Consider the following 126,642-nt stretch of genomic DNA (forward strand, 5'->3'; position numbering starts at 1 on the left):
AGAGAGAGAGAGAGAGAGAGATGAAGCTGAAATGGTCAACCAAAGCCTGATGTTCAACATTTTAGCCACCCCCATCCATTAAAACTAACCAATCACCAAGCCCAGCAGCAGAACTTAAACCCGCAAGCCTTGTGTGCATGCTGCAAACTCAATGTTTCTGTATGGATTTACAGTTGCAAACCATGCAACTACTTCCTGCACATGTCATGTTCAGAAATGCCTCAGCAAATCACTCATCCATTTGATCGTAAAGACCATGTGCTGTCTCTGCTCCCAACCCCAAAATACCCAGACGGGGCCTTCAACTGCGATGCATGCGTGAAGCATGGAAATGGGTTTGCCTACCATTGTGGAGATTGCAACATCGACCTCCATACAAGTTGTGCTTCAATGCCATTGCTTCTCACTCACCAATCCCACCATCACCAACTCGGTCTCTAATTCTCACTTCCTGCAGGTTCTAACCACACCTTTATATGCGATATATGCGAGCAAGTGGGGCGCAAAGAGTGGCTCTACTTGTGCAGTCCCTGTGGTTTTACGGCGCACTTGGGCTGCGCCACAGCAACACTGAGAGCTCCTCCTCCTCCTCCTCCAGTTCAACAAACTGAAGCTGCTGCTGGAACTCAATATTTCCCAACAGCTAGCCCTCCTCAGTTCCGAAACTATCTACCGAATGTTAATTACAATGGCATGCCTGGTGGTGTTAGGCCTGTGAATAATAATATAGGCAGAAGTGGGCAGCTGGGAAATGCTATGATGAACCAAGCACTTCAAAGTCTTGCTGGATTTGGACGATTTAGCGGTTCCTCTAATCAGGGTTTAGGCAATATTCAGGAGCAGCTGATTCAACAAATCCTCTCTGGTGGTGGACTTGGCGGTCTGGTGGTGGCAATGATTTCGGTGTTGATTTTAGTACTGATTATTTTGGAAGCAATACTGGTAATATTGATCCTTCGTCATTCGGATCCACTGACTTCTTCATTGGCGCAGGAGGATTAGGAGATTTCACTGGTTTCAGCTCCTTTTGAGAATATTATCAACGTAATTTGTTTTGCAGGAATAAACAACCATGATCCTCCTTAGCTTACATCTTTGCACATGGGTAGAGCCACACTGGCCCAAAGTCATTGTGGCGCTCCTAACTCCAGCATTTCATGTAAAATTTATATTAAACTTCTGTAATTGTTGGAAACATGTTGAAAAAAATTTATATTATTGGCATCGATCCGCAATTATTAAACTTGTATCGGTCACCTCTTAAGTAATAAATTTGTATTGTTGGCCCTCCCCAAGAACTGAAACCTAACTCTGGCATTTTCTTTGCTTAGTAACTAGTCATTTCATTTTGAAAGACACAAATTAGTTAGTTTCTTGTCGTGCAAGCTTCTATCATAATTTCATTCTATTAGGGTTTATATTGCTAATCAGGGTCCGCCATGGCCCAAACAATGGCGACAGCCTAGGGCCCATTTGGATAAGGGGCACAAAATTTTCTTCTTATAGAACATTTGCATAGACAACAAAGAAGAAGGAAAGAAGTAAACACGTATAGGGAAAAATTACTCCATGTATTATACATTTCAGTAAGTGTGAATTTGATTTTAATGTTTTGACCAAAAGCAAGATCATCTCTGCTTACATGCAAATCTTGCTCAGCCAAAATACAAACTTTCATAAGCTCTCAATACTCGCAGTCGTCTTATCCTCTACCTATTCTTTAATGGTCTCTATGTAGCAAAAATTCTACAAAATTAAAGAATAATATTGAAATAATTTCTTCAGAGGAACATGATAAGCTATCCTCAATTTCTCTCTTTTTTTTCATCAATCATCATCATCATGGATTTTGAAAAATTAAGGTGGCATTTCTGTTAAATTTTTCTTACAGGTGACAAATTGAAACTGATGTATAAATTCATGTGACATATCTACAGAAATCCTTATTTATTAAAGTTCATCTTTCATGCTTCAGTATTGATTGTTGAAAATTTTGGTTGCTTTATTGATATTCCTTCGGGTTGTGTTCATTGTTGATTTTTTTTTTTTTATCCTTTTACTTTCAACTTAGTATAGAAATTGTTTCTTCTACCCCGGAAAATTCATTTGCGGTGGCCTAGTGTTGGCCGCAAGATTGTTTTCGTCTTTCTTGAGTAGGCATGCCACTGTTGGCAGTAAAAGCTCCAACAGGTAAAATGCATTCCAATATCAACTCTAATCATCAATCGATTGTGAATTGGGTGGGGACTGACCCAATATAGGTTCTTTTCTATGCTTCAATGAAGAAGACTTCAATATTATTCTAGTGCGAAGATAAGAACAAGTAGAAAATAAAAATAACATAAATGAAAATGAGAAACATGATATGGAACTGAATATTTCTCAATTTAGTTCAATATCGATGCAAACTCAAAGTAAATAACATCTAGGCTATAGCTACCCTAAACTGAGGATTTCTCTACTTAGTTCATTGTAGCTATAGAGTTGAAAAGTAAACGACAGTAATGAAAATTATGAATGTTTATATGAAGATTTCTCTATTCATATAAATATTGGAATATAAAAGTAAACAACATAGTCTGAAGATTTCTCTATTCAGACTTGGTACAGAAAAACTAAAGGATTTGGCCTAACTACTGGGTATCAATACCAAGTGTTGGCAAAGCATAAAATAAAAAGATAACAATTTGGAGTTTTCAACTGGTGATCTTGAAGGAAAAGCAAGTTGTTTCAAGCTTGAGGTTTTCAAGTTGTTGAAGACGTTGAGTCTGTTTGAGAGAGTTGTGTGTGTTGAGTTGATGACTTCTCCTTCTATTTATAAAGAAAATGAGGTCGGTTGAGTGTTGGAACCAGCATCTAATGAGAAGTACATACTTTTCACTGATTTTGGTGCGTGGGTTGCTAAAAGAGCAAGCAAAACCAAAAAAGTTGCTTTGGTGTTGTTCCGTATGTGAAGCTCCCTAGATAATTCAAAATATATTCCAAGCAAAACTTGTTCCCCTCCATCAGCAAGCTTATTGTATCATTCATTTTTTTTAATAAGCCCAGGCCTCCATGCTGACTCACGCATCTCCATTGATTAACAAAAGTTTGCCAGCATGCCATTTAGCTTCTTCTCCGAACCTACTTTGATGTGTGACAACCCGAGCAGGATAAATGTTGGAAAAACAATTATCAATGACTGAATAAAATAATTATATAAACAGAATTTATAACAATCTGTAACACAGAATACAGTATATAAACAATAAATAAAACTGACTTGAATTTGATATAGAGGCTTGCAGGTTTGATGCAATTTCCTAAAGACAGTAATTTCACCCCTTCTCGGTGCTTGAAGTTCTATAGGTGACTGCCTCCCAGGATTCAACTATCTGTATTCTAAGCCCTAGCACTCGGACTTAGAATCTGGCGAACGTTGTTTGTTTTCCTCTCAGACAATATGAAATGCTTGTAGAATGCTTTTTTCTGTGTTGAACGTATGAGGCCTTATTTGATTTAAATAAACTTCTAAAACCTTATCAGAAGACTCACAACTGTTAGAAAACAGTTAATAAAACTAATCCGAATTAATAAAAAATTATTAATTCGAAACCAAAAAATAATTTTAAATCTAAAAGTGCCCCAAGGCCCAAGGCCCATCTTTTTGACCATTAAATATTATATATTTTTATATAATATTCAAAGCCCAAATCGATTTTGAAGCCCAAATTGCTTCCACTTGGCCTACTTCCATTTACTAAGTGTGGCACTTCCACACTTATAAGGACCTCACTCTTTCTACTTTCTATCAATGTGGGACAAAGGTTCTTGAATTTAATTCAAACTTCCAACAATAAATTCATCCAAATGCTACACATATGAAGGAACAACTTTTGTGAAGAATCGAATGCATGTGAGCACTGGAAAATACGATTTGGCATGGCTCAAAATGACTGGTCATCATAGACAGTTCCTTCGAACAAACTTCATTGTTTAATTCGTTGAGTATTCCACTCTTGTCCAAATGAAACCCAATTTGGATACAAAACAGTAGACACTCCAATGAACAACTTTCATGAAGAAAGAAAGTTCATTGGAGTATTGGAAGTCTTCATCAGACTAGGCTTAATGTTGATACTACTACTTTTATCTGGTGTTTGCTTCTCAGAGGATTCAATACTTATTAAAATGCTGCACATTTTTTATATGTTGTAGGAAACATCCAGATGAACAACTTTCATGAAGCAAGAAAATTCATTTGAGCATTTGTGAATTCCCAATGATTCTAAACCCAGATTTAAAATCCCCAAATTTGGGCTTGAGACAAAGACAGAGAGATAGAGAGAGGAAGGCTGGGGGCGGTGGAGAGCTAAAATGGGCATTTTCAGTTGAGCTCACATAAGGTGAAATAGATGACGGAATTGCCGGACTAGGTGAGCCATCCACCTCTCTCATAGACGAGCACACATTTGTTGGGTTGCGATGCTTGAAAGACGACAATATCGGTGTTGAGCTGGTGAAACTCACCTTTACCAGGAATCAACTTAAATTGTTTGAGTTGTTGGAACTACAACAATTCTCTCTCTCTCTCTCTCTCTCTGCTCTTCAATTTGGGAATTTCCATTTCTGAGTTTTGGATTCCACTTCCTATGAACTTTCCACAGAAAGAGACATGGGATGAGGTGCATCGAATATGAGGCTGGTGAATGGGGGAGGTGCGTCGCAGAGAAGGGGTAAGGGACATCGAGCTGGTGCTAGGTGGTTGGGAGGCAATTGGTGGCTGGGTTCGTGAAGATTGAGGGTTGCGTAGGTTTACTTTTCTTTTTCTCTACATGGAGGCCACGTGAGCAAAAAAATGGGACCCACTTTTGTCAAGTCGGAATTTAACAGACTTATTAACGGTTCAACTAACATATAGTGTATTTTGAAAAATTCTGTGAAATTTGTGTACCGGGTATGATTTTGTAATGACCCTCATAGTTTGAGAAGTTTACTGTGGTTAATCCTATATTTTTACGGAAAATTTGATGGAATTCAAAAAAATTGACAACAATGGCGACATTGGCTATTTTTATAAAGTTTAATTCCTTAAATTGGTTGAAGTTAAAAAATAATTCGGAAGATAAATCCAAACTAGAGTAATAATTAAAGGGGAAAAACGGCAGTGTACCCAAACTTAAAAGTTGGACAAAAAATTAAAAAAGAATGGTTTGAGGAATTACCAGCCGGTCCATGGACTGCGCGCCTTTTTTGGGCTCAAAGTCAAGGCTTGAACCAGGTGAAGTGACGGGCTTAAATCAGGCCGGGCCGAAGCCCGCGGGCCTGATAGAACACAACGGCATGTGAACACAGTTATTAAGGTACGGCGTCGTATAAACTGGCTTGGCTCCATGGCAGTATTATTTTCCCAGTCGCTTATCAGCCCTTGGCGCCTGTCTCTCACAACAGAGAAGAAGAAGAAAATAGAGAACCACCTTTGCCGATCCTAGACATTTTGTTTGGTACACAAGGTTTATTCAATTATTTTCTTTCTCATTTTATTTTGTCTGCCATAGTTGTTATCTCTGTCGAACTAAGATATACGATGTTAAAAGGTACGTAAATCTGATTATACATGAAATAGACATTTTCCGTTTTGGGTATTTCTTGATTCATTGCTTGCGTAACCTTTCTCGGGCTTATATTATTCCTGAATGAAAGAATAAAATAGAAAATCATTTATGCTTGAGTATTCATTTTTCAAAGGAAATTACTTGTAATGTATGAAATAAAATGTGAGTTTAATTTATTTTAGTTGTAATGAAACGATGAAGCATACCCATCGAAATTCAAGGATACTGTTTTTGTATATATGGCAGGAAAGTAACCGTGTTGCTGATTTGCTGTAGTGGGTATCAAAATTTTCCCGGATTGTGAATTGGGTTCTTGACCTTAAAGAGAAAGAATTGGTGAAAAACATTAATGGGGAATAATATGAGGGAAGAAATCATGATTTTGGATTGGAACCAGGAGCCTCGTGATTCAGTGATCAGATTAGAATCCATACTCAATGAGCTTGAAACTGCCAATGGACGCATTGAAGAACGCATCAGACTACTAGAAGCAGTCACCTTCAGGGCTAGGCAGCGTGATAGGTGGCGACAACCTCATGCTTCCCCTCAGATGGTGAATATCACTGCAGGAGTTGGAACTTCTGATGCACTAAATGAAGGCATTCAGAATGGGAACGATGCTCTAGCTACCCGAGAAACAGTGGAATCTGGCAAAACTAATAGAGGTGACAAAATGCATTTGGTAGCCAAGGCACTGGGGATGGAGACGAATGCTAAAAAGGCAGAGTCTCGTTCTGGGAGCTTCTTTGATTGTAAGATATGCTTGGACATGGCAAGAGATCCTATATTGACATGTTGTGGTCATTTGTTTTGTTGGCCATGCTTCTGTCAGTTGCCATATGTGGATTCATATGCAAAGGAATGCCCTGAGTGTAAAGGAGAAGTTACTGATAAAAGTCTAATCCCAATTTATGGGAACGGGGATGGTAACTGTTCTCGCAAGTCAAAGGAGTCTGTTCCGATGGCCCCTCCTAGGCCCCGTGCAAACAGGATTGATGGTTTTAGGCAACAGCTTATTAGTCGAGGACCATCTTCTATTTTGATTGAAGAAAGGATTCAGCAAATTAGCGACATAGTTGGTGCAATGGGGGAGAGAAGACGGTCACAGGATCTTCTCGGTTCACATATCATGGCTGAAAGAACTACTTTCGTGCCCAGATCCCAGGCATCACCTGCCACTGAGACAACAAGTCACCCACAGCATGATTCCCTTCAAGTTTCAAGATTATTACAAGGAGCTGCTTCAGTATCTTCCTTTTCTTCAGCATTGAATACTGCAATGAATTCTGCAGAAAGATTAGTCGAGGACCTCGAGGCATACAGTAGTAGTCACCATGTGAGAAGAAACCACCAACAATCTCCACATATTGGTAATGGAGATACGTCTTCAAGCATCGCTGCAGTTTTACACCCAGATAGCCAGACTTCTGATACTGCTACTGAAATCAATTCTGATGTGCTCCCTTCTGATTCTTTTTTAAGAACTGATAGTGTTGTTGTGGACTTGGAAGACCAGACAACGGATTCAGAAATAAATTCTACATTGCCCTCTTCTTCTTCTCGGAGAAGAACTAATCCAAGAGGTTCTGACGTAAACAATGGACATTCATCTGAACGTAGAAGGAGAAGGTTGAGATAAACAAAAAGCTGTTTCCCTGGGGAAATAGATCAAAATGATGCAAGGTTCCTCATTGTGATACTGACGTTTGCAGAAGGTTTCAGCTTTTTCCTTCATATGGCTGTGTATGCCAACCATGTATGAAGTTCCGACTGCTGTTAAAAGCATTTTCAATTCATCCTGTAAAAAGATAGTCAAATGTGTTGTATGGCATCTGGTTATCAATAAGAACACAGTCATGTCTTCTTATTTCCAAGAATTGAACTTTCCATGGAATTTCAGTGTTGTCCTCTTTCAAGGGATGTATTGATGATAGTTTCTGGTGTTGTGCCATGGAACAGGGGCCTTTCTATGTGCCAAAGAGCAGTTCATATGTGTAAGTCTTATACATACTACTTCTAGTTTTTATGTCTTCTAGGTGCTTTATATGTTGGTATGTATATCTACTACTAGCTTTTGAAATCATCAGCTGCTAGTTCTTTAATCTGATACTTTCTTGGATTTTGTTATCACAAGTCCAAAACTAATAGCTAGGTGAAGTGTTCTTTTACCAGACACCAATTTTCTCAGTATTTTTCATTGGATTATTTGAAAAGTGTTACAATAAGATCATTTTAATCTATATTTGCCACCCCAACCCTGTAAGTTTGGAAGAAGAAATAAATATAAAGTGCAATGGGATTTTTTGTTGTCCCATAACGTAAGCTGCACCCTGGTATGTTAAATTTGACTTCTTGAAACACCTTGGACATGGAGGTGAAGATCAGGACTACATTTTTCAATTGGCTTTGTATGGGAATTTGACATCTAGTTCTAGAGGTCCTCTTTCTATTAAATTATACTTTTGCTTTAAGAACTTAATGCTAATGCCTTTTAGGATGGCAGAAATGTGACAAGGTAACAAATCTAATCACTCAAAATTCAAAAAGGATTTTGATCATTTTTTTCTTCTTCATTCTTCTTAGGTTTTGATGTCTGAATCATTAATAGGTATCTAATTTTTACTTTTTTGATGTATGATTTTGGTGTCTACTACTTTGGGTCAAAATGCATCAAAATGAAATAGCCACCTCAATATCCAACTTGGGTTGCAGCACGTATCTTTTCAAAAGTCTTTATTAGTGAAACGGCATACTTTTGTGTCAAATTGCATTTGACAAATTGTCCTCATCTTTAAATGTCAGTCTATTAAATTCTTGGTTGCAATGTGTAAGATTCACATCTATCAAAAATGATTAAGCTATTTTTTCATTTGTTTTACATCTATCAAAAATGATTGAGAGCTATTTTTTCATTTGTTTTACTGTTCTTATATGTAATCATAGACCAGGAGAACAATACTTGCACTGCCAAACTCTGAACATCGATGACTTCCAGTTCACCGTCCTTTGGAACAAAAGGTAAATACTTCCCGTATTTAGACTCAAAGGCCAAGACAGTGGGCCCTCAGTTTATTTATTTGATCTTTGATGTTCTGGCATCTGACTTGTGAATTGCTCACTCTGTTATTATAAGACCTGATTTTCTTGTTGATTGTGGAGTTAATGCACCTTACTTTGCTGCTTTCCATATTAGGGCATATAGCATTTACCTCATTTATATTTGTTGTCCGGTTCTTGAGATGCCATAAAACATTCATAGAACATCAAGTTGATTTCGTCTTTTGTCCATGCCTGATACAGTCCATGAGTATTACATCTATTTACCAAAATGATTGCTTCTGTGACCAAGAGTCAAGTATACGTCCTAAGGTAGTCCAGTGATGACTTAAAGAAGTATCAGCCATTGAACACTTATTTAACAGTCTCTTTTCCCTCGCTCATCAAGGAAAACTCATTACCGCATCCTAGAATGAGAAATGCATGTTTCTGGTTAGAAAATGATCTCCTTCTACCTCCCTTCTCTTAGTACTAGTTTTTCTATTGATCACTAAAACTAGTTACAACATTCTGTACTACAATAGAGGAGTTACTCTATGAAAGCACCATCTATATGATTTGGTAACAGTGAAAGTGAAGAAGACCTAAAGAGTAAATCAATATCAATTTTTAATGTGGGATTTTATGAAGGTGCACCTTCTTTTCAATGAATTTGCCTGGCTTTTTCCTATCTTCCTCTATACATATCTCTAGGTTGTACAGCGTCCTTGAGGGTTTGGTAATGAAATTGTGACATACTTCATAACTGTATTGGTTTAGATGTTTTGCCTCAAAGATGGTCAATGACTTAGTGAATCACTTCAGTGAGAAAGATCAGCTTTTGCCAAAAGGTCGTGTTTGGGTTTCACTTCAAGATTCAAAAAGATTGAAATGCTGTGATAGCAGACAAAGAAGTAGTTGTTGTTGACATACCGTCAGAGGTATTCTTTAAATTTAGAATAGTATTTGGCATGTTTCTCATTGACTATAAATCATGATGTTAACCTTAGCCTCTTATGTGAGTTTATTGATCTTAATCAAAGTTTTTGTAGCATTTCTCAAGTTTCGATTTCCTCTCCCATATTTCCTATAATTTAATTGCTTCCAGCTTATTATTGTAAGGGTTAAACTTGCTACTAAAAGTATGTAAGTTTTTCGTTTGGGATTGAATTCTTTTCTTTTTCCTTTCTTTTCTGAGACTAAAAGAGAAAAACTGAAATTTTATCAGGCAGGAAAAATTCTGGCTGGAAAGCAATTTGCCATGGCCAGGTGCAGGGTTCTAATAAGCAACATATGCCAGTTATGAAAACGATGGTTAATCCTTCACTGGTAGATAGGTTACATGTAAACTTCGAGTCCTCAATCATGTAGAATTGAACCATGCTCCAAGAACCTCATCTGCTTGCCAGTTTGCTACTTTACTCAGAGAATTGATTATTTTTACATATGCTGCAAAAGTTTCGGATTTTTTTTGCAGGACTTCGCACTTTTATAGCGGCCTACTTTTGCTTCAAGCGTTCTTCAGCTTGTTGTACTCCAGCCAGCTGATTTGGTCAAGACTAAAATGTTCTGCACTGGAGATTGAAATTATATCTGGGTTAGGTGGAGAAACTTGTTAGTGATGGTATGACCATTTTATTTCTGTTATGTTGTACTCGAATGTTGTTCTAATTTGTGTGTTTCCTGTTTATGTGTATGAAATAAAATTTGAATTTTTTTTTAGGTTAAAAATATTCATAAGTAAAAAATTGACAGGAAAAAATAAAGAATTGATGTTAAAATAAATTTTGAACAATGAATAAAATTGAGGTATCAAATTTTGAGACTGCAATACAGTGGATACACAGTGATGGCCAATGGAGCTCTTGATTTGCAATTGGCGTGGTTCAAGAATACAAAGATGATGATTGTTTTCACCCCCTCTTGACCGGGCAGAAGCCATGGAAAATCCTCGGCGAGACCCTCCAATCTTTCTTGCTAAGGGCTCATCATGGGATTGCTTCTATAGGAAACACTTGTTCAGATAAGCGCTCTTACTAGAAAAATGTTGAAATTTTGTAAAAAGTTCAAGCGCTTCATTCAAATATTTTTGGAAGAAGTCAGAGCAAGTGTTTCTTCAAAAAGCGGTTTTATGACCCATAAGCACTTTTAAAAGTTTCTACTAAGCGCACTGAAAAGCACTCCCAAACACTGAACACTGGTCGCCTATGATAATAAGTTGATGACCATGGATGCATTTTCGGTTTGTTTTTCCTTGTGCTGAAGATGATGAGACTTATTAAGCATGAAGCATGAACAATGTTTGCGGTGTGTCTGGCAACTTGTACATTTTAGAGGCCAAGTCAGTCGGGTTATGTTTAATTATGATGCATGTAATGATTCTAATGATGATGGATGACTGACTGCCAGACATTTTGACAATGATATTTTTCCCATCGTCGTCCCTTTCCATGATTGCTTTGCAAATTGTATTGCTCTTCTTCACAAACCTTATCATTCAATTCATCGCATTTGGCCGGCCTCCAATCTTTTTCACGAATCATTCTTCCAATATCCTTTTCTTGTTTTTTTCTCCTCCTTTTTTTTTTCTTTCTATAAGTTATACATAAAAGGCCATGCAAATATAATATATATTATGGCATCAATTTTGGAATTATGATTTTTTATGAGAGCAGATTTCTCCACTCCTCTTTTATTCACTTACACTCCCTTTGTTAGAAATTGTATGTCCTCACTCCTCTTTTGTCCACTTACACTTTTTTTTTTTGTTATAATAAAAATTATTAAAAAAAACAAAAGGAAGTGTAAGTGGTAAAAGGAGAGTGAAAAAATCACCACCCTTTTCTATATATAATTTGTCAAATGAAAAGATGTGATGGCAACTTTCCAAATTATATCAAATCAAGTTCGTATTATGGCAAGTGAGAACTAAAAGCAAACTAGGATATACTGATTAGAGGGTAACTAATAACAAGTTGACAAGCCTTTCAACAGGGTTATTCGCAGCAATGGTGCCTCAACTATACCCATAATTGTATTTGGGTCACTGAACTCAATTATTAGTTGCAAAGGTCACTCAATTTGCTATTGTGTTACACCATTGGTCATTCCGTCAAACTCTGTTAAATTTTCTGTCCAAAGTGAAGGTAAGTTTGGAAATTCATCCACAACCCTCCTTCTCCTCCCCAACCCTCCCCTTCCTCCACAACCCTCCCTCTCCTCCAGAGCTTTCCTGAGTTTTAATAACAATTTCAAGCTTGAAATTTGAGCTTTCGAGCTTAGATTTTTCAATCTTAAATCGTAAAATAAAAATCCAAACTTGTTTCAGATTTGTAATGGAAAAAACAAAAGAAACCCAAAGAGAACCCTTCACTGCTCTCTCTCTCTCTCACTCTCTCTCTCTCTCTCTCTCTCTCTCTCTTCTGAAACCCCTTTCCTCTTATATATGTGATACCCAACCAACAGGCAACTCCTACAGCCTGTTGCTCCCCCATTTTTGTGAAAATCTCTTACCCCTTATATACACACACACAAAATTCCCAAACCCATCTCCATGTCCCTCACTAATACTAATAGTTGTAATATAGGAAGGAAGAGGCGAGCACTCTCTCTCTCTCTATCTATCTATCTATCTATCTCTCTCTCTCTCTCTCTCTCTCTCTCTCTCTCCATTTATGAATGTTTATGGTTGATGGTTTACAGTGAGTGTTGGGTTGGGGTGGGAGGAAGGATTGGGTGGCGAGTTTGGTACAAGGGAGGAGAAGCAAGGATTGTGTTGCGACAATGGAGGGTTGTGGATGAAGGAGAGTGTTGTGGATGAATTTATGAATTTATCCTCACTTTTGACAGAAAATTTAACAGAGTTTAACGGAAGGACCAATGGTGCAACACAACAGCCAATTGAGTGACCTCTGCAACTAATAATTGAGTTCAGTGACCCAAATGCAACTATGAGTATAGTTGATGAACCATTTCTACAAATAATCCCTTTCAATATCAATACACTGGAAGATGGTGATCTTTTTCCTTTTTTCTTCAATCAAAGAAAAATGGGATTTGTTGTAGGATACTATTATAATTATTGAAGAAATGAGATTTGTTGTGGAATACTGTTAACCACTTGCATATTCGATAGGTACGAAATTTTGTACACAAGGGTTCGATATCATTAATAATGAAACCATTCATTATGTATTATCTATATATATATAAAGCAAAAGGCAGAGCATTGTGAAACATTCAAAATACCAAAAAATGCCCTTGGTTAATCCAAACATTAAGAATTAAAATTATTAATTAAATAAGGATAATATGGTAAATTCACACTTTTTCATATTTAAAGAATTAAAATTAAAAGAAAAAACAGATAATGAATTCTATTTTTATAGAACACAATTAACCTATTATCTTTTTTAATTCATAAATTAAATTTTAATTTTTTTAAAAAAAACCTCTCGCAAGCATGAAAGTGCGTATAAAGAGGCTAGTATTTTATTTAATTATGAAAAAATACTAGGCTTACTACCACAACAAATCCTAGCATTACCCTTTGATTATTATTCCGGTATCCGACTTCATATTCTTCAACAAATACAATATATTATTAATTGTATAAAAGGTTAGGTTAGGGTGAGGAATTGAATGGGGTCGATGAGAAGGAAGCTGATGAGGATGTCATGTAATGATGAAGATTGACCGACTGTCATGCACGCCTTGTCAAAGTTTATTTATTCTGACTTTTGTTGGCTCCGTCTGCCTCTCCCACAATCTCAAGCTCTCATTTTCAAATTCTGTTGGATGGCCATCATATGATGATTAATATTCATTTAAAACAGTTAATTAATAATTATCAAAACTAAAACTATGGACACCAAAGAAAGAAAAAGGGATCACATTACATGACCATTTTTTTAGGTTGTTTATAATGTTGACAATTCTAAACCAAATTAGAATGAAATCGACTATATTAAATTAGATTTTTATAAAAATTCTGGCAGTTAAGGGAGAGAGGGTGCTTTAGATTCAGGGTTCTTTGGCTTTTGGTGGACTTATGTCGATCTATTCTTTCTTTAGCAAATTTATTGTTTCATATATGGGTTAGCTTTGATTGTGCCTTATCTTGCAAGGTTGGTTTTGAGGTGTTGTGGCTTGGTTATGGTAAATCCACTTCTCATTGGTGTATTGATGCCCTAGAGTAACTAGGTGGCACTTTCTGTGTCATATCTCGAACGAAGATTAGAGGCAATTAGTTTTCCTTTGTTGTCATTGTTTTATTTTTTATTTTGGTTTAGTTTGTTCAATAAAGTTTAGAAACTATATGAGTTTTCCGTGTTTTTTCTCTTATGATTTCAGCCACTTGGTTGAGTTTGTTGGGTGTTCTTATTCTCTCTAGGAGAATTACGCCGATTAGCAGCTAGTTTTTGTCCTTAATGTCATTGGACCATATTTGGGAAAATTTTGGCAGTAGAAAAGTTATTTTCGAAATCGCGTGTCAGCTTTTCGACTAGCTCAGATCGCTGGAGTAGTTTTACTCATGTTTGGCATATTATTGTTAGAATATTCAGGATTGGTTTAGCAATATACGTGGTTTTTGTTTGTTTTTTGTATAGGCATTTTAAAGTTGCATTAGAAAGTTTAGAAATGTTTCTATTTTTCTATAAGAGGAATGCTAGTAACATTTTCTTTAACTTTTTCTTTCGGATCTTCTCTCTTTTCTTCATGACATGTGTCACTTCTCTCTCACTTAAAACAATGTAATTAATGCATTATATAAACTAACTTTTCCAAATTTACCCATATTAAATATATTAACTTTCATATTTCCACACTTATCCAATTTTTTTATTTATAAAAAAATAAATAAAATTAAAGTTCCGAACGCTGAAACAAAAAGAAGTAATGAACGCAGAAAGTGAACAGCCACCAAAGTTCCACATCCAACCTCGTCTTCCACCCCACGCCGGCGGCAACAACCCCTCTCCTCCTTGCCGCCAGCAAAGCTCTCCTCTCTCTCTCTCTCTCTCTCTCTCTGTGTTCCACACCAGATATGGATCTCTCTCACATAACCCTATGACCCCAAATATGTAATTGGAGGTAGAAAGAACGTATCAGATTTCCTTCAATTTGGTACAGTTTGGCATTATTGGCAAACACATTTTAAGAGCAAAAGATGTCGTATGTTCTCATCCCTTCAACATATATAATTGCTTTTTAAGTCTTAAGTTATTAGAAAGTTCATGAATTGCTTTTTAAGTCTAAATAATTTATTTTGTTTGATCTGGATCCATATCTAATATGGGAAAGAGAGGGAGAAAAGAAGGTGTTTCCGGCGGCGGGGAGGAAGGGGTTTGCGGGCGTGGTTGGTTGTTCTCTTTTTTTGGGTCTAATTTTTGTTTTATCAAGAATTAGTTTTTGTATTTTCCACGTTGATAAAAGAAATACGAGAATTGGATTGGTTTATCAAGGGCAAACATAGAAACACGATTAATATTTTTCTATAATTAAAAACATTGGTTTAAGTGAAAGAAAAGTGACATATGTTACAAAGAGAAGAGAGAATATCTATAAGATAGAGTCGGCCCATGGCATGTGCGAACCGTGCGACGGCACAGGACCCCCAAAATTTAGGAGTCTCCAAATGTTTTTAAAAGCCCAACATTATATTATATTTGTGGGTATATGTAGATTTTTTATATGTAAAAGAAAATTGAATGAATGTGAGTATGTGAAAATAGACGAATGATGATTTTGATTATATTTGTGGGTTCTAATTTTGGTTTAATTTATGATTTATGAATTTTAAAATTTGAAAAATTGTTAATTTACTTATATATATATAGGGCCTCATCAGCTTTCTTTGCACAGGACCTCCATATTTAATGAACCGACTTTATATAAGACGGGAAGATTGCTAGCATTCCCATTTCTGGAAATATTGTGATACTGATGATACAACAATTATTTGGTTTTCTTACAAACAAACAAAAGAAGAAGCAATTATTTGATTTTTATTGGGGCAGCAAAGCAGTGTAGCAGCCCAGCAGGATTTCTTGGAGACGCAAAAAAGTTGGAAAATCTAATGGATTTGATTTGACATGTGCTGCTTGCCTGCCCGCCCGCCCAATTAATACTCAAATCTTTTTCTTTTTCATCTCTCTCTCTCTCTCTCTCTCTCTCTCTCTCTCTCTCTCTCGTGCTAATCCAAATCTTTTTATTCATCTTCATCTCTGTTAAATGAATTGAAACCAAACATGTTTAATTTTCCAACTAACCAAATGAAACGGTTCAAACTTTTTAAGCTTCTCATCTGATCAGATGATGATGGAGCCAGCAATATGCTTACACGTCTCCGTTTTATGTCTCCATGTTCCCTCAACAGGGAGGGAAAGAAGAAGAGTGCGTTATGTTTAGTTGGTTGGTTGGTTGGTTGGTTGGATGCCAGAAGTCAGCGGTCTTCATTGTGCCTTCACCTCAATCCTTCCAGAATCCATTAACTGTCGATTACACCCGGAACAAAATATTTCTAATTACTCTTACCGCCTCTTGCTTGCTCTCTCGTCAATGTAAATATTTTCATCAGCTGATAAATTGTGCGTACTGGTTTTTTATTTATAGAAAAATGCTAATCGATTTTGTCTTACGAGTTAATGTTAAGCTTGATCAATTTTACACAAAAAACGTGCCGCGATAACAACGAGTCTTGCTAGCATTTCTCTTTATAATATTGAGACAACATATTAATCTTCCTAAGTTAGCAACATTAGCAAACGTAATTATAAGACATAAAGTTAACTTGAAAAGGAAAAAGAGTATAATTAATCTTAAATTGAATCAAACAAAAACAAATGAAGAGGCACACATTGGACAATTCAAGGTGATCGCGATCATGAATGTTTTTCACACTATAATTCCATCAGAAACCAACATGCATGAGCACGAGAGTGCTTTGCGAGATGATTATTATTTTATGTGTAGCTAATTTTGTCAGCCACTTTGCTTAAAGTACGTGATGTGCATGAGTGACATCCTATGATCATTACACATTATGAACAAAGCACCAAGTTTAAGTAGAATATCTTTAAATAAACGCAACTTTCTTTTTAGAACGCGTATTGATTTTCCCAATTTATAGCCTTTAATCATGATTCTGGATTTTTTTTCATCATGATACATAATCAATGACATGTTTCTTTCGACAATGTCTTGCTATATAATGTATGTGTGTGTGTATATATATATATATATATATATATATTTATCACTGTATTTCCTCGCCTTCAAATATTCAAACCAATCTGATTAACTTGACTTTCAATCCAACCGTTAAAGTCCACATGCAAAATTATTAACTATTAATCTTTATATAACATATATTCAAAGTTAGTTTGAAAATTAGAAGTCTACAAACCTCTCGTAGAGAACTTTCCTCTACCCCGAGGAAGAAGAAGAAGATGACGTTGTGGCAGTTTGGATCCTGCAAATGCGAACGTCCTCGCCCAATTAAGAGCGGGTCTTGGTTTGGTGAGGAAAATTGTTATTTTCTTGCCACAAGCTACTAGCTAGAGGTGTAGAAATAGTTTTAAATGACGCCACATCACATCAGTTGTTGGAAATATACCTTGAACTAGTATTTTTTTTTTTTTTCTTCTTAACTTAACTACTTATCCATGATGATATTTTATCCCAAAAGAGTTTTGGTGTAACACGATAACTTTTAAAAGTTGAGGTTCTATCCTAAATTCAATTGATAATGAGAAGAATAGCCCGACTTCTAATAAAGTCCATTCTAAGTTTGATCAAAGAAAAAAAAATTGTCCATTCTAAGTCACTTAATTTTCCAATATGGAACATTTCTTCACCACCTCCGTGTAATTACCTGAGTTTCAGTGGGCAGCATAAGGAGAAATCAAAAGAGTAGGCCCAATGTGATTGACTAGTGAAATGATCACGCGCCTTCCTTGGATAAGAAGGGATCGTAGGGACCAGGTCACCAAAGCGATTGACTGACTGAGGATTGAGGATTGAGGATTGAGGATTCGCAAAATCTTGAACAAAAGTCTCGTCTTCTCTCCTGCTTTGCTTTGCTTTATGAGCTTCTTGCTTTTTCCTTCTCCTTCACAGTTCACTAATAAAAATTGGCTTTCACGTGTGTTTGTCAACCTCAGTAAGGTTTGTCGGTCAAACTGGTTTCCCACAACCTCCACCCCAATTATTATTATTATTGTACTGTTTTTTTTTTAAACAAAAAAAAAAAAAAAAAAAGTTTCAAGAAATAAAACGAATAAGAAAAGGTGACTGTTGGGTCTGCGGTTGTATGGTTTGACAGATGCAATTTATAGTCTCCCATTCCTCTCTCTATAAAAAAGACTCTTTTCCAGGAGATCTTTGCTTTTTAATCAATAATCAGTCCAAACTTCCAAACCAAACCAAACCCCATTGAAGCTGGAGAAGCTCTCTTCCTCTTCCTCCTTCCTCTTCTTTACATGAAAGATGGAGCTCTGTTTGAGCTTGGGAGATGTGCAAGCTCCTGCAGAGCCATTTGGGTTAGTCTCATCATCATCATCAGAGAAGCCTCGTGATGATCGGGTCATCATGGCCGCCTCCAAAAAGACAGGGTTTTGCATGAGCTTATCAATCGGTCCAAGCTGTGACAGCAGCACGAGTACTAGTCCTAGAGAAGCAGATCAACAACTTGATACAAATGATCATCAAAATGATGATGATCGAAGTAGGTTTAGTGCTGCTTGTGGTTCCAAATCAGATGTACCAGTCCAACTTGATCTTCTCCCCCACACTCCTGTAGCCCCCAGAAGCAGCAGCCATGGCTTCCCTTGGCCCACTCCTTCCGATCAAAACGGTGAGAGACTCCAATACAATCCCACCTTTACAAGTATGATCTTGTGTGTATGTGTATGTTTTTTTTCTTTCTTTTTCACAATTTTAGTTAATTTAATTTGTGACAATTTTTAATTATTTTTCTGGGTAATAATTGGGTTGGGATAGTAGGAGGAGGAGGAGGAGGAGGAGGGGGCTCATCAGAAAACGTGAACAGAGTGGAGGAAGTGGCGGCGGTGTCATCGTCGCCGACAAACAGTGGTGCGTCGTCGTTTCAGATGGATATAGGGTTATACAGCAGCAATTACAGGGGCAGTGGAGGAAAGAGGAGTCACTCTCCAGAAGCAGAAGGGGATGAGGGAGAAAGGCAATCTAATTCTAGAGCAAGTGATGAGGATGACATCAATGGCATCAACACCAGGAAGAAGCTCAGGCTCTCTAAAGAACAGTCTGCTTTTCTTGAAGAAAGCTTCAAAGAACACCACACTCTCAACCCTGTAAGTATCCTTACACAAAAGTATATTATGTGTCTTTATGTGAATCTGGACCACACAAAAACAATATCCATACAAATATATATATATATATATATATAGTATTTAATTTTATTTATGATATTACAATGTTGGCAGAAGCAAAAGCTAGCACTGGCAAAACAGCTTAATCTTCGTCCAAGACAAGTAGAAGTTTGGTTCCAGAATAGAAGAGCAAGGTATATATATACATATATATTATATATTAATTCCTAGCAAGATTATGTTATTCTTGATGATAAAAGTAAGGCTTTATCTTTCTCTTTTTTTTTACAAAAAAATAAAAATATATTAATAATCTCTAAATGATGATGATAGTGATGATGAATGATGATGTAACTGCAGGACGAAGCTGAAGCAAACGGAGGTTGACTGTGAGTTTCTGAAGAGATGCTGTGAAACACTAACGGAAGAGAACAGAAGGCTACACAAAGAGCTACAGGAGTTGAGGGCTTTGAAGACTCATCATCATTCTAACCCATTCTACATGCAATCACCAGCCACAACCCTCACCATGTGCCCTTCCTGTGAGCGCATAGCCACCACCAACACCACCACCAACAACAACAAAACTACTACAAAAGCCCAAGCAGAAGCAGATGGCTTCCCAAGATTCTATCCATTTTGTCAACCCCAATCCCACCACTCTTCTGCAGCTTCATGATCACATTTTGTGACATATTTATTTAATATTTACAGCTTCCTTCCAAACTGGGTTACATTAAATTTGATTAATTTGGTGGGTGTGCGTGTACATATGTAGACAAAAGTATTAGGGAAATGATCAATAGCTTTTTATTCATATTGTGGGATTTATGGAATTGGATTTTCTTTTTTGTCTTTTCCCCTTGCTCAAAGCCCCATCCGTCTGATAGAACCAGAGAGGAAAAAAGAACAAATTATTTATAGGATCAAGAAGAAAAATACTTCTCTCATTTCTCTATAAGCAAGAACTTCTACAGTTTTTCTTTTTTTGTTTTTGATGAATTATTTTTACACACGTGTCAAACCGTGATTCAGAGAACTTCTACAAGCTAATGGTCCTATAACCATCGTCCTCTTTTTCAATCTTCTTCTGTTTTGTTAATTGGTAAGATTTTTGGTTGAATGAATGAATCAAAGGGTTGTTGAGTTTATTGATTGGCCGAGGTTGAAGGCTTGAAGCATGCTTTGAATGAAAGCAAGGGGCAGGCTGTAGGGACATGAGGGGCGTCTTTTGGGAATTTTGACGATTTCATTCGATGCATTGAAAATTTCCAAGGGCCGTTTGATTTGATGAGGAGGCGTGGGCGTGGGCGTGGGATTGGATATCATACTTCTTTCATGGAAAGTAGTAGTTGGTGAGTGTTTCCACCCTAAAGAAAATTGTGGGGACAAGTCAAGAGAGAAGACAATAGGGTTTTTGGTAAGTAGGGACAGGAACGCCATATTGATGAATGTTTGTCCCTTAAAGTGGGCCCCAATACACACCAATGCTCAACATGTCATGTGAGTGAGATACCGTGAGGGAGCTATCTATGCTATGAATGTCCATGAAGTTTAGGAATTAGGAGTGAGTGAACATACTCAAGCAATTTACATATGCTGAAGAGAAATAGGTCACGACATAGGATAATTTATCCTCATACCAATTCGGAGAAATTATAGCTTATGTGAACAGCCCTAATTCATCATGATACCGAAACCACCAGCAAGAAATTGAAAAGAAAAACCTGAAAACATGCTAGGGTTTCTAGTAGTTGATTTTAGTATTTACCAACTTGGTCTTTAGTTGTATTATGACTTGCTCTAATACCACACGTAAAACCTGAGGAGCATATTTAATTAAAAACACATTAGCTCAAGCCATTGAATGATATCCAAAGCAAAAGCCTTACTCAATATCATGTTGATTACACAGCTAATTATTTACATGTGTGTGATGCCAACATCTAGTGGGGGCCCTCTACTTATATATATGTCCAGTTAGAAAATGTTAGAGGGTACGAGTGTTTCAGAAATTCCCTTATCATTAAGTCATATGGAAAAATAAAGGGTTTATAACTCAAGTGATTAAGAGTAATTACCTATGCACCTTAAATTTTATGTTCAAATCCCCCAATATCTTTTATATAGAAAAAGAGATGAAGAAAGTTTAAAAACTGAAGTTTGTTGCGAGGTAGCAAATTTTGTTGTTTCCCATGTTTCATTTGCTCAAAAGCTTGGGAGTCGTAATGAATGAATGACACTTGCTCACCACAAAGATACAAGCGAAGCCTGAATAAAATATTCGTCAATCTGTCAGGACTCAAGATTCCACATGAATTGGAACAATAGCATGTTCTAGAGTCGTTTAAGAGTTTTGGACACTCTTTCCTTGCAAGTCAATTTTTAAGTGAAAGTTCTACCCACGAGTTCTTGACAATTGATCTTCCCTAAATAGATTTCACGAAGATTCCTACAAATTTTAGAGATTTCTAGAGCCAATTCCTAGAGGGCTCAACCCAGATTACATTGATTGCTCTCTCCACACGCTCACATCTAACACAATCTCTTTACATATTGCTAGAACTAGGACAATTTAAGGATGGGATGGTTGCGGAACGTTAATGACTGGGAGAAAACCTCACCACAAGCTTTGGATAAAATATTGGACTTATCATGCATAATCCGAAAGATTTATTTTTAGTGTAATTAATTTGATATATAATTCAAAAGTCATGCTAGGAAGACTAACTTTAAATACCAACTTGTGTACCATATCTCTAATAGAGATGGAGCCCACCAATACAATTAGTCCCATATTATACTAGAAATATGATATCTAAAGTTTATCTTCCTTGCATTTTCCACAATTCAATATTGACCTCTGCGAGACGTGCATGTTGTGGGAGGCCATCCACGTGGTGTAGGATTGCGAGAGGACAATCATGATTAAAATATGAGACCGACCATGGACCCATCTCCAAATCCTTATCGGAAAATAATGGAAATTATAAGGCAGAAAGAAATTAACCACTTGACCTAAACAAACACCTGTATACAAAGTGCAATTCCCACTGATATATGACATCCATAGGATTGGTTCCAAAAAGAATTACGTACGAGAAAAGAAAAGGAACTAATCTTGTTCTATGATAGGAAAATTCGCGAAATACACTAACACTTTTTAGACATTTCAAAAGATTATAGTAAGATTGGGTTAGGATTATGAATGTGGTTGTGAATGATTGTGAATGAGACTGTCAACTTTTCAACCAATTCACTTTCAAGTTTGCCTTATTATATGCATTATTGCACTTTACATGTACTAACTTACAAATTTTAATTATTTTATTTTATTAAGGAAAAAAGTTTAAATAAAATAGTTAACGGGTCGGTGCCGAATTTGGTGTTACCATCCCTAGTTTTGCTCTATAATATATTCAGTTTAATTTGACAAAATTTGGCTAGTTTAAAATTTAAAAATTTCCTCTGATCTGATGAGAATTCAGAGACACAAGAAAGCATAAACCGAAGAGTGAAAGATAGGACTAATCATTGAAGTAGATGCTCTAGCTCATATCAGTTGGTGACTCTGTATCTTACCAAACACAAATCTCCAGCCAAAATTAATATCATAATCGTTTACAATGAAACAAAGTATTCGAAAAATATGACAATATGCCTTACAAGTCTAAAGCTCATCAGTTCATTACATCCTCTGATAAAGAAATTCTATGAAAACTGAATCTGAAAGAATTTTCACAATAATCTGTCTCAACTGAACTATTTGGTGCCGTAAGAATTCACAACACTCAACTTACAACCAAAGGCAGGGGAAAAAAATGTACCTCACTCAGTTGCCACTTCTCCTAACATCTACCCTGGGCTGGGCAGGTCTATACTAACATTTTGTAATCTGTTTCATGGTGACACAATGACGTGACCATTACAGCAAAGCGCGACAAATGTACAACTATCCATAAAACAGATCAAGACAATTTATACAGTGAACTTGATTGGATATGAATTTACCAATTCTGCCATCAAAGTTGGAAATAACTAAAAATGAACCTACTAATTTGGCGTGAAAATCCTTGAAGGTGCTAAATGTTAATGACGTCTGATAGAGTAATCTTGGGTCAGTTTCCAGCAGCTAGATCATTTCTGAACTGTTCTACCAAAGGAGGAAGGAGAAGAGCAAGCCTAGACTTGTACCTTGCAATTCGCCCTAAGCGTTCTTCTCTTAACCTATAAGCAAAACATCAAGTCAACCTATGCAAGCTTTATCTGCAGAAAGAGTAATCCCAACTTTTTTGGAAAGCAGCACATCTCAAATATAGACTTTTCTTTATCCAAAGAGGGAATGATACCATCTTTAACAGTGAATGATACCATCTTTCTTGAATTGTTGATTAAGGCAGATGAACAATTAAGTTACAATACATTTTGAAACTTTGCATAACAAAAATGGTGCATGTGTGACATTTAATGAGAACTTGCAGACACATGCTAAAACCTAACACGTCTTTTTTTATTTTGGCAACCTAACATTTCAAATTAAACACTCCATTTCCTCCACCCTTAAGGCCAACCTAGATGAACCCATTAAATCAGTCTGGAGGCAACAGAATTCACTTCTCGAATATGTTTTTCGCAATCAACATCTTCCTTTAACAGAAAAAACTGGATGACATAAATCAAGTGCAAATTGACCCTCCCACATTATTTTTATGGTCCAAGTGCAAGCGTTAGAATTTAATCTCACAATATAGCGGATAATTCCTTTAAGATTTCTTGTCACAAGCATCACTAAAGCCACCAAATTCAACTAAGGTGTAAATTTTATGTATATAAATCAGCCTCATCAAGCCTTAAAACGATTATCTGTAACAAAGGAAAAGCCGCCTCAGTATGTGTAAGAACCTGAAGGTGTGAGAAACTCACCGTGCTCGAACTTTTCTGGCACGTTTGACATGTCTTTTTAACAGATCATGTGGTGATGAACGTTGAATGTACTCCTCATCCTGAAAGCAAGAACAAGGATACTCAACTTGCAAAAGATCTAATAACTTCTTTTTCTCTTCATAAGAGATAAAGATCTCATCATTTGGTATAGGAAAGAACAGATGCAAAAATATATAAGCTTCAACTTTTAATTTCAATGCCCTTTAAATTTAAAACTTGCTGGATTAAACCCATTCCACAGTAAAACCAAGGATGAAAATATTGGCTGATATGTCGGATTTTCAGTGTCTACACCGATATTGGGGAGTAAGTGTATTTCTTCCCCCCATATTGGCGATGTTTTCTGAGGATTTCCCGGATGACACTGATATTTGATGATAATTCTGATATTTCCCAATATCAGCCTAAAACCCAGAAAATTTTCACAACTTTTGAAGGTAATAGAAGGAAGAAGATGCAAATTATAAAAAATTAAAGAATTAAAAAACCCTCTAATTAAGTAAAATATGAACCAAACTAAACCTTAATTGAATACCCATCTACTAACTCAGCCATCAAACAAACTAAATATCCAATTAATCTAATAATCATTCTACTCCAATTGACACCAACAACATCGATATGCCCCTATACCAAAAACGAAATTGATATATCTTTTAATTGGAGGGCTGATACTATATGCACAGCCAACATTTTCATCCTTGAGTAAAACTATCCTGGGTCAAAAGGTCAACCAAATAAAGGTAAAAGCAGTACAAGTAGAATCAAGTTTCTCTGAACACCAATAAAGCAGACCCATAGCCCGCCTGGGGGTTGGAGGTAACAGAAAAACCTATAATCCTCCAATTTGACAAAATATCCATGCATTCATACAAAGTGTGCTTTTATCTATGTACCTATTTTCTTTCTCTAATTTCTCTTAAACTCAAAAACACATACAACCAATGCATGCATGTTTTATCTAGATACCAACATATGTTGTATATTATCTTTTGAAACTTGAAAACTCTGTAGCATACAATTGGTTTCCCACAGAGTGAAGGACTTGCATTACAAGATCACAACAGATTATCTTCAGAGTACAAAATACCCAGAATTTAACACACTCAAAAGTACTAGTTAAAACTAGACCTTCAGAACCTATCCAGAAAAAGGATGCTTGATGAATTTATTAAGATTAATCATGAAGAATGGTTATTAGTTCTGATTACCAAAAACAAAACAGCCTTGGACTGATAATTTAAGTGATTACTAAAAAAAATGAGCAACTTCGCATATCATTTCAGAATCTTAATTCATTTTTTGTCCTAAATTTGTAGCAACATATAAATCACTTTGTTCATAATTTTTATGGAATTTTCTCAAATCCACAAAACAAGATTCAGAAAATCGACTCAAGGTTGAACACATGACAAAGTTTGGTAAACCATCCTTCAGCATCATTTTAATGGTTCATGAAGACAAATGCCTAAAGGAGCAACAAAATTCTTATAAGTTTTTTGGCACACGAAATTCATCCAGAGATATTTGTGCCCTTATATTATAGATAGTATGCTTAATTCTTGTCCACTTTTAGGGACAGTAGTGTACCAGTTTATATGTGGATGTTGACACTGCAAAAGGCACTCATATTATCATTTTGAAACTAATTTATTTTTCTATTTGATGCTTCCTGTCTGTGGAAGTATACATTGTTTTGGGTCAAGAAGTATCTTGATTACATGACACTGATATGACCTAGATGAGATACTCCTAAAGGAGGCAAATACAATACACATCACTTTGTAGCTGGAACCAAACGAACTTTTTAAGTCATGAATCTTGATTTTTTTTTTGCCTTTATATCAGTTCAAAACAATTACTATTACTGCTAAATAGTAATCATTATAATAAAAAACCAACCTCATCCTCATTATCATCTTTTTTTCCTTCTTTTTCTTGTTCACCTTCCTCCTTCTTTGGCAAAGTAGCACTTGCCATAGGTATAGGTGATGGTTTTGGAAGAGACCTTACAGTATCGCCATATTGTGGCTGCCAACAGAATCAATATTTTCACAGACCATTAAGGGCAAAGCATTATAAATAAAAAGAAACCTGGAAATTGATAAAAATAAAAAAAAAATAAATAAATAAAAATAAAAATAAAAAAAACACAGGAAGAAGATAAAAGACTAAAAATTAGGCCAGTTCCCACATTCTAAATTCTAAATGGAAAGCCAAAGCCCAAAGAGATTAAGCAGAAACCAATATTGTCATAAACTAAAATAAATAAGGCATAATAATGCAGCAGGTAACAGAAATGTCACAACATTGAAATTAATATTTTAAACATTTAAGTCAATAATGAAATGAAATAAATTGGATCTGTATAGTAATACTCTCAAGGGAAATAAAAGTTCCAATCATTTGGGTTCGCAGTTTCCAATTCAATTAGTACAATAAACCCAAAAATGAGTTTACCAATTATTATTATTATTATTTTGATCAAGTATACCCCTTGGCATGTAACAAAGACTAATAACTGCAGCAATTAGGGGTCATCTTTGTGGACTGAGACATAGTGTAATAAGGGGAACATATAGGGCTGGGCAAAGAATATGTCTTGCAGTCATTCTAAAACAGTTGAAATAAAAGACTTTCAGTTATATGAGTTTCAACCTAAAATTAACTTGTTTGCCAGATTAAACTGTATTAATATATAAGAAAGACAAAGACTTCTCTTGTAAGTAAGGGCCAATTATTAGGACTCAATTGCAAAGTAGGCTTGTTGAGGTAAGATAGTATATAAAATATTGTTATTCATCATTATTGTCAATTGTTTTACCATTTAGGCCATAAAAATACTTCAATCCTTCCACAGATAGCTGACAATGCCATCTTCTTTTTCAGTTGTAGTAGGACCATAGCATTTTGATGATAATGACGATTTCTTTGAGAAGAAGCATTTTGATGGTAATTATGTGAAGCTACTAGTATTACAATAAGGCATTTTGTCCTATTGAATCTGTTAAGTCATTTATTTTCTTTGAATAAGTAGATTAGCTTCTAAGTAGTAATAAGATGTGATATTATACATATTCACTGTTTCATATGACCAAATAATTCATCCTGGAGGCGTTAGCAAAGTGTTAGACTGTATGAATTCAAAAGATTGCATTAAAAAAAACTATTATTTCAGGGAACTTATGTCTGCATTCTTGAAATATTAACAAATTAACAAATTCTACATCAAGTTGCATTTGTAGATTTGAGCTCTTCTAACAGCAACTCAGGCTATATTTGAACACAAATTAGGCTTGCAGAAGATCATCAAATACTGGATTCTTAGGATAAAAGCAAAGTACAAATTATTACAGAAAAAAAAAATCTCATGCCAACCTGACATTCTTCAGGAACTCCATTCCTCAACCATGACCGACAATGAACATATAGAGAAGCTCCATCTGTCATTCTGACCTGCATACATAATTCAAAATAATTAACACCAAGAAAAGTGTAAGAACTAAGGGCTAGTCCTAATTTGCATTCTGATTGTTATCTACAAGACATCAAAAAGGTTTCCATCAAGGATCGATTGATTCATTTTAGAAAAGATATAATCCAGGTTGCATTTTATTTCTCTATTATTTCTGCTGACACAAGTATTAGAACTTCCTGTGATAAATGCATGTAGATCATTATGCACCATAATTACTATATTTAATGTACTTGGCAGAATAAATATACAATTGATGGGGATTGGGTTCGATCACATTGTGTAGGGTGTCCATGGGAGGCAATAACGGAAGATAGGCCAGCAGTTTCTAATTAATTTTTGTACAAAGAGAGAAGAGGTCCTTCAAGAGCCATATCCGTGCATGTGAGTATGAAGAACAACTCCAGGAATGTTATCATCAGCAAGGGGGATTAAATAACTTCCTTGACATGAAGGAAAGGGAAGAAAGGAATTTAACAAATGGAAAAGAAAGAAGAAAAAAAAATCAGATTTTTCTTCTCTTACTTATCATTCAAGGACATTTAAAGGAAAGACAAAATGACAGTTTTCTTCCCCTATGTTAACAACCAGATAATGCTGATTCTATTCCAGCCAGACCTTAGCTCAAATCTCACCTAAATACTTTACTGTTTATCATCAACTCATTCCAATCCCTCCTAGCAAGGGGAAGAATTTATCTGTACCACTCCTTAAGTCATCTTACTACAGATAATTTATTTTATGTGCTTGATCTGTATACACCCTACACTCACCAAGCACAGTTGCTGATTCATAACCACAATGCCCATTATCAAAAAGTTGAGAATAAGAAAGAAAAAAAACAAAAATGTAAAACTTTTAAATAGAGAGTTGAATAAGAAATTAAATCCCAGTACAGATTGTTTCTGCCATCTGCGCTTATTTCCATAAAAAGCCATCATAAACTTTAAGAACAAAGCCTTCAACAAACAACTAAAACAGTGCCAAAAAGTATATTTTCTCTATAGCATGAGATAGTCATTTTTCCCATTAATTATGTTTCCCTTTTAGCTATCAGCTCCTCCTAATAGAATGAACCTATCAAATGATCAGGGAAATGCAAGGACTATCAAATCCTACCAAAATCCACACCTAAAATGAAAATTAAATTAGGTACTGAAAAAATATGTTAGTAAAACCATGCAACATGATTACTTAAACTAGAAAAAAGATATAATGTATACATGACTCCCAACAAGGGAGATCTTTGACATCAACAAGAGAATATCCTTTGCAAATAAATTTAGAGTCAATAGAAAGTCTTAATAGCATTTACTAACTTAAAGATATTAAAATGCATTTATAAATGGACAGACAATCAGCAAGCAAAGTGCTTCTTACTTTTCGACCTCTAATGACAGCTAAGTTATCATCTCTGCTTTTATCCCTACAGAAACACAACAAGAAAACTATTTACATCAGTGAAAAATACGAAGAAAAAGAATTCTTATTGCTAATAGAAATAAACAAAACAAATAAAAGAAAACTATTTACACTAGATCCAACATTACCTGATGTCTTTAAAACCATTGCTGTCAGGCACTGAAGATGGAGCAACCTAAACCAGAAAGAAGAAATGCTGAATAAATCCTTCAAATCTTGCATTCAGATGATAATGTTGAGGCAAACAAAATGACACAGAAAAAAACTAAAGGCAAACATCCTTTATTCAGATTGGCTTAGAATATTCAATGGCCAAAAAGTTCCTATGTTCCGATTGGCATAATATTCATGTCAAAATTAAATCCATTATCTAGTTTACCCATTTTGGTCAACCAGGTTACTCAAAAGTCACCCTGCCCACAAAATACTAGGGGTTATATAACCACATTAACTTCTTAGTCATCAACAACATTCAACGTAGTGCTATCAAATGAGAAAGAAACATAGTAAGATGATTGCCTAATAACTTGACCAGTTCAAGAGACACACCATCTTTTTAAGACAAGAATCATAGAAGCATGTTCCATGAGGAGTTTCACTAGGCATAGACTAACATTTGCAAAAGGACAACTAAACTCTACATTGCTACCATTAATTCTTTCTTCTATTTAAGAGTCTCAAGCACCACCATGTGCAATGCATCCTTCAAAGTGCTCAAAGTAAAGCATGTGTTTAATTATAGACAGAAAAGTTATACATAAATATATGGGTAGAAAAAGAAGAAAATTGTACCCAACCTCAATTTGACCTTCTATTTCCCCTGATAAATTCAACCAACAATAAAAGATGTGTGCAGTAATGAAACTAGTCCAACGTATATGAACTGAAAAGTCACACTTAGAAAGGGGCTTCCTTGACTCAAAGCATATTACCAAACTTTTGTAAGGCTACCTCTAAATACGTATGTACAATTGAACAAAGCAAATCACACCAGAGTCCAGAGAATGAAAGATTAAGTAAATGTTTTGTGAAAATCGCAACTGCCCATTACCAATTTACCACAACAAGCAACAACAAAAAACAGAAAAGTAGAAACCTCGGGAGTTGAAGAAAGGGGAAGGCCCTTAATCGGAGGAGGAAGAGGAGATGGTGCCAAGTTGTAGGTGGGTCTTATCAATTGCAGTGAAATAGGCTGCTGAGGAGGGAAATTGAGTAAGGGCCGAGATGGGTAGGCAGCTCCAGCTCCTCCTCCTCCAGCGTTGGCCACAGTGACTGTGTGTTCGCCTCCGGCAGTGGCGGGCCAACTGGGCCTGGGAATGAAGCCTCGGCCTGAAGAAGCCACTGGGTAAAGAACCCCCTGATTGTGATGTGCTGCTGCTGCTACTGGTGATGCTGATGGTGATTGGGTTCGAATTGGGAGGGCTTGGCTTGGGTACAGATTAGGCGGAACAGGAGAAGATGATATGGGTCTTATAGGTCTCGTGGTGGTTGTGGGGACAGTGGAGGTGGCTGTGGTGGTGGCCATGGCGGCAGTGGCTGTAGTGGTGGTGTGGTTGGGATCTATGGCCATGGCGGCAGTGGCGGGGAATTTTGGGAATTTGGTGCGCTTTGGTTTTTAATTTTTGAATCTTAAAGAAAAGTTCCCACTGCTCACCCACCCAAACTCTCTTTATTTATCTTTATCATATTTCTTTTTTTGTTGCTTAAATATCCAATTTTTTATAACTGTTTTTAAACTCAGCTTCAATTTAACACGTGATTAAACTAAAATTTTAGGTTAAATTCCTTTTTTCTCGCGCCTACCAGCTTAAGCACCTGATTAAACTAGTACCGCCAGATTCATCCAACGGCTCACTTGCCGCCCTTGTTAAACTCATATCATATATAATCAAATATTAAAAGCTGCTCAATGGACTATTTTACCGTTGGGGATTAAATATAAATAAGCTTTTTATCACAAATAGTCTTTGAGGTTTGTGAAATTATCATATTTTGTTCTTTATATTTTTATTTATGACATTAATAGTCCTTAAATTCTTGTACATCAATTTGGTCCCTATAAATAGGTACTTATAAAAGATTAAGCTATTACCTTTCTTTTCTCTTTTCTCTCTACAATTTCCCTTTAGTTTTATAACACAAAGGTAATTTTGTGTTACTCGAAAATTTTACAAAACATCCATATATATACTATATCAGCAAATTACATAGTTTTTAACAAAAACTCACGACATAGACTATTCATGAGCACTCATATTTTAACATTGAGGATCACGATTGACACAAAAAAAATTTAAACACACAATCTAATAGTTTCACCAATCTCATGAATATTTTGTGATAAAAAGCCTTTACTAGCCTTTTGAATTTGGATCAGGCACATGTCAATAGGCTTCTTTATCTATAGCGAATATTTGAAAACCTAATTTTTTTCTTTTTTTTGTCATTAAAAAAAAAAAAATCAATCTACAAGGATGAAACACAGCCCAGAACCGAAGGGAGTTGGCTGAAAAACTCAAAGCCCAAGATCTAAACAAGCAAAGCCCAATTTGGCCTACGACTACAACTACTAGCGCCTACGACTTTCCAGCCTGAGTCCAAGTATCGTTGGACAATAGATTCTTTTTCTCCATTTGACAATTTCATTGGACAATAGCCTAGATTTTAAATAAGAAAGACTCCAGCAAGTCTTCCTTCAACTCTGCAACTCTCTCTCTCTCTCTCTCTCTGTGAAATTAGAAGCTTATTTTGTGCCTGAAACATGATAATTGTTGGTGGCCTTCCCTTTTCCACAGACACTTCTGCCTCGCCTCAGGTACTCTCTCTCTCTCTCTCTCTCTAGTTATATGTAGATATACATTCTAATTTGGTTATTATTGTTTCTAGAACTTCAATATATATTTTTCGGAAACAGAATCGTGGATTTCTTCTGACAGATTAATGGGTTGCACAAATTCCTGTGCTTCGCATCGGCCAGAAGAAATATTTTGTACTTTTACGTAATACATATGTAATATACCTTAAAACTTGTATTTATGAACAGGGACGGGATATCCTGGCTGCTTTAATGGAACACCCTGCATTGGTATCTGCCTCAAATTTGTTCAAGGCTATCCCAGAGAGGAGATTCTCAGTACCTGAAGAGTCAGGTCCAGAGAAAACACCACCTTGTAAATGGGTTTATCTATTCCAGAGAGAATATGCAACTGTTGATCCTGCATTGGTGGATGTATGTATATTTCTTTATTCTCTGAGGCAAACATTTGAGAATGTATGGCATGAAATTTTCATTTATACAGGAGAGAGAGAGAGAGAGAGAGAACTATCAATATATTTGCAAACCCACTGAATCAATATGTTTGCCCTTCCTCCGAAAGTGAACTATCATGTTTGCAGCCTTTAAGAGAAGAATGCAATTTTTAATTGATTTTCTCATGTTATTGCTTGTCATTAACTGAGTACTGTTGTGGCAATTAAGGTTTTTTTAGTAGCAAGAGTACTATTAATTATTCCTTCACTAACTTCAATTTCTTCTTCTCGGTCTTCCCCATGAAAAGTTTGTTGGCACTGATGAAGCAACAACCTGTGTCGGTGTTGCCATTCGGAATCCAGGAAATGGAATGTAAGAATTGGTTTTATTGGAGATAATTTGTTTTAAGATCTTACCGATTTTCAAAGAGTTCTTTCATGTTTGGTTCTGCTTTTGTCATTGATTAATGCTACAGGCGCCAAAACAAATCCCAAAATTTTGGACTCAAATTGATGTGGTAGTGTTTCATATGTTCATAATTGAACCCATTCTAAATCTCATTTAATTGTACAAGTAAGATATTATCATGCAATCTACCACGCCATTTGGTGACTAAAATTGGGAAAGTTTTGGTGCTCTAGTACTATTGTTTCTCATTTAGTTTTCAAACTACAGGACCTCAGTTGCTCATATGGATTCTCCAAAAATTGTGGACATTGGTCTCTCCCAAATGTTGTCACTCCTTGTTGACCACAATAGTGATATGGAGTTTGATGTATTTTTCTTTTATACCTGAAATAATTTGTTACGTAAATGTGTATATTTTATGATTGACCCCGTATAATATAGCACAAATGAAGGAATTTTGCATATCTACACAATGCAGGTGCATCTGGTTGGTGGCTTTGAAGATGTTTCACCTAATGTTTGGCCCCGGATCCTCTACTTTGTTATTGATTTTCCAGAAATGTAGTTATCTACTCAGAAACAGAATAATTGAAGCTGACATGCATTGAACTTTGTGTGCAGCATGGTAACTGCAACACAAGATCAGAAAGTCAGGAAAAGTTGGCTCGTTATTCCTTTCCTTTATGTGCCAAAATTGTTGAAACTCTATGGAATAGACAGGAAAAGTTTCACATCCGAACTCTCTTCATTCTTGGGCATAACACTAGAAGGGATCTTGAGGGAAATGCATACCCTATTTTCAATGGGTTCATGGTTGGCTTCAACTTCATGAGTTGCATATCAATTTATTGTAAGCCTTATCTTCACTTAAGATAATATCCTTCACTTTAATCAAATTTTTACACTTTTTTCAGGTAGGAACTTCAACCGGATCTATTACTCCAGCCACCTTTGACAGAACCTCAAGATGTCCTGATGAAATTGTCAGGAGAATTCGAGTTTCTGCATCATACGAGGACTCCAGTTGGAAAGGCAAGTTAATGGAAACATATGATACTCAAACTGACCAATTCAAAATAGCTCCATGCTGCTGGTAAGAGTTTCACATTATCGATTATGCCTTCAGCTTCAATTCTCCACAACATATATTTGCTCAGAAAACTCTTAGAGCTGTGTTCAACTATGCCAGAATCCTCAGCCTTACATATACTTCAAATTTTCTTTAAGTCATTAATTTTGTAATTGTTTATAGTATATCCAGGCTCATTTACTCGTTATATTTATGCTTTGCACTAATATTTCCCATTAATGCAGGACCCTATGTCAACTACGTATTTCCTTGTCACTACAAGGTTATTCTGATTCAGAAATCCTCCTTAGGTGTTCTACTTCTCCTTCTGCTGAGGGCCCAGATTTTGTTGAAAATATGAGAAGGTATGCACAACCAAAATTAGACCTGTCTTACAGTTCTCAGTGGTCACACACAAAAGGAAAAGAAAAAAAACGAGGATATTTGTACATTATAAAAGGAAAAGGAATAAAGGGGATGACTAAGAACTCTACAGCAAGTTGATCACACTAGATGCATTGAAGTATTTACTTTTTCTAGTTTAGGACATCATACCTTTGTATTTCTTAAACAAACGGATAGTGTTCATTCCATACAATAAGATTAATTTCCAGATGCTCCAACTATTATGATAATCCTGCGGAGAAATCTATGCATAATAAAAGGATAATGTTAACTTCCTCTTCGCCTCTTCAGGCAGTGGGAATACCTGATTGAACACCCAGATTGGAGAGAAACCTTTCCTATGAAGCAGCCACGCATATTTGAGAGAAATGCTGAAAGAGGCTGGAGAAGGCAAAAGGCGCTGATACCATAGGAGGTTTTTTCTCTTATGCAGTACATATATTTGTATTCTTCCTGTGTCTCTCTTTTCTATGCCTCCCTTTACTGGCAAACCAACTGGATCCATGTATTTTTCCTTGCACCAAATTTGTTAATTTTTCCTTCACCATAATTTCTTCTTCTTGGCCTTCGCCATGAAATGTTTGTTGGCACTGACAAAGCAACAACCTTTTTGGGTGTTGCCATGGGAATGGAATGTGAGAAATGGTTTTATTGGAGACATAATTTGTTTGAGATCTTGCTACTGGTTTTCAAAGGGTTCTTTTATATATGGTTTTGCTTTTCTCGTATATCACTACAGATGCCAAAAAAGTCCTAAAATGTTTTCTTTGACAGCACAAGGTAGAAGCTGCAATGAAATGCAATACTAATTTTACACCACACACAGGCTGTGCCCTGGTTGACCACAAAGCGTTCACTCTCTTTCTACTGCTGTGGAATTCCACTGTTATTGGTTTTTATTGCCAAGTTGTCGTTTTTTTATCGGTTGGTCAATATGAGTGGTATTCATGTTTAAATCTTAAACATTTTTCGTAAATTGTTTCCACATTTTGCTAAGTGCACTATCGAACACGTTTTGGAGGCGTTTTCTCTTCCAGAAAATGAAAAGGGGGTTCGAAAACATAAACGAACGGGCCCTAACACAATCTCCGTATGTTTTTAGTGAGTTTTCCCACAATTTCACAACTTATCATAATACTCTACTAGTAAAATATAAGGGTAATCTTTTTTAAATAATTGTTTTTAGTGTAATTGAAATAGGGGCATAATTTGCACGCTCAAATGCTCTATTACTCTTGAAATTATAGTTAAATTCCACTTTAAATAGGGGCCTAAGGAGGTCCTTAGGACAATGGGCCTAACCATGCCCGTCTCACTCATGCGACGATTGGTTCCAAGGGGACAACACGTGGACCATAAGGCCCCACGTGCGCTTCTTCCATGCGTTGCTGGTTGAAAAGGACCAATCAACCCATGAATATTCCACTCACACTTAATTCCATCAAAGGGAGAAACACATGTCAGTCTGTAACTCACCAACCACCCAAAAGGTGCCACATAACTAACGAAACTTCAATCCCACATCGAAAGAACACAAAAAGAGAAGCCATCCTCTCAAGTATAAAATAGGCGTACTTTTCCACCTAAAAGATAATATGAACTTCCTCCATTCCAAGTACAATACTTTTCTTACCTCTCCTAAGGAAAACACTGATTTAGGCATCGAAGGGTGGTTGGTGGCTCTTCCACCATTGCTTTTTAGTGACCATTCCTTGTTTTCTTGCAGGAATTGTGGTTGGAATCCCACCCTTACTTGGCCATTGCAAGTAAGATCAAACACTCTACTATAATTGGTTGTGCAAATTTCGCGCATTAACAAAAGTTGTCCACCGCATATGCCAAAAAAAAAAAAAATCTAACTTTTCTCTCTCTTCAAATAGCTCGGTTCCTCTATCTCTTATCTCTTTCCCTTTCTCCTCTCTCTTTTCCTCTCTCTTCTCCTCTTATCTCCCACAACCCCATCTTTGCCACTATTGGATTGCCAAATTTGGCCATATATGCTCATCTCCTCTATCGCATTCTCTTCGTATGGTCCTCTCCATCGTTGCCACCACCTTTATTCTCACTGAAACTAAACCAACCCACACTAGTTTCTTGGTGAACCGATCGTTGTGGTTTAAGGCCTCGTCCTTTGGAAAGTGTACACTAATTAGGTCGGTTTGGTGGCCAGTGTCACCTTATCGGTCCAACTTGGTTTAGTTGCCTAAGCCTAATAATTCGTATTAAAGTTATGACATACAATTCACAATTTGACTAGAAGAAAATTTTCATTACTAAGTTCCATATAAAACTAAAAAACTATTACCAAACAACTTTTAAACAGTTTTCCGTTTGTTTGAAAACTGAAAACAATTACCAAAGAAGTTTCATGTTCTCAGTTTTTCACAAATGAAATCTGGAATGACTATCAAACGACCTTAAAATACTTGTAAAAATCATCCATTTTGGGAGAGTGTAGATCTCTTTAAAAAGCACGAATGTTGAAGTTAATCAAAAGAGGTTGTAGATATTTCTAAGTATTATGAAATTAATCAATATACTAGATACTTGATTTGGTTGAGAAACAAGAAAGTTATCTTAAAAAGAATTTGTGAAATGTTTTGGAGTTTAAGCATGTTGTGACAGTCACTTTGGGACTTTTTTTTTTATTTTATAATTAATTCCCAAAATACATCATTCATTTTTAAAAATGACACCACCTCCACCTCCACATCCACCACCTTCATCACCTCTACTACCACCACCACCATCACCACCACATCCTCCTCCTCTACCACCATCACCACCACATCCTCCTCGACCTACACCATCACCGCCACCACAACCTCCATCATCTCCATCATCACCACCACCACGATCACTACCACTACCACAACCACCACCTCCACCTTCATCACCACCACCACCTTCACCTACATCTCTTTCACCACCACCTCTACCACCACAACTACCACCACATGATTAGTGCATAACACTTTCAACATCATGTCTATTTTAGTCATTATTCACAGTTACAACAATTTCATATTAAAATTTACCAAACAGTTTTGGCACTACTTTTGTACTAATGCCACTTTAAAAATATTGTTTATCAAACATGGAGCTCATTTACTTTACAACTAATTATTTTCAAAGCATAGATGAAGAAACCTTTTTTTTTTTTTTTTAAGTGACAACAATCCCAAACTGGCCCTTATACTAGCAAGAGAGAAATAAAGAAGAAGAGAGGAGGAAGAAAAGCGAGAAGAGGAAGAAAAGAGAGAGAGAGAGAGAGAGAGAAAGCAAGGGAGGAAAGAGGAAGAAGAAGAAAGAGAAAGGAGAGAGTGGCGTGTGATTTGGGATATTAGGGTTAGATGTGTGCTCATAGACTTTTTGTTTAACTCAAAAATGGGCAGCTGGACTTGGGATGTTAGAATACTTATATGGGGGTTTTTTTTTTTTTTGGTTGGTAACAGAGGGGGCTAACTCCCAGGAAAACAAGAAAGGAAATTAAAAATAAAGGAGATGGGGCCTGGAGTCTCCCCTTGTATCAGCAACCAGGATGTCTATAATGCAAGCTGGCACCCCCATCAAAGATATGCAGACCTGGATTAAAATAAAAAAATTTGGCAGCCAAAGCATCAGCTGCACAGTTCTGTTCATGAAAGATGTGTCTAACTGAGCAATTCTAATCATCACTCATTTTTAATTTGCAGCAATTAATGATGCTAAACAGGGGTTGGGTAGGAATAGTGAGAGTATTAAGCAGTGACACTGCAACATTTGAATCACTTTCCACTTCCACAGTTCCCATAGTCCCAATATAGGGAGAGTCCCCAGAAAATACCTCACAGTTCAGCCTCCAGGACAGAGCCAATTCCCAAGTTCACAGAATAGCCCTTAAGCCAAGCACCAGTTGCATATCTTAACACACATGTAGCCCCAATATGACCCGTAGTGTTATTCCGACTACCATTTGAGTTAATCTTACAAACTCCAGGACTGGGACTGTGCCAAGATAGATGCGTCAAAGTTTGATTAGAGGATCCTTTAATTGGTTTGCTGGCAGAATACCACTCGTCAGCATACTGGAAGATGATTTGTCTTGGATAGGCTTGCATAGTAAAATTTTGGTCAAAAACACCTTTGCATATCCATTTCCAAATAAACCATAGTGATTACGTAAATATCAGATGCCAAGGCAGCCCATGATTTACCTTCTTGTTACTCTTCAAATTAAGCAAAACCCCTATCATCAAAGTTGCGAGAGCCAAAATCCCCAATATCAACGCCAATGGTATTCCAGGTAGCAATAGAAATAGGACAGTCTTTGAACAGGTGCTCAATAATTTCCATAGCAGCAACACATCTAAGACAATTAGGGATCTGAGTGAGACCTCTTTTCTGTCTTTACACATTTGTAAGTAATTTCTTGTTATAGAAAAGCTAGAGGAAGGTTTAAGTCTTAGGAGGAAGGTGCAACTACCAAATAAACTGCCATGCCCACTTAAAAGTGGGATCATTAATATGGGTTTTTTTTACTTGGGCTGCTGAAGTAGTTGGATAAATAAAAATAAAAATAAAAATTATATCACCGGTCAAGTTCAATTCAGTTTGATTTTTACTGACATAAAGCTGGAATTAGAATTGGTATGATTTGTTCGTTTTTTTTTTTTTCCGTCCAATTTTGACATTTTTAGCCAACACGGTTTGATTCAACTGTGTTTTCCGATTTGAATGCACACCCCTACTTTAAGCACACATGCAATCTTGGCATGTGCTTGTACATAACACTCTCCTCTACTGTAGCATTAAAACTTAGTCTACGAATTAGACATGCCAACACTGAATAAAGTGTGTATTATAAGGGTCAGTGCGCTTGAAAACCCAAAATCATCCCTCCGCGTGAAATGTTTTGATCGAGTAATAACGGGCTTCACCGCATAAGTACTGTATGATTGCTAATTTTTTCCCCACATGGGTCATCTTGAGACACTCAGGCTATGACAACATGATGATTCGATTTGGGCGCAATTTTACCCAAAAAAGAAGAAGTAGGCTTTGATCCAAGGAGTCCGGGTCTGAGTTTGGGCCTGGGTCTGGGTTTGGAGGCGTGGATAATTGGAGACCAAATCCAAAGAGAACACGTACTGTAGGAGAGAGAGAGAGAGAGAGAGAGAGAGAGAGAGAGAGCGTGTGAACATTATGTGAATAGGGATAACATGGTTAATTAACGTTTACCCAATTTCTATTTCTATTTCTATTTGCGTGCTCGAGATCACCTCCCTCTTAGGCTAGCTTCAGCCTTTAGGGAGGTAGTAGGCCCCACCCCACTACATCTACATCTTTTATATTTATATATATATATATATATACATAACATAAACACAACAAAAAGAAAAAAAAAAAGAAAAAAAAAAGAAAGCTACCCATCCACCCAATCCAAGAATAATAACAACAATTACAAAAATCTATTTTGTTTTAGTAGGTTAGGTGTTTAATTTAATTAATTAAACCCAAAAAGCAAAGACAAAATAAAAATTTGGAAAAATAAAAAATAAAAAAGACGGTACTAATATTTGAAAGCACAAAATGGAGGGATGAGAATGAAATATATATTGAGATTGAACAATATAAATGATATGATGATATAAAAACCAGACGCAAACACAAACTCCAATCCCGACTTAGAGAGATAGGTAGAGAGGGAGATAGGTAGAGAGGTAGAGAGGTATCCTCGTCGTCATGATGGAAGGGGCCACTGGCGGCACTGCTACTCACGATGCTACTACTACTCATACTAATAATAATAACAGCAATAATAGTGAACCAGAATTACAAGACCAAACGACGACGTTCACGTCTTCCTGGGGGACATGGGAGGAGCTCTTGCTAGCATGTGCCGTGAAGCGTCACGGCATCAACGACTGGGACAGCGTCGCCATGGAACTCCAAGCCAAGACCTCTCTCCCTCACCTCCTCACCACCGCCTACAACTGCAAGCTCAAGTATCACGACCTCCGCCGCCGTTTCAACTCCCGCTACTCCTCCCAACATCAAAACGACGACGTTGCCCTCCCCTCCCCCCCGCCACCAGACCATCACCACCACCACCACGATCCTCCTAGTATTCCCTGGCTCGACGACCTCCGCAAACTCCGCGTCGCTCAACTCCGTCAAGAGCTCCATCGCAACGACGTCTCCATCGTGTAATTCTTTATATCTTTTTATATTATTTTGTTTTTGGAAAAATTTTCACGTAAAATTTTAGATCTGAGTTGGTTGTCTTAATTAATTCTCAGGTCGTTGCAGTTGAAGGTGAAGAGGCTGGAGGAAGAGCGAGAAGATAGCTCCAAGGATGACGAGGCCAAGCCAGATCTGGAGGAGGAGGACTCCAAGGGACACAGATCAGAAAACGACAAAAATATTCAAGACGAACCGGACCGGTCCAAACCGGACCAAGAGAACCAGTCGGTGAACGGCTCCAATTCAACCTGCTCCAAAAGTCTGGACAATAAGCCCGGCCGGGAAGACCGCGTCGCATCAGAACCCGAACCGCACCCGGTTCCGGACGGTTCGCGCGAACCGACTAAAGGGACGGGGGGCGGTGGACACTCCGAGTCAGAGTCGGATAAAGGGAGCTCGGAGACGGTGGCTAAGAAGCGGAGCCGCGAAGGGAAAGGCGGTGGTGACTCGGCGGGTGAGATGAGGGAGAGCAGTGAGGCGCAGAGTTCGGCGAGCTTGACGAGGAAATGGAACAGGAAACGACGTCGCAGAGTGGAGGTGCCAGAGCAGCAGCGTAACAACGAGGAGTTATTGTTGGTGAAATCACAGCCGTTGGTTGGGGTCCTGCAGATGATCCGAGCGCACGAGCATAGCTCATTGTTCGAGCGACGGCTTCCCACCCAGGTATTTTACTTATTTTTACAATTTGATTATTTTCGTAATTCCATTTCTTCTTTTCCTTTTATTTTTAAATTCTTATTTTATTCGAATCCAAACACTGCGAAACATGCATGCACCAAACCAAATTAAAAATACCAAATTAAATTTTCATTGACAATTTTATTTTAAAAGTTTGAGTATATAATTTGGCCATGGTTTTTCCTTTTTTGGTTAAAACCGGACTTGTATGAGGCAAACAAGTGGTCGTGGTGTTTCCAATAATTTGGGACCACTCCAAAATGGTTTTCAACTTTTTGTTGGTTTCAGTAGTAGGATGAAAAATACGCATGCGGCTGAAATTACTGACTTCTCTCCAATGGGGAATAAATATCTATCTCCTGCTCCTAGGGTCTAGGATTTTGCATGCAATTCTCTAACATTATTGGTGGAATTTACTACCACTACATTTTTTTTAGATATACAATCTTCTACTTAACCATGAATTTTTTCGATAGCAGTATTAGAGAAGTGGCATATAAAATGTGGTCTTAACAGATTTAAATATCAATGGTATTTAAAGAGAAAATGTAAGTTTTGCTTAATTAAATAAAAAGGGTATACATAAATATTGGTGGTGTTAGTTATATCACATGTATGGTGTGTTGGAATTCCACAAACGATAATGTTAGAGCCACCTAATTTTTGAAGTTTTAATTACTAAATGATGCAATATTTAATCTGTCATGTAAGTCTGTTGTTGAAAATAAATGATGGTCAGGATTGTTGTAATGTGAACAAATAAAATAGGCATACATTGGCTAAGCCAAGTTGGTTGGAGGAGCACCTCACTCTGCACTCGAGTTCAAATTCTTTTTTCCGTAATTTAAATTAAATTAAAATAGAATATCACTTTTATGAAAAAAAAAAATGAAGCTATATACAAAGTAAAATGCAGAGAATGATAAAACATTCAAAATACCAGAAAATGCCATTGGTTAATGCAAACATTAAGAATTAAAATTATTAATTAAATGAGGATAATATGGTAAATTTATATTTTTTTATATTAAAAAAATTAAAATTAAAAGAAAAATCTAAAATAAATTTTAATTTTTTTTAAAAAAAACCTCTTGTAGGTCCAAAAACGCGTACGGACAGACTAGTGTATATTTATATATATGTCAGATCGGTTGCAATTCAAAATTTTAGGATTTGTGTTGGTGTTTAACATGTGTTGACAAATTCAAATTCAAATGCAGTCTTTTGTTTTTGTTTTAAAAAACAGACAGTGATTTTACTGTTGACTTAAAGATATTTGGTATAAAATCCAAGAAAAGAAATATGGTTTGTACTTTTGCTTATAGCGTAAGATCCGTAAGGGTCGTGGAGCCTTCTACTCAATTTAAAAATTTATAAAACAAAACGTGTCATACAAATGCGACGACCATGGATGGACCCCATGAGGCTCGCATCTCACCGCTTTTCATTCAGATTGTTTTCTTATTCTTTTAATCTTGGCATATTCTTTTGTTGCTATATACTTTTTTGTATGTATGTATGCCAGGGAAATACTCTGTTCCTTTCATTTATTTTCATTTAATTTTTTATATTGCAATATGGGCCCTCCGAGGTCTTACATAGGCCCATAGGGTGGGTGGGTGGGAACTGTTTCTTTTTGGGTCTGAGGTGGATTGTGAATTTCTGATACCACAATAGCAGTTTCCCTATAGAATGGGCCCTTGTTTTTGTTTGTTGAGACCTGCTTCAATGTCCAAATCAAAACATTTGGGTGTTGACAACGTTTCTATTACAGGTGAATCCCATACACATTGGTGGGGCCCTCTGTTAGTAAAACGATGGTTAGCAATATAATCGATAAATATGATACAAATAGTATTATTGTTTGGGATAAACCTATTCTGTCAAATTTATGTATACCAAAAGTCACATTTGGACTGTTGTAGAACATGCATGGATTTTGTGTTTCTCAGTTTCTGTCACTAATTTTTTTTTTTTTTGGTTGTAATAATTTAAGTAGAAGATTTTTAGTGAGCATGAAAATTTTAAAACGAAAGCGAAGCATGATGATGATGTGGCTGCATGTACAGGAAAGTGACAAGTACAAGAGCATGGTCCAGCAGCATGTGGACTTGGAAACAATACAAAGCAAGCTCCACAAGGACGCATATTCGTCTTGCGCTCTTTCATTCTACCGAGACCTGCTGCTCCTCTTCAACAACGCCGTCGTTTTCTTCCCCAAATCCTCTCTGGAGTCGCTGACTGCTCACCAACTTCGACGCCTTGTCTTAAACGAAATGAAGAAGAATAATCTAATCACTAGACCACCCCCAACCCTTCACCTTCATCTGAGCCATCAGATTCATTGCCTGCTGCTGCTGTACATGCACCACCACCCACCACAACTCCACCTTGTCCTCCTCCTCCAACGCAACCGCCCAAACGTCCTGATCAGCTTGAAAGATCGGACTCTTTGCTTGCCAAGCACAAGTCAACTGCGCCCATCATCGTCTGCCGGAAACGAAGCTCCATTTCATCAAAGCCTTCTGCTGCTGCTTCTATCTTTGATGTTAAACCAAAGGGTGAGCAGCAGCAACCAAAACAACAACAACAAGGTGACGAGAAAAAGAAAGCGGCAGCTTTTGATGTTAAAACTCCCATTAACAATAACAAGGCCTCTTCAAAAGATGATGTAGCGGAAGAGCATAAGGGTGGTGGTGCTGGCGCTAAGGCAAAAGACAATCCTGTAACTACTGGAACCAGAAGCTCAAGAAGGACGCATCACGAGAATAATAAAAAGGATGGAAGTGGTTCCACCAAGAAACAAATGGAAACTCCGAAAACGGATAAGAAGTCGAAAACGGAGGCAGCAGCGTTGGACAAAAAGCGAAGTGCAGCAGCGGATTTCTTGAAGAGAATTAAGCGCAATGCACCTGCGGCAGACACATTGAAGAGCGGCAGTGGCAGTGGAAGTGGCACTAGTACTAGATCAGGTGGAGGAGAGCAGAAGAGGAGGGGAGGTGGTAAGGTTGACAAAGTCAAAGAAAGGGTGTTAAGGCAAAGTGGCGGTGATAAAAAGAAACAAGCCAAGGAAGAAAGCAGCAGTCCATCCAAGCGAAGTGTAGGAAGGCCGCCCAAGAAGGCGGCTGCCGAGACGGCCAATGTAGTAGCTTCATCAAAGCGGCCCAGGGAAAATGGGGGGAAGCAGGAGGCTTCTAGGCGGCCTAGAAAACGCTCTAGAAGGTAAATTAAATTAATTGGCAGCATGGTTTAGAAATTAAACAAGAATTAGGCAGATTGTAATTGTATTCCCATGGTTTAGATATATTTCATATGTATACTATTAGGAAGGATTTATTATTTAAGTAGTACAATGCAATCACTGTTTCTATCATCTGTTTTACACGCCGGAAAACCCGATAATATTACACGTAACACAGAAGTTGATTTGAGTTGGAGGGTTATCAACTTCAATTCTAACAGAGAAGTCATCTAAGTTTGTTTTGCTTCCCTTTCTCTGTCTCTGTCTCTTTGAGATTTGAGACTCAACCTGCAAGAAGAAGAACATGAGCGATGCTGATAAAAGTGGACGACGAGAAAATGAACTGAAATATTTTCTGTATATTCCTTTACCCGTGCCCTGCTATCATCCAAGTCATAAATTTTGGCAGAAGATACTGCAGAAATGCCCGACCCATTCGAAATGCAGGGTACGTTATCTGCAGAGATGAGAGATGCTGCAACCACAAGAATGAATAGAAATATGACATCATTTAATTAATTAATTTCTTTATTTTAAATAGAAAACTAAGACCAGTTTGACGAAGGAAACGGGGTGGAGAAAACTCACAGCCAGAGGACCAGTTTTAAACTGCATGGAAGGTTGATACATAGCAAGCATTTTTGATGCCATTCGGGTGGCTGCATGCACTATACCAACACGCCTTATTCTTTTCTTCGCGTATCTAACCAACCATCACACAAAAGTTTGTGAAGTAATTTTTACAATGCCTCAAGATTCAAACCTGCAACTACAACTTACTGTCTTAGTGCCAAGCAAATTGCATCTGAAATTTGAGCATCTGAGCCGGTATTGGGAACTTGATCAAGCTCATGTATAAGCTGGTAACAGTCCTGCACATAAATGAGTCAACGTGGGAGCTCATGAGAGACAACTCATTCCATTTTTCGGATATGGAAACGATAAAATGGACTAAAAAGACCAGATACCTCAATTGCCATGCAACCCCCTTGCCCAAGATTTGGCTGCAATGGATGAGCAGCATCGCCTAGCAGAGCAACACGCCCGATTCCCCATGAGCAGATCATGTCTCTGTCGTAGATTTCTCTCTGTAAAATCATGGACTCTGGTGTTTCCTGAATTAGAGCAATCACTTCATCACACCACTTTCCAAATTTCTCCTCCAGGAGCTTCTTTTTACCTGCAGGATCTAAAAGCCTAAGATTTAGATAACTGGAAGAGCTATGTTCAAATCTAATAATCAAATGCATTAATTTTATGACAAGTTCACAACAGAGAAAGAGAGTATGTGCCTCCAGGAGGATCAGTGCTCATAGGCGGCTGCTTATGGAAGGCAAACCATTGCATATTCCCATTCCCAATATCTAACGCAACAAAGTACTGGTTCAATCCCAAGAAGACCTGATACCTACGAATACGCGCAGATAATGAATCAAAACCATCCATCTACTAACTTTATTTTTGAGTTTTTACACTTTTTTTTGTCCATTTTTTTAAATTCAGCTTGTCAATATGAACCAGGTAACATATAATATACCCAACACTATCAATGCATGGCAGAACAAATTTTGTTACTCCACTGTAGCATGTGTAATTTGAGTATTTTGCTTCCTGTCTGCCAAATAATTTCGTTCGCACCTGGTAAAAAAATGAAAAGAAAACAAAAATAATTATGAAGTTTAAAAGGGCATACATTGGAGATGGCTCAAGGATTAAGAGAGAAATTACTTTTGACCATATTCCATCAGCTCCTACTAAAACATCACCATGATATTGTCGTCCATCTTCAAGGATCACCGTGACCTAATTAATAATCCACAGAAAGAAGTTGAGGAATTTGTACTGGTTTCTGAAAAGTTTTAGAAACTAGAATATTAGTCAAAAATTAATTCAACCTTGCTAGGCTCTTCAATGAAGTCCACCACTTCAGAATTGTTTCTCACAATGTCCAATCCGACTGCATTGACTAAGATATCTTGAAGCTCCATCCGGCATATCACTTGAGTGATAGGCAGCCCCCTACTTACAGCCGGAGACGAAAGATCAAACTTGGTAAACCTGAACCAAAAAGCATAAAATAAAAAAAGAGAGGATACAATTGAGCACTTGATTTAGAGAAACATCTATATATTGAGCACTGGACACAAAAACTAAGAAATCACTTGAAAAATTTCTCAAATAAAACTAACTAAATGGAGAACTAAACAAATAGATCCTTTTATACAGCATCCAATTGCTGTCCATGTGTAGTATAGCAGCAGGCTCACATCGTTGGCCCATTCCTAACCGAATAAGCTTTCGGGGTCTGGTGATTGTCTAATATGGTATCAAAGGTGAGGCTGCAGTTAATCCTTATATGCATGTCAGGAAGGAGGGTGTTGGTTTGATATAAAAGCTTAAGCCTTTTGGGTTGAGTGCTTATCTAACAAGTTGGAACCAAAGTGAAAAATTTACTTAAAAATAACAGTAGGCTTACCATTCACCTGAAACTCCATCTGCAAAGCCATTGGTCTTATTGCCAGTAACACAACCTGCTGCCATGATTTGTTTTGCAACATTCTCATCAATGGCTTCCAGCACGGCCAGAGCGCTACTCATAAGCTGAATCGGTCCGCGGTGTTGCCCCTCCCCTCTCACTAAACTCAGGTCTTTCTCAAACACCTCTACTTCAAATCCTCTGTGTTTTGCTGCCAATGCTAAAACTAGCCCCCCAATACCCCCACCGGCAATTAGAATTTTAAGCTTCCTTTTGCCATCCTTCTCTTCATCTAAAGTTGGATCAAGACTACTTTTACATCTCACACAATAGCTTCTGATCTTACTGTATTTTTTTGCCCTAAAATCAAGAATGCCATAGCTCTGGTTTTGGATGCATGAATTAAGGTACTGGAAAGAGGCCAGCATTGTTGACCAGAAATATTAATAGAAATAGGATGATCAAAATTGTTTAGAGCTCAATAATTCATATGTATTTGTAGCAGCCAACTGATCATATAACATGAGAGATAAAAAATAAAATAAAACTAATTTTGGTATTGTCATGATTCATAAAATCCCATAATTATGTATGTACATGGGTTTTTTTTAAATTTTCTATTTAGCTACCGTCCTGCCCAGAAAGTGGTGTAAATAACTGGGGAAAGGAGCTTGTTCAAATCAAACAAGTCAGAAAGTCAATTACCATGTGCTTAAGACCAGATCAGGAGGACAGAAACCTTACTTATTTATTGTGGTGTACCGAACGATATGTTAAAAAAATCAATGCTTGCTGTCTTTGGTTTTTGCAAAATACGAAGCAAGTGTTATATCCTCAAATATAGCCTAAAATCCCCAAAATTCATCTTCAAGAGCGGGTTACACAGAGTTACAAGGGAGGGCTACTCATTAGGCCAATTCCTAAAAATTAGACCACATGTTGTTAGTGTATTCAGATTTTGCAGAAGGAAAAATTAAGTGGAAGAAGGAGCAGAAAAAATTTAGCAGAGAATCTGTCTGCTATACGTGTAGCAGCAGAGAGTTCATTTCATCATATTTTCTCTCTAATAACCTCACACACATAGTGTGAGGAATATATCTGTTATGCACAGTAGCTGGATCTCTTACATCACAAGATGATCTCAGCCGTTCACTTAGGTAACCAATGGAGAACATACACTTGTCAAAAAACAAGGATAAAAGGAAAAAACTGATTAACTAACTCTTAAGTCAGCTTAAGGGTTATAATTCAACACATGTGCCCTTTGCCTAGCCCGAGCTAAATAATTCGATGGGCTTAGCTGACGTCACCTTAGCTATGATGTTGGAGGCACCTCCATTGAAATCATAGTCTAAATTCTCGATAAATCGACGAAATATCGAGGATATTATTGTTTATACACTTACTTGGAGAAGTAAACAAATAGATTCTTTTATACAGCATCCAATTTATGTCCATGTATAGCATAGCAGCAGGCTCACATCGTTGGCCCATTCCTAACCGAATAAGCATTCGGGGTCTGGTGATTGTCTAATATGGTATCAAAGCTTTGGTAAGCTCCAATTTCTTTGTTGGTTTGCAAGGTACGGGGGTGAGGCTGCAGTTAATAATTATATGCACATCAGGAAGGAGGGTGTTGGTTTGATATAAAAGCTTAAGCCTTTTGGGTTGAGTGCTTATCTAACAAGCGGAACCAAAGTGAAAAAGTTACTTAAAAATAACAGCAGGCTTACCATTCACCCGAAACTCCATCTACAAAGCCATTGGTCCTATTGCCAGTAACACAACCTGCTTCCATGATTTGTTTTGCAACATTCTCATCAATGGCTTCCAGCACGGCCAGAGCGCTACTCATAAGCTGAATCGGTCCACGGTGTTGTCCCTCCCCTCTCACTAAACTCAGGTCTTTCTCAAACACCTCTACCTCAAATCCTCTGTGTTTTGATGCCAATGCTAAAACTAGGCCCCCAATACCCCCACCTGCAATTAGAATTTTAAGCTTCCTTTTGCCACCCTTCTCTTCATCTAAAGTTCGATCAAGACTACTTTTGCATTTCACACAATAGCTTCTGATCTTACTGTATTTTTTTGCTCTAAAATCAAGAATGCCATAACTCTGGTTTTGGATGCATGAATTAAGGGACTGGAAAGAGGCCAGCATTGTTGACCAGAAATAGAACACAATTGCTTGTAGCTCAAGAATTCAAATATAGTCCAAAATTCCCAAAACTCATTTCCAAGAGTGGGCTACAAAAAGGGTTACAAAAAAAGGGGAGGGCTACTCATTAGGCCAATTCGTAAATATTAAGCCACATGTGGCTCTTTGGTCAGCCCAAGCTAAATAATTAGATGGACCTAACTGACGTCACCTTAGTTATTGTTAGTATGAAATTGTGTTGGCATTTACTAGAACTTAGTATTGTTTTGGAAGTGTCATTTAGCTGTAGGTTTGAAGCAAAGTTGATGTCTCTGATTTCCAGAAACTGTAGGATTGAAACAGCTCATTAATCCTGGATTCCAGAATTGTGACTTAACATGTATGAGACATTTGATCTGAAAGGTAAGACATGTCATTTTTTGTGCACTCATAATAGGAACCTTTTTTTTTGGAATCTAATATAATTTTATTTCCTTGATCTTCCTTGATTTTAATTAATTATAATGCATTTAGGAGTGCATCTCATTTAGGCATATTTTGCAATATCTTTTTACTTATTCTTTCTTTATCTTATCCCTGATTTGTTACTTATCGTTTAAAGTAATTTACTTCAAGTTTTGATAAGATCACATTATTAAAGGTGTTGCGATATTCTTGGTAGTTGACCTAAGAATATTAGGACTCCTTTAATGGTGGGATTATCATAAATTTCCTTTTTTGGGTTTTTACTTTCCTATTGGTTTTGGGCTTTAAGTGTGATCATAATTAGAATAGGAAAATATGTTTTTGATTTTATTCAAATCGTGCAAATCAAGTAATTTGGTTTTCAACGTGTTTTCTTTCTTGTAAAGAAAAAGTACCTTTGTCTTCTTTGTTTGGAGAGCTTTCACGATCATATTTTCAATCCATAAACTTTGGAAAGCTCAGTTTTTATTTGAGATAAATCATCAAGTGTTCTATGTTTACTTGGTGATTTATCAAACACTTTTATCATTCATATGCATGTTCGGTGACTTATACGGTTGAGGGCAAGGATTGAAATATTGGCCAATACACCGATATATCGGTATTTTCAACTGTCGACACCAATATTAGAGGGTAAGGCCATATCTTCCCTTGTATCGACTATATATCCTCGATAAGTGCGATATCCCCAATATTTTGCCGATATTTCCCTATACCCATAACATAACCCAAAAAAAATTTAGAAGTTTTGAAGGCAAATTGAAGCAAATTGAAACCCAAAAATAGCTAATCCTTGCCCAGAACCCTATAATTTATTAATATGAAGAATCTATGCATAGTCCATTGCCCACATACCTCCAATCCATCTGAAGAGGACATGGCGATCAGTGTTGGATCTAAGAGCATAGGAACTAGGTACTAACTCAAATGAATCTTATTATGGCTATGGTTATGTCATATTTGATTATAGTGGAACTAGTTATGGAGCTCAAGATGATAAAACATATTATGTACCTACTAGTTGGGATAATCCTAACTATCCTATATAAGAGAGGACAGTAGGGAGCTCAAAAGAGACCTATGTGCACCATGTTCAAACATGGCTTACAAAGACTACTCGGGTTACATGACTTGGTATGACTATTGTTTGAATCTAGATGGTTGTTCCTCATTGTTTGAACCTCATAGGAGCTCTTCATTTATATAGATGGACACTTATTTAAATTGTAATCCAATGTTTAAACAAACTATGAATTTATGCATGGTTTATTCATTCTAATCAACATTTTATTTTCAAACTTTTCATTAATGCACATTACATACCACTTATATTTCATCATATGTATATCTTATTATTAGTAAATTTTGAGTTTTATTTGTTCAATACATTCATTGATAATGTATATAACATTTATGAAAGTTTTACACCAAAATTATGTGTTTCAATGCCTATATCTGTCATTTTTATTGATTTTTTCCTGATACCTAAAACAATAACGATATATCCCCCAAAATATCCATAAATTGGAGGCCCGATATTATCTCCACGACTAATATTTTAATCCTTGGTTGAGGGCACCAAGACCGTGGTGACGGTTTTCCTCTGGCGAGCTTGAAGCAATTGTGACAAGTATTGCTTTCAACATAAAGAGTGTCAAAGATCATCTCGTGACAGAAGTTGAGTTACGAAGAAGTTGGTAAACGTATCTAGAACGTGTCTTGGATAAGTGTGTGAGTACTTCTTGTAATCATCATTCTAGTGTGAATTCGTGTTGAACTGAGGAGTCCCTTATATTTTCCCCATATGTGGGGTTTTATCATGTAAAATAATTTTTTACATGTTCTTTTATTTTATACTCAGCACGTTTCATGATTGATAAGCCATATCAATGTTGCTACTGAAGTTTATTTTTTCTTTATTGATTATAATCTTAAATTGGCCTATTCACCCCGCCTTTAGGCATTTTTTAGTCATCCTAAAAGTAATTTCAATTGGCATCAGAGTAGGTTGTTGAACATACTCAGCAAGATCCGACATACCTTAGGATGGATCATGCCGAGGGCTATGTTGCACATCCACCATATTTCGATGGCAACAACTATAGCGCTTGGAAAGCCAAAATGAAGTCGTTTCACTACTACAAAAAGTGACAAAGACGACTAGAAAAAAACGACGGTCTAAGTGAAAACCGTCGTTGTTTTTTAAAAGACGACGGTTCTATAAAACCGCCGTGTAATAACACCTTAGACACCTAAAAAATGGAGATTCAAATGATTGTTCATAAACAACGACGTACCTAATTAAAAAACCGACGTCTATTTGAAACAGGATTTCCGCAGTGTAAAATCAAAGCAAATAAAGAACGGCAGAAGTTATGAATCGACCGACGTAGAAAGTAAAGACGACGATTTCAAAAAAAGCCGCCGTTTTTACGCAAAAAATAACACGACCAAGTTTTCGTATAAGGCGCCATATAATTACAAATAAATCCACGGCGGTAAAATACAAAATATCGCCGTATTAAATTAATGTACAACGATGAAAAATAAAAATATATCGACATCTTTCTCATATAGTTCTACGACGGTATCTTTAAATCTCACCATGTTTGTTTTTCATTTAACGACGTATTATAAAATTTAACGTCGTATTTATTCCCTTTACACGTCATACCTTATATTTAAACCGTCGTCTTAATATGAATTTTTTTTATCAATTTATTTCTTTAATTTTGTTATCATACGTCATACTATATGTAAAGATGACGCTTTTTATAAAAAAACGTCGTCTATTATATGTAAAGATGACGATTTTTATAAAAACCGTCGTCTATTATATGTAAAGATGACGATTTTATAAAACCGTCGTCTATTATATGTAAAGATGACGATTTTTATAAAAACTGTCGTCTATTATATGTAAAGATGACAATTTTATAAAACCGTCGTCTATTATATGTAAAGACGACGATTTTTAAAAACCGTCGTCTATTATGTGTAAAGATGACGATTTTTTAAAAACCGTCGTCTATTATGTGTAAAGATGACGATTTTTTAAAAACCATCGTCTATTATATGTAAAGATGACGATTTTATAAAACCGTCGTCTATTATATGTAAAGATGACACTTTTTATAAAAACCGAAAAAACCGTCGTCTATTATGTGTAAAGATGACGCTTTTTATAAAAACCGAAAAAACCGTCGTCTATTATGTGTAAAGATGACGCTTTTTATAAAAACCGTAAAAACCGTCGTCTATTATATGTAAAGATGACGCTTTTTATAAAAAAACCGTCGTCTATTATATGTAAAGATGACGCTTTTTATAAAAACCGTCGTCTATTATATGTAAAGATGACGATTTTTTTAAAAAATGGTCGTCTATTATATATAAAGATGACGCTTTTTATAAAAAATGGTCGTCTATTATATGTAAAGATGATGGTTTGTTATAATAACCGTTAAATCATGATTTTTCATTTATAACCGTCGAAATTTTTTGTCCCGTTACTTTATCTCTGAATGTTTATTTTTTTCGATTTTTAGTGTAGATGATCTCGAAGTATAAACAAACAAGTTTGACGGTTGGATCGTTGAAACTAGTTTCTTAGAATGCGTATGCCATCAAAACAATATATTCACTAACAATTAAGAGTTTATTTATACTTTCGTTAAATATAACATAAGATTTTGTGGTATCCACTAGTGTAAATATTTTAAATTGAAGATCAAATTCAGTCATTGTATTCATATAGGGTCAAGGAGTGTAGCGGTAAAAAATCATCAAAATCGGAGTTAAAATAACCGTTAAATCATGATTTTTCATTTATAACCGTCGAAATTTTTTGTTCCGTTACTTTATCTCTGAATGTTTATTTTTTCCAATTTTTGGCGTATATGATCTCGAAGTATAAACAAACACGTTTGATGGTTGGATCATTGAAACTAGTTTCTTAGAATGCGTATGCCATCAAAACAATATATTCACTAACAATGAAGAGTTTATTTATACTTTCATTAAATATGACATAAGATTTTGTGGTATCCACTAGTGTAAATATTTTAAATTGAAGATCAAATTCAATCATTGTATTCATATTGGGTCAAGGAGTGTAGCGGTAAAAAATCATCAAAATCGGAGTTAAAATAACCGTTAAATCATGATTTTTCATTTATAACCGTTGAAATTTTTTGTCCCGTTACTTTATCTCTGAATGTTTATTTTTTTCGATTTTTGGTGTAGATGATCTCGAAGTATAAACAAACAAGTTTGATGGTTGGATCGTTGAAACTAGTTTCTTAAAATGTGTATGCCATAAAAAAAAATATTCACTAACAATTAAGAGTTTATTTATACTTTCGTTAAATATAACATAAGATTTTGTGGTATCCACTAGTGTAAATATTTTAAATTGAAGATCAAATTCAGTCATTGTATTCATATAGGGTCAAGGAGTGTAGTGGAAAAAAATGTCTATTGTATGTAAAGATGACGCTTTTTATAAAAACCGTCGTCTATTGTACGTAAAGATGATGCTTTTATAAAAACCGTCGTCTATTGTATGCGTAAAGATGACGCTTTTATAAAAACCGCGTCTATTGTATCGTAAAGATGACGCTTTTTATAAAAACCGTCGTCTATTATATGTAAAGATGACGCTTTTTATAAAAAAACCGTCGTATATTATATCTAAAGATGACAAATTTTTTTAAAAAAGCGTCGTCTTTTAAAACACGCTAAAAAATGGCCGCTTAAGTGAATTTGCGCTCGATAAATTTTCAAATTTTCACCCGTCTTTGAAAATCTTATCTCTCATTAACAAGCGTCGTCTTTTAAAACACGCTAAAAAATGTCTACTTAAGTGAATTCGCGCTTGTCAAATTTTCAGATTTTCTCCCGTCTCTGAAAACCTTATCTCTCCCTCCTTCTGCACTCTCTAAAACACCCTCATGAAACTCTCTACAAAATCATCAAAAGATCGATATCAATGAAGGAGTTGAGAGATTAAGGTCTTAGCAAATCCATAAGATGTAGAGGGATGTTCTGTATTTGAGAATCAAAGCTGGTTGAAAGGTTTGATTTGAAAGTCACCTAATCTCTTAATACCCTTCTATATCTTGCTAGTGAATTCTGGATTAGTCTCTTTGCGTTTTTGGTATGTTCTTTGTATCCCTAATTTCAGATTTTGTCTCTCTTGATTTGTCTGATTTGTTTACATATTTTTTTAATTTCTGGTTTCTTTTTAGATTTTCTGATTTAGTTATCAGGAGATGAGGAGGAAGCTTGCAGATTTATAACTTTTTCTTTTGCAGGTTTTCTATGTGAGTCGTATGTTTTTTATGTTGTTGAAAATTTGCAGGTTCTCGATGGTCTTTTTTATGCTCATTTTACAAGTTTTCTATGGAAATATGGACCAATGGTAAAATTTCTCTTCCACCTAATTTTTTATGTTTATAATCTTAGCTTCTTCTTTTTTTCTCTCTTTGTCATTTTGATTTATTTACAGGGATGATGGAGGAGACTTCAGTTATGCATCATTTGTATGTTTGGATGAGGAATGCTTGGATTAGGAGTACGTAGGTCTTGTTAGGAATTATGTTTGTTGTAGAATAAAGATTGGTTAACTATGTAATAACTATTGAATCTTCAAGTTTTATGAAAGAAACTATTTTTGATAAAGCATTATGGTTGGTTTTCTAGTTAAAATTGTTGTATAGCATCATAGGAAATCAAAAAGCATTGTTGTACGTAAAGATGACATTTTTTATAAAAACCGTCGTCTATTGTATGTAAAGATGACGCTTTTTATAAAAACCGTCGTCTATTGTATGTAAAGATGACGCTTTTTATAAAACCGTCGTCTATTGTACGTAAAGATGACGCTTTTTATAAAAAACCGTCGTCTATTGTACGTAAAGATGACGCTTTTTATAAAAACCGTCGTCTATTGTACGTAAAGATGACGCTTTTTATAAAAATCGTCGTCTATTGTACGTAAAGATGACGCTTTTTATAAAAACCGTCGTCTATTGTACGTAAAGATGACGCTTTTTATAAAAACCGTCGTCTATTGTACGTAAAGATGACGCTTTTATAAAAACCGTCGTCTATTGTACGTAAAGATGACGCTTTTATAAAAACCGTCGTCTATTGTATGTAAAGATGACGCTTTTTATAAAAAAATGTCGTCTATTGTATGTAAAGATGACGTCTTTATAAACAATCCACGACGGTTTTCATAAAAAAATCGTCATCTTTACATACAATACACGACGGTTTTATTAAAAACAGTCGTCTTTCCTCCTATAATTAACGATCTTTACCTCTAAACAACGACGATTTTCTTTAAAAACTGTCATCTTTACTGATAAACAACGACGGTGAAAAGCCGTCGTAGTTTGAAACCCAAATAGACGGCAGTAAATTTCACGACCGGGCGAAAACCTTTTACACGACGGTGGTTTCCCGTCGTCTATTTCGATTTTTGTAGTAGTGTTTCTTTGGTCCTTAGATGAACGTGTATGGAATACAGTGGTTCATGGATTTTCTAAACCCACAAAGAAGATCGGAAAAGGAGATGAAGAAACCACAGTCCTCAAAACTAGAGAGGAGTGGACCACTGCAGAAGTCACACACAACACTAATAATCAAAAAGGGTTAAATGCTTTATTTACTGCTGTCTCTTCCGTTCAATTTGAATATATATTTGGTTATGATACTTCTAAGGAAGCTTGAGATATTTTGCAAGTTACTCATGAAGGAACAAATATTGTCAAGGGAGCCATGCTTCAAATGCACACTTTACAGTTTGAGACAATCATGATGGATGAGAATGAAACTATTTCTGAATTTTATGCTAAACTTTGCATCATTGTAAATGCGTGTTCAAGTTTAGGTGAAAAAATTCCCGAAGATAGGGTTGTGAAAAAGATTTTAAGATCCTTGCCTCAACAGTTTCAACCAAAGATCATGGCTATTGAAGAGATTCATGACTTAAACACCTTAAAAGTTCAAGAACTCATAGGGTCCATACAAACTTATGAGATGAAACATCTAGCTCCTAAAAAGAGCAAAAGTGTTGCTTTTAAAGTTGTGAATGAAGAAGACGATTGGCATTCAAATGAGGATTGTAGTGATGATGAATTAACGATTCTCACAAAATGATTCATGAACTTTCTCAAGAATCAAGATCCAAGGAGTCGAGATTCAAAAGGTATAAATTCTAAAAATAGGTTTGGTGACTATACTGATGGTATGTTTAAATCTCGCAGGTCAAATGAAAAAATCTAAGAGAAAAAGGTCCAATGTTTCGAATGTGAAAGCTATGGACGCATATCTTCGGAATGTGCCAACACCTTAAAGAAACAAAAGGATGGGAAGAATAAGGCACTGCATACTACTTGGAGTGACAATGATTCTGACTTTGAAAATAATGAGAAGGCCATTGTGCTTATCAAGATCGTAAGCTTGGATGAACCAACGAAGAATGATGATGATTGTGAAGATATGAATATTGAGTATATCATGAACAAATATGATGATTGGTTGGCTGCTTCTCAGAAACTAAGCAAACAAAATGAAGAGCTCATAAAATTCATTGCCGTGTTGAAGTTGAAAAATTGCAAGATTGCAAACAAGTTTTAATCCCCTGACGCAGATTCCGAAAAGGTAAGTGCAAGTATGAACGAAAAATTGATGTCTTTGTAGAAAAAATTGACTGATCAAAATAAATTAATTGCATATCTAACTTTTGACAACAAAGCCCTTGAACTTGAACTTAAAAATTCAAAGGAAATGATTGTTTCTTTAACCATTGGTGCAGAAAAAAATTGACAAGATGATTACCATGGGAAGAAGAGATGGTGACAAACAAGGCTTGGGATTTGAACCAAATAATAAGTCTGCCGCTCATGAAGTCAAGAAATTCATTCCAATTTGTCACTTTTGTGGAACTTGTGGCCACATAAGACCAAGATGCAATAAACTTCGAAACGAATTTGTTAGTTTAAATTCTCATGTCATGGGTGGAAAAGTAAGTATCCAACATAAGATTTCAAATCTTCTGAAAGAGGTAAAACACTTATCCAAACTATCTTCTTTTCATTGTTTTCCATCAACTAAGACAAAGTTAGTTTGGAGGAAAAATGAAAATCATAATTCTATGTTTACCTCCACTAATGTTGTGCATGAACCCACTGCTTTAGAAAATTTGGATCTTAAATGTCTTGTTGCAAAACCTTGATATAATCTTCGATTTGACACTCTTAGGAAGTCTTTAGGTATTTGTTATTTTGAATAATTGTTTGTGTTTTGATGCATGCCAAAAGACTCCAGCTATTCTCTTCTTTGTTTTTGTAACATAAATTAGATTACATTCTAAGTACTTTGTTCAGCACGTGCAAGGATTGATAAGCGATATCAATCCTATTGATGTCTGGAAGTTTTTGTTGATCTTATATTGAATTTTTGGCGATGGATCACCCTGGGCAGATTAATATTGGGTTTATGTCTCACATATAGCACATAAACTCTAATCTTGCTTAATAATTTTGAATGAATCCTCACTTTGCCCTTGTCTTGAACTAGATTTGCATTGTACTTTTTGCTATTGAGCTCACAAATTTATAACATCTCTTTAATTAAAAATAAAGTAAACTAAGTGCTTGATCCTTACCAAGTAACCGGGCCTCTTGTCTAACCAACGTCGAGGTTTGCGTCAAAAAGCTTTGATCTTGTACACATTGTTCCACTTTGTAGCCTACATGACTCGGGTTAGTACATCCTAGGGGTGCTTTAACACCCATTGTCTTAAAGTCAACTGAGTCGAGCACATTGATTTAACACACATTGGTCTTGTAGAAAACTTGACAAAGTTAGCATTTAAAAAAAAAAAAAAAAAAAGTGAAAGTGGTCACCTCTGCATGCATTTTGTATGTGTTTTTCTATGTTCTTGGCTTGTTCTTAGTTGGACTTTTTCTTTGTTATTAGGCAAGTTTAATCACATAACATGGGATTAGGCTTTGATATTTGCTCATTTGATGGACTTTATTTCTTACAAATACTTTTAATTCTCCATTTTATAATCATTGTGTTTGATTAAACCTTTGTGATTTGATGTGCCTTAAATCCTGAAAGACTTTGCTTCAAATGCTCCTAGATAGATATTGGTATTAGTTGTGCTTGTCTATCCTTTTGCATAGTGTTTTCACGTGCTCATGATTTTTTTTTTTGTATGAATGAGGAGTCTTGGTATAATGTTGGCAAAGTCATTGATGTTTAATTATGTTTCTTTTATTTTCTAGTTTTAATTTATTCCCTTTATTTTTTATCTTATTTTTCTTAGGTGCTATAATTGTCTTCATTCTTGGCATATCTTTAGGGGGAGAGTTATTGTTCAAGTGCACAAGATGATATGATCGTGTTTATTATTTTTCTTTCAGTGGTAGTTTTTAGTTTTTGTTTAAGTCCTTAAAAAATAAAAATAAAAAAAATGATTTTTTTTTTTAATTTAAAAATTTCAAACATAGTGTTGTTTTATGCTTCTTGTTTAATTGTAGCTAGGCTTTACTTCATGTTGCACCTCGAGTTTCGCTTGAATATCATAATTATTGAGAAGGACACATGATAAACTGAATCCAAGGATTGTAGTGCCACTATCAATCTTATCAGTTGCAGACTTGTAGCACAACATGTTCGTAAGAATATTTCCTTGGAAATATGTATGACAGAATGAAGAGCAGAAGACAACTAAACAAAAAGGTAAGTATCATGTATTATGTTTATACAATTGAACCTAAAATTGTTTATATTGTTCTTGTAGGTGATGAATGGATCTTGGCTATGAAAATGAGACTTGCACTTGTGGCACATTTGGAGTTGGTGAGGTTATTGCTCGTTGCCAAATGGACATCAAAAGTGCCTTCCTTAGTAGTGCTATCAAGTAGCCCCGCATGTTGAGCAAGCTACAATCATGACAAGATAAAGCCCCTTAAATGCTTCATTGGTTAAGCTCTATGCCTTTATATGTTGGGATTGCAAACTGATTTTATCCTCTTATTTTTACTATTATATATGCTCCCTTATGTGCTTTCCTTGCCCTTTGGATTTCTTGACAAAAAGGGAGAGAGATGACTATGTGAAATTATGATAAAAAAGGGTGAGAGATTGTGTTGTAGAATTAAGGGGGAGTGATGTTGTAATTTTTCTTTGAATTACATTTCTTCTCCCACATGCTTCACTGGTTTTGTTGTTTTATAATGTGCAGGGATTCAAAGCTTCGAGTTTAGAGTAGGATTTCATTTGTTAAATCCCATGCAATTTTTTTTAAGTTGTAATAGGTGTTTTGTCTAGAAAATGCCAAAGGGGGAGATTGTTAGTATGAAATTATGTTGGCATTTCCTAGAACTTAGTATTGGTTTGGAAGTGTCATTTAGTTGTAGGTTTGAAGCAAAATTGCTATCTCTGATTTCCAGAAACTGCAGGATTGAAACAGCTCAACAATCCCGAATTCTAGAATTGTGAACACGTATGAGACATTTGATCTGAAGGGTAAGACATGTCATTTTTCATGCACTCATAATACGAACATTTTTTGGAATCTTATATGATTTTATTTCCTTGATCTTCCTTGATTTTAATTAATTAGAATCCATTTAGGAGTGCATCTCATTTAGGCATAGTTTGCAATATCTTTTTACTTATTCTTTCTTTATCTTATTCATGATTTGGTACTTATCTTTTAAAGCAATTTACTTGCAAACCAAGTTTTAATCAGGTCACATTATTAAAGGTGTTGAGATATTCTTGGTAGTTGGCCTAAGAATATTAGGACTCCTTTAATGGTGGGATTATCATAAATTTCCTCTCTTGGGTTTTTACTTTCCTATTGGTTTTGGGCTTTAAGTGTGATCATCATTATAATAGGAAATTATCTTTTTGATTTTATTCAAATCGTGAAATCAAGTAATTTGGTTTTCAACGTGTTTTCTTTCTTGTAAAGAAAAAGTACCTTCATCTTCTTTGTTTGGAGAGTTTTCACGATCATATTTTCAATTCATAAACATTGGAAAACTGAGTTTTTCTTTGAGATAAATCATCAAGTGTTCCATGTTTACTTGGTGATTTATCAAACACTTTTATCATTCATATGCATGTTCGGTGACTCATACGGTTGAGGGCACTAAGACTGTGGTGGCGATTTTCCTCCGGCAAGCTTGAAGCAATCGTGATCAGCAGTATTGCATTCAACATAAGGAGTATCAAAGATCATCCCGTGACAGAAGTTGAGTTACGAAGAAGTAGGTAAACATTATCTAGAATGTGTCTAGGATAAATGTGTGAGTACTTATTGTAATCACCGTTCTATAGTGGATTTGTGTTGGACTAAGGAGTCTCGTGGATTTTCCCCAAATGTGGGGTTTTACCACGTAAAATAATTCTCTACGTGTTCTTTTATTTTATGCTCAGCATGTTTTAGGATTGATAAGTCATATCAATCATGTTACCGAAGTTTATTTTTTGTTTATTGATTATAATATTAAATTGGCCTATTCACCTCCCTTTAGGTCTTTTTTAGTCATCCTACAAGTAATTTCAGTTATAATGTTGGAGGCACCTCCATTCAAACAAATAAGATCTTGAAGTTCTCTAGACTTGTCCAACTAAATTAATTATTGGATTATGATTTTTGTCTGAAACTTTCTTCGGTGGGGGGAGAGGTTTTATGTTGATGATTGCCAAAGCCTGCTTCCATGATCCGTTTTGCAACATTCTCATCAATGGCTTCCATCACCGCCAAAGCACCACTCGAAAGTTGGATTGGGCATCAGTGTTGCCCCTCCCCTCTCACTGCACTCAGGTCCTTCTACATCAAATCCTCTATGCTTTGCTGCCAATGCCATAACAAGGCCCCCAATACCCCCCACCTGCAATCAGAATTTTAAGCTTCCTTTTGCCACCTTTCTCTTCAATGTTAATTAACCTTTGATCAAACAGCGCCTTGTTTTTTGGTTGGAAACTACAGCCTTTGTACACTGAAAATGGAAAGGATTTCCCAGGCAATTGGAAATGGACACGTAGCATAACTAACCATGTGATTCATAGTATTGGTCACAGTACATACATCTTATATTGCCAAACAAATATTAGCGATTGATTTATAAAATATGCATATTGCAAACGTCACTTTGCAATATGCAAAGTTCTATGTCTGCATAGGTTTTGGTTAGTTTGAGTTTTGTGGGCTTGGTTGAGATCATCCTCAATCGTTTATGCGGGCTAGTAGTTGTTTGTATGGTTTTTGTCCGCTTTACTTTAGCTTTTTTAGCCTGCTATTTTTGTCGCCGTTTTGCGCTTGGTGTTAGTTGTATTGTTGAAGGTTATCTAATGAATGAAGTTGTCGTTCAAAGATAGTGGAAAGTAGGAAGCATATGTATATAATATATAAAAGAAACATTAGTTATGGAATTCAGCAGAGGAATGTTTTATCACACAGCAGCATAACAACTAGACTCCTTTCCTACATCCATCTCCGCATCCACTATGCACTCCTCTTTCACGCAGAACTTGATGTGAGTTGGAAAGTCTCTACGTTTTTTATAATGATCAGTGACAGATGTTTTTAATTAAACCCTGCTTCCTTTAAAACATTTCACATTTTTTCGAACAGTAGTTGATGCATTTCTCATAACTAGGAATGAAACAAAAAATTGAAGTCATCTAAGGCTGTTTTCTGTCCTGCACTTTGCATTGGTTTCTCTCTCTTTTGAGGCATAACCTGCAGCAAGAAGAGCAACATGAATGATACATGTATGTTTGTTATCTGTTTCAGATATGTCAAGTTTTTCAAGTGTCCCAGTCGAGGATTTTCAATTAAGATTGTTACGTTGAGAGGATATATATATATATGCAAATGAATTTGACATAGATTTTATTTTTTCTTATTCCTTTACCCATGCCCTGCTGTGATCCAAGCCAAAAATTTTGGCAAACAAATTTGCAGAAATGCACGAAATACAGGAATTGCAGGGTGCGTTATCTGCTGAGTTAAGAGATGCTGCAACCACAAGAACAAAATCAAATGAGCTACATTTATTCTTTTTTTCTTTCTTTTACATGAAAATTAGGAAAAGCTTTGAGGAGGTTGAAGCAGGAATCTGGGTGGAGAAGACTTACAGCCAGAGGACCAGTTTTAAACTCTATGTAAGGTTTGTAACTGGCAAGCATTTTTGAAGCAAATCGGCTGGCTGCAAACACTAAGCCAACACGCCACAATCTTTTGTTTGCATATCTGATTATCATCGTGATGTAGCCAAATTTAATAAGCAAGATTGAAGATCTTTTGATTAAACAAAAGTTTGTAAATTCAGTCTATTTCAAGATATAAACCTAAAACTAGGAGTGTGAGACTGGTTTGCAAGAGATAGGGTTTCCTAAAATCTACCTTCTTAGTGCCAAGACAATTTCTTCCGATATTTGAACATCTGAGTCACTTTCGGAAGCTTGAACAAGCTCATGTATAAGTTGGTAACAGTCCTGCACATACAATCTCCCAGGTAATGACTAATGAGCACATGGAAGCTCCAAAAATACCTTAATTTGTTTCCATTTTTCTGACATGCAGGCTGCATGATGCTGGATGCTAAAGATAAATGTATTAAACGATAACATACCTCAATTGCCATGCAACCCCCTTGGCCAAGATTCGGCTGCATTGGATGAGCAGCATCACCTAGCAGAGTAACACGCCCGGCTCCCCAGGTGTACATCATGTCTCTATCATAGATATCTCTCCGTAAAATCATGGACTCTGGTGTTTTTCGAATTAGTGTAACCACTTCAGGACACCAGTTACCAAATTTCTCGAGGAGCCTCTTCTTTTTACCTGCAACATCAAAAGGCATGATATTTACATTACCACTAGTTAGCAACATAGAGAAGGGAGAGGGAAGGAGGGGGCAGAGAGGAGTGTGCCTTCAGGAGGATCATTGCTCATAGGCTGCTCTTTATGGTTGGCAAACCATTGTATCTTTCCATTCCCAACATCTGTTGCAACAAAGCACTGGTTCAATCCCAAGAAGATCCGGTACCTTCATACCAGCAAAACCAAGATTACTGAATTAAAACATTCATGTGCTTTGTTTATTTTGTGCTGAACTTCCACTTTGGTCCATTCATAAATCCAGTTTGTCATAAGAAACTAAACCATATTTATTACTTACGCAACACTATCAATATATGGTGGCACAAAGTTTGTCACTCCACTGTAGGATGTGTAAGTTGAATATTTTGCTTCCCATTCCCCAAATAATTTTGCGCGCACCTAGTGATGAAGAAACAATAAGGAAGGAAGTTGATAAGTGCATACATACATACATTGGAAATAGTTCAAAAAGGAGATAACTTACCTTTGACCATATTCCATCAGCTCCTATTAAAACATCACCATCATATTGCTGGCCATCTGCAAGGATCACAGTGACCTAATAATCCACAGAAAGAAGTTAGAAATTTGTACAGAGCTGTGAAGAATTAAAGAGTAGATTAGTCAAAAATTAATTCAACCTTGCTAGGGTCTTCAAGGAAGTCCACCACTTTAGATTTGTTTCTCACAATGTCCAACCCAACAGCATTGAGTAAGATATCTTGCAGTGCGATCCTGCATATTACTAGAGTGAGAGGAAGCCCCCTACTTACAGCTGGAGATGAAAGATCAAACTTGGTAATCCTGAAGAAAAAACGAAAAAAGAGAGGATCAAATGCTAACTTGAAAGCGTAATTCTTTCTTTTCTCGAAAATCAGAGTTAAAACAGAACTCAGGAAAAGGTAATGACTAATATCCATTTGCTTTTGCGATTAAAAGAATAAAATAGCTAGCTATTGTGGATATCTTTGCTTATGATATTTGGCAGTTGAGTTATAGGAACATCCTCTGACCACAAGAACTATGAAATCCTCTGAAATTCAAATCAAAATAACTAAACCAAAAAGTTAGTATAGTGATCCATATATAACATAAAAAACTCAGGAAGAAGTACAATTCACTATAATGAAGTAAAGTTACTCAACAATAGCATCAAGCTTACCATTCCCCCGAAAGACCGTCTGCATAGCCAGTGGTCCTATTGCCAGTAACACAACCTGCTTCCTTGATTTGTTTTGCGACACTCTCGTCAATGGCTTCCAGGACCGCCAAAGCACTACTCACAAGCTGAATCGGTCCACGGTGTTGTCCCTCCCCTCTCACTGCACTCAAGTCCTTCTCAAAGACCTGTACTTCAAACCCTTCATGTTTCGCTGCTAGTGCCAAAACTAGCCCCCCAATACCCCCACCTGCAATGAGGATTTTAAGCTTCCTATTGCCACCATTCTCTCCATCTAAGGTCTGCTCAAAACTATTCTGACATCTTACATGATAGCTTCTGGTCTTTCTGGACTGTTTTGTTCTAAAATCAAGAATGTCAAAGGTCTGGTTTTGAATGCATGAATTAATTAAGTACCTGCAATTTGACATTGCTGACCAGAATAGAAAGTTAGGTCACAAGTGCGTGCTCAGGTAGTTGTGGTGTGGACTTGTAGTGGTATTATATTTGACATGACATGAAAACAAGTCAAGATAGCGCTCACAACCATTTTGTGACCAACGAACTTTACTATTATAAAGACGTGTTTCCTTATTCCTAGTAAACAAGTTCCTTAGAAATGAAGCGCATCAAGAGTAAGCTAATGAAGAGAAATATGTCTTCATGGATTTTTTATTTTTTATTTTTTTATAAAAAAAAGTACAAGCAATAGTCTACAGGAGTTTGATTTCACACACATACACATACACACACAACTATGACGTCATAAGGATTCGAACTGAAGATCTCTAGTCTGCAAGTCAAAACCATTTTCCATTGGCCTAGACCCCGTTGGCATGGAATTATTATTAAAACTTCAAAAAAGTCATAATCCACTTCTACATTATAAAAACACAAGGGAGAAAAGAAATTGCAGAGAGGACTGCTTCGAGACTTTTAAAGTGTCAACAGCAGTTCCCTATTTTTAAGCTTAACTTTGATGGTTCAGTTTGCCCTAATTTCTCTTCGTTTTTCTTTTTTGTGATTCTTGGAATGTTCATATTGCATGCTTCAATTTTACCATCTATCGCCCATCAAACATGGTGTCAAACATGTCCAAATTGCCGGTTCAGATAAAAAGAGAAGAAAGAAAAGACTTCCATAGGACCATTCTCTCTGCTGTGCATTTGATGCTTTAGTTTCAACCGTTCTTTCAATCAATCAGAGATTCAAACTTGCAAGGCCTTCTAAAATTGAAAATTAAAACATCACTCGAAGTCGAGAGTGATAGTTAAGGTTGTCTAGTTTTATTTTGTGCACAAAATGAAACTTGTAACTGATGGCTTTTGCAGTGTCTCTCTTGTCGAAGTGAACAGGGAGAACGTTTGGCTAACCAAAATGGTTTTCTATCTTCCTCAAGTTTGCAGTGAACCCTCGATACAGACGCCTCGGTTTAAATCGAAACAGAGACAGGATGAATAATTTACACGACGGCACACTAATCACTATTACACAAGCATCAGCCCTTTCCTAGGTTAATAATGCCCACTATTTAAAAAGAAATTATTGCCCCGCTATAGTAATTCTCATCCTACAATAATGCCTATCCTGAAAAGACCAAAACCCAGAATTTTAACATGTTGGGTTATGTAATTAACATATCATTGTACCAAAAAACTGGCCTTCAACCCAGATCTGTTTCACTTCTGCATCCTAATAGCCTTGCCTATCATATTATTGCTCGCTTCAAGCCTTTTAACCACAAATATGCGCTTTGCTGCTTCAGATCTAAAACCAGTAATCTATCATTCTCGATCCATTGGTTGCCTATGTAAGAACTGCTGGGCACCGTCAGCTGTTTAAAGGCAAAGGTCCTGGATGAGACATCCAGAGAAATAAATTAAAAATAAGTTAAAAGGAGAGGAAGGTCATAAAATTTTGCACAAGACATCAAAGTCCAGTTGTAAGCTACCATTAAACACCCATACAGCATGGGACATTAACCTTGCTATCCTAAAAATCTTAGTCTAACAGATACGACTTATTTGGTGGAAATGGCATAATAAACTTTCACTGGATGCGTCATCAAGAGAGGACACTACTGTGTTTGATGCAGCTTTCTATAAAATGACGAGGACACTAATCAATTAATAGCTTTCTATTTATGAAATTGCTTAAGCGGACTCTAATTGGTGGACACTAATCAATTCATAGCTTATATATGCAGGAAGGTAAGGTTTCAAGAACAAAACAAGATGAACAATAGTTACCGCTTTCACCGTCAGAAATATCAGCAAGCTTTGCAATTGCATCGATAAGTGCTTGTTCATGGTCCTGTTCAAAGTTAATAAATCAGGTTTCCAAATAAGGAAAACCTTGTGATGAAACTTTAAAAATGCAAAAACCAAAAAGAGTAACCTTCTTACTTTCAACACTTTCTTCGCTTTCTCAATTTCAACAGGGTCTGGATGATTTGCACCAAAGACTCTCTCTACCTGTCCAAATTTACCAAAAAAATTGAAGCTTTATTCAGTAAAACAAACAACTTATCGACCATTTGTGGATCAACCTGCTTTTACTAACCTCCTTAATTAAAGTATCAGTGTGAAGTAACTGTATATCATCTGGAGCCTTCTTTCCAATGCCATTCTGTGACGGTGGAAAATCTTTTCTTGATTGACCCTTTGGGATCCCTCTACCTCTTCCAGGAACTGGAACATTGTCACGGCCTACAGATCTGTTAATACCATGACCAGATCCACCATAACCCCCACGATGAGATATTCCAGGATCTTCGCCTACCCATTGAATATCCTCGGGAGATATCTGCATAAGGAATTATAAGCCAGTATAAGGAAAGATGTAAACTGTCTGTAATTAATATACCAATATTGAGTGAGAAAAACACAGGTTGTGATTACAAATTAATGTAGTATTGGAATTTTATATCATGCAGAGCTTGTTTATTTAACTGTGATTTCTTTACTATTATCTGTTTCTCTATTATTATTAGGGTTTCCTTATTGTGTGTGGACTCCAGAAAGAGCCCTTGTTATAACGACCATATTTTGAGTAAAGTCTGGTTGCAATGAACACCTCTCTGTGTTACCACATTTCTGCCGAATATGGAATTTTTTCCAGCACTAATACAACAATTAAAATGTATGAACCCTCAAATTTAAAGTATCCACCAATATCAACACAAGAGAAAACAGTACATTAATCTTAGAGCAGAAACTACCTAGTAGGAGTAAAAGGCAAATATTACTTGGAGCATGGTGCGCAAATTTATGTATCATTAATCAGTCGACAAACCCAATTGGCCAAATAGGGCAATTCAGAAAACATTGGTTAACAGAGAGCAGAAAAGCAAGAAGGAAGAAGAATTCATAAAAGAAAATAATTACTAGGAAGCCTTGTCGGAATATGTACACACACAACATTATGCACTGAGGACAGTACTATAATATAAAATTATCAAGTTGTTTTTTCAAGAAGCAACAAACTTTATTAAAGAATTGATTACTTCATGTAAACTATTGGTAGCCTTATAAACTAAGTGAGAAGTCATTTTACATCCACTATCCACAAGACAACTTATGATCCAGGAAAAAAATCTGACTTAACGTAAAAGTCATAAGTGGTCAAGAATTGACAATTCAGCTTTCAAAAGAGCATCTTACCACTGAAATAAACTTCTGTATTTATAGCTTTACTACACGTAATATGTAGAAAATATGTAATGAAAATCACATGTGGGCAAGAAAATTTCAAATCCCAGGTACAACGCATCAAACATACCTCTGATAGATTAACCCACTCCCAAGTTTCATTTGCAGAATTAATATCGTAGACTAGGGCATGTCGTCCCTAACCAAAAAAAAAAAAAAAAAAACAAAGGAAAAAAGTACGAATGTCAGGTACAAGACTTAACATAGCTTTACTGAAAAATGAACTCCTGTAACACTTATAAGACCAACAGATACCTCAGCTTGATTGTAGTCCGTTATAACAGCTTCATAAAAGTTGTTGTCATCAGGCCACCTAGTCCTTACTTTCCTGCCAATCAAGGGATCATATGTCGTTCCTTCAGCAGGTTCATTGACAATGGCACCGGAAGAGACTCTATTCGAAACTTGACCTCTTCCTGTCGGACCTGAGGAAGGGAACTGCTTCATTGAAGAAGCACCCTGTAAAATTTGACCCTGTGAACATAATGAGACAAAAGGGAAGCAAACAAAGAAATCAATAACCTGCAAGCTTTTCTGTGTGTTTTACTTTATAATGATAATCCTCAACTCACAGGTTTATGTTTCTTTCCCTTGGCTCCCGGGGCTGGGGCTGGGGCTGGGGCTGGGACAGACCCTCGTTTAAGAGTAGATGAAGATGGCTGGTGGGATGCGGTGGCCTGTGGATGAAATGGTGGCGATGGCCCAACAAAGGATTGTGAATGTACTGACTGGGTCATCTTCTGTTTCTTGCGAGATGCAGAGACAGTAGGACTGGGTATTGGATCATGAGCTGCTTGCACAGTATTGTGCATGCCGAGTTGAGCCCCACCAGCCTGTCTCCACTCCCTGATGGCATCACCCAACACAGTACCCATTAAAAGAAAAAAGAAGCCAAGTAACAAAATATACTGAATAGGTCTCGTTTCTCAATTAAAGAACAAAGATTGTATCTTGTTTCTTAAATCTATCAGACCTTATCCTCCGTATGACATCATCTGCATTAACCCGTCCTAGAAGTTCTCTATGCTCCTCGTTTGATAGCCTCAACTCCTTTCTAAGTTCTGTTATCAGACTTTCCTTTTCCTGAAGAAAATACATTTCATGTAGCAGTCATTTAAACCTGATCAAGCAAATTAAAGACATTAGATCGACGAAGAAAAATGATAAAGTACCCAAGTAATGAGATCAGCTTGAGCTTTAAAGGCTCTTAGAACAGAACTGTATGCTTCTTGCTCAAGCTGGTGAATTTGTGCTTCCATGTCAGTATCACCATACATCCTAGGATATGGGACGGAACCCACAGCAGATCTTCCATTCCCTGCAACACGACCCCCTCTGGGAATTCTATTTTGGTGTGATGGAGGAAGATCGTCATCAGTTCCTGCAATTTTATTTTATTTTAGAACAGATGCAAACATAAATCAATAATGAGAATGAAATAAGGTCTGCAGTTTGGCCAGAATTCGCAGAAATTTGGAATAATAAAATTAAAAAATAATATCTTGCGGGTCGCCTATGCATGACAAGCCAGGAGTGATACAATGATCGGATTATTCAACACATAGACACACTCCCAAAAGCTTCTACTTAATAGGTCCATTTTTTTGGACACAACCCTATTTAATAGGTCCTTAGGCACAAATGTACAGGAAAAAGTGAAATTGAAAATAAAACTTCTCAAATCTCTAATTTCTGGAAGAGGTGCAGACCTAAGAACTAACCAAGTTGGCAACTAAAGCAGTTCACTTCTACACAGCAAGCTCAAAGGGATGAGTACCTTCACTAATAGTTTCTTAATTGCAAATGAAGAACACGTTCAAAGAACTCACCTTTAGAGAACGACTCCAAAACCAATTAGGTCCTTGAGATATATCCAAAAACCTTTCCATAACTAAGGTTTTTTTTTTTTTTTTTTTCCTCATAAGATATTGTAACTAAGGTATAGCATAGAATAATGTCCTAACAAAAGTGGCTTTTGTTTAGTAACTGAAACTAAACATATATGAACTTCAAGCAAACATATGCACTGATGCCTAAGAACACTGAAAAAAAGAAGTTCAAAGGTGCACAGAATAAAAAACTAAAATCCACAATATAGGTGCTCTCATTAGGGAGTCAAGAGCTTCCACTATGAATGTTTAAACCACAACATGTATATTTGTGTGAGGTGATATTAGTTCCATATAAAGATATAACCATGCCTAAAAGGATGATATATATATTTTTTTTCTTATTAACTAAATATCATGCTTAAATTTGAACTCTCAAGAACTAGGTTCGATCATTTGTATTCAATTATTAATTCAATTTCTTCAGAAATTTTGGAAATAACATTTCTTAATTTCTATCACAACTTGTCCAAATAAAAGAATTATATCACAACTAGCTCTTTTTCCTAATAATAAATAAATAAAAATCGTGTTTTTTCTCCTTTGTTTTTCATTTTTGATTCTTTGTTAATAAGAAAATAAATTTTTCTTTCACATTCTACTTGGGATGAACTTATCTGAAGCATTCCAAAAGATCATGGATCCCAAATAAAAGCTTACTCGAGGAACCCAAGTTTCAAAAACCAAGAAGAACTAACTTGAAGAAAACAATGTCAAATAACGAAGTAAATTTGAGGTGCCATATATACAGTCTTTGGTATCAAAGCTCCCAAGTTAAATGCTCAAACTCAAATACTATAAAGCAACAACTTGCTACCAGTTCATCAAAGAAGCCTCATGCTCTGTGACAAAGCATAGTCAAAGTGAAAGTGAATATATATTGCTAAACACCATAATTACAGTGGAAAACCCTAATTCGTTCACTGCAAGTGCAACCAACCCCAAAACCCCCAATTACTGTTCTGAATGGCATACATAGATTTTTTGTCCGGAATAAGAGAAAAGCATAACCCTAACCCAAACTCAGCAAAGAAATCACTTCAAAAACCTAATCACCGAAGAAAATAAGAAATCTTTCAAAGTAAGCTCACCGCTGCTATCGTAGGGCTCGTAGTCCATGGGCAGTTGATACCCTCAATCAAAACCAAAACCAACAAAACCGAACACTTTCTACCCTAAACACACTTGCCACCGAATTCGAATATGCTCTTGGAGACTTCTTCAAGTTCCGACCACCCCGAAAGACACCGCAAGATACCGCAACAAAAAGTCGTCGTAAAGAGTGTACCTTTTGTGTTCTACACGAAACGAAAGTCGTGGAGAAGAGGTTTTGGAGAGTGGAGCGAGTGAAATTAGCGGCGGTCGGAGGAGAAATCACTTCCACTGGAGAACCCACACACACAGTCTTCTCAGTATTGTAATAGGCTGCGACTTTCTTTCACTGCCTGCTCCTCTCTTGCCTTCCTTTTTTTTTTTTTTTTGGGGAAGAATTTTGTGTTTCTCGTAAAAAAAAAAAAAATTCCCGTCAACAATTTTCTTTTCTCAAGTAAATTAACAAAGACTGCTATGCACTTACCGGGTATTTTATATTTCGTTAATATTGTTATCTTTTTTTTGTGCCAAAATGTCGTTAATTATTTTCATTTCCAAGGTTATTGTACGCGTTTTATTTAACTTGTTCTACTCGTTTTTATTTTTAGTGAAATAAAATTATGTTTCGAAATTTCAATTATTTTAGGTTAAAATAGTCGTAAAAATAAATTACAAAGGTTTATAAATAATAAAGCTTGTTGGACGCAAATTTTGAGTCTACTGAGTTATAAGGACTCAATACCATTCCTAACTGTTTAGTAAACATCTTTAATGTTTTCCCCCATTAAAGATGGACTTATATATAAACCAAAAGGCTGAGAATGAAAAGATATTTAAAATACCAGAAATTGCTCTAAACCCGAAACCCTTAATGCAAACATTAATAATTGAAATTATTAATTAAATGAGGATAGTATGGTAAATTCACACTTTTTCATATTAAAAAAATTAAAATTAAAAGAAAAATCATATATTGGATCTTATTTTTATAGAACACAACTACCCATTATCTTTTTTAATTCTAAAATAAATTTAAATTTTTTTTTAAAAAAAGCCTCTCGCAGGCACTGAAATGTGTGCGGAGAGGCTAGTAGTTTATAACTTATTTTTTTCTCATTCAAAATTATTATTGTTATCGGTGTTTTTTAGAGAGATGGATGGAAGAAGAAAAATATAGGGAGCCAGGGTTGGGGTGGGCGGTGGTTCTTCTATCTTTTGGATGTTCTTATTTTCTCAATTTTATTTTAAAGATAAAAATAGATTCAAAGTCCAACTGTAAAAAAAGCTTTAATTATTTTTAAAAAATGATGCGTGACATATTTTGAATGAAAGTATCACCGGCTGACGTGGTGTTACGGTATCATTATATAATTTCTCGTTTTTGTAATGTGGCAGAGTGAGGAACCTGTTCCCCAATGACGGCGGAGATGGGGAATCCCCAATTTGAATATTACGTATGGAGATAGGAATGGCTTACATACCCATCTCTATTCGCAGCATTGCCATCCCTAGTTGACAGTGCCCAATTGCTTGATGACCATTAAAATAAATATAAGAAAAGCTACATTTGAACTGAAAGTTGGAATTGCAACTTCATGACCATGAAAGCTACACAGCTTGAAGGGCATCTTCCTTGTCCATAAACCCAGTTAATCATTAGTTAGGAGTATGAAGTCTGAGTATGTAACCACCCATTGCTTGGGGTAGGAATCATTACAGTAGCCACATCATCTCTCCTTATAAGTGACACAGCATTAGCATGAATTATAAAGACCTACACTTTTTTTAGTGAAAAGAAACCAGCTATGGCATTTCAAAGATCTACAGCATGGGTAGGCTTCAGCATATTGAACCAAAAGGAGAAGGACATGGAGGCACAGATACATCAACCACTCCTTCAAGCATCTGTGTAACCTTCTTCATGGTGGGTCTTAAAGATGGATCCTCTTGTATGCACCAAATTGCCACCTTGACTAGCCTCTCCAGCCTTTTCATGTCATTTCTTGCCTCCTCATCATCTTCTATCAGCCTGTTTAATGTTTTTTCCTTATAGCAGTCATAAACCCAATCAGTTAGTATCACTTCTTCATTTTCCCTTTCCATTTCAAGGCTCCTCCTGCAACAGATAATCTCCAATAACATCACCCCATAACTATAAACATCAACCTTTGCAGTAATTGGAACATTCCTGAACCATTCTGGTGCAACATATCCTCTGGTCCCTCTAATGACAGTATGCGTCAGAGTTTGATCGCTTAGCAGAAGCTTTGCCAATCCGAAGTCCGAAATCCTTGCTGTGAATGAATCATCTAGAAGTATGTTTTGGGGCTTGATATCACAGTGGATGATCTGTGTGCTACACTCCTCATGCAGGTACATGATCCCTCTTGCAATACCGAAAGCAATTTGGATTCGTTTGTTCCAGTCGGGCCTTGAAATCCCAAAGAGAAAGCTAGCCAGTGTTCCATTGCTCATAAACTCATAGACCAAAAGTTTGTTTGCCCCTTCATCACAGAACCCTAGCAATCTGACCAAGTTCTTGTGATGGGTCCTGGCTATTGCACTCACCTCTGCTTTGAACTCCTTCTCGCCTTCTTGTGCCACCTTGTCCAACTTCTTTATTGCAACATAGTTCGTTGAACTGAGGGATGATATGATTCCTTTATACACAGTGCCAAAAGCACCTCTTCCAAGTTCTTCCCTAAACCCATCTGTGGCTTCTTTGAGGTCTTTATACCTAAAAGAACGTAGATTTGCTTCCATAATACTTGATGTGCTAGTAGTAACATTATTTCTTTTCTGGTATGTGTATAAGAAAACCAAAGAAATTGCTAGAACAAAAAAGAAGTTAAGAAACACAGAGCTACCTAGAAGAAGTGCTCCTACTAAGATGAGAGTTTTCCGATCTTTTCTTCCTGTGTTTGATTGTGGAGAAAGTGGATCATCTAAATTTGGTAATTTGATCAGAGCCTTCCCGTACGGATTCCAGTCCTGCCTTCCATTTGAGAGTGGCAGTTTCTTTTTGTGGCATTTCCCATCTTTGATAACTGCCACCATACAATAACAATCATAGAGGCAAGATCTGCTGCAGTCATCTTCACTCATTGGCTGCATCTCAAAGTTTGAAGAAGTTGGCCAAAAAGTATTAGATAGCTCATGCATAACATATAAATCCTCTGGCTTTGAATTTCCTTGCTCGTCACAACTTTGTATTCTGTTTTGTTTACATCCACTCAACTTGTTATTTGGATCTAAAGAAGAAAAACCAGGAAGGCATTCACAAATTGGCCTTCTGTTCGCGTCGAGTCTGCAGTAGCTATTGTAGCCACATGGTCCACTGCCCAAATCACCATTTGCTTCAAAGCAAATGTTATCTGGGATAGACCAGACAGGCGACCAGGATGTCCAGCTCCCGTTTTTGGGGTTCTTTGGGTGAGCATATTGGGTGAAAAGACCATCCGAATCGAGTGTCGCTCTGTAGTAGTAATCTCTTATTGGTAATAGTGTTTTGTTTATGAGCTTGTCTATATCTCTATTCCTCCTGATAACATTGAGGTAACCTGACTCATTAAAGCTTAGCTGATAACCAGAATTCATTTCATCAACAGCATCAAAAGTATTGCTTTGGTAGTAGGGGTCGTAGGCAAACGCTGTAGGCAAGGCGATAGGATATAGCACAAGCCTTCCATCTGATTTAAGTTGGAGTTGAAAGCTCCCCTGTGAGTAGTTGTTTGCTGTTTGTCTAGAATTCAGCTTTTCGCCAATTTCCAGCACTTGGGTTGGCAAAACGGTGTCTTTGAGATCTTTGAAGCTCTGCCATAAGTAGTCAGCATTGTTGTTTGCAAGCACAAAGTTACCGGTGTCGAGCATGGCAGCATAGGCAACCCTTCCACTAAGAACAGATTGAGGCTTCCAAATTTCTTGGCTTTGAGGGCCAGTGAGTGTTAGGCCATCAATGGTGAACTCAAGTTTGGATCCTTCAGGTGCTGGATTGTCTCCATTTGCATACCAAACTATAGTTTTATCTGGTATTTTATAATACCATATGGCAAGCAAGAAGAGATCTTGATCAGTAACGCGGCGAAATCCGAAGGCAAATGTCCCAGAAGGCGATTGCCATGGAGATGAGTCCTGGGATGCAGTAAGGGACCACCCCAAGCTAATATTTCCAGTTTGTGCTACAGAAAGTGGTTCAACTACAAGGAAAAGGCCAAGTAAATGAAGAAGAAGAGATAAAGCCATTGCCATGAAATTTGATGAGCACAGAAAGTTTAAGGAACTTCAACAAAGAAAATTCTTGGCCAAACAGAACAATTACTAACTAATTTATGTGATGAAAAACGCGTGTCAGAATTTCCTTTGGATGAGTGGAAATTGGAAAGGGGAAGCTAAATGGCTGTGCATATTGACTTTCAAACATTTGACTCTGAATGATCACAATATTTGTTACTTACAAATTGCAATGAAGTTTCGACCAAAAACAAAACAAATTGCAATGAAGCTTGACCTTGACCTTGACCCGTCTCCGATGGGATGCACTTTTATGACGACACGCGTAATTTGAATTTGAATCTTACATTAATAATAATAATAATCATGTAGAAAGCCAAGATTCAAAGGGACACTGACTAGACCTGTTTTCTTTGCAAAGAGCCAAAACATCGGACTTTTTATTTACGAAAACCAAGTTCTACGCCAACTTCTAGTCCTTTTTTCTCATAGCATGTATTAATTTCCTTACACTTAAAACAATATCATTAATATATCAGATAAATTACTTTTTATTTTTCAAATTCACTTTTATTAAATGTATTGGCTTTTTTGTTTCCTTCATTTATCCTTATTTTTTTTTATAACTATTTTACAACCTTGTTGAAAAATTAAATAAGAAAAAACGTCAGGTTTTTTTGAAAAAAAAATGAACTTTATAAACACACCAAAGCTCATTCACAACATAACAAAGAGGCTTTCAACTTCTTATAAATTACAAAACTGCCATCAATTTCTTAAAACAAACCCAACCTCCAAATCTCATAAAAAAAACCCAAAATACTCAATAAGCATAGAGAGAACGTTTGTTTTTTAAACACAAAAGAATTTAGACCACTATTGCTTGATACTTAACCATGCTTGAAGGATGATTCTTTTGCCCTAAAACAATCAAACTTGTCTAAGGCGGAAGCTGCACATGTAATGTTTACATAGACATTGTCAATGACCAATTGAAATAAAGAGAAAATAGGAGAAAGACATTTTTTAAAATTTTTTTAAAAAAATTGACGTTTTTTATTTATTTAATTTTTTAACAAGGTTGTTGTAAAAAATATTATAAACAGACTAGCTTGTTGTAAATTAAAACAGAAAAGTTAATACATTTAACAAGGGTAAACTTAGAAAACAAAAATTATATTGTGTGATACATTGATGACATTGTTTTAAGTATAAGAAAAGTTACAAGCCATGAGAAAAATAGAGAATGTCCAAGATAAAAGGTTTGAGAGGATTGCTAGCATTCACCAAAGTATTCACCTCATCAGCTGCCACAGGTGCATTGGTTGCGTCAAAACAGTCTCTGTGCCATCTTCAACTACGAACAGGTACTCTCTTTTTTTTTTTTTTTTTTTTTTGGGGTCATATTTCGAACAGGTACTCAATGTGAACAATCACCTGGTGTATTAGACCGACTTGTAAAGCAAGAGTGCTCATAATTTTTTTATTTATTTTTTATATTTTTTATACAAGCAATATTCTATATTAAACTAATCTAAATTACAAAGAAAGGGATACAAACTCGAGCACTTCCACCCCTATGGGCAAGGGTAAGGCAAGGGTAGGACAAGGGCTGTCAGTATTCACATAAATAGTAGCAGCCCTCGCAATTTTGTTTCCATCCATATGGGCTAGGGCAAGAGCAATTACTATTCACATGAGATATGAGGAGATGAATTTATATAGAGTTTTTGGTATGAGAAGTAAGAATATGGCAAGGTAATTATAAATAATAATAAAAACAGTACATTAATCTTAGAGCAGAAATTACCTAGTAGGAGTAAAAGGCAAATATTACTTGGAGCATGGTGCGCAAATTTATGTATCATTAATCAGTGGACAAACCCAATTGGCCAAATAGGGCAATTCAGAAAACATTGGTTAACAGAGAGCAGAAAAGCAAGAAGGAAGAAGAATTCATTAAAGAAAATTACTAGGAAGCCTTGTCGGAATGTGTACACACAGAGAACATTATGCAAGGAGCACAGTACTATAATATAAAATTATCAAGTTTTCTTTTCAAGAAGCAACAAACTTTATTAAAGAATTGATTACTTCATGTCAACTATTGGTAGCCTTATAAATTAAGTGAGAAGTCATTTTACATCCAATATCCAATAGACAATTTATGATCCAGAAAAGAATCTGACTTTACGTAAAAGTCATAAGCGGTCAAGAAATGACAATTCAGCTTTCAAAAGAGCATCTTACCACTCAAATAAGCTTCTGTATTTATAGCTTTACTACACGTAATATGTAGAAAATATGTAATGAAAATGACATGTGGGCAAGAAAATTTCAAATCCCAGGTACAACGCATCAAACATACCTCTGATAGATTAACCCACTCCCAAGTTTCATTTGCAGAATTAATATCGTAGAATAGGGCATGTCGTCCCTAACAAAACAAAACAAGGGAAAAAAGAACTAATGTCAGGTACAAGACTTAACATAGCTTTACTGCAAAAATGAACTCCTGTAACACTCATAAGACCAACAGATACCTCAGCTTGATTGTAGTCCGTTATAACAGCTTCATAAAAGTTGTTGTCATTGGGCCACCTAGTCCTTACTTTCCTGCCATTCAAGGGATCATATGTCGTTCCTTCAGCAGGTTCATTGACAATGGCACCAGAAGAGACTCTATTCGAAACTTGACCTCTTCCTGTCGGACCTGAGGAAGGGAACTGCTTCATTGAAGAAGCACCTGGTAAAATTTGACCTGTGAACAGAATGAGACAAAAGGGAAGCAAACAAAGAAATCAATAACCTGCAAGCTTTTCTGTGTGTTTTACTTTATAATGATAATCCTCAACTCACAGGTTTTTGTTTCTTTCCCTTGGCTCCTGGGGCTGGGTCTGGGGCTGGGACAGACCCTCGTTTAAGAGTAGATGAAGATGGCTGGTGGGATGCGGTAGCCTGTGGATGAAATGGAGGCAATGGCCCAACAAAGGATTGTGAATGTACTGACTGGGTCATCTTCTGTTTCTTGCGAGATGCAGAGATAGTAGGACTGGGTATTGGATCATGAGCTGCTTGTACAGTACTGAGCATGCTGAGTTGAGCCCCCCCAGCCTGTCTCCACTCCCTGATGGCATCACCCAACACAGTACCCATTAAAAGAAAAAAGAAGCCAAGTAACAAAATCTACTGAATAGGTCTCGTCTCTCAATTAAAGAACAAAGCTTGTATCTTGTTTCTTAAATCTATCAGACCTTATCGTCCGTATGACATCATCTGCATTAACCCAAACTAGAAGTTCTCTATGCTCCTCGTTCGATAGCCTCAACTCCTTTCTAAGTTCTGTTATCAGACTTTCCTTTTCCTGAAGAAAATACATTTCATGTAGCAATCATTTAAACCTGATCAAACAAATTAAAGATATTAGATCCACAAAGAAAAATGATATAAGTACCCACCCAAGTAATGAGATCAGCTTGAGCTTTAAAGGCTCTTAGAACTGAACTGTATGCTTCTTGCTCCAGCTTCTTGCTCCAGCTGGTGAATTTGTGCTTCCATGTCAGTATCACCATACATCCTAGGATAAGGGACGGAACCCACAGCAGATCTTCCATTTCCTGCAACACGACCCCCTCTGGGAATTCTATTTTAGTGTGATGGAGGAAGATCGTCATCAGTTCCTGCAATTTTATTTTATTTTTGATTCAGAACAGATGCAACATAAATCAATAATGAGAATGAAATGAGGTCTGCAGTTTAGCCAGAATTCGCAGAAATTTGAAACAATAAAATTAAAAAATAATATCTTGCAGGTCGCCTATGCATGACAAGCCAAAGATCGGATTATTCGACACATGGACAGAGTCCTAAAAGTTTCTACTTAAAAGGTCCTTTTTTTTTTTTTTTTGGACACAACCCTATTTAATAGGCCATTAGGCACAAATGTATAGGAAATAGTGAAACTGAAAATAAAACTTCTCAAATCCTTAATTTCTGGAAGAGGTGCAAACCTAAGAACTAACCAAGTTGGCAACTAAAGCAATTCACTTCTACACAGCAAGCTCAAAGGGATGAGTACCTTCACTAATAGTTTCTTAATTGCAAATGAAGAACACGTTCAAAGAACTCATCTTTAGAGAACAACTCCAAAACCAATTAGGTCCTTGAGATATATCCAAAAACCTTTCTGTAACTAAGGTTTTTTTTTTCTTTCTCATAAGATATTGTAACTAAGGTATGGCATAGAATAATGTCCTAACAAAAGTGGCTTTTGTTTAGTAACTGAAACTAAACATATATGAACTTCAAGCAAACATATGCACTGATGCCTAAGAACACTGAAAAAAAAAGTTCAAAGGTGCACAGAATAAAAAACTAAAATCCATAATACAGGTGCTCTCATTAGGGAGTCAAGAGCTTCCACTGTGAATGTTTAAACCACAACATGTATATTTGCGTGAGGTGATATTAGTTCCATATAAAGATATAACCATGCCTAAAAGGATGATATATATATTTTTTTTCTTATTAACTAAATATCATGCTTAAATTTGAACTCTCAAGAACTAGGTTCGATCATTTGTATTCAATTATTAATTCAATTTCTTCAGAAATTTTGGAAATAACATTTCTTAATTTCTATCACAACTTGTCCCAATAAAAGAATTATATCACAACTAGCTCTTTTTTCTAATAATAAATAAATAAAAATCGTTTTTCTTCTCCTTTGTTTTTCATTTTCGATTCTTTATAAGAAAATAAATTTTTCTTTCGCATTCTACTTGGTATGAACTTATCTGAAGCATTCAAAAAGATCATGGATCCCAAATAAAAACTTACTCGAGGAACCCAAGTGTCAAAAACCAAGAATAACTAACTTGAAGAAAACAATATCAAATAACGAAGTAAATTTGAGGTGCCATATATACAATCTTTGCTGCCAAATCTCCCAAGTTAAATGCCCAAACTCAAATACTATAAAGCAACAACTTGCTACCAGTTCATCAAAGAAGCCTCATGCTCTGTGACAAAGCATAGTCAAAGTGAAAGTGAATATATATTGCTAAACACCATAATTACAGTGGAAAACCCTAATTCGTTCACTGCAAGTGCAACCAACCCCAAAACCCCCAATTACTGTTCTGAATGGCATACATAGATTTTTTGTCCGGAATAAGAGAAAAGCATAACCCTAACCCAAACTCAGCAAAGAAATCACTTCAAAAACCTAATCACCGAAGAAAAGAAGAAATCTTTCAAAGTAAGCTCACCGCTGCTATCGTAGGGCTCGTAGTCCATGGGCAGTTGATACCCTCAATCAAAACCAAAACCAACAAAACCGAACACTTTCTACCCTAAACACACTTGCCACCGAATTCGAATATGCTCTTGGAGACTTCTTCAAGTTCCGACAGGGCAAGATACCGCAACAAACGTCGTCGTAAAGAGTGTACCTTTTGTGTTCTACACGAAACGAAAGTTGTGGAGAAGAGGTTTTGGAGAGTGGAGCGAGTGAAATTAGCGGCAGTCGGAGGAGAAATCACTTCCACTGGAGAACCCACACACAGAGTCTTCTCAGTATTGTAATAGGCTGCGACTTTCTTTCACTACCTGCTCCTCTCTTTTTCTTTTTTTTTTGGGGAAGATTTTTGTGTTTCTCGTAAATTTTTTTTTTCCGTCAACAATTTTCTTTTCTCAAGTAAATTAACAAAGATTTTTGTGTTTCTCGTTAATATTGTTATCTTTTTTTGGCCAAAATTTCGTTAATTATTTTAATTTCCAAGGTTGTTCTACTCGTTTTTATTTTTAGTGAAATAAAATTATGTTTCGAAATTTCAATTGTTTTATGTTAAAATAGTCGTAAAAATAAATTACAAAGGTTTATAAATAATAAGGACCCATTAAAGATGGCCTTCTGAGTAGTTTTTTTTTTCCCCTCTTTCTTCATACTTTAACGGGGAAGGGAATAGTTAACAATAGGAATGCCAATTCTTCCCACGGGTTAGGATTTTTGCTGGACTTCGATTCTAATGGGTCAGATATAAAGGATATAAATCAAGTTTGAGGAGTGGGAAATTTCAGGTAAAGTGTTTGGGGCAAGTTCAACTCCAACCCCAACCTACATCTTTTAGAATACAATATGCATATTATTTATTTTTCATATGAATATATTGCTAGGTGGCTTCTCCGTGTATCTCACAACTCCTACCAGAATATATATTCCACATATTATATATTGAATGAAATAATACATAAAATGTGTAAGTCTAAAACAAAGCTTTTATATATATATATATATATATATTTTTTTAAAAACCCTAGTATAATAGTTTATAACTTATTTTTTTATCATTCAAAACTATTATTGTTATTGGTGTTTTTGTAGAGAGATGGACGGAGGAAGAAAAAGAGGGCGCGTCAGCCAAGGGAGCCAAGGTTGGGGCGGGCGGTGGTTCTTCTGTCTTTTGGATGGTCTTATTTTCTCAATTTTATTTTAAAGATAAAAGTAAATTTAAAGTCCGGCTATAAAAAAAAGCTTTAATTATTTAAAAAAAATAATACGTGGCATATTTTGAATAGAAGTATCACCAGTTTATGTGATATGTTACAATTGTATAATTTCTTGTTTTTGTGATAGGGAAACCTGTTCCCTAACGAAGACGGAGATGGAGAATCCCCAAGTTGAATCTTACATATGGAAATAGGGATGGGGAAAAAACCTTAACGGAATGGTGATTGAAATGGCATACATACCCATCTCCGATTCGCGGCATTGCCATCCTTAGTCGACAGTGCCCAATTGCTTGATGACCATTAAAACAAACATAAGAAAAGCTACATTTGAACTGAAAGTTGGAATTGCAACTTCATGACCATGAAAGCTACACAGCTTGAAGGGCAGGACACCTTCCTTGTCCATAAACCCAGTTAATCCTTAGGAGTATGAAGTCTGAGTATGTAACTGCCCATTGCTTTGGCTATTAATCATTACAGTGTCCACATCATCTCTCCTTATAAGTGACACAACATTATAGCATGAATTATAAAGACCTACACTTTTTTTAGTGAAAAGAAAACAGCTATGGCATTTCAAAGATCTATAGCGTGGGTAGGCTTCAGCATATTGAACCAAAAGGAGAAGGACATGGAGGCACAGATACATCAACCACTCCTTCAAGCATCTGTGTAACCTTCTTCATGGTGGGTCTTAAAGATGGATCCTCTTGTATGCACCAAATTCCTACCTTGACTAGCCTCTCCAGCCTTTTCATGTCATTTATTGCCTCCTCATCATCCTCTATCAGCTTGTTTAATGTTTTTACCTTATAGCAGTCATAAACCCAATCAGTTAGTATCACTTCTTCTTCATTTTCCCTTTCCATTTCAAGGCTCCTCCTGCAACAGATAATCTCCAATAACATCACCCCATAACTATAAACATCAACCTTTGCAGTAATTGGAACATTCCTGAACCATTCTGGTGCAACATATCCTCTGGTCCCTCTAATGACGGCATGCGTCAGAGTTTGATCGCTTAGCAGAAGCTTTGCCAATCCGAAGTCCGAAATCCTTGCTGTGAATGAATCATCTAGAAGTATGTTTTGGGGCTTGATATCACAGTGGATGATCTGTGTGCTACACTCCTCATGCAGGTACATGATCCCTCTTGCAATACCGAATGCAATTTGGATTCGTTTGTTCCAATCGGGCCTTGAAATCCCAAAGAGAAAGCTAGCCGGTGTTCCATTGCTCATAAACTCATAGACCAAAAGTTTGTTTGCCCCTTCATCACAGAACCCTAGCAATCTGACCAAGTTCTTGTGATGGGTCCTGGCTATTGCACTCACCTCTGCTTTGAACTCCTACTCGCCTTCTTGTGCCACCTTGTCCAACTTCTTAATTGCGACATAGTTCGTTGAACTGAGGGATGATATGATTCCTTTGTACACAGTGCCAAAAGCACCTCTTCCAAGTTCTTCCCTAAACTCATCTGTGGCTTCTTCGAGGTCTTTATACCTAAACGAACATAGATTTGCTTCCATAATACTTGATGTGCTAGTAGCAACATTATGTCTTTTCTGGTATGTGTATAAGAAAACCAAAGAAATTGCTGCAACAAAAAAGAAGTTAAGAAACACAGAGCTACCTAGAAGAAGTGCTCCTACTAAGATGAGAGTTTTCCGATCTTTTCTTCCTGTGTTTGATTGTGGAGAAAGTGGATCATCTAAAGAAGCATCAGATTTTGGTAATTTGATCAGAGCCTTCCCGTACGAATTCCAGTCCTGCCTTCCATGTGAGAGTGGCAGTTTCTTCTTCCAGCAGCTCCCCTCTTTGATAACAGCCACCATACAATAACAATCATTGAGGCAAGATCTGCTGCAGTCATCTTCATTCATTGGCTGCAATTGCTCAAAGTTTGAAGAAGTTGGCCAAAAAGTATTAGATAGCTCATGCATAACATATAAATCCTCTGGCTTTGAATTTCCTTGATCGTCACAACTTTGTATTCTGTTTCTCAACTTGTTATTTGGATCTAAAGAAGAAAAGCCTGGAAGGCATTCACAAATTGGCCTTGTGTTCGCATCGAGTCTGCAGTAGCTATTGTAGCCACATGGTCCACTGCCCAAATCACCATTTGCTTCAAAGCAAATGTTTTCTGGGATAGACCAGACAGGCAACCAGGATGTCCAGCTCCCGTTTTTGGGGGACTTTGGGTGAGCATATTGGGTGAAAAGACCATCCGAATCAAGTGTTGCTCTGTAGTAGTAATCTCTTATTGGTAATAGTGTTTTGTTTATGAGCTTGTCTATATCTCCATTCCTCCTGACAACATTGAGGTAACCTAACTCATTAAAGCTTAGCTGATAACCATAATTCATTTCATTAACAACATCAGAAGTATTGCTTTGGTAGTAGGGCTGGTAGGCAAACTCTGTAGGCAAGGCGATAGGATATAGCACAAGCCTTCCATCTGATTTTAGTTGGAGTTGAAACCTCCCCTGTGAGTAGCTGTTTGCTGTTTGTCTAGAATTCAGCTTGTCGCCAATTTCCAGCACTTGGGTTGGCAAAACGGTGTCTTTGAGATCTTTGAAGCTCTGCCATAAGTAGTCACCATTGGTGTTTGCAAGCACAAAGTTGCCGGTGTCGAGCATGGCGGCATAGGCAACCCTTCCACTAAGAACAGACAGAGGCTTCCATATTTCTTGGCTTCGAGGGCCAGTGAGTGTGAGTTGGCCATCAGTGGTGAGCTCAAGTTTGGATCCTTTTGGGGCTGGATTGTCTCCATTTGCATACCAAACTATAGTTTTATCTGGTATTTTATCATACCATATGGCAAGCAAGAAGAGATCTTGATCAGCAATGCGGCGAAATCCGAAGGCAAATGTCCCAGAAGGCGATTGCCATGCAGATGAGCTCCGGGATGTAGTAAGGGACGACCCCAAGCTAATATTTGCAGTTTGAGCTGCTACAGAAAGTGGTTCAAGTACAAGGAAAAAGCCAAGCAAGTGAAGAAGAAGACATAAAGCCATTGCCAAACAATTTGATGAGCACGGAAGTTTTAAGGAACCAGAGGGCAGCCTATATAGCAACTTCAACAAAGAAAATTCTTGGCCAAACAGAACAGTTACTAACTAATTTATGTAATTACAAACATGTGTTAGAATTTTCTTCGGATGAGTGGAAATTGGAAAGGGAAAGCTAAATGGCTCCATATTGAACTTGATTTCGTTTTTGTGTGTTGTTTGTCTCCAAATGTTGATCTGTGATGCGTGGATTGCAAGACTTTTTAACATTTGACTCTGAATGAAGCTTGAGCTTGACCCGGCTCCGGTGGTATGCACTTTTATGACGACACGCGTAAAGGGTCTAGCTAATTGATTGCTAATCAACATTTTCACCTTGAATTTGAATCTTACATTAATAATTGTGTAGAAAGCCAAGATTGAAAGGCACACTGACTGGACCTGTTTTCTTTGCAAAGAGTCAAAACATTGGACTTTCGCTTTACGAAAATCAAGTTCTACGCCAACTTTCCATAAAATATGCACCTGATCAGCTGCCACAGGTGCATTGGTTGCGTCAAGACAGTCTCTGTGTCATCTTCAATTTCGAACAATCACCTGGTGTATTAGACCGACTTGTGAAGTCGTGCTCAGTGTTTTTTTTTTGTTTTCACACAAGCTATATTCTATTTTAAACTAATCTAAACTACGAAAAAAGAGATATAAACTCAGGCACAGAGTAGGGAAGTCTTGGGTTTTAATCTTTAAGGCGATTAATCATTTTCTAAAGTTGGGTTGGAATTGTACGTTGCTGTCTTGGGTTCTAATTAGAGCACTTCCACCCCCATGAGCAAGGGCAAGGCAATAGTAAGACTAGGGTTGTCATTATTTATGTGAATAGTGCAGCCCTTGCAATTTTATTTCCACCCATTTCACATTAGATATGAGGAGATGAACTTGTATAGAGTTTTTGGTGTGGAAAGTAAAGAATATAGCTAGGTATTTATAAAAATAAAATAAAAAATTTGAAATTTGAAATTTGAAATTTTTGGTTTTTGGTTTTTTTTTTTCAATTTTTGTTGTCATTTTGCTCAGGCAGCAGCTCGAATTGAACTTGCTCGTGGGCTTGCCCAGGTTGTTGGGGCCCATTCTTTGCCTGGTGAAATTATCTGTAGGATGACTAAAAATGCATGTGGTGGGGTGGGGGGGTGGGGGTTGAATAGGATAATTCGAGATTATTAAAAAATAAATAAAAATAGACTTTTGAAGCAAGATTGATATAACTTATCAATCTTGAAATGTGCAGAGCTTAAAGTAAAAGAACACACATATATTTATTCTACGTGGTAAAACTCCACCTCTGAGGCAAAATCCACGGGACTCCTTAGTCCAAAACAAATCCGTTATATAATGAAGATTACAAGAAGTACTCACACACTTATCCTAGATGCAATCTAGATAAAGTTTACCGACTTCTTTGTAGCTCAACTTCTGTCATGGGATTATCTTCGACACTTCTTATGTTGAACGCAATAGTGGTCGCGATTGCTTCAAGCTCGCTGGAGGATAAACGCCACAACAATCTTGGTGCCCTCAGCTGTATGAGTCACCGACATGCATATGAATAATGAAAGGATTTTATAAATCACCAAGCAAACAAGGAACACTTGATGACTTATGGATAGATCATTTAAGATCATCAAATAATTTCAAACAGTTACAGGATTGATACGATTTAACAATCCTTGCACAAGCTGGACAGATTTATAGAAACATAAAGTAATATAAATATCATAAAACATGGATGAGGCTTTGGCATGCAATAGACACTGAATCAATCTAGAGCACAGATACCCAAAGACTGTCTATTAGCTAATTATTTTTCAGTAGAGATAAATGTTGTATTTTATAATTGACACAAATAAATGTGTTAATTAACCAATTAAAAATACCTGCAAGTGTACGAATCTATTGAGGTATAGATTTTGTAAGTATGGGTCGATCCCACGAGGAATTGTCAGCTAGTACAAGTTCTAAATTGAGTATGTAAAGAACACTTATTTAACACAACACAATGAATAGTAACTACAAGTTTTTGGCAGATTCGTTTTCTCAGTTTTTCAGTTTCGATCTCTGTCCAGTGTTTAACCCATAACTTTCCAACCATTTGTCCAAATTTCAAGTTATTTATACGGTTGGATTCAGCACAGAAAAACAAAGAACTCAACATGGCCCAAATGCCAAAAAGGAATACTAAAATAAACAAAATTCAGTAAATAAAACACACAACGTTTCAACATAAAAAAACACGTTTCGACCTTTGTCCAGTTTTTGGCCTATAACTTTCCAACTCTTTGTCCAAATTTTATTTTCTTTATATGGTTGGATTCAGTACAGAAAAAAAAAAGAGGTCAGCATGGACCAAAATTCAAAAACAGTTACAGAAATAAACATAATTTAATTAAGAAAACACACAACATTCCAAATAACACAAACATACAACACATTTTGTTTGGGGGTGTTTGATTTGGTTCAAGTGATCTAATTCTAATGCTTGGAAGTAATCTAACTCTAATTTTAACAAAAATGAGATGAGATGAAAATCAAAATGCGAAAATAATATGTAACAAACACTAGGGTTTCGGAATCCACCCTAAAAAATCCTACTTATGTTCATGGACACTCAAGTGATGAACTCTAAATATGTTGATGAAGATGTTTGCAATCAAGACCGGGACTAGTGGCTCAAGATGCATTGATTCTCTCTAATATATGTATAGTGCAGGGCTAGTGCTACAATACTTTTGCCTTCCCTATAATCAATCTAGGTGTGCTTAGTACTTCGAATTGATTACAAGAAAAACCCATTAAGTTCAAAGAGAATATGAACATCACAAGAACCCTAATAGCATGATGTTTACATTAGGCATTCAAGAAACCAATTCACATGGATGATTCTTACTTCATCCATTTGTTTCTTAGGAAAACATGAGGAAACACATAATCCCAACAACCTCAAGAAGCATGCTTTCGAAGGTGATCAATAAAAAAAAAAACATACATCAAGGATAGATTTTTTTAGTGAATGGGAATTCATCAACAATTCTAGAAATTCAAACACTTAAGCATCAAAACAATAGAGTATTCATGTTTTGGTCTTCAATCTAAGCCCTAGCTATGGAGTTTAGTTCCTCATACTTATTTCAAACACAAATTCAAAACAAAACTAGAAAAAGTTTATAGATTTTGTGAAAGTGGTGGAAGCTCAAGGTCTTCAATGGTGGAAATCTTCTTCACTTCTTGCTTGGTTGCCCTTGTCTTCCTCCTCTAGCTCTCCTAAATCTCTGCAAAATTGGAATTATGATTCAAGAATGGCTGATGCACATTCATTCCCCTTTGCCCATCCTTCTCTCTCCTCCTTTCCAAGTTTTGCTAAAGTTGCTAAAGTCCTTGTCTCCTTGTCTTATTGTCTCCTCCTCATGATGAAGTTTTGTTTTTCAATATATTCCAATTGAATCATAAAATTCCAGTTCAATAAGGTAATTTATTGTTACCAAATGGCATGGTAACAAGTAGAAATAAGGTAACACCAAGTGAAGGTAAAACTGGCCCAAAACAGATTTCCAGAGCTAGAATCAATTGTTGGATCAGTTGGATAGGCTAAACTTATCCAATGAAGCTCAAATTCGGATATGTTGTAGTCAACATCCATTGGAACAAGTTTCATGAAGATCTTCACCTCATCGAGCAACGGAGCATGCTGATACAAGGCCAAGAAGTTGACCTACGAAAATGAACAAAAACAGAATTTATAACCAATAATGCACTTTTAGCTCATTTTCATTCTAACTAAGGTAAAACCTATGAAAACACCAAAAGGAAGTAAAAAGCTATAAAATGTCAAGAACTAACTCAAAATATTGGGTGAATAACATGATAAATCATGTATAAAAATGAACCCAACAATAAATTCAAGTGAAAGCACATTATCTTCAACTAATTCACGAATAAAATGGTGATGAATATCAATGTGTTTTGTGCGAGAGTGTTGAACTGAATTCTTAGAGATATTAATTGCACTCATGTTATCACAAAACGGTAACATTTTACCTTATCGAATGCCATAGTCATTGAGCATTTGTTTCATCCATAACAACTGTGTGCAACAGCCTTCAACAATTATGTATTTGGCTTCAGCAGTGGAAAGAGAGACGCAATTTTGCTTCTTCCTAAACCAGGAGACAAGGTTGTAGCCTATGTAAAAGCATCCCGCAATTGTGCTTTTCCTATCATCAATGTTTCCCGCCCAATCCGCATCGGAATAACCTGCAAGTTCAACATTTGAGTCAAAGGAGTAGTATACACCAAAGTTTGTATTACCACTTGCATAGCGAAGAATTCTGTTCACGGCAAGTAGATGTGATTCTCTGGGATCATATTGGAAACACTGAAAGTGATGTCTAGCCTTCTAGCAGTCAAATTTAACAAACTGCCAATCATGCTTCTGTATAAATTTTTGGTCTACACTTTTGCCATATGAATCTTTGGAAATCTTGGTGCTTGTGCTCATAAGATTTCGAATGGGTTCCAGACCAAATTTAGACACAAGGTTTTTGGCATACTTTGTTTGAGAGATGAACATTCCTCCATTGAATTGTTCGACCTGCAAATTAAGGAAAAATTTAGTTCACCAAACATACTTATCTCAAATTCGGTTTGCATTACCTCATGGAATTCTTTGACAAAAGTGTCAGAAGTAGATCCAAAAACAATGTCGTCCACATATACCTGTGCGACCATTAAATCCCATTTGGTTCTTTTGACGAAGAGGGTTTTATCAATGCTACCACAAGTGTACCCTTTTTGAAGAAGATGAGTGGACAGTCAGATCATACCATGCTCTTGGGGCTTATTTGAGGCCATAAATAGCCTTTTTCAAAAGATATACATGATTGGGATAGATATGATTGTGAAATCCTGTAGGTTGTTCCACATGTACTTTCTCCTATAAACACCATTTAGGAACGCACTCTTGACAACCATTTGATGTAGTTTGAACCGAAGATGCCATGCAATGGACAACAACAGCAAAACAGATTCTAAATGCGCGACTGGAGCAAAAGTCTCATCAAAATCCCAACCTTCAATTTGAGTATAACCTTGGGCAACAAGTCTAGCTTTGTTGCGCATAATTTGTCCTTTCTCATCTGTCTTGTTTTGAAAGATCCATTTGGTACCAATTACATTTGAGTCTTTGGGACGTGGAATAAGATACCACACATCATTTCTTTTGAATTGATTTAATTCCTCTTGCATAGCCAATATCCAGTCATTATCTGCAAGAGCATCTATCACACTTTTAGGTTCGACTAAGGATACATAACATAAATTGGTTACCTCACCACAGACTTATTGTTGAGTTCTTAATTTGTCGTCCCAATAATGTCATAAGGTGAGTGATCTTTCTAAACTTATTTAGCACCAGGTCTGCGTATCACATCATTTAAAGGTTGATTACAATCCTCTAAATCAATATTAGTAACATCAGCAAGTTCGTGAGTTTCCAAATCTGTATCTTCATGACTTATTCCAACCTGCAATACAGAGAAGTCATTTACAATCACATTAGCTGATTCCATCATTGTTTTAGTACGCATATTAAACACCCTACATGCTCGACTATTCATAGAATGAACAAGAAATATTTCAACATCACTTCTTGAATCAAATTTTCCAAGATACTCCCTGTCTTTGTAGATATAACATTTACTACCAAAAGTCCTTAAGTTCTTGACATTTGGTTTCTTCCCTTTCCAAATTCCATAGGGACTGCTCTTGGTATGTGGCTTGAAAAACACACAGTTAAATGTATAGCATGGAGTACTAATGGCTTCAGCTCAAAAATGATCTGCCAATTTGGCACTCTTCAACAAGACTCAAGCCATGTCAAGAAGGATTCTATTTTTCCTTTCACCTACCCCATTTTGTTGAGGAGTGATTAGAGCAGAAAAATCATGTTTTATTCCTTTTTCGAAACAAAAATAAGAGAATGCTTGATTTTCAAATTCAGTTCCGTGATCTGTCCTAATTCTTGTGATGCAAGAATTAGTTTCATGTTTTTCATTCATGATTAGCTTGTATAAGACATAAAAGGAATTAAAGGCTTCTATCTTATCGTGCAAAAAAATTACCCGAGTAAAACATGAGAAATCATCCACTAAGACAAGAATATATTTTTTCCCCCTAAGCTAGCAACCTGAATTCGACCAACTAAATCCATGTGCATTAGTTCCAAAGTTTTAGAAGTAGAGATCTAGTTTGTAGCTCTATGAGGGTTTTTGGTTTGCTTTCTCAGTTGGCATCCTTCACAAACAGCCTCATGTTTACCTGAAAGATTGGGCAATCCTATTACAGATTCACGTTTGGACAATTTAATTAAGTTTCGATAGTTCATGTGTCCCAAACGTCGATGCCATAAATCAAGATGGTCTTCACTTGTCCTAAAACAAACTCGAGAAACTTCATTAGTGAAAAAACAATAGCAATTGTCAGGTGATCTTTTTCCAATCATCACATTTGATCCGTCTTTATTATTGACAATGCATTGGGTTTTAGTAAAACTTACCTCACCTATTTCATCACAAAGTTTACTTACACAGGTGAGATTTGCTTGAAGATTTTTCAACCAATAAGACATTGTCCAAGCTAGGTGTACTAGTTGCCATAATCTTTCCTTTGCCAAAAATCTTGGATTTTCTTCCTTCTCCAAAAGTGACCATTCCACTCGCACATTATGTAGAGATTTCTGAAAAACATGATTTGTCATCGATCATGTGTCTTAAACACCCACTGTCAAAATACCAAGATTTTGATTTAGAGTCAGAAAGAGCAGTTAATGCCTGTTTGGCATTGATTATTTGGGCTAAAAAGTAATTTCTAATAAAGTTTTTGAAGTTTACCCCGTTTGGTAAAAGACGAGGTAATCACTTTTAGGAGAAAATAGTTGTCGATGACCGTGATTTTGGAAAGCAGCTTAAGGGCTGATTATATTTCAGCTTTCGCAGAAAGCAAAACATGGAACCAGTGGTGTTTAATGAATTCTAATGAAGTGCCTACAATATCCTTGTTAACTTTCATAATTTACATGATCTACCCTCATCTTCTTCCAAACCAACATGTTCCAACTATTCCTCATCTTCTTCCCATAGAGACTATCTCACAACATTTCAAAAACGAAAACCTTTCAGACCTTACTTTCTTAACTTCCTTAAATCCTCCAATAAAATTTTTGATAAAGCAACCCATTCCAACTCCTCCCATTTTCATTGGCAAAGCATTATTGCACACAACAAATTGAAATCCTTGAATAATTTGATAGAGCAATAGAGGGTTTTTCGTCCCTAAGCTTCAATTAGCCAAAGAGAGGCATAACTCTCTCTATCTTCCATGAAGTCAAAGCACTAGATAGAGAGTGGATTATTTTTGGATGCTATAGTCGGCTAGGGTGCGGCCATCCTGGAGCTTATGGTGAGCAAAGTTCAAGCTTCGCTGGTCTGGCAGAATACTCTCCTTGTATTGGATCTTGGCTTTGCATTGTAGACTAGTGTGTGGGAGCTTTTCAGGGTGTTGATTCTTAAGATCAAGGTGGGTCGGGGTGAGGCTGGGAGGGAGAGGGGTGTAGAGAAGGTTTTGTTTTACTTTTTTTTTTTTTTTAAAATTGTTATTGTATCTCTTAACAAAAATATTTAATAAAAGATTTGTATAATTGAAAGTGAGAATGTTTTGGGAAAAATAAAAGTGAGCTTGGTATAATATCACCAAAAACTTCAATACCAAAAATACTTTCAACTTTGTATCTTTTTTAGTCATTATACAAAGCTCACAGCACTTTCACACAAAAATTTACCAAACACACCAAACTGCTTTCTTTCACAGCTAATTTATCTTATAGCAAATCTGATAGTGATTATTTTCACAGCATAGCAATGCCAAACTGGCCCTAAGAGCAACAAAACATTTCACATCTAAGATTTCAGGAGCATTAGTTTGATATGCATCACTTGAAAGTGCCAGCAAGAAATTTTGATTTTCCTTTCTGCATACTAGATTTGAACTTCATAAAGATAAGGAATGAGAGAGTTTTGACAACCTGTTTTCTCTTTTACAAGAAATGCAATCCTGTGTTGATTTCTTACCTGTCCCTCCTTGGTGAATTTTTGACTTACTGAAATATGTTGGAGCAGTTTGCATTTTGGTCGGATGTGCCCAAGAGCTCCACAATAGTGACACGTGGGTATGATTCTCCAAGTTGTTTGAGAAGTTGGAGCACCGGTAGGAAGTGATGGTTTGACAAACTTTGTGACGGATACAGCGGGAGACTTGTTGATTGAATCAAAACCTAGGCCACGTTTGTCTCCATCTATTCGACCCATGCTAATCATTTTTTCAGCCTTTTATGCACCAATTGTTAAAGCAATTATCCTCTCCTTTAAACTTTTAAGCTCAATTTAAAGGGCTTAGTTGTCAGAGGTCAAAGAAACAATTAATTTATTTTGATCAATGCACTTTTTCTGTAATGTTTCCAATTTCTCATACATACCTTCACCTACTATTTGTGGTTCAGTAGCAGAGGATTGCGACGTCCTGACAGTCCAACCGTTTTCCAACTCAGCCTTGGCATTTTACTTAGAGAATTTGGTGCCTTCCATGTCTTCATCAACCATCATGATTCTCAATAAGTCCTTCATGAACTAATTTCTTTTACTAGGTTTACGATGTAGCCTAGCAATGAATACTCAAATTCTTTGATATTGTTAAGTTTATTTATCTATAAATGTTGAGTGCTTGTTATCGTTCTTAATGCTTTCAATTAATTGGACACTAATTGCATTATTGGTCCGGATAATCTTGTAAACCCTCATTTTATTATAATAAGGACCCAATTTACATCCTCATGGTCCGGAGTTGCAAATTCCTTGTAATGTGAATCTATATCCTTGTAAATGAGGATTTACAACATTATAGATTATGTGAACCCTAATGTTGTAATCCTTGTTCAAAAACTTGTAAATTGTTACACTCAAATCTTGTAACTTATAAGTTTTGGGATCCTCTTACAATGTTATGGTACTCTCATATCCAAACTATTGTAATACCGGTCCTTAGTCTTGTAAACCATCATGTTTACTATAACAAGGACCCTATTTTATATCCTTGAGTCCACACTTACTAATTCCTTGTAATGTTGATATATGTCCTTATAAAATGGGAATTTACATGGGAAGCTAGAGGATTGGTAACTTTCTTTTCCTTCATTACCCCATTTAGTATTTTATTATGTTACAATACATATATAAAAAATTTAGTATTTTAGTTGAAATTATACATAATATATGTAAATACTATCTTTATATTAGGAAGATGTGAATCAAAAAACTGAGAAGGATCATATGGGAAATTTTTGTTGGAAGATGCTATGAGTTATCTTTTGTTGTAAGACATTTGTTTAAAGTTATTTTTAGAATAAGCACGAATATATATATATATATATAATAACAATATGTCTTGAGAAGTAATTATAGTATGGCTTCAGAGTATGGTCATATAATATTTATTATAATATAAGAGTATATTTATTGATATTATGTCTTAAAAGTTGAACATCTTATCATTGATTGATATTAAACACGTAAACGAGTTATCTATGTAGTCATATTTTAGTTCCTTATAATAATTTATTAAGAAATAACAAATCAAAAAGAATAGTTTAGATGTTCAAAAATTGTTTTTGGTTACAAGGAAAAAAAACCAATTTCAGTTTGGCTAATTGGATTTATATAAAGTTACCCAAGTTTTATTGATTTTGGTTACAAGTTATATAAAGCAACCCCTAACTCATGAATCATGAAAAAATCTACAACTGTTGTGAAATAATTGAAATAATTGTAACAACATTATGGTGGTCCACCCTAATCCATAACACTGTAATCAGGGACGGACCCACGGTGAGGTCACTGGGGTCAAACGACCCTATGGAAGCCATGGAAATAGGGTTGGAGGTCCACTTGAGCTGGCTGTGTGACCCCTTGGATTGCGCTCCAAGTGTTTGATGTTTTGCCTGAGAGGAAGAGGGAGGAAGCATGCGCAAGAGGAAGAAGAAGCGCAATGCGCTTCTTTTTTAAAACACTGGGCAAAACGACCCAGGAAAATTTTTAAAATTAAAAACCCTTCCGTATCCCTCCATTCTCCAACATTAAACTGTTTGTTGTAAATATATGCATGTGGAGCCCACATGTTTTTCCTTTTCCCTGTACAATACCTGATGAGCACGTTTCCTCCCTTCTATAAAGGGAGGCCTCTGTTCATTAAAAAAAAAAAGGGAGGCCTTATCTTCATTGTAATGATTGATCAATATGAATAAAACTCCCTAACTAGGATTTCTCTCCCTTTCAATCCTCTCAATCTTTCAGTTTCTCAATCTCAATCTATTTAGTTTATAACACTGTTTTCTTTTTAATCTTTTTAACCTGTTTTGTTGTTAGAATCAACAAGTCAACTTTATTTCATTTATTATTATTTCTTCCTCTCAAATTCCAATGACTGGCTTAGAAATTAGAATCCATGAATGATGAACTTTACTTGTAATTTTATCTAAGGATGACCACAATATGGTATGTATTAGATTGATTTGTTGGATGAAGTTTTTGCTTATTTTTGTTGATTAGGCAGTTGTGGTTTTTTTCGTTTTTTGGTTAATTGGCATGGGTTTGGTTTGAAATTTTATGAATTGAAACACTCAAAAAATACATTAAAAAAATGACAAATTGAAATCATTCAAAGTATATTTTTCTAATAGAAGAATAAAATTTGGAAGAAAAAAAATAGATAAGAAAAATAACCCATTTTTAAAATTTCTTTCGAACATTTACACTATGACCCTACGGAGTTCGGATCCTGGGTCCGTCACTGACTGTAATACCCTAATTTACAAAGAAAATGACACATAGTACCAAGGTAAGAATGGACTTTGAGGAGTAAAATTATGTCATTATCCTTGTAAACACAACTGGAAATCTTGTAATATAAGAGAAAACTTGTAAACTTTCTACTTCTATAATTGTTTTTCTTGACTTTTAATCCTAACAATGTACTATAAAATCCATGGCTATGTTAGGAAAAGAATATAAATTTATAATACTTCGTGGATGTCTACAAAAGTACAACCATGTAACATAGAGTTCAACAAGTAATATATTTCTTATTTTAGAAATTTCTTTCAACCAATTACATAGACAAAACTTGAGGTGAAAATTTTTTATGGATAAAGACTTTTAAACTCTCAAATAAATATTGATGCTCATTCACCAATTCTATAAAACAAAAGAAACAAAAAATTAAAACTATATCAACCTCAATTGATTTATAAAAACTAGGCATAAAATACAGAGGAATTAACCACAACTAGCCATCATAATTCATATAAATAAAACCAACAACTCATAATGAACTTGAGTAAAGCTACAATGAGGTGACATATCGAAATCAGAAGAAAAAAAAAGTCAAATAGTTCTCATAAAAAAAGAATTTAAAACGGTAACTTTACATTTATAAAAGTAAACAAACACCATTACACAATTCACAAGCATGTCATTGTGAGTCAAAAAGAATAAACTCAATTGAAAAATAACATGTCAAATCATATGTCAATTGCCAAACAGGAAGGACATAATTGCATGACCCTTACGCAATTGCATTTCCATTAAATATTAACAAAAAGTGGAAACTTGACAATTTGTATAACCGGTAACTAATTTTTTTTTTAAATCTAAAAAAATCATGAAGGACAAATAGTCCATGGGGGGCACCTGGTGCACTATAGAAGGTGCCCTATTTTGACGCAACCAATGCACCTGCTGATTAGGGGAATACTTCATGGAAAGTTGGCGTAGAACTTGATTTTTGTAAAGCAGATGTCTAATGTTTTGGCTCTTTGCAAAGAAAACAAGTCCAGTAATTGTCCCTTTCAATCTTGGCTTTTTACATAATTATTAAGGATAAATTACTCAAATAGTCCTTAAACTTATACTCGATTTACATTTTTGTCCATCAATTAAATTATTAGTTCAAATGGTCTATCAACTCTATATTATTCGCTCCATTGGTCCTACCGTTACATTCTGTCAATATTTCCGTTAAATATTAGGGCATATTAGTCATTATTTACCCTAAAATTAGGTTAAATGTAACAAAAAATTAGATGGTAGGACCATTGGAGCGAATAATATAGAGTTGATGTACCATTTGAACGAATAATTTAGTTGAGTGACCAAAATGTAAATTAGGTATAAAATTGATGACCATTTGAATAATTTACCCTAATTATTAATGTAAGATTCAAATTCAAAGTGAAGATGTTGACTAACAATCAATTAGCTAGCCCCTTTACCCGTGTCGTCATAAAAGTGCATACCATCGGAGCCCGGCGAAGGTCAGGGTCAAGCTCCATTGCAATTTGCAAGTAACAAATATTGTGATTATTCATAGTCAAATGTTAAAAAGTCTAGCAATCCACGTATCATAGATCGACACTTGGAGACAAACAACACACAAAAACGAAATCAAATCTATTCTTATCAAACCTGCACAAATTCAATATGTAGCTATTTATGGCTAGTTTGGGATTGTTGTTATTTTAAATATAAAAAAATTGCTTCTATTATGCTTTGAAAATAATTAGCTGTAAGGTAGAGTAACTCCATATTTGGTAAACAATATTTTTAAAATGTTGTTCGTACAAAAAACAGTGTCAAAATCATTTGGTAATTTTAATATAAAACTATTGTAACTGTGAATAATGACTAAATAGACATGATGTTGAAAGTGTTATATGTTAATTATGTGGTGGTAGTGGCGGTGATGGTGGAGGTTGTGGTGAAACACATGGAGGTGAAAGTGGTGGTGGTGGTGATAAAGGTGGATGTGGCGGTTGTGGTAGTGGTGGTAGTGGGGATGGCGGTTGTGGAGGTGGAGGTGGAGGGGTGGTGATGGTGGTTATGGTAGAGGTGGTGGAGGTGGTGGCGGCGGTGGTGGTGGTGGTGGTGGAGGTCAAGGAGGAGGTGGTGGTGGAGGTGGTGGCGTTGGATGTGGAGGTGGAGGTGATGTCATTTTTAAAATTAATGGTACTATTTTGGGAATTAAAAAAATTCATTAAAAACTTATTTTTGCTTATTTTTTTTTTTTTTATAAACAGTTTTGAAGAGCAACCCAGGATATGCTTTTAAAAGTTGTGGTCAAAAAGTCACTATTTTAAAAATAATCGGGATATTTTACTTTTACCAAAGAACTTAAACTGCTTACCTTTAAGGTGAAGTAGATTTCTGACAAAAATAAGCAATTCCAAACAGGACCATAGCTTCCCCTTTCCAATTACCACTCATCCAAAGAAAATTCTGACACACGTTTTTCGTCGCATAAATTAGTTGGTAACTGTTCTGTTTGGCCAAGAATTTTCTTTGTTGAAGTTGCTATATAGTCTGCCCTTTGGTTCCTTAAACTTTCACTGCTCATCAAATTGTTTGTCAATGGCTTTATCTCTTCTTCTTCACTTGCTTGGCCTTTTCCTTGTAGTTGAACCACTTTCTGTAGCAGCTCAAACTGCAAATATTAGCTTGGAGTCGTCTCTTACTGCATCCCAGGGCTCATTTGCATGGCAATCGCCTTCTGGGACATTTGCCTTCGGATTTCGCAGCATTGCTGACCAAGATCTCTTCTTGCTTGCCATATGGTATGATAAAATACCAGATAAAACCATAGTTTGGTATGCAAATGGAGACAATCCAGCACCAAAAGGATCCAAACTTGAGCTTACCGCTGATGGCCAACTCACACTCACTGGCCATCGAAGCCAAGAAATATGGAAGCCTCAATCTGTTCTTAGTGGAAGGGTTGCCTATGCTGCCATGCTCGACACCGGTAACTTTGTGCTTGCAAACAACAATGGTGACTACTTATGGCAGAGCTTCAAAGAACTCAAAGACACCGTTTTGCCAACCCAAGTGCTGGAAATTGGCGAAAAGCTGAATTCTAGACAAACAGCAAACAACTTCTCACAGGGGAGCTTTCAACTCCAACTTAAATCAGATGGAAGGCTTGTGCTATATCCTATCGGCTTGCCTACAGAGGTTGCCTACCAGCCCTACTACCAAAGCAATACTTCTGATGCTGTTGATGAAATGAATTCTGGTTATCAGCTAAGCTTTAATGAGTCAGGTTACCTCAATGTTGTCAGGAGGAATGGAGATATAGACAAGCTCATAAACAAAACACTATTACCAATAAGAGATTACTATTACAGAGCAACACTCGATTCGGATGGTCTTTTCACCCAATATGCTCACCCAAAGTCCCCCAAAAATGGGAGCTGGACATCCTGGTTGCCTATCTGGTCTATCCCAGAAAACATTTGCTTTGAAGCAAAGGGTGATTTGGGCAGTGGACCATGTGGCTACAATAGCTACTGCAGACTCGACGCAAACAGAAGGCCAATTTGTGAATGCCTTCCTGGCTTTTCTTCTTTAGATCCAAATAACAAGTTGAGTGGATGTAAACAAAACAGAATACAAAGTTGTGACGAGCAAGGAAAATCAAAGCCAGAGGATTTGTATGTTATGCATGAGCTATCTAATACTTTTTGGATAACTTCTGCAAACTTTGAGCAATTGCAGCCAATGAATAAAGATGACTGCAGCAGATCTTGCCTCAATGATTGTTATTGTATGGTGGCTGTTGTCAGAGAGGGGAGCTGCTGGAAGAAGAAACTGCCACTCTCACATGGAGTGCAGGACTGGAATTTGTTAGGGACGGCTCTGATCAAATTACCAAAATCTGATGCTTCTTTAGATGATCCACTTTCTTCACAATCAAACACAGGAAGAAAAGATCGGAAAACTCTCATCTTAGTAGGAGCACTTCTTCTAGGTAGCTCTGTGTTTCTTAACTTCTTTTTTGTTGCAACAATTTCTTTGGTTTTCTTATACACATACCAGAAAAGGCATAATGTTACTACTAGCACATCAAGTATTATGGAAGCAAATCTACTTTCTTTTAGGTATAAGGACCTCGAAGAAGCCACAGATGGGTTTAGGGAAGAACTTGGAAGAGGTGCTTTTGGCACTGTGTATAAAGGAATCATATCATCCCTCAGTTCAACAAACTATGTCGCAATCAAGAAGTTGGACAAGGTGGCACAAGAAGGCGAGAAAGAGTTCAAAGCAGAGGTGAGTGCAATAGCCAGGACCCATCACAAGAACTTGGTCAGATTGCTAGGGTTCTGTGATGAAGGGGCAAACAAACTTTTGGTCTATGAGTTTATGAGCAATGGAACACTGGCTAGCTTTCTCTTTGGGATTTCAAGGCCTGACTGGAACAAACGAATCCAAATTGCATTCGGTATTGCAAGAGGGATCATGTACCTGCATGAGGAGTGTAGCACACAGATCATCCACTGTGATATCAAGCCCCACAACATACTTCTAGATGATTCATTCACAGCAAGGATTTCGGACTTCGGATTGGCAAAGCTTCTGCTAAGTGATCAAACTCTGACGCATACCGTCATTAGAGGGACTCGAGGATACGTTGCACCAGAATGGTTCAGGAATGTTCCAATTAATGCAAAGGTTGATGTTTATAGTTATGGGGTGATGTTATTGGAGATTATCTGTTGCCGGAGGAGCCTTGAAATGGATAGGGAAAATGAAGAAGTGATACTAACTGATTGGGTTTATGACTGCTATAAGGAAAAAACATTAAACAAGCTGGTAGAGGATGATGAGGAGGCAAGAAATGACATGAAAAGGCTGGAGAGGCTAGTCAAGGTGTCAATTTGGTGCATACAAGAGGATCCATCTTTAAGACCCACCATGAAGAAGGTTACACAGATGCTTGAAGGAGTGGTTGATGTATCTGTGCCTCCATGTCCTTCTCCTTTTAGTTCAATACGCTGAAGCCTACCCATGCTATAGATCTTTGAAATGCCATAGCTGTTTTCTTTTCACTAAAGAAAGTATAGGTCTTTATAATTCATTCTAATGCAATGCTGTGTCACTTATGAGAAATGATGTGGCCACTGTAATGATTCCTAGCCAAAGCAATGGGTAGTTACATACTCAGACTTCATACTCCTAACTAAGGATTATCTGGGTTTATGGACAAGGAAGATGCCCTTCAAGCTATGTTACTTTCATAGTCATGAAGTTGCAATTCCAACTTTCAGTTAAAATGTATCTTTTCTTATAGTTATTTTAATGGTCATCAACCAACTGAGCTCTGTCGACTAGGGATGGCAATGCCGTGAATCGGAGATAGGTATGTGTGGCATTCCAATCACCATCCCCATTAAGTGTTTTTTTTTTTTCTTTTCTCCCCAATCCCCATATTGATATGTAATATTTAAATTGGGGATCCCCATCTCCACTTTCGTTGGGGAACAAGTTTCCCTATTACAAAAACAAGAAATTATACAATGGTAATGTATCACATCAAATGGTGATACTTTCATTGAAAATATAACACATATCATTTTTAAAAAATAATTAAATCTTTTTTTACAGCTGGACTTTAAATTTATTTTTATCTTTAAAATAAAATTTAGAAAATAAGAACATTCAAAAGACAGAAGAACCACCGCCCACCCCAACCCTGGCTCCCTTGGTTGATGCGCTCTCCCTATCTTTTTCTTCCTCCATCCATCTCTTTACAAAAACACCAATAAAAATAATAATTTTGAATGGGAAAAAAATAAGATATAAACTATTATACTAGGGTAAAAAAAAACAATAAAATTTTTTTGTTATAGACTTACACATTTTATGTATTATTTCATTCAATATATAGTATGTGGAATATATATTCTGGTGGGAGTTGTGAGAGTTGTGAGCACACAGATAAGCCACTTAACAATATATTCATATGACTCATGGGGTTTTGGAGCAGAGAGTTTTACTGCTGTGCCCACTGGAAGCACACAGATTTCATGACCTATGGGTGAAGGAAATAATTCTCAGCGCTTTCGCGAGGCAAAGGTTATGGAGAGCATGCCAGCTTCTCAACCTACTGGATGGGCTGGTTTCTAAGTAAGGCCATCTGTGGAAATGCTTTAAGGAGGTACTTGATTATGGCGCTGACATTGTTGTCGACATTGGTGAGGAAAATAAGAATATAAATTGAGATGCATGGCTTTCATTTGAATTTGATTTGTGCTTTTGAGTGCTCGTGTTTTATACTGTACAGTATGAAAATTGTATTGTCATTCTCTAGACTCTAGCATAGGTGGAAAATTAGTGTGTAAAGAATTATTACTGTACGTTTTGGCACAACTCATCCAATCCCATACATCTGAGGAATGACTTGGCCGATATGAGAAACTTAATTTCAGGTAAATCATGACATAATCATGCATTCATTATAGGATTTCTAATTGGACTCTATTTTGACTTAAGTTAAAATATTATCTTTTCCTATTATAACTTGCACGTTGAAATCATCTCCTACTTGATTGATCTAATTCATTTGTTTTAATAGATATTGTTTTTCTATTAAAGATTAGTTGGTTGGCCTCTTTACTAGGAATCCATATTGAATCAAAACTAATAGCCATAATTGAATAACATATGTGGTCCTACTTTGACGACCTTACTAAGAGATTACATTGGTTCAGTTTTGTAGAGTTATAGTTGAAAAGAATTAATGGTTTGTTGGGTTTCTCTCTTTGTAGAGAAAAACATGTCTTGAATAAAAGGCAAGGAATCCATATTGAATCAAAACTAATAGTCATAATTGAATAACATATGTGGTCCTTCTTTGAAGTCTATGTGGTCTTGGTTTGACGTCCTTACTAAGAGATTACATTGGTTCAGTTTTGTAGAGTTATATTTGAAAAGAATTAATGGTTTGTTGGGTTTCTCTCCTTGTAGAGAAAAACATGTCTTGAATAAAAGGCAAGGAATCCATATTGAATCAAAACTAATAGTCATAATTGAATAACATATGTGGTCCTTCTTTGAAGTCTATGTGGTCTTGGTTTGACGTCCTTACTAAGAGATTACATTGGTTCAGTTTTGTAGAGTTATATTTGAAAAGAATTAATGGTTTGTTGGGTTTCTCTCTTTGTAGAGAAAAACATGCCTTGAATAACAGGCAGGCTCTTTCTTCTCAAAGTTACAGCTTTCAACATATTGTTTTTTGAGTACATTGAATTTTTTATGAGAAAGCTGTTGTGCATATATTTGGGATAAATCAACAAGTAAATATGCATCAAGTGTTCCATATTTACATGTTGATTTATCAAACACTTTCATCATTCATATTGCATTCATATACATGTCGGTGACTCATACGATTGAAGGCACCAAGACCGTGGTGGCGGTTTTCCTCTGGCGAGCTTGAAGCAATCGTGACCAGTATTGCGTTCAACATAAGGAGTATCGAAAATCATCCCGTGACAGAAGTTGAGTTACGAAGAAGTTGGTAAACATTATCTAGAATATGTCTAGGATAAGTCTGTTAGCACTTCTTGTAATCATAGTTCTATAGTAAATTTGTGTTGGAATAAGAGTCTCGTGGATTTTCCCCAAAGATGGGGTTTTACCACGTAAAATAATTCTCTGTGTGTTCTTTTATTTTATGCCTAGCACGTTTCAGGATTGATAAGTCATATCAATCCTGCTACCGAAGTTTATTTTTTGTTTATTGATTATAATCTTAAATTGGCTTATTCACCTCCCTCTATGCATTTTTAGTCATCCTACATGTATTTTCATATAGGTTCTGTTCTGCCACTTGTGTGGTGGACCGTGTACACATGTTTCTCTGGACTAAGTGGCGTACTGAAAATGTATACTTTTTTGTGCATATCTCAATTGTTGGCTAAGAAAATAATGTCTCTATTTTTATGGGAGATGGTGTTGGCATGTGAGGTATGATTCTTAATTCTTGGCCTTTTTTTCTTATGTGGTTACAAAAATGAGTGTAGGAAGCCTTTTCTGTTCCTTTCTTTGTGCTTGGTTTATGGTTTGCTTGTCTTGACTGAGTTGGCAGACTTCTTTCATGGAAACATACCTCTTTGACAAACAGTGGTAAAAAATTCAACAAGTGTAGAATTTTCTATGTTGGCAAGGACACGTAAGTCGTGTTTTGAAAAACCACGACACCCGGCCTAAATGTCTAGTCTTTTTAACTTCACTACCTACAAACAAATGGTCCTATCGTCTAATTTTCTGTTAGATTTAACCTAATTGTAGGGTAAATAATGACCAATTTGCCCTCATATTTAACGGAAATATTGACAGAATGTAACGGTAGGACAAATGGAGCGAATAATATAGAGTTGATGGACCATTTGAACTAATAATTTAATTGAGGGACCAAAATGTAAATCGAATATAAGTTTGAGGACCATTTGAGTAATTTATCCTTAATAATTATGTAAAAGGGCTTCTTAGATATGGGTCCATTTTCATTTAGATAATATGAATGCAGGACACTAATTAGGCTCTCTTCAATTGCAGTCCTCCCAATCAATTGTATGGCCAGGTATGCAAACCTTGTAGCCACCATATTCGAGAGATTTACAAGATATGACATTGATTGAAAATGGCAAGTAAATACAAATACCACTTTTAAATATGGAAAAAACCTATTTAATTCATTCCTCACATATTAAAAACCTATTTAATTCAAATTTCATCTATATATATGGAAACTATATTTTTTAGAATTCTATATTCGTAGCTTTATTAAATTGGTAGCATATACCTACCTTTTAGCTATAAATTAATTTATATACTGAGTTTTTCAAAATTCTTTGATGGAATTTTTTTGTCATAATGTTAATTTTTTAATATACCTAGTATGGAGGTATAACTTTTTTTTATTTTAAACATATGTGTTTTACCTGTCATTGAGGTGCATCCAATATGTGTTTTACCTAGTACTGAGGTACATCAAATATGTACTATACCTATTAGATAGGTATATCAATTTCAATGGTCAGTAGGGTATTGTACTTGGAGCATAGGTTATCAAATTTAAGAATAATATTAATAGTTCATGAAGAAATAAACGAGTACAATGAGATGGGGAAAAAAACAACATGTGAATTAGTAATCCCTTTCGCAAAGTTATAAAACTAAAAAATAGTACGACTTGACAACTGGTGAGAAACAACTGAAAATTTTAATCATTATTATCTTTAGGTACATAGAGTGGAAAAAAAACATTATACTACAAAAAGCTACACAACAATGAAATTAAAACCTAAAACAAACATAAAAGATGGGAAAGAAAACAATAATAGTATATGAGTGGACAATTGTATTATGAACGAATAATAAAAGGAGTACACAATAAAATAAGTGGCAATGGATTAACATATTTATGCACAATATGTGCATTAATAAAATCCACGTTAAATAGGAATTTGTACAAATCAAGCATGTTTCGACATTTACATTCAAAATGTAATTATTCCTTTAATTACATGATCAAATATGATCATTAATGGCCTATAAATCCTCATCTTACCCGTTTTATACAATAGGGATATAATAGGAACAAAAAATTTAAATACAAATCAGTTAAATACAAAAGATTGAGTCAGCATGTCAAAAATGGCATGTAATCTACATGACAAACTAGTCAAAGGACTTGTATCAACAAACAATTATTCAAGGACTAGACCCAACTATTAGTTGGATTTTTGGACCTCTATCAACTTTTCTATTTGTAGAAAGCCAAGATTGAAAGGGACAATGATTGGACCTGTTTTCTTTGCAAATAGCCAAAACACTGGACATTTTCCTTACGAAAATCAAGTTCTACACCAACTTTCCATGAAGTATTCCCCTAATCAGCAGGTGCATTGGTTGCGTCAAAACAAGGCACCTTCTATAGTGCACCAGGTGCCCCCGGTGGACTATTTGTCCTTTATGATTTTTTAAGATTTAAAAAAAATTAGTTACCGGTTATACAAGTTGTCAAGTTTCCACTTTTTGTTAATATTTAATGGAAATGCAATTGCGTAAGGGTCATGCAATTAAGTCCTTCCTGTTTGGCAATTGACATATGATTTGACATGTTATCTTTCAATTGAGTTTATTCTTTTGGACTCACAATGATATGCTTATGAATTGCGCAATGGTATTTGTTTACTTTTATAAATGTAAAGTTACCGTTTTAGATTCTTATTTTATGAGAACTGTTTGACTTTTTTTTTTCTTCTGATTTCGATATGTCACCTCATTGTAGCTTTACTCAAGTTCATTATGAGTTGTTGGTTTTATTTATATGAGTTATGATGGCTAGTTGTGGTTAATTCCTCTGTATTTTATGCCTAGTTTTTAAAAATCAATTGAGGTTGATAGTTTTAATTTTTTGTTTCTTTTGTTTCATAGAATTGGTGAATGCGCATCAATATTTATTTGAGAGTTTAAAAGTCTTTATCCATCAAATTTTTTCACCTCAAGTTTTGTCTATGTAATTGGTTGAAATCAATTGCTAAAATAAGAACTATATTACTTGTTGAACTCTATGTTACATGGTTGTACTTTTGTAGACATCCACAAAGTATTATAAATTTATATTCTTTTCCTAACATAGCCATAGATTTTATAGTACATTGTTAGGATTAAAAGTCAAGAAAAACAATTATAGAAGTAGGAAGTTTACAAGTTTTCTCTTAAATTACAAGATTTTCAGTTGTGTTTACAAGGATAATGACATAATTTTACTCCTCAAAGTCCATTCTTACCTTGGTACTATGTGTCATTTTCTTTGTAAATTAGGGTATTACAGTGTTATGGATTAGGGTGGACCATAATGTTGTTACAATTATTTCAATTATTTCACAACAGTTGTAGATTTTTTCATGATTCATGAGTTAGGGGTTGCTTTATATAACTTGTAACCAAAATCAATAAAACTTGGGTAACTTTATGTAAATCCAATTGGCCAAACTGAAATTGGTTTTTTTTACTTGTAACCAAAAACAATTTTTGAACATCTAAACTATTCTTTGTGATTTGTTATTTCTTAATAAATTATTATAAGGAACTAAAATATGACTACATAGATAACTCCTTTACGTGTTTAATATCAATCAATGATAAGATGTTCAACTTTTAAGACATAATATCAATAAATATACTCTTATATTATAATAAATATTATATGACCATACTCTGAAGCTACACTATAATTACTTCTCAAGATGACATATTATTATTATTATATACATATATATTCGTGCTTATTCTAAAAATAACTTTAAACAAATATCTTATAACAAAAGATAACTCATAACATCAAGTTCCCACATGATCCTTCTCTATTTTTTGATTCATATCTTCCTAATATAAAGATAGTATTTACATATATTATGAACAATTTCAACTAAAATACTAAATTTTTTATATATGTATTGTAACATAATAAAATACTAAATGGGGTAATGAAGGAAAAGAAAGTTACCAATCCTCTAGCTTCCCATGTAAATCTCCATTTTATAAGGACATAGATCAACATTACAAGGGATTAGTAAGTGTGGACCTCAAGGATATAAAATAGGGTCATTATTCTAGTAAACATGATGGTTTACAAGACTAAGGACCGGTATTACAATAGTTTGGATATGAGAGTACCATAACATTGTAAGAGGATCCCAAAACTTATAAGTTACAAGATTTGGGTGTAGCAATTTACAAGTTTTTGAACCAAAATTACAACATTAGGGTTCACATAATCTATAATGTTGTAAATCCCCATTTACAAGGATATGGATTCACATTACAAGGAATTTGCAACTCCGGACCAAGAGGATGTAAATTGGGTCCTTATTATAATAAAATGGGGATTTACAAGATTAAGGGCCGAGTTTACAATTTTGGGATACAAGGGTACCATAACGTTGTAAAGAAGATCCATACACATGTAGGTTACATGGTTTGGGTAGTGATTTACAGGTTTTTGCACCACGATTACACCATTAGGGTTCTCAAAATCCTTAATGTTGTAAATCCTTATTTTACAAGGACATGGATCCACATTACAAAGAATTGGTAAGTCTAAATCAGGATTATGTAAATTGGGGTCCTTATTTTAGTAAAATGAGGACTTACAAGATTAAAAGCTGATTTTACAATTTTGGGATACGAGGGTACCAAAACGTTGTAAAATGGATCCATAAACATGTAAGTTACACGATTTAGGTAGTGATTTACAGGTTTTTGCACCATAATCCTTAACGTTATAAATCCTTATTTTACAAGTATATGGATCCAAATTACAAGGAATTGTTAAGTCGGGACCATGAAATGTAAATTGGGGTCCTTATTCTAGTAAAATGAGGGTTTATAAGGTTAAGGGATGATTTCACAATTTTGGGATAAGAGGGTACCATAATGTTGTAAAGAGGATCCAAAAAAAAGTAAGTTACAAGTTTTTTGTAACAATTTACAGGTTTTTGCACCACGATTACAACATTAAGGTTCTCATAATCCTTAATGTTGTAAATCATATGTTTACAAGGATATAGATCCACATTACAAGGAATTTGTAATGGTGGACCTTAGCGATGTAAAATGGGTCATTATTCTAGGAAAAAATGTTTTACAAGATTAAGGACTGAGGGTACCATAAGAGAATCCCTAAACTCGTAACTTACAAGTTTTTATAACAATTTACAAGGTTTTGCTCTTAGATTACAACGTTAGGATTCACCAAATCCATAATGTTAATCATATATTTACAAGGATATGGATCTATATTACAAAGGATTGGTAATAGTGGACATTAGGGATGTAAATTGGGTCTTTATTCTAGTAAACAATGGTTAAGGATGGATTTTACAATCTTATGGAACATAAATGTCCAAAATAGAGTAATACGAGACCTTAATATTGTAAACATTTGTGTTTACAAGTATAAGGACCTAATTTACTTTCCTAATGCCCCTAGTTACCTTAATATTACTAGATGTCTTTATCTTTGTAAATTATGATATTACAAGATTAAGGATGGGTTTACAATCTTATGGAACATAGCTGTCCAACATAGAGCAATACGAGACCTTAATATTGTAAACATCCGAGTTTACAAGTATAAGGACCCAATTTACTTTCCTAATGTCCCAAGTTACCTTAATATTGTACTAGATGTCTTTATCTTTGTAAATTACGATATCACAAGATTAAGGATGGGTTTTACAATCTTATGTAACACAGCTGTTCAATATAGAGTAATACGATACCTTAATATTGTAAACATCCGTGTTTACAAGTATAAGGACCCAATTTACTTTCCTAATGTCCCAAGTTACCTTAATATTGTACTAGATGTCTTTATCTTTGTAAATTATGATATTACAAGATTAAAGATGGGTTTTACAATCTTATGGAATACAGCTGTCCAACATAGAGTAATACGATACCTTAATATTGTAAACATCCGTGTTTACAAGTATAAGGACCCAATTTACTTTCCTAATGTCCCAAGTTACCTTAATATTGTACTAGATGTCTTTATCTTTGTAAATTATGATATTACAAGATTATGGATGGGTTTTACAATCTTATGGAATACAACTGTCCAATATATAGTAATAGGAGACCTTAATATTGTAAACATTCGTGTTTACAAGGACCCAATTTACCTTTCGAATGTTTCACTTTATCTTAATATTGTACTAGATATCATTATGTTTTGTTAAGCTCATAATTTCATACATATACATGCCCTATTTACTTACTTCTTTTGCTTAGTTTCTTAGAATTCTGAGTTATTTGCCTCTCTTTGTGTGTTTTGTAGGCCAATAGAGCAAGAGAGCATAATTCATGCAATTCAAGCATGTTAAGGCCTGATTTGGATGAATGGAAGAATTGCTTAAAGACAAACAAATTTTGGCTACAACCCCCTGCCAGTCCAGTTTTGTAGGTCACATTGCAAGCTTTGTTTCAGCAATCTACACAGCTTGGATGAGGCAGAATTTTTCATGAAAGTTGTTCCAATGGGTGTGTTCTATAACATATCGAAAATTCAGCCTCATTGAATAAATCTGGAGTCCGTCACCTAGCAAACACAGAACTATGCTCAAGATGGATTTTGTCAGTGAGCAAAACGAGTGAGCAATTTGTTTCGGCCTTAACTTTTTCCTCCGACCTTGGAATGGCCCAAATGACAATGGCTGGAAAGAAGACATTTTGAACTTCAAGTTTGAGGGCTCAAAGTCACCATTTGCTTAAGGGAAGCCCAATTCGTAAGCTCTTGAAGTTGCTGGTCATGTTGACCTAAGGATAAGCTAAATGTGCTTGGCCATAATGACATAAGCATGAAGTGTTATTGATTGTGGGGAAGTTAGGACAAACATATGCAATTCTTATATTTGGAGTGGAGTTTTGCAGCAGCCAAATGGAATAAAACAAGATGAAGTGGGAGCTGCAACACTAAGCCTAAAGAGAAGAAGAATTGTTTTCAAATTCAAGTGTGTTTTAGGTGAAATAGGTGTGGTTAGTGAATTTATTGTATAATCTGATTTGCCTAACCCATGTGCCTATATATAGAGAGTCTCCAAAGAGCTAAGTAGTCAGAAAATAGATATCCATCATTCACACTTACATTGTACACAAAGAGAGGGAAAGTTGAGAGTGACAAAGGGAGAGAAGAGAGAAGGCAGCAGCTGGGAGGCTTTGGCCTCCTAGCAGCCATGGAGATGAAGCTTTTCCATCTCTAGCATGTTGTACTTATCTTCTCCTCCTCCCTTTGTCTTTTTCTTTTTTCTTGTATTTTCTTTGTTTTTCTGTTATTAGTTTTGATAAACATCTTACTAGTCTTGTATCATGGTTTGAGTTTATAAAGTTTGGCTTCATTCATGAATTCTTCTTCACTATTTTAATGGAGCTGTTTTTGCATTCTTTGATTGATCACCTAAGGTTTTATGCATATGTTCTTGTTGGGAAGGTTTGGGAATCATCTTCATTCCATCCATTAGTGATCGGTGCATATTTATATATTATTTTGTACCCTTCTAACTTATGATTTGGTTATGTTTTTGAGTTAAACTTGTGCTTTTAATAAGTTTTGTGTTTGTTTCAGTGTAATAAGCTTGAGACTCATTAAATGCATTTTGGAGACAAATTAGCCCAAAACGGTGTCTGCAGATCAGTCAACTTCACGGATTGGACTGTACTTGCTCAAGAAGAACCAGATAGTGAGCCATACATCATTGGAAAGATACAGAAGTCTAGTTTCCGGAGCATTTTACGGTTCATGATTCCGAGTCTTCTAGAGGAAGTTATGCAAGTTTTGGCAGCTTAAGGTCAAAAATCAGCAGCATCTGAGTTACTGGGCCAAAAATGACATTTGAAGGTCTTCCCGATTTTTCTTTGTGCTGGGCTGCATATTCTTGGAAAGATAAGACAAAGAGCTTCACGATTCATATTTTTCCAGAATTTTATGAATGGATTAACAAGCCCAAAAGAAGAGTGCAATGCATTGTCATGCATGACATATGTATGATGAAGTGTTATTGATTGTGGGAAAGTTTGGTGAAGCATATTCAATACTTATAATTGGAGTGGAGTTTTGAAGCAGCCAAATGAAGTAGAAGAAGATGAAGTGGAAGATACAACACTAAGCTTAAAGACAAGAAGAATTGTTTTCAAATGCAATTGTGTGTTAGGTGAAGTTGGTGAATTAAGTGTTGTAAGTTGATGAAGTGAGTGTTGTAGGTAGAAGCAATACTTAATTCAGAATTTCAACTCCCCTAAGCCTATAAATAGTGAGTTCTCCAAGCTTGTAAACACACCCCAAGAGGGGAGCTCTCAAACACTTCTCTAGAGCTCCACTCCATTCTCTCCCTCAAATTCTCTTAGTTTTCCTTTCTAGTTCTCAATTGTTGTAATAAAATCCTTTTGCTAAATGTTTCTTTAAGTTTTTCTGAGTTCTTATTTACTTTCCATTGTGATGTAAATTCTTTTCTTAAGCATTTAAGTTTGATTAGTTTCCAAGTTTCAATTATGGTTTTTGTTCTTATTCATTATGCTTATAAGTTAATATGCTAGTTTGAATGATTGATCACCATTAAGGGTTGCATGTTCGCTATCTTGGTTTGAATTAAGAGTAGACACCATGTTTTAATTCGAATTGAATTATGAATAGGAAGAGTATGTATGGACATTCGACAACAGGGATTAGATACATACTTGAACCAAATACAACCCCACCCCCACCCCCCCTCCCAGGAAAAATGTGTTGTGTGTTTGTGTTGTTTGTAACGTTCTGTGTTTTCTTCATTGAATTCTGTTTATTTCTGTAATTGTTTTTGGAATTTGGTCCATGCGAGTTCTTTGTTTTTCTGTGCTGAATCCAACCATATAAAGGACGTAAAATTTGGTCAAACGATTGGAAAGTTATAGGTCAAAAACCAGACAGAGGTCGAACTTGCTGTTTGTGGTTTTCTTTGGTTTCTTGTTTTGTTTCATTTTCTTTTACCTTTCTTTACTCATTTTTAGTTTTCAATTTGTATTGTGCTTTTGTCTTGTGTTAAATAGGTTCTTTATGTATTCAAACTAGAAGTTTAATCATATTTAGTTTGCAATTTGTATTGTGCTTTTGTCTTGTGTTAAATAGGTTCTTTATGTATTCAAACTAGAACTTTTAATAAACTGACAGTTCTTCGTAAGATCAGCCCCGTACTTACAGAATCTATACCCCAATGGAGTACTCCGAGTGTCGTGGCTTTTCAACACACGTTCTTACGTCTCCTTGCCAACATAGAAAATTCTACACTTAATGAATTTTTTTACCGCTGTTTGTCAAAGAGGTATGTTTCCATGAAAGAAGTCTGTCAACTCAGTCAAGACAGCAAACCATAAACCAAGCACAAAGAAAGGAACAGAAAAGGCTTCCTACGCTCATTTTTGTAACCACTGAAGAAAAAGAGGCCAAGGATGAAGAATCCTACCTCACATGCCAACACCATCACCATAAAAATAGAGAGATTATTTTCTTAGCCAACAATTGAGATATGCAGAAAAAAAGTATACATTTGCAGTCTGCCACTTAGTCCAGAGAAACATGTGTACATGTTCCACCACACAGGTGGCAGAACAGAACCTATAAAACACGAGCACTCAAAAGCACAAATCAAATTCAAATGAAAGCCATGCATCTCAATTTATATTCTCATTTTCCTCACCAATGTCGACAACAATGTCAGCGCCATAATCAAATACTTACTTAAAGCATTTCCACAGATGGCCTTATTTAGAAACCAGCCCATCCAGCAGGTTGAGAAGCTGGCTTGCTCTCCATAACCTTTGCCTCGCCAAAGCGCTGAGAATTATTTCCTTCACCCATAGGTCTTGAAATCTGTGTGCTTCCAGTGGGCACAGCAGTAAAACTCTCTGCTCCAAAACCCCATGAGTCAAAACCAGTATTTACTTGAGTGGTCTGCTTGTTCTGGTGACCGTTTCTTGTCCTGACAGATTTCATGGTGTTATCTGTTGAAGAAGGCTGCTGTGATTTGGGTTCCTCTACAAATGGCTGCCATGGGTTTGGTTCTGGACTCGGAGTACTCCTGTCAGATTTTCCTTGCTCCCAAAAGCTTCCTTCAATCTTCTCCCTCTGCTGCAGAAAACAATTAATTCTACCAATTAAAGAGATAATAAAGAGGGAACAATTGAAAGTCAAACAGTTGTAAGATTTGCACACAAATTACTTATTAAGAATACCAGAGGATTTGCAGATGGCAGATTTCCAGGTGAAGTTTGATTTCTAGATGCATCTTTATTTGGTGATGGTGTTCTAGCAGCAAGCGTCTGCTTAAGCTCCTGTAACTCCTGCCTTTGAGATCGGCAGATGGCAGATAGCTTTTCAAATTTGGAAGTTATTTCACCCTTTTCCAAATTGGCTTGCTTCAGCTGCTCTTTCAATCTCTCTACTTCAGCCTCTAATGCTTCTTCTTTTCCAGATTTGTTATTACTAGCTCCCATGCTGAGTCTTTTAGTATCAAACTCTGCAACAAAAGAGTTAAATGCTTCATCTTGGAAACCAGTTGCACTCTGAGATTTAGATGCCTTTGGCTTTTCAGTTCCATGGTCTGTATCCTTTGGGAAGAAACTTATTTCAAAGTCCTTTGAAGGTCCATCTTCAGGCTTGTGCGATTTGCCATGAGAGTTTCTTCGCGTAGCATGAGTGTGTGCATTTTCCTCTTTTGCAGGGGCACTGTTCTTGGGTATAGGATGAATTTCCAGACGAATCCCATCAAGTTTTGCAGTGTAATGGCCAGCAGGCTCATCATCAAACTTAGGTATAGTATTTTCTTCAACAAGTGAGTTATCTGCATGTTGAGTGGACCAGAATGCACCAAGCTGCCCTCCACTTCCCCCTGCCTTAGACGTATTTGACAATTGTGTTGAATTTCTAGCTGATTCTCCAACTGAAGTTGGTGGTGGTGGTGGGCTTCTACGGGGCCCTGCAGGTGACTTGTTTGCTGGCCTTGAAATACCTGCTGGTTTGCAATAAAGCACTCACTCACTTCAAAACTGAAAGCTTCGAACATCAATTTTATTTAATGAAATATTATCAATTTTCTACTCTTAACAAATTTCCATAAACTAGCAACATCACTTTTAAAACTGATAGATCTGACAGGAAGAAAAAGCTAGAAACAAAGGTTTAAGTGTCAAAGACAACAGAAACCAGCATGTCAAGCACTTTTTAGAATTAAAGTTCTGACATAAGGAACAAATAAAAAATTAGTCCCAAACAAAGAAGTTTTAGTTAACAAGTGATCCTCTGATGTTCCCAACCTCACCTTCATGCTTTTCAGCAGAGTTCATTTCAGGTTGCCTATCCGGTAAAGACTTCTGCAAACCAACTGGTAACTGCTCATTAACACGAAACCACACCTGCCACCACAGAAGGGTTGGAAAAGCATCAGTAAAGAGTGTTAGAATCTCCACACCTACTGTTTGCATGGACACAAATGATCTAAAACTAACCTAAATTCATGGAGATGAATGGCCAATCAAGCAAAGCGCTTGCCTGCGTGATGTCTGGTCGGTCATCTGGTGACGACTGAAGCATGTCTCTGATAAGATCTGTGATAAACGAGCTGTATTTAGGTAATTCTGGAATGCGATAGTTTCCATTTAAGATCTGCAGCTTTGATTCTCCATCAAATGCACTTTTGAAGTAGCAAATGCGAAAGAGAAGGCACCCAAGAGCCTGCAAGAAGAAATCATAGTCTCAACTCCCAGTAAATTATAATATTCAACCGTTTCAGAATTTCCAACTGATCTAGAGGAACCAATCAACTTACCCATATGTCTACTTTCTCATTTATAAGTTCTCTCCGAAAAAGGTCCCACATCTAATTCAAAAGGAGGAAGAAATGAATCAAATATTTTAACAGATTGAAGATTATACATTCAAGTTTGAAAATAAAGTTTTCTGTTCAACCTCAGGGGCTCTATAGGCAGGTGTAGTGTGCTTTCTGATATTATCCTCTTCAATACCCATTTCTTCAGGCCTCTCAAAGCGCTTGTGATTGGTAGAGATGCTTCCAAAATCACACAACTTCCACAAACCATCAGACCCCAACAGAAGATTCTCAGCTTTCAAATCCCTGAAAATGCAATTAGGACACTGAGTACCAACTATTAATAGTTGACTGGGAAGCACGGGAATAAAAAAATTGTAATTAATAAGATAATGGATTTATCAGGTTTCTAATCTTTTGGTACAAATTCAGATTTTGATTTGATTGTTCAGATCTCGTCTCATTTTCGTCTTGCATGGGATTAAAATAGATTGCAATTGAAAAACATTGTAAGATAATACGAGCATCAAAGACAACGAGTTGTTAATGCTTCTCATTGAGAAAACAATTCTTAAAACACAAACAAAAAAATACAAATAACAAAACATAATCTGCAGAAAGATGATAAACAATAAAATGCAAACTGCGCAATGTAAGTACCTATGAGCAATGGGAGGGGACTGAGAGTGCATTGCAAAAACTGCATTACACACATCTCTGAAGATCGCAAGAGCCTGTTTCTCATCAAAGAACCCAGCTCCTCTGCTCTCCAGTACATTAACCAAGGACTTGTCACAAAACTCCATGACAAGGAGTGCCTCCTTTGTGCGGCCCATGTCCAAGAAGGTGTGGGCATGGAGTGTGACCACATTGGGATGTCCTCTAAGCAACTTCATGACCGAGATCTCCTTCATCACCAGCTCCAGCATCTCCTCATCATTACATATGATGTGCTTCAAAGCGTACTGCTTGGACACATGCACAGCGTCCCGAGCTAAGTAAACGCAAGAGAACCCACCTTCGGCAATGGCGTTCTTGACATGAATCTTGAGATTTCCAATGTCAATGGAGCGGCCTTCGAGCCCAGTTGGCTCCTTGTGCATGAAAGGCTTGAATCTCCACATGATCAATGGATTGATTGATGGGTACAAACAAATACAATGAAGACCAAAACACTGCAAAGAAATAGCCAATAGCATACATATCAATCAAACAAATCCCATTACAGATAATCACGTAATTATCTCAGCATCTCATCTAAATTGCAAATCGACTACTCTTTCACTTTGAAGATAAAATTGATTTCATATTTTATTCAAATGAACGATAACCTTGATTAAAATGAACCCAGAAAATCCACAATCCCGCGAACCAAACAAAGATGAAGCAGGACCCAGAAAAGCAAAGTAAAAAAGCAAATGAATGGATCTCAAGCCTACGAAAATGATCAAATTCGGAGAATCAGATCTGAAGAATGAAGCTGAAGCAAACACAATAATCAATACAAATGCAAATGAAAATGAAAAGGCAGCTGCAGATGTAGAGGGTTGTACTGTACCTCGAGGCTTGGGGTATGAGATTGGGGATGGGGAATTGCGTTTTGAAGCTTCAGAGATCTAAGATCAAGAGCTTACGTGCTGATCCAGACTCTGTATCTCTCTGAAAGAGCCTTTTGTCCAATTTCTTATATAATTCAAAGAAAAAGACATCAAGATTATCATATAATAATCAAAGTAAATGGGAAAAATAGGTGGAGATTGGAGAGAGAAATCAAGGTGGTGGGGATGGTGTAATGCAAAGTAGCAGCCCGTTGCCCTTGGGCTAGATTGTCTGCTTATGCTGTAGGACACAGTCTAAATCATACCATTGGTAAATTTCAGTTTTGGGAGTTGACGGTTTGGATGTAGTGATGTTCCATACGCGTAAGATGGTCTTGTGCTTTCGGTGGGGTTACCGTGAGACTTTTCTGCCAAGTTCTAAAGCTTCGATAAAAATAAAAAAATAAAAAACACTTCTAGGGCTAGTTTGGTATTACATTGCTTTTTTACTAAGTTTTAAAATTGGTAGATTCTAGTTTATTGTGAGCATGTTTATTTATCATAAATGGATATTGGAATGATCTTAATTCTTGTTTTTTGTGTGTTTATTATTAACACAAGGGTATTGCAATTATTCTAATTTCTCACTTTTTCCACGTTTACTAATATATAAGGAATAAAAAAATTATGTGATTCCAACAAATAAAAACCATTCCTTTATCCTTAATAAAGAAGACTCGTTAGTACGACACTATGGGTTTAGCCAGTATGAGTTTATGACTCTTTTCGGATTGGCCGGAGGATATTGGATCGGTGGTCCTACTTCTTAGTTTGTTATCGTTTAATAAAAGCCCTAAACCAGGAGGGTCCCAACCAAACTAAAATTACACAACAAGCACAAAGGCCATAATAAGTGAGCCAACAATAACACACAATACATCCACCTCACTAGAATCACATACAAAGATAAAATGCTGAGTAATTACAACAAAAATTATCAGTGCCAACCAGAACCTAGCAACTCAAGTAAATCACTACCAACTTGAGAAAGAGACAACATCACGAAGAGAACAAGGATGACCACTCAAAATCCTCCCAACACTCAGCCAAGCATCAAAGCACTCTTCCTTCTCCACCTGGTCCAAAACAACAACCTTTGAAAACTTCCAATTTTGCAAAAGGCTTCTTCTCCATAAAACTCCAGTCCTTAAAACAGAAAAATCCCTTGGCATAAAAGAATATATGCTTCAGATCTAGTAGGATCTCCAACAGATTAAAGAATATCTATAGAGATCCAAGTCATATCTAAGGAACAAGAAGATAAAACCAAGAGATAATTACCCAATAAAGAGAGGAAATGAGAAAGAATTGGCACAAGAGCCAGTGAAACAAACCCTAGAACAAACTAGGGAGAACCCAAAAACCTTGGCAAAAGCAAGGACAAGAAAAAATCCAACACAAAAGTTGGAGGGGAAAAACTCTCTACAACATAACGGGAAGGGGGAGAAGAGCCCGGAAATCAAAGATTTCTTATTTTTCCAATAGGGTCCAAGGAAAATAATTGTTTCCCTCTTTTCAGCCGAGGTGGCCAATGGAATGAACTTTTGGTCCTTCTTCTCTTGGATTGCGTAGGCGTGCCACTACCAAGCCACTGATTGTCTTGAATGGAAAAAGTTGGATTGTTGTGTTCGCACTTCTGACTTCCAACCAGCCGATTGATCGGCCAAGCAAGGAACCTCCTCTTGGCCTAGGTTCTTTCACTTCCTCAGGTTCGAGGATGGTTAGGTTTCATATGGGTATTTTAATATTTTTGATATTTTAATGATAATGATGCAAATTGAATTAAAAGATGCAATTAAACTTAAAGACAAGAATTAAAGTAAGTAAATCAAAGCAATAGATAAACGTGAGTTAAAAGAAGAACGAAATAAGAACGATATAAATGATAAAGGCAATAAAACAAAGCAATCTGAGATAAAATTAAACTTAAAGAAAATTTGATAGCAATTGAAAGTAAAGTGATAAACTTAAATCTTAAAATAACGTAATGAAAAATGCAAGAAATTAAACTTAAACTAATGAAAGTGAAGAACTGATCTAGTCTACTTGCTTGGAAAATAAAAACCTAGTCTAGTGATAGAAAAGTGAAAGACAAAAAGTAGGTTTTTGTGTCTAATGTCTGGTCCTTTGCTTTTTGTCTGATGTAATTTATATAGGGGTATTTGTCAGCCCATGGGCTGGCCATGAAATGGCCAAAGGTCAGCTTCGTTCCAAATCTTGTGTGGTCCTAAATTCGCGAAATTGATTCTAATGAGATCATCGGATTTCAAATTTGATCACTTGATTCTCTCCTCCATAGGAATGTTCCATATTGACATCACTATCTTTGGTTGCTTTTCTTGGATGGATCTCATCACGTGCATGAAAACATCCGGAGGTTTTGGGCTTGCTTTCACGGGTCGAGGTTGGACCTTCGAGGACTTGGGCTTAACATCTGGTGAAACGATGTGGCTTCTGGAGTCTCTAATTTTGATTGAACATAATCCACCGATGTTGGGTGACTTGGAATTTCAATGAGTCCATCCAAGAAACTTGGCCAAGGTCTACATGATTTCTTAGTTTTCAATATTAATACATATATATATATGTGACAAAATAATTCTATGTTAAGATGCCAATATTGCCATATATATTTATATGTTTATATAGTTAAATAGAGAAAGAGAGTTTGTAGGCCACTTAGTTGGCCTTTAATTCTTGTCTCCAACCTCCTAGGCCATAGGCCTTATACATATATAAAGTATAATATATATTGCTCACAACCATTTTAAAACTCATGCCAATTTGACCCAACCAAGGTAAATCCATGTGGGTTCTCTCATGCCAAAAATCAACTCTTCAGCTAAGACTTCCATTCTCTTGCCAACTCACCGACATGGGAAGCCAAGACCTCGACTTGGTTTCAGCCAACTATTTGGCCATTCTCACAACTAACTTTTTAAAAGCCACTCCCTTAGCCAAGTTTAAAACGTCAATTGGTTTCATAAAGGTTGGCTATTTGAATAGCCAACTATTCAACTCAAAAAACAAACATCAGCGTGCGGGCCAACCTTGGCCTCCTTGATATCACACAAGGATTGGAAACTCAACCACTGAGCATTGCAACAGCCAGGGGGTTAGCCAAGCAGCAGCTTTTTATGGAACGACCAACAAACCCAGCGAAAAGGTCATCCCGCACTTTGTTAAGAACAAAAACGATTTTGATAAAAAGCTCAACTCAAATAACCCATTTTCCTTTTACTAATCCAGCTGCCATTGTTATTGAAGGAAACCTTTTGGCTATTGCATTTGCTGCCTCAAAATTCTTTGGAATCAAACCTTAAACCGCTCAAGGAAGGCCTCCGATCTCGCTAGAGAAACTTTGGCAGATTTTTTTTGGTGGTGAGAATCCTACATTCTCTTAAATCCCTTGGCTGACCCCAAGCCAAGCTTATGGGTTTTGCCATTCAATTTATTTATTATTTGGTTATTGCTATTATAAATAATAATATCTTTGTTTTGGCTAGGCCTTTGGGTTTTCACTTGACTTGGTTTGAAATTTGGACCACTTAACTTGGTTTGAGATTTGGTCTCCTTGACTTGGCTTGGAATTTAGACCACTTGACTTGGTTAGAATTTGGTGACCTCATCCAAACAATCCCCCATCCAAAGTGAAGGATATACTGTGTTTTTCTCAAAAGCAAGGTTTATTTAGACATATGGGTTATCAAAAATTCATGTGATAGGCAACATAAGACTTTAAACAAAATCTTAGAGCCTAAAACAAAACCTTTCAAAGGATCTTAAGGTTCAAAGAGTTGATGTGCATTGCAAACTACCATACTTGAAATTAAAGAGAGGAAGGTAGATAGAAACTCACCCTTGGAGAGGAACTTGAGTCCAACTCAAGTATTCCACCAGGTGATGGTGGTATTATCCACTTTCTACCTCTCCTCCAAACCACAAAGTAGTGACCTCAAAAGTCTCCACACCACGCCGCCTTTTTGGAATGAACATGATACACAAGAGAAATATGTGGTGCTAGCAACACTTCTCTCGGGACCGATTTTAGCTTGCCTTAGGAACAAAGATTTGATGTTTTCTCTTACTTCCTCCCCACCATGGGGCGGAGCCACATGCAAGCCTGCTATGGCCGTGGCCCCGAACTTCCATGAAAAATCACAATTTCTTAAGAAGTTGCTGCAATATTAGTTCACATATAACTATATATAAATTTTTATAACTTTTTATTGCAATTTTTTAGACAACATTAAAAATATTAAGTTAATTCATAACATGTGTAAAACAAAACAAGAATTTTATTAATTCATGTTACGTATTACATTATTTTAATTAAGTATAAAATAAGGTTAAGGAGTGCACTTGGATGCAGAATTATAGTTCAATGTTTGTTGTAAGTTTTTGTTATAAATTTTGAGACGATATTGAACAAATTAACTTAATTCATAACATGTGTAAACAAAACAAGAAGTTTATTAATTGATCCTATATATTAGATTAGTTTCATTAAGTCTAAAATAAGGTTACAAAGGACCCACTAGTGTAGTGGTTTGAAGCAATTTCTCCCCTAGGCAAGGTCTTGTGTTTGAGTCCTAGTATCCGTGTAGTGTATGAGTTTAGTATATTATCACACCTCTCAATAGGAAAAGTCCTAAAAAGAAAATGTCTAAAATAAGGTGGGGGATAAATAAAAAAAATTAAAAAAAGTTCCTAAACGGGCCGGGGCAGACCAAGATTTTCAAATCCTAAGCTCAAGGCTTACCCAAATTAAGAGCGGATATAAAAAAAGGGTCAGGTTGGGCTTTGGTCCATCAGGCCTTGGGCTACTTACTTCAACCTATGGGCTTAGAGCCAAATAATGATCCCTACATACAACTCATATGAAGATCAATGTGACGCAGTTGAAACTACCTACAAGAGGGAATGGCTTCGCTCAACGAAATCGACGGACTTCCATATACTTCCTGCATAAATCTACGAAACGGGGAAATTGAGCTTCTTCTTTTTCCAGTGTTTTGGGTAGCATCAATTGTAAGCACTGGTAATGGAAGAACTTTTCAACATTGTGGGTTGGAGTTTTTAGTGGTTACAGAAAAACTTTAACTACAGTTCTAGAGGCAGTTGCCTCATCGACACTTGAATCTTACATGCCTTCTTTGGAATTTCAACATGGCCGACAAATGTAACTACATTCACATCAATCATCACATAACAATAATCTCAAGTAATATTGCATTATTTTACACGATCATCATTTTGGTCCCTTCTTCAAATTCGATCAATGTCATCGCCATCTTTTTTTATCTCGCATGTGTAATTATCATGTCAATTTCATTCAAATTTTTGTCATATGAGGGTTTTTGGAGGTCGAAATTGCTAATTTTATAATATAAACGAACTAATTTGGTGATAATGCTCTTAATTTTAACAACAACAAAAAATAGATAAACTTAATGTTGGGAATAATATTGATGTGCGTAGTAAGAGTACGAGGATGATATTGATCAAGTTCAGAAAATATGGACCTATCGATCAAGTTTAGAAAATGTTGGACCAAGTCAACATGGTCTAGCCTAGTGAAAAATGACCTTGATTTGCAAATCAAGGTGTGTTTGGTATGCCTCACTGTAGGGGGTTTTTTGTTCCAGCAGTGACGAATGGGCCTGGGCTCTTTGGAAGAAGGCAACGAGCAAAAATCCCCCAAATGCCTGAGTTCGAAAAACAAGCTCCCAAGAGAGTTTTTAGAAAATCTAATGAGATTTTAAAAGAACACTCTCAGGATCACTTCACTAACACCCAAATAAGCATGAGGATTTCATTAATGGCTTAGCTTGAGGAGCATGTGGCATGGGAGCTAAGCTTTCACAAGTTTAGCAATTTGAGAGAGAGAAGACAGCGTGGGTTTCTTACGGAGGAAATATCAGTGCGAGCCCTATCCTAAGAAGAAGAAAGATGAACAGAAGAAAGGCTTGGGTGGCTTGAGGAAATTCCAGATTTGCTTGACAAAGCTTGGTCAAGGTCTGGATCGTTGAGTTGTGGATGGATTTTCTGGATAGCAAAAGTCTCCTTTTATAGGCGTTAGGAGCTCCAATTTCGTCTGGTTTTCTTCTTCTTTTTCCCTTGGCAGCTCCTACCTAGCTCTATTTTGATGAATTTCCCCACCCAAGGAGCATGGGTAAGGAACCCTTTATGGTTCCAATGGTTTGACGCAGCTGGGCTTTCCCGTAGAGGGGAAGGCGCCACCTGCTACTTATGTTCTCTCAAGGCGAGCTTACAGAGGAAAAGGGGAGAGATGGAGCCTTTTGTCCGACGGACACTTCCCTCACCCCCATGGATTTCCTCTGGTCTTGCCATGGCTCCATTGCTTGGAATTCAAACGGGAATAAGACTTGACGCCAGATTTTTGTAAGTTGTCGGGTTTGGGCTTGTACATATGGTATTGGGTCCTCTGGTTTTGCTGCTTCTAACGTTTGGCAGGCTTTTGTCAAGCTGCTGGAAAGGCTTTCCCTTTAATTCTATTGATGTGGGCTGGGCTAAATATTTTGGTGGGTTCTTTGGTGTCTTCCTAGAGCATGGGTCAATTTTTCTCCTCTCTCTCATGCTAACCCATATGCTTGGGTTCTAGGAACGGGCTTGAGTTCCAAAGTCCCCAAGTGGCTTTGAAACCTACGTTCCTTGAACCCTCAATGGGCCCCGTGATTGCTTGTCACCTTCCATACCACAACCTTCTCAGTAAGCCCCGGTTGATTTCGTGGCTTGGGCCCACTTAAGCTCGTGACGTAGCTTGGTATTAGAATGCGCATAATTTCTATGCTCGTGCTTGGGGTTTCATTATGCCATGATAGGCTAGAGTCGGGCCAAGTAGCACCGAATGGGCATGTGAGCATGATTTAGTAATATCGGTATGTCCTTGGCTTCTTCTGCACGTGCTTGTTTAGCATGATTCGTGGCTTGTAGCTTGTGTTGGCGGCTCTTATAAATTTCCTTTTATCCCAATTGAGCTTATTTTGCATCCAATTACCCATATTGGGCTAAGGATTAATTTGGGCTTAGCCCCTTGGATTTTTGGGCCTCAACACTCACCAAACTAGACTATGCTAAATAGCACTTGAAATCCATGTTTGGTAAAAGCGGGGACTAACTTAACAGGATTGTATAGTCCAAGAGTGCTAACAATACTAGACTCGCTCGTCCAATACAATGAGGATGAAATGCGGTTCGCAAAATAGCAAGCGTGCTATTTTGATGTGCGAGTCCGACCAATCCAATTCTAAAACCAAATCCATATCCAAGCTTCAAGAATCAGTTTCTTCTTGTTTTTCACCTAGAACTATCACCACCATAAACCCAGTCACATGAACCAACCACCACCAATTCAAACCCAACCACTTGAATCAACAGTCAAAGAATATGGGTAGAATATTTTCAAGTTATATTTCATTCTCTAAAATGAGGTATTTATAATACAAGGATATAACCCTAGTAAGGTCAAATTAGGAAAAAATATAAAATCCTAATTACACAATATCTGTACAAAAGGAAAGAAACATAGTTCTAACAAACTAGGAAATAAATCTCCTAATTAAGTTAGGATCTCGCTAACACTCCCCTTCAAGTTGGAGCAAAGATGTCATGCATGCCCAACTTGTCAAGTGAGTTGAGAAAGACCGTATTAGACACAACTTTCGTAAGAACATCTACTAGTTGATACTCGGATGATATAAAAGGAAAATAAATAATTTCAGCATCCAACTTCTCTTTAACAAAATGTTGATCAACCTCCACGTGTTTTGTACGATCATGTTGCACAGGGTTATGCGCAATTGCAATTGCAGCATTATTATCACAATACAAATTCATGGGTTTCTAGGGTGCAAACCCAAGATCTCTCAATAATCTTCTCAACCATAGTAACTCGTACACACCTTGAGCCATCCCACGGTACTCGGCCTCAACACTAGACCTAGACACCACTTTTTACTTTTTACTCCTCCAAATAACAAGATTACCACCAACAAATTGAAATACTCAGACGTAGAACGTCTATCAGTGATTGAACCAGCCCAATCAGCATCCATATACCCTTCCACATCTGTATGACCATACTTGCAAAACATTAACTCCTTGTCAGGAGTTACTTTTCGATACCTTAAAATGCACATCACAGCACCCATATGATCTTCACTAAGAGAATGCATAAACTGGCTCACTACACTCACTGTATATGCAATATCAGGACGTGTATGAGCTAAATAAATCAATTTCCCCACAAGTCTTTGATAACGCTCTTTATCTGTAGGGGTATTAATTGGTTAACAATCTAACATTCCAGTCTCTGCAAGTAAATTCAAAATATACTTTCTTTGAGACAAAAAGATACCATGTTTAGATCTAGCAACTTCAATCCCAAGAAAGTACTTCAAATCACCTAATGACTTCATCTACAACTTGGAAGCCAAATACTTCTGAAGATTTTACATTAATGCCTGATCATCTCCAGTCACAATCATATCATCAACATAAATAATTAAATATGTCAATTTACCTTTATGACGCTTTAGAAACAAAGTATGGTCTGAGTTACTCTCCACATACCCAAATTTCTTCATAGATGCTGCAAATCTCTCAAACCACGCTCTTGGAGACTGCTTCAATCCATATAAAGACTTTCACAGCTTACACACAACACCTTCCTTAGAGGTTACAGGAATACCATGAAGGAGATCCATGTAAATCTCCTCCTTGAGGTCACCATGTAGAAACGCATTTTTGACATCGAATTGTAATAAGGGTCAGTCGCGATTAGTAGCCAGGGACAATAGTACATGCATAGTATTGAGCTTTGCCACTGGAGCAAAGGTCTCCAAATAATCCACTTCATAGGTCTGAGTATAACCCTTTGCTACCAATCTAGCCTTGTAACGGTCAATGAAACCATCATCCTTATGCTTCAAGTAAACACCCATATGCATCTAACAACTTTCTTCCCTCGTGGCAAAGAAACTAAATTCCATGTTTTATTCTTGTTCAAGGCATCCATTTTAACATTCATGGCATCCATCCATTTGGGGTTAGGTAAAGCATCATGCAGCTTAGTTGGCAAACATACACTAGATAATTAACACAAATATGATGCATATGACTTAGACAAACGATGAGTTAATACATAATGGCTAATGAGATATTTAGATTTGACATGTATATCAAGAGAATATTGTACTTTAGGTTTCCCACGAGTTGTTCGTGGGGGTAACTAATAAGTTGACACAGGTAGATAATTAGAAATTACCTCACTTGATTCACTATCACGAGTAGATTGGGGCACTCATCGATCTCATCCATACAAGAATCACTGTCACTATGTTTAGATACATGCAAATGGTCACTTGCTTCAATGCGACAGGTTATTTCGACACCAAGAGCACCTGCTTCATCTCCAGATATGGGTGACTGGTCAAGTTCCAAAGGGCGACCGATCGTTTCTTCACAAAGACCACATGTTTCATCTTCAGATATGGGTGACCGGTCCCTTGCTTCAGTGCGACCGGTCGTTTCCTTCTCGAGAGCAGTATCTTCAAACACATTATCTCCAATTCAAGTCCAAGATTCTCCAATCCAAGACTCTCCAATTTACTCCCCCTCTCCTCCTGAATTGGAGAGAATGGAAAAACATAATAGGGCACTTCTTCATTTAAAGTCACATCCAAAATAACCTACACTTTCCGGGTAAGTGGATGATAACACTTATAACCCTTATGAGTAGAAGAGTAACCAATAAAGACACATCGCAGAACACAAGGATCAAGTTTACTCAGTTGATGAGAGTAGACATGAACATAGACAACACACCCAAAAATATTATGGGGCAATTTGGAGACAGAGACAGGGGAAACATGGTTACCAAACACATCATGCAGATTCTTGAAATCAAGAACCCGGCTAGGAGTACGATTAATCAAATAGGCA

The 126,642-nt window shown here is 36.2% G+C and overlaps 12 protein-coding genes, 1 long non-coding RNA gene and 1 pseudogene across 26 annotated transcripts; 6 read left to right on the forward strand and 8 right to left on the reverse strand.

Annotated features, from left to right (window-relative positions):
* The first annotated feature begins 5,373 nt into the window (after window positions 1-5,373).
* Window positions 5,374-7,471, forward strand: LOC103343521 (RING/U-box superfamily protein). Of its 3 annotated transcripts, none has more exons than XM_008247184.3 (2): window positions 5,374-5,492; window positions 5,841-7,471. In XM_008247184.3, exon 2 carries the CDS (start codon window positions 5,944-5,946, stop codon window positions 7,231-7,233), a length of 1,290 nt encoding a protein of 429 aa, XP_008245406.2. In that variant the 5' UTR covers window positions 5,374-5,492; window positions 5,841-5,943; the 3' UTR covers window positions 7,234-7,471. The 3 variants fall into 3 exon arrangements, with proteins under 3 accessions (XP_008245406.2, XP_008245405.2, XP_008245404.2); XM_008247183.3 differs by having other exon boundaries at window positions 5,382-5,483; XM_008247182.3 differs by having other exon boundaries at window positions 5,390-5,576.
* A 10,425-nt stretch (window positions 7,472-17,896) lies between these two features.
* On the forward strand, window positions 17,897-19,799 carry LOC103343899 (homeobox-leucine zipper protein HAT14-like). Of its 4 annotated transcripts, none has more exons than XM_016797199.2 (4): window positions 17,897-18,519; window positions 18,633-18,961; window positions 19,097-19,176; window positions 19,343-19,799. In XM_016797199.2, the coding sequence occupies exons 1-4, from the start codon at window positions 18,120-18,122 to the stop codon at window positions 19,659-19,661; spliced, it is 1,128 nt and encodes a 375-aa protein (XP_016652685.2). In that variant the 5' UTR covers window positions 17,897-18,119; the 3' UTR covers window positions 19,662-19,799. The 4 variants fall into 4 exon arrangements, with proteins under 4 accessions (XP_016652685.2, XP_088909490.1, XP_088909491.1 ...); XM_089053364.1 differs by having other exon boundaries at window positions 18,636-18,961; XM_089053365.1 differs by having other exon boundaries at window positions 17,900-18,486; window positions 18,636-18,961.
* A 2,761-nt stretch (window positions 19,800-22,560) lies between these two features.
* LOC103343901 (proline-rich family protein) lies at window positions 22,561-30,486 on the reverse strand. Its single transcript, XM_089051522.1, has 7 exons — window positions 29,920-30,486; window positions 28,952-28,998; window positions 28,782-28,827; window positions 27,305-27,382; window positions 25,829-25,957; window positions 23,906-23,985; window positions 22,561-23,209 (listed from the first exon to the last, which is right to left on the reverse strand). The coding sequence occupies exons 1-7, from the start codon at window positions 30,391-30,393 to the stop codon at window positions 23,101-23,103; spliced, it is 963 nt and encodes a 320-aa protein (XP_088907648.1). The 5' UTR covers window positions 30,394-30,486; the 3' UTR covers window positions 22,561-23,100.
* Window positions 30,487-31,473: 987 nt separating this feature from the next.
* Window positions 31,474-34,618, forward strand: LOC103343900 (protein N-terminal asparagine amidohydrolase family protein). Its single transcript, XM_008247540.3, has 9 exons — window positions 31,474-31,638; window positions 31,867-32,052; window positions 32,381-32,445; window positions 32,749-32,848; window positions 32,960-32,998; window positions 33,103-33,294; window positions 33,396-33,574; window positions 33,796-33,915; window positions 34,247-34,618. The coding sequence occupies exons 1-9, from the start codon at window positions 31,585-31,587 to the stop codon at window positions 34,365-34,367; spliced, it is 1,056 nt and encodes a 351-aa protein (XP_008245762.2). The 5' UTR covers window positions 31,474-31,584; the 3' UTR covers window positions 34,368-34,618.
* A 4,915-nt stretch (window positions 34,619-39,533) lies between these two features.
* On the forward strand, window positions 39,534-44,231 carry LOC103330505 (DNA-binding bromodomain-containing protein). Its single transcript, XM_008233094.3, is given in 4 exon segments — window positions 39,534-40,143; window positions 40,237-40,843; window positions 42,928-43,161; window positions 43,164-44,231. Coding segments are annotated over 4 exon segments (2,226 nt in total). The 5' UTR covers window positions 39,534-39,679; the 3' UTR covers window positions 44,085-44,231.
* Window positions 44,155-47,578, reverse strand: LOC103330551 (zeaxanthin epoxidase, chloroplastic-like). The gene is made up of 10 exons (XM_008233147.2): window positions 46,576-47,578; window positions 45,995-46,157; window positions 45,828-45,902; window positions 45,637-45,737; window positions 45,392-45,507; window positions 45,068-45,279; window positions 44,880-44,971; window positions 44,688-44,802; window positions 44,471-44,574; window positions 44,155-44,387 (listed from the first exon to the last, which is right to left on the reverse strand). The coding sequence occupies exons 1-10, from the start codon at window positions 47,001-47,003 to the stop codon at window positions 44,330-44,332; spliced, it is 1,464 nt and encodes a 487-aa protein (XP_008231369.2). The 5' UTR covers window positions 47,004-47,578; the 3' UTR covers window positions 44,155-44,329.
* Window positions 47,579-61,609: 14,031 nt separating this feature from the next.
* Window positions 61,610-64,781, reverse strand: LOC103330552 (zeaxanthin epoxidase, chloroplastic-like). Of its 3 annotated transcripts, none has more exons than XM_089051923.1 (10): window positions 64,285-64,779; window positions 63,764-63,926; window positions 63,607-63,681; window positions 63,421-63,521; window positions 63,173-63,288; window positions 62,872-63,083; window positions 62,643-62,734; window positions 62,375-62,489; window positions 62,152-62,255; window positions 61,610-61,976 (listed from the first exon to the last, which is right to left on the reverse strand). In XM_089051923.1, exons 1-10 carry the CDS (start codon window positions 64,710-64,712, stop codon window positions 61,919-61,921), a joined length of 1,464 nt encoding a protein of 487 aa, XP_088908049.1. In that variant the 5' UTR covers window positions 64,713-64,779; the 3' UTR covers window positions 61,610-61,918. The 3 variants fall into 3 exon arrangements, with proteins under 3 accessions (XP_088908049.1, XP_016649632.2, XP_088908050.1); XM_016794146.2 differs by having other exon boundaries at window positions 63,764-64,155; window positions 64,285-64,425; XM_089051924.1 differs by lacking the exon at window positions 62,152-62,255 and having other exon boundaries at window positions 61,818-61,976; window positions 64,285-64,781.
* An 869-nt stretch (window positions 64,782-65,650) lies between these two features.
* Window positions 65,651-71,426, reverse strand: LOC103330506 (protein EMSY-LIKE 3-like). Of its 3 annotated transcripts, none has more exons than XM_008233095.3 (10): window positions 70,972-71,426; window positions 69,164-69,372; window positions 68,965-69,074; window positions 68,564-68,837; window positions 68,247-68,465; window positions 68,062-68,130; window positions 66,844-67,086; window positions 66,687-66,755; window positions 66,531-66,594; window positions 65,651-66,134 (listed from the first exon to the last, which is right to left on the reverse strand). In XM_008233095.3, exons 1-10 carry the CDS (start codon window positions 70,997-70,999, stop codon window positions 66,112-66,114), a joined length of 1,308 nt encoding a protein of 435 aa, XP_008231317.1. In that variant the 5' UTR covers window positions 71,000-71,426; the 3' UTR covers window positions 65,651-66,111. The 3 variants fall into 3 exon arrangements, with proteins under 3 accessions (XP_008231317.1, XP_008231318.1, XP_088908051.1); XM_008233096.3 differs by having other exon boundaries at window positions 68,247-68,450; window positions 70,972-71,320; XM_089051925.1 differs by lacking the exon at window positions 70,972-71,426 and having other exon boundaries at window positions 68,965-69,111; window positions 69,211-69,347.
* A 1,036-nt stretch (window positions 71,427-72,462) lies between these two features.
* Window positions 72,463-76,608, reverse strand: LOC103330553 (G-type lectin S-receptor-like serine/threonine-protein kinase LECRK3). The gene has a single exon (XM_008233149.3). It carries the CDS (start codon window positions 75,218-75,220, stop codon window positions 72,812-72,814), a length of 2,409 nt encoding a protein of 802 aa, XP_008231371.2. The 5' UTR covers window positions 75,221-76,608; the 3' UTR covers window positions 72,463-72,811.
* Window positions 76,609-77,783: 1,175 nt separating this feature from the next.
* Window positions 77,784-80,854, reverse strand: LOC103330507 (protein EMSY-LIKE 4-like). Its single transcript, XM_089051926.1, has 5 exons — window positions 80,473-80,854; window positions 78,661-78,882; window positions 78,457-78,566; window positions 78,062-78,329; window positions 77,784-77,963 (listed from the first exon to the last, which is right to left on the reverse strand). Exons 2-5 carry the CDS (start codon window positions 78,874-78,876, stop codon window positions 77,934-77,936), a joined length of 624 nt encoding a protein of 207 aa, XP_088908052.1. The 5' UTR covers window positions 78,877-78,882; window positions 80,473-80,854; the 3' UTR covers window positions 77,784-77,933.
* A 987-nt stretch (window positions 80,855-81,841) lies between these two features.
* Window positions 81,842-85,181, reverse strand: LOC103330554 (G-type lectin S-receptor-like serine/threonine-protein kinase LECRK4; annotated as a pseudogene).
* A 13,027-nt stretch (window positions 85,182-98,208) lies between these two features.
* On the forward strand, window positions 98,209-100,886 carry LOC103330557 (G-type lectin S-receptor-like serine/threonine-protein kinase LECRK4). Its single transcript, XM_008233152.3, has one exon. It carries the CDS (start codon window positions 98,286-98,288, stop codon window positions 100,707-100,709), a length of 2,424 nt encoding a protein of 807 aa, XP_008231374.2. The 5' UTR covers window positions 98,209-98,285; the 3' UTR covers window positions 100,710-100,886.
* Window positions 100,887-110,204: 9,318 nt separating this feature from the next.
* On the forward strand, window positions 110,205-111,768 carry LOC148916608 (uncharacterized). Its single transcript, XR_016127251.1, has 2 exons — window positions 110,205-110,491; window positions 110,848-111,768. It is a non-coding gene; the product is annotated as an uncharacterized LOC148916608 (long non-coding RNA).
* A 972-nt stretch (window positions 111,769-112,740) lies between these two features.
* On the reverse strand, window positions 112,741-116,928 carry LOC103330508 (Protein kinase superfamily protein). 5 transcript variants are annotated; one of them, XM_008233099.3, is made up of 8 exons: window positions 116,637-116,928; window positions 115,739-116,253; window positions 115,219-115,384; window positions 115,079-115,129; window positions 114,802-114,984; window positions 114,572-114,665; window positions 113,487-114,262; window positions 112,741-113,379 (listed from the first exon to the last, which is right to left on the reverse strand). In XM_008233099.3, exons 2-8 carry the CDS (start codon window positions 116,200-116,202, stop codon window positions 113,020-113,022), a joined length of 2,094 nt encoding a protein of 697 aa, XP_008231321.2. In that variant the 5' UTR covers window positions 116,203-116,253; window positions 116,637-116,928; the 3' UTR covers window positions 112,741-113,019. The 5 variants fall into 5 exon arrangements, with proteins under 5 accessions (XP_008231321.2, XP_008231320.2, XP_016650163.2 ...); XM_008233098.3 differs by having other exon boundaries at window positions 112,741-113,382; XM_016794677.2 differs by having other exon boundaries at window positions 113,487-114,265.
* Between the last annotated feature and the right edge of the window lie 9,714 nt (window positions 116,929-126,642).

The sequence above is a fragment of the Prunus mume genome, linkage group LG5 (assembly GCF_029339155.1).
Source record: "Prunus mume cultivar Tortuosa linkage group LG5, ASM2933915v1, whole genome shotgun sequence".
Taxonomy (NCBI): Eukaryota; Viridiplantae; Streptophyta; class Magnoliopsida; order Rosales; family Rosaceae; genus Prunus; species Prunus mume.

Bases quoted from the DNA above. Each gene is read 5' to 3' on its own strand.
- LOC103343521 (XM_008247184.3), top strand. From the start codon at position 5,944: ATGGGGAATAATATGAGGGAAGAAATCATGATTTTGGATTGGAACCAG.
- LOC103343899 (XM_016797199.2), top strand. From the start codon at position 18,120: ATGGAGCTCTGTTTGAGCTTGGGAGATGTGCAAGCTCCTGCAGAGCCA. The intron at 18,520-18,632 runs GTATGATCTTGT...GGGTTGGGATAG, and splicing joins ATACAATCCCACCTTTACAA to TAGGAGGAGGAGGAGGAGGA. The intron at 18,962-19,096 runs GTAAGTATCCTT...CAATGTTGGCAG, and splicing joins AACACCACACTCTCAACCCT to AAGCAAAAGCTAGCACTGGC.
- LOC103343901 (XM_089051522.1), bottom strand. From the start codon at position 30,393: ATGGCCATAGATCCCAACCACACCACCACTACAGCCACTGCCGCCATG. The intron at 28,828-28,951 runs GTAATGTTGGAT...GTGTTTCTGTAG, and splicing joins AATGGTTTTAAAGACATCAG to GGATAAAAGCAGAGATGATA. The intron at 25,958-27,304 runs GTTGGCATGAGA...TTCTGTTGGCAG, and splicing joins GAGTTCCTGAAGAATGTCAG to CCACAATATGGCGATACTGT.
- LOC103343900 (XM_008247540.3), top strand. From the start codon at position 31,585: ATGATAATTGTTGGTGGCCTTCCCTTTTCCACAGACACTTCTGCCTCG. The intron at 31,639-31,866 runs GTACTCTCTCTC...ATTTATGAACAG, and splicing joins ACACTTCTGCCTCGCCTCAG to GGACGGGATATCCTGGCTGC. The intron at 32,999-33,102 runs GTTTGGCCCCGG...CTTTGTGTGCAG, and splicing joins TTGAAGATGTTTCACCTAAT to CATGGTAACTGCAACACAAG.
- LOC103330551 (XM_008233147.2), bottom strand. From the start codon at position 47,003: ATGCTGGCCTCTTTCCAGTACCTTAATTCATGCATCCAAAACCAGAGC. The intron at 45,738-45,827 runs GTAATTTCTCTC...TTTTTTTACCAG, and splicing joins CTGATGGAATATGGTCAAAA to GTGCGAACGAAATTATTTGG. The intron at 45,508-45,636 runs GTATATTATATG...GCGTATTCGTAG, and splicing joins CCATGCATTGATAGTGTTGG to GTATCAGGTCTTCTTGGGAT.
- LOC103330552 (XM_089051923.1), bottom strand. From the start codon at position 64,712: ATGTCAAATTGCAGGTACTTAATTAATTCATGCATTCAAAACCAGACC. The intron at 62,490-62,642 runs GTAGATTTTAGG...GATGATAATCAG, and splicing joins ATTGTCTTGGCACTAAGAAG to ATATGCAAACAAAAGATTGT. The intron at 62,256-62,374 runs GTAAGTCTTCTC...TTGTGGTTGCAG, and splicing joins TTAAAACTGGTCCTCTGGCT to CATCTCTTAACTCAGCAGAT.
- LOC103330506 (XM_008233095.3), bottom strand. From the start codon at position 70,999: ATGGACTACGAGCCCTACGATAGCAGCG. The intron at 69,075-69,163 runs GTACTTTATCAT...TATTTTCTTCAG, and splicing joins AAGCTGATCTCATTACTTGG to GAAAAGGAAAGTCTGATAAC. The intron at 67,087-68,061 runs GTATGTTTGATG...TTCCTTATGCAG, and splicing joins AGTGGGTTAATCTATCAGAG to ATATCTCCCGAGGATATTCA.
- LOC103330553 (XM_008233149.3), bottom strand. From the start codon at position 75,220: ATGGCAATGGCTTTATCTCTTCTTCTTCATTTACTTGGCCTTTTCCTT.
- LOC103330507 (XM_089051926.1), bottom strand. From the start codon at position 78,876: ATGACGATCTTCCTCCATCACACTAAAATAGAATTCCCAGAGGGGGTC. The intron at 78,330-78,456 runs GTCTGATAGATT...TGATGCCATCAG, and splicing joins GATGTCATACGGACGATAAG to GGAGTGGAGACAGGCTGGGG. The intron at 77,964-78,061 runs GTGAGTTGAGGA...TTCTGTTCACAG, and splicing joins AGGGAAAGAAACAAAAACCT to GTCAAATTTTACCAGGTGCT.
- LOC103330557 (XM_008233152.3), top strand. From the start codon at position 98,286: ATGGCTTTATCTCTTCTTCTTCACTTGCTTGGCCTTTTCCTTGTAGTT.
- LOC103330508 (XM_008233097.3), bottom strand. From the start codon at position 116,202: ATGTGGAGATTCAAGCCTTTCATGCACAAGGAGCCAACTGGGCTCGAA. The intron at 114,266-114,571 runs GTGAGGTTGGGA...ATTGCAAACCAG, and splicing joins CTCTGCTGAAAAGCATGAAG to CAGGTATTTCAAGGCCAGCA. The intron at 113,383-113,486 runs GTATTCTTAATA...TGTTTTCTGCAG, and splicing joins TGCCATCTGCAAATCCTCTG to CAGAGGGAGAAGATTGAAGG.